This window comes from Scyliorhinus torazame, chromosome 14 (assembly GCF_047496885.1).
Source record: "Scyliorhinus torazame isolate Kashiwa2021f chromosome 14, sScyTor2.1, whole genome shotgun sequence".
Lineage (NCBI taxonomy): Eukaryota > Metazoa > Chordata > Chondrichthyes > Carcharhiniformes > Scyliorhinidae > Scyliorhinus > Scyliorhinus torazame.
In genome coordinates, this window is record NC_092720.1 from 62714947 (window position 1) to 62859125 (window position 144179).

The 144179-nt window shown below is 46.8% G+C and overlaps 2 protein-coding genes across 6 annotated transcripts; both read left to right on the forward strand.

The window, feature by feature from the left end:
- Positions 1 to 27958: 27958 nt before the first annotated feature.
- Positions 27959 to 68028, forward strand: lsg1 (large 60S subunit nuclear export GTPase 1). Its single transcript, XM_072474295.1, has 14 exons — positions 27959 to 28137; positions 28697 to 28823; positions 29495 to 29615; positions 30745 to 30831; positions 32996 to 33082; positions 33964 to 34024; positions 37265 to 37441; positions 51721 to 52146; positions 53200 to 53301; positions 54189 to 54332; positions 60315 to 60438; positions 61900 to 61979; positions 63621 to 63797; positions 67570 to 68028. The coding sequence occupies exons 1-14, from the start codon at positions 28045 to 28047 to the stop codon at positions 67747 to 67749; spliced, it is 1986 nt and encodes a 661-aa protein (XP_072330396.1). The 5' UTR covers positions 27959 to 28044; the 3' UTR covers positions 67750 to 68028.
- Positions 68029 to 76107: 8079 nt separating this feature from the next.
- tmem44 (transmembrane protein 44) lies at positions 76108 to 128086 on the forward strand. 5 transcript variants are annotated; one of them, XR_011934472.1, is made up of 12 exons: positions 76112 to 76790; positions 81687 to 81813; positions 85261 to 85354; positions 93728 to 93882; positions 97319 to 97405; positions 99955 to 100125; positions 103689 to 103832; positions 109736 to 109840; positions 112158 to 112334; positions 122893 to 122971; positions 123498 to 123530; positions 127776 to 127879. XR_011934472.1 is itself a non-coding variant. In XM_072474296.1 (11 exons), exons 1-11 carry the CDS (start codon positions 76603 to 76605, stop codon positions 128013 to 128015), a joined length of 1521 nt encoding a protein of 506 aa, XP_072330397.1. In that variant the 5' UTR covers positions 76111 to 76602; the 3' UTR covers positions 128016 to 128086. The 5 variants fall into 5 exon arrangements, 4 of the variants coding, with proteins under 4 accessions (XP_072330400.1, XP_072330397.1, XP_072330398.1 ...); XM_072474296.1 differs by lacking the exon at positions 122893 to 122971 and having other exon boundaries at positions 76111 to 76790; positions 127776 to 128086; XM_072474300.1 differs by lacking the exons at positions 76112 to 76790; positions 122893 to 122971 and adding an exon at positions 78854 to 79039 and having other exon boundaries at positions 127776 to 128086.
- Positions 128087 to 144179: the final 16093 nt, after the last annotated feature.

Here is a 144179-nt window from a genome sequence, read left to right on the forward strand (position 1 = left end):
CACCTGCCCGTTTCCCCTGGAGTTATAACTGGTAGTCCGATGCCCTTACTGAGCAGGTACTGACGCAGTTCGTCACTCATGAACAACGAACCCTGGTCACTGTGGACATAGTTGGGGAAACCAAACAGGGTGAAGACACTATGTAGGGCTTTAATGACAGTGGACGTGGTCATGTCGGGGCAAGGGATTGCAAAGGGGAAGCGGGAGAACATATCAATAATGTTGAGGAAATAAGTATTGCGGTTATTGGAGGGGAGGGGCCCTTTGAAATCGATACTAAGGCGCTCAAAGGGCAGGGATGCCTTTACCAGGTGGACCTTATCTGGTCGATAGAAGTGCGGCTTACACTCCGCACACATTTGGCAGTCCCTGGTCATGGCCCTGACCTCCTCGGTGGAGTAGGGCAGGTTGCGGGCCTTGATATAGTGGATAAGCCGGGTGACCCCCCAGGTGGCAGAGGTCATCGTGGATAGCCCGTAGTCGGTCATCTTGTGCGCTGGCACATGGGCCGCGGGACAGGGCATCTGGGGGCTCGTTGAGCTTCCCAGGACGGTATACTATATCGTAGTTATAGGTGGAGAGTTCTATCCTCCACCTCAAGATCTTATTGTTCTTGATTTTGCCCCGCTGTGTATTATCGAATATGAAGGCTACCGATCGTTGGTCGGTGACAAGGTAAACCCCCTATCAGCGAGGTAGTGCCTCCAGTGCCGCACGGCTTCCACGATGGCTTGGGCCTCTTTTTCGACTGAGGAGTGCCGAATTTCGGAGGTGGTGAGGGTGCGTGGAAAAAACGCAACCGGTCTGCCTGCTTGATGGAGAGTGGCGGCGAGAGCGACCTCTGATACGTCGCTCTCCACCTGAAAGGGGACGGACTCGTCCACCGCGCGCATCACGGCTTTGGCGATGTCCGCCTTGATGCAGCTGAAGGCCTGGCGGGCCTCAGTCGCCAGTGGGAAGATGGTGGCCTTGATTAGTGGGTAGGCTTTGTCCGCATAGTTGGGGACCCACTGGGCGTAATATGAAAAGAACCCGAGGCACCTCTTCAGGGCCTTGGGGCAGTAGGGGAGGAGGAGCTGCAGTGGGGGGGCGCATACGGTCAGCGTCGGGTCCTAGAAACCCGTTTTCCACGACGTAGCCGAGGATGGCTAGTCTGGTTGTGCGGAAAACGCATTTCTCCTTGTTGTACGTGATGATTAGGGTTTGGGCGGTTTGGAGAAATCTGTGGAGGTTGGCGTCGTGGTCCTGCTGATCATGGCCGCAGATGGTGACATTGTCCAAGTACGGAAATGTGGCCCACAGCCAGTACCGGTCCACCATTCGGTCCATTGTTCTTTGGAACACCGAAACCCCGTTCGTGACGCCAAAGGGGAGTCGGGGGAAGTGGAAAAGGCGGCCGTCTGCCTCAAAAGCCGTGTAGTGGTGGTCCTCCGGGCGGATTGGGAGCTGGTGGTATGCAGACTTCAGATCCACCGTGGAATGAAATGAAAATCGCTTATTGTCACAAGTAGGCTTCAAATGAATTTACTGTGAAAAGCCCCTAGTCGCCACATTCCGCCGCCTGTTTGGGGAGGCTCGTACGTGAATTGAAACGTGTTGCTGGCCTGCCTTGGTCTGCTTTCAAAGCCAGCGATTTAGCCCTGTGCTAAACCAGCCCCAGTAGTGTGCGATCTGGTTTACCATGTCTGCAATCCGGGGAAGGGAGTACGCATCGAGTTGTGTGTACCGGTTTATTGTTTGGCTGTAATCTACAACCATCCGGTTCTTTTCCCCGGTCTTGACGATCACCACCTGGGCTCTCCAGGGGCTATTGCTGGACTCGATGACTCCCTCCCGCAAGAGACGCAGGACCTCGGACCTGATAAAAGTCCTGTCCTGTATGCTATTCCGCCTGCTTCTGGTGGCGACTGGTTTGCAGTCGGCGGTGAGGTTTGAGAAGAGTGGGGGAGGGTTGACTTTTAGGGTCGCGAGGCTGCATATGGTGAGTGGGGGTAAGGGCCCCCCGAACTTCAGGGTTAGGCTCCTGAGGTTGCATTGGAAATCTAGTCCCAATAGGAGAGGAGCGCAGAGGTCTGGGAGCACATATAATTTAAAATTGGCGTACTCGGCACCCTGTATTGCTAGGGTTGCAGTAGTGCACCTTCGGATTTGCATTGAGTGCGACCCAGAGGTGAGGGAGATATTTTGGTGCGCCGGGAAGATTGGGAGCGAGCAGCGTCTTACCATGTCCGGGTGAATGAAGCTCTCTGTGCTCTCGGAGTCGAAAAGGCAAGGCGTCTCATACCCGTTTACCCGGACGGTCATCATGTAGCTCCGGAGGTGCTTGGGTCGCGACTGGTCCAGGGTGACCGCGCTGAGTTGCGGGTAGCCGGCATGGTCGGAGGTGCTGGGGCGGTTCCGCGATGGCTGCCCTTGTTGATCTTACATGTCGAGCGGCGTAGCAGATGGCGGCCAAGATGGCGGCCCCCGTTGGTCGAGCGTGACGGGCGGTGAGGAAGATGGCATCCAAGATGGCGGCCCCCATGAATCGCACGTGGCCCGCCGCATGGGGGAAGATGGCCAAGGTGGCGGCCCCCGTGAGTCGCACGTGCTGTGAGGGCTGGAAGATGGCTGCCCCCACGGATAGCACGAGGCTGATGACGCGTCTACAGGGGGCGGAGTCGGCAGATATGCTGCCACACTGTGGGGGCTGTGGGCCTGTGAGTCTGAGGATCGGGCCTGTGAGTTAGAGTTCTTGGACCTGGCTAGGCAAACTTGGGCGAAATGTCCTTTTCTCCCGCAGCTGCTGCAGTTCGCGTTACGGGCCGGGCAGTGCTGCCGGGGGGGTTGGGACTGGCCGCAGAAATAGCAGGGTAGCCCCCCATGGTGGGCGGGCGGCCGCACGGCACAGGCCTGGGGTAGTCTTTGGTCGGGGGGTCCACGAGGGGGTCACGCGGTCAGCCGGGAATGGGTTAAGGCTCTGGAACACTACTTCCAGAGAGGAGGCTAACGTTACCGTCTGGTCCAGGTCCAGGTCCAGGGCCCCCTTTTCGAGTAGGCGCTGTCTCGCGTAGTTGGACCGGACTCCCGCCACGTAGACGTCTCGGACGGCGAGTTCCATATGTTGAGTCGACGTAACGGCCTGGTAGTTGCAGCTGCGTGCGAGGGCTTTGAGGTCACGTAGGTAGGCTTCTAGCGATTCCCCAGGGCGCAGGCGGCGAGTGGTGAGAATGTGTCGCACGTAGGCCTCGTTCACGGGCCGTACATAGAGGCATTCGAGCATCGCGAGGGCGTCTGCGTAGGAGGAGGCCTTGTCGAGTTGAACAGAGATTTGATTTCATAGAATTTACAGTGCAGAAGGAGGCCATTCGGCCCATTGAGTCTGCACCGGCTCTTGGAAAGAGCACCCTACCCAAGGTCCACACCTCCACCCTATCCCCATAACCCAGTAACCCCACCCAACACTAAGGGCAATTTTGGACACTAAGGGCAATTTATCATGGCCAATCCACCTAACCTACACATCTTTGGACTGTGGGAGGAAACCGGAGCACCCGGAGGAAACCCACGCACACACGGGGAGGATGTGCAGACTCCGCACAGACAGTGACCCAAGCCGGAATTGAACCTGGGACCCTGGAGCTGTGAAGCAATTGTGCTATCCACAATGCTACCGTGCTGCCCAATAATCGCTTATTGTCACAAGTAGGCTTAATTGAAGTTACTGTGAAAAGCCCCTAGTTGCCACATTCCGGCGCCTGTTCGGGGAGGCCGGCATGGGAATTGAACCCGCGCTGCTGCCTTGTTCTGCATTCCAAGCCAGCTATTTAGCCCAGATGGCTCACTCGTGCGTGGAGGAGGCTGAGCTTCTGTTCGTCGGTGACGGAAGGCGTGGAGGAGGCTGCGAGATAGGCCTTGAAGCAGTGGAGCCAATGCAAAAAAATTTATTTCGCCTCTGCGGCCTGCGGATCGAGTTCCAGTCGGTCAGGTTTGAGGGACGATTCCACAGTTGCGTTTAAGTTGATTAAATTGATGCGACCATCAATTCACTCGAGACGGGAGTAGAAGTACACTGTGGCTTTAATGAACTTAGAACAGTGCCTGTCTGCGACTGATCCAATACTGAGAACCGCCTACAGGTCGACTGCTCTTTGTACCTCCCTTCAAGGTGAGGAGGCATGGGCGGAGCCCATACAAGCCCCAACATGTTCCCCTATGGATAATGCAATACAATGGGCATAGGTGGAGCCCACAAGGGCAACAGCATAGCACAGATACAAATACAAGGGCAACAGCACAGATACAAATACAATGGTGGATTATTGGCATAATACATTCACCACACTTACTACGCCCAGTGGGTCCCAAATTATGGGGACAAGGCCCACCCATTCATTCAATCCACTCCTGACGGCCGAGGCTTACCAGGCCTTCAACCGTATTAAGGCTGACATCGCCAAGGCCGCGATGCACGCAGTCGACGAGACATTACCATTTCAAGTCGAGAGCGACGCATCAGACTTGGCTCCAGCCGCCACCCTCAACCAGGCAGGCAGGCCATTGGCATTCTTCTCACGAACCCTTCATGCCTCCGAAATTCGGCACTCCTCCGTCGAGAAGGAGGCCCAAGCCATTGTTGAAGCTGTGCGGCATTGGAGGCATTACCTGGCCGGCAGGAGATTCACTCTCCTCACTGACCAACGGTCGGTAGCCTTCATGCTTAACAACACACAGCGGGGCAAGATCAAGAATGATAAAATCTTGAGGTGGAGGATCGAGCTCTCCACCTAAAGCTTCGAGATTTTGTATCGCCCCGGTAAGCTCAACCCGATGCCCTATCCCGAGATACATGTGCCAGCGCACAGGTGGACCGACTCCGGACTCTGCACGACAACCTTTGTCACCCGGGAGTCACACGTTTGTACCACTTCATCAAGGCCCGCAATGTGCCCTACTCCATCGAGGAAGTCAGGGTAATCACCAGAGACTGCCAGGTCTGCGCAGAGTGCAAACCGCACTTCTACCAGCCAGACCGTGTGTGCCTGGTGAAGGCCTCCCACCCCTTTGAACGCCTCAACGTGGACTTCAAAGGGCCCCTCCCCTCCACCGACTGTAACACGTACTTCCTCAGTTGGTCGACGAATATTCCAGATTCCCCTTCGCCATCCCATGCCCCGACATGACGTCTGCCACCGTCATCAAAGCCCTCAACACCATCTTCGCTCTGTTCGGCTTCCCCGCCTACGTCCACAGCGACAGGGGATCCTCATTCATGAGCGATGAGCGATGAGCTGCGTCAGTTCCTGCTCAACAAGGGTATCGCCTCGAGCAGGACGACCAGCTATAACCCCCGGGGAAATGGGCAGGTGGAGAGGGAGAATGGGACGGTCTGGAGGGCTGTCCAGCTGGCCCTACGGTCCAGAAATCTCCTGGCCTCCGCTGGCAGGAGGACCTCCCCGACACACTGCACTCCATTCAGTCGCTCCTATGCACTGCGACTAATGACACACCCCATGAACGTCTCTTTGCCTTCCCCAGGAAGTCCACCTCCAGGTGTCGATCCCGACTTGGCTCGCAGCTCCAGGACCCGTACTCCTCCGTAAGCATATACTACTCCACAAGGCAGACCCGTTGGTTGAGAGGGTACAGCTACTCCACGCCAACCCACAGTACGCCTACGTAGCGAACCCCGACGGCCGCCAAGACACAGTCTCCCTCAGGGACGTGGCACCAGCAGGTTCCACACACACACACCCCTCCGGCCCGGCGCCGCCCTCCCCTTCCCCGGCGCACCCAGCCGCAACCCCCGCCCCAGGATAATCCGTCCTCCCCCTGCCCACGCCCAAGGATGAAGAGGATTTCGGCACGCTCCCGGAGTCACCGAAGACCAGACCGACACCGGAATCACCGCCATCACTGCGGCGCTCCCAACGGCAGGTCAAGTCTCTGGACCGACTGAACCTGTAACTTGATCGGGACTCTTAAAAAAACATCATCCTTCTGTATAACTCTCCTCCACCCCTGCTGGACTCAATTTTTTTTCTGTACTTTAAAACACCTACTTGTATATAGTTCTCTAATACCCCCGCCGGACTCAATTTTAACAGGTGGTGAATACGGTAGTCACCACTGATGTATATATTAGGTGCTTTGTGGTAAGGCCTGTACTACAGGTACGGGGGTAGTTCCCTGCCTGCTGGCTCCGCCCAGTAGGCGGAGTATAAATATGGGTGCTCCTCGTACAGCGGCCATTTTGCGAGCTGCTGTAGGAGGCTACACATCTTAGTGTAATAAAGCCTCGATTGCATCCTCATCTCTCGTCTTTGTGTAATTGATCGTGCATCAGTTGCTTCACAGTTCCAGGGTCCCAGGTTCAATTCCCGGCTTGGGTCACTGTCTGTGTGGAGTCTGCACATTCTCCCTGTGTCTGCGTGGGTTTCCTCCGGGTGCTCTGGCTTCCTCCCACAGTCCAAAGATGTGCAGGTTAGGTGGATTGGCCATGCTAAATTGCCCTAGTGTCCAAAAAAAGGTTAGGTGCGGTTACTGAGTTACGGGGGTATGGTGCAGGTGTGGGTTTAGGTATGGTGCTCTTTCCAAGGGCCATTGCAGACTCGCTGGGCTGAATGACCTCCTTCAGCACTGTAAATTCTATGATTCTCTGAACTGTGGGTCGGTATTTCCCCATGCAGGCTCACTATTGTTGATGAGAAAGAGAAAAAACTGCTTAGTGAAATAAAAAGCATCCCACCAAGAGGGGGGCAAAGAATATCAACTAAAGCACAGGATTTGGCTCATCTCCAAACCCTGTGCCCAGAGGAGTCTTCTCAGGATGTCCCTATTAAGTGCCTTCAAAAGGAACATCCCAAGCTCCAGGGGACAACTGGGTACCAACCACAGCACCTGACCTGGCCTAGCCTGGCAACTTCTGATACGCAAATGTCAGCTCCCCCAGTACTGCCAGCACTTCCCAAAATCTATTTCCCAGCCGATCCTGCACCTCCTCAACCACATCCAGGGCAGTGCACCTTTCCCACTGAACAGCACACTGCTCACCCAGAGCAGAAAAAGAAGAGAAGAAAAAGTCCCTTCAGGGAAAAACACCCGAGTTAGTCTAGGAACAATTACCAAATCCATCAAAGATTCATTGAGCCCACCTCGGTATGCGGCACCGCACAATCCCTCAAAGCACCAACCTCAAGGAAAAGTCGGAAGATCCCAATCCTCCTCAGGATACATAATCTGCCCAGGCCATCGACAGAGATGGGCTTGGATTCTTAAATACAAAATAACAAAAAGCTAAATAAAAACCCGAAACGATTGGCTCTAACTGGGGGCTATCCACAATCCCAGTGAGGACTTAACTAACCCTACTACCTGTGGTAAACCACTGCAATGTATAATATGTGTATTGTGGTAAACGGCTACTGTATTATATGTAATGTGGTAAACCACTGCCCGATGGCTCCGCCTCCCCTCGGGCCCGGTGTAAAGGTGGCTAGTCTCCGCCTCTGACCCAGTCCGGGATCAGAGGCCAGGAGGCTTTCTGTTTAGTTTATTAGTTTATTAAAATCCCGTACCAGCCTCCCCGAACAGGCGCCGGAATGTGGCAACTAGGTGCTTTTCACAGTAACTTCATTTGAAGCCTACTTGTGACAATAAGCAATTTTCATTTAATTTCATTCATAAAGCCTCAGTTGCGTTCACTACTCGTTTCGTGTTCATTGATGGCACATCACCACCCAAATCCACACCAACCATGCACCCATCACCCTGCCGTATTTCCACTCAGCTCCATTATCAACAAGCGGTGTCCAAAATATACTCCCCATAACCGCAAGGGTAACTGCACATAAAAAGAAAGGAGTAAAACTGTGCACAGAGCGCATATCACATAATTGACTTAATATGTTTTTTTGCTAGCACAGGATAACAGGTGCGGCTCACCACACACGCCCTTGCAGGAGAAAAGATACCAATAAATAATCAACAGCATAATTATAAGGGAGTAACGTCCAGGATTATTGAAAAAACGCAGAATAATAACCCCATCTACGTTGTTTGAAAAGGCCAAAGTCATGTCCGGATCTTTGAACGTTTCTCAGGATTTCTCGAATGAAGCACCTTCACATAACAGGATAACATAAGGCCAGCAATCAGGGAGGCCCAACCGATCACAGGATCAATAAGAAATTTCAGACCTCAAGCCCTACATCACACAAAGACTTGAGTTGACAGTACAGGATGGAGTTCTATTATGGGGAATCCATGTGATTATTCCTCCATGCTTGCATAGTAGAGTCCTCGACCAACTGCATGAGGGACATCCTGGTGTGGTAACGGTGAAGGAATTAGCACTCGTTATTTTTGGTGGCCAGGATTAGAGATTGAAATTGAGGAAAAAGTTGGGCAATGCCAATCTTTTGCAAAAGTAAGTAACACCCCGTCATTGCAACCATTACATGCTTGGGAATGGCCGATTCAGCCGTGGGGGAGGATACACATTGAATATGCTGGTCCTCTGGAGGGTCACATGTTCTTAGTGATTCTGGACGCTCAATCGAAGTGGCCAGAAGTCCTGATAATGAAGTCAATGATGACCGAGTAGTCCATTGAGAAACTAGACGAAGATTGGGAACACTGGAGCGGATTGTCGGTGATAATGATACACAGTTTACTTCAAAGGAGTTTGAGGACTACTTCAAAAGGGAAGGGAACAGTATGCACCATATACACCAGGGTGGCACAGTGACACAGTGGTTAGCACTGCTGCCTCACAGTGCCAGGGACCTGGGTTTGATTCTGACTTCTTGTGACTATCTGTGTGGAGTTTGCACATTCTTCCTGTGTCAGCGTGGGTTTCCTCCGGGTGCTCCGGTTTCCTCCCATAGTCCAAATATGTGCGATGCACTATCAATTACCATAAAGACGAGAGTAGTGGAATAATCGAGGCTTTATTGAGCAAAGATGTTGTGCCTCCTGTAGCTGGAACTAGAATGGCTGCAGCACCGGCGAGCACACACATTTATACGCCGCCTACTGGGCGGAGCCAGCAGGCAGGGATTTACCCATGTACCTCTACTATACGTGTCTTACCGTAATACATATAATACTGCGAGTGGTGACAACCACATTCACCCCCTGTTAAAAAAAAGAGGCTGGCGGGGTGGTAGAAAACATTACAAGTTCAGTCTGTCGGGGGCCTTGACCCTCCTCTGGGTGGTAGAAAACATTACAAGTTCAGTCTGTCGGGGGCCTTGACCCTCCTCTGCGATCGCCTCAGTCCTGGTGGTGATGTGGGTGCTGACTTGGTCACCTGTGACTCCGGGAGCGTGTTGTCCACGTCTTCGTCACTCCTCAGTGGAACCAGTGGGAGGACAGATCGTCCTGGGACAGGGCTGCGGTGATACTCGCTGGAGAGAGGGTGAGTGGCGCAGGGGTGAATGGGGCAACCGGGGGGGGGGGGGCGTGGGGGGGGAGGGGGTGGGGGGGTGGCGGTGTCAGGTCGGGGGCCATGGGTGGGCATCCAGCGGGTGCCAGGTCCCGGAGGGAGACTGTGTCCTGGCACCCGTCCGGGTGTGCCACGTAGGCGTGCTGCGGGTTCGCCTGTAGGAGGTGGACTCTTTCGACCAAGAGGTCCGACTTATGGGTCTGCACAGGCTTATGAAGGAGGACGGGTCCAGGAACTGTCAACCATGTTGGGAGCGAGACTCCGGAGTTGGACTTCCTGGGGAAGGCAAACACACATTCGTGAGGGGTCTCGTTAGTCGCGGTGCAGAGGAGCAATCGGATGGAGTGGAGCGCGTCGGGGAGGACCTCCTGCCAACGGGGACCGGGAGATTTTTAGACCGCAGGGCCAGCAGGACGGCCTTCCAGACCGTCCCGTTCTCCCTCTCCACCTGCCCGTTTCCCCGGGGGTTGTAGCTGGTCGTCCTGCTCGAGGCGATGCCCTTGCTGAGCAGGAACTGACACAGCTCATCGCTCATGAAAGAGGATCCCTGATCGCTGTGGGCGTAGGTCGGGAAACCGAACAGAGTGAAGATGCTGTTGAGTGCTTTAATGACCGTGGCAGAAGTCATATCAGGGCATGGGATGGCGAAAGGGAACCAGGAGTACTCATCAATCACGTTCAGAAAGTACGTGTTGCTGTCGGTGGAGGGGAGGGGCCCTTTGAAGTCCATGCTGAGGCGCACAAAGGGGCGGGAGCCTTCACCAAGTGCGCTTGATCTGGCTGGTAGAAGTGCGGCTTGCACTCTGCGCAGACATGGCAGTCTCTGGTGACGGTCCTGACCTCCTTAATGGAGTAGGCCTGGTTGCGGGCCTTGATGAAATGGAAGGACCGGGTGACCCCCGGGTGGCAGAGGTCACAGTGGAGAGCCCGGAGTCGGTCCACTTGTGCGCTGGCACATGTACCGCGGGATAGAGCGTCAGGGGACTCGTTGAGCTTCCCCGGGCGATACAAAATCTCGTAATTATAGGTGGAGAGCTCGATCCTCCACCTCAAGATCTTGCCCCGCTGTGTGTTATTGAACATGAAGGTAACCGACCATTGGTCAGTGAGGAGAGTGAATCTCCTGCCGGCCAGGTAATGCCTCCAATGCTGCACAGCTTCCACAATGGCTTGGGCCTCCTTTTCGACAGAGGAGTGCAGAATTTCGGAGGCATGGAGGGTGCGGAAAAAGAAGGCCACGGGCCTGCTCGCCTGGTTGAGGGTGGTGGTCAGAGCTACGTCCGATGCATCGCTCTCGACCTGAAAGGGGAGGGACTCGTCGACCGCATGCATTGTGGCCTTGGCGATGTCTGCCTTGATGCAGTTGAAGGCCTGGCAGGCCTGAGCAGTCAGGGGAAAAACTGTGGACTGAATGAGTGGGCGGGCCTTGTCCGCATAATTAGGGACCCACTGGGCATAGTAGGAATGTAGTACTCTCAATAACGACACGAGAGTGTGGAATGGTAAATGAAGGCTTTAATAAGCCCCCAGCACCGTTTGAGGGCCTTGAGGCTAAGGGGGAGTGGGAGTTCCTTAAGGGGGCGCATGCGGTCGGGGTCGGGACCGAGGACCCCGTTTTCCACGACGTAGCCGAGGATGGCTAGTCGGGTTGATTGGAAAACGGCCTCTGTAAGACGGGGACCCCATTTGTGACGCCGAAGGAGACCCTGAGGAAGTGGAAAAGCCGGCCAGCTGCTTCGAAAGCAGTACAGAGGCGGTCTTTCAGTCGGACAGGGAGCTGGTGGTAGGTGGATTTTATGTCGGCAATGGAGAATACACGATATTGAGCGATCCGATTGACAATCTCTGCTCTGCGGGGAAGGGGGTACGCATCGAGCTGCGTGAAGCGGTTTATGGTTTGGCTGTAGTCAACAACCATCCGTTTCTTTTCCCCGGACCATGCTCTCCAGCGGCTGTTGCTAGCCTCGATGACCCCCTCTTCCAGTAAACGCTGGACCTCTGACTTGATAAAAGTCATATCTTGGGCACTGTACTGTCGACCCCTGGTGGCGACGGGCTTACAGTCGGGGGTAAGGTTCACGAATAGTGAGGGGGGTGCAACTTTCAGTGTTGCAAGGCTGCATATCGTGGGGGGGGTGGGCAAGAGTCCGCCGAATTTCAGGGTCAGGCTTCGGTGGCTGCATTGGAAATCCAGACCGAGCAGCAGGGGGGCGCAGAGGTCAGGGAGGATATAGAGCTTGAAAGGAGCGAAATACGGCGCCCTGGATCGCGAGATTCGCAATACAATGCCCCTTGATTTGGACCGTGTGGGACCCAGATGCGAGGGCTATGGTTTGGGAAGTGGGATAGGTGCGCAAGGAGCAGCGCCTTACCGTTTCTGGGTGGACAAAGCTCTCCGTGCTCCCGGAGTCGAAGAGGCAGGGAGTTTCGCGCCCGTTGATCTGGACCAGCATCATGGAGTTACGCAGGTGCTTTGGCCACGATTGGTCGAGGGTGATCGCTCCCAGTTGCGGGTAGTCCGAGTCCTCAGCCGAGTCGGATTCACAAAATGACCGCCGCCGTCGGTAGCCCGTGTCGGGTCTAGAAGATGGCCGCCGCCAAAATGGCCACCCCCCTAACTCGCATGAGGCCGATGACGCGTCAGAAAGTGGCGTGTCCGGCTGGTGCGCAGCCGCGTTGTGGGGCCTGCGGGCCTGTGAGCTTGAATTTCGGGCATGGTGAGCTTTTTGTTTCTGGGCATTGGGCCTGGCCAGGCAGACCCTCGCAAAATGCCCCTTCTTTCCGCAGCCACTGCAGATGGCGGAGCGGGCTGGGCAGCGTTGACGTGGATGCTGGCCCTGCCCACAGAAATAGCACGGTGTGCCCCCGGTCTGGGCAGGTCGCCGCGCGGCGCAGGCCCCGTAGTGTGGCTGAGTCAGGGGAAGTCCGAGGGTGGCTCGCAGGGTCCGTGCCTAGGTCATGGTGGGCCACTTCCAGTGAGGTGGCGAGCGTTACTGTGTCCTGAAGGTCTTTTAGCTCCATTTTCGAGGAGTCGCTGCCTGATATAGGTCGAACGGATGCCGGATACAAAGGCGTCTCGAATGTGCATGTTCATGTGGACGTCCCCCGTCACATCCTGATGGTTACAGTTCCTTGCGAGCGCAGTCAGCTTTTCCACGTACTCGTCCAGCATTTCCCCTGGGCGCTGCCGGCAGGTAGAGAGCAGGTGCCGTGCATGTACCTCATTTCTGGGTTTGACGAAACGCTTTCGTAGGATCTCGATCGCCTCGTCGTAAGTGGTCGCCTTCTCGATCATGGCGGAGATCCTATGACTCATCCGGGCGTGGAGTAGGCGCAGCTTGCGATGACCTAGGACGGGAGCTTCTGAGGATTCCAGGTAGGCCTCGAAGCAGCGGAGCCAGTACTTAAACATTTCTTTGGCCTCCGGTGTCCGTGCTTCCAGGTTGAGCTTTTCTGGCTTGAGACCGGCGTCCATCCTAACGTAGTCTGCTTATTAAATCGTAGTACCCTCAATAACGACATGAGAGTGTGGAATGGTAAATGAAGGCTTTAATAAGCAGAGAACTAGCCAGCTACAGAGACGTGTGCTTACTGAGTGCCGCCTACAGGGAGTCACCCAATATACAGCTCCCTGGTGGGCAGAGGCGGAGTCCCCCAGGGTTCCAAACCCGGTCTTAAAGGGACATCACCTACATGGTGTTAAGGGTACAGTAACCATTCATCACAAGGAGAAAAACCCCAGGCATCGTTTCAGGGCCTTGGGGCAGTGGGGGAATGGGAGTTCAATGATGGGGCGCATGTGGTCGGGGTCGGGCCCGAGAACTCAATTTTCCACGACATAGCCAAGGATGGCTCAGCTGTTGATGCGGAACACGCTTTTCTCCTTATTGTACGTGAGGTTAAGGAGTTTGGCGGTCTGGAGGAATTTTTGGAGGTTTGCGTTGTGGTCCTGCTGATCGTGGCCACAGATGGTGACATCATCTACGCAGTCCATATCGGTCAACCATTCGGTCCATCTCTCGTTGGAAGACTGAGACACCATTGGTGACGCCGAAGGGAACCCTCAGGAGGTGATAGAGGCGGCCATCTGCTTCAAACGCAGTGTATTGGCGGTCCTCCGGGCGGATGGGGAGCTGGTGGTAGGTGGACTTCAGGTCCACTGTGGAAAAGACCCGATACTGCGCAATCTGATTGACCATGTCAGATATGCATGGGAGGGGGTACGCGTCGAGCTGCGTGTACCGATTGATGGTCTGACTGTAGTCAATGACCATCCTGTGCTTCTCCCCAGTCTTTACTTGAGCTCTCCAGGGGCTATTGCTGGCCTCAATGACCCCTTCCCGCAGAAGCCGTAGGACCTCCGACCTGATGAAGGTCCTGTCCTGGGCACTGTACCATCTGCTCCTGGTGGCGACGGGTTTGCAATCCGGGGCGAGGTTCGCAAACAAGGAAGGTGGATTGACCTTAAGGGTCGCGAGGCCGCATACGGTGAGGGGGGGTAGGGGTCCGCCGAATTTTAAGACTAAGCTTTGGAGGTGGCACTGGAAGTCCAGGCTGAGTAACAGGGCAGCGCAGAGGTGGGGGAGGACGTAGAGTCGGAAGTTGCTAAACTCTACGCCTTGGACGGTGAGGGTCGCGATGCAGTACCCCCGGATTTCCATGGAATGGGATCCGGAGGCCAGGGAGATTTTCTGGGTGACGGGGTGTACCGCGAGGGAGCAGCGCCTTACCGTCGTGGGGTGGATGAAGCTCTCTGTGCTCCCGGAGTTAAAAAGGCAGGTCGTCTCGTGCCCATCAATCTTCACCGTCGTTGTTGCGGTCGCTAGGTTGCGGGGCCGGGACTGGTCCAGGACGATCGAGGTGAGCTGCGGCAGATGCTGGGAGGTCCCGGGCTGGTCAGCGGTGGTGGAGGTAGCGGCAGGCGATGAACGGCCAGATGAGCAGGGGTCCTGAGGCGCCGTCCAAAATGGCGCCGAAGATGGCGGCACCCACGGGGCGCACATGGCGGGCGGCATCAAAGATGGCGGCGCCCATGGGCCGCATGTGGCTTGCGGTGAAGGAGATGGCAGCGCCCACGGGCCGCACGTGGATTGCGAGGAGGAAAATGGCAGCGCCACTGTGTCGCACGTGGGGGGTGTAAGAACGCCGGGCCTGGAAACAGCGGCGATCGACCGGGTCTGGCAATCGGAAACAAAGTGTCCCTTCTTCCCATATCCGTTGCAGGTCACGCTCCGCGCCGGGCAGCGCTGCCTGGGGTGTTTGTTCTGCCCGCAAAAATAGCACTTGGGCCCTCCAGGGTTGGCTGGCTGCCGCGCGGCGCAGGCTTAGTGAGCTGGAGTCGGCAGCTGGTGGGGCCTACGAGGGTGCCACGCGGTCGGGGGCGTATGACCGGATGTTACGAGAGGCCACTTCTAACAAGTTAGCGAGCTGCCTAGTTCCCGCAAGATGAAGCGTATCCCCTTCCAGTAACTGCTGGCGGACGTATGCAGACCGCATGCCCGTAACGTAAGCGTGCAAATTAAAAGCTCTGTGTGCTGGACTGCCGAAACTGCCTGGCAGTCACAGTTCCTACCTAGGATGTGCAGGGCATGCCAGAAATCGTCCAGAGACTCCCCGGGGAGTTGCTGCTGTCTCGTGGCCAGGAGGTGTCTGGCGTACACTTGATGACTGGTCGAACATAATGTCTTTTCAGGATGTACCTTCAGGAGCTCCATCGCTTCGGAGTAAGTGGGCGCATCCCGGATGAGAGGAAAAATGTCAGGGCTCACCCGTGAATAAAGAACTTGGAGCTTCTGCGAGTCCGAGGGTTCCTCAGCGGATGTTTGGAGGTAGCTTTCGAAGCAGGCTAGCCAGTGCTCAAAGGCGTTGGCTGCTTGAGGGCTCAGCTGCAGGCGATCAGGTTTGATGCGGAGATCCATCGTTTAAAAAAATCTTTGCTCAATGAATTGATGTACTATCAATTACCACAAAGACGAGAGTAGTGGAATAATCAAGGCTTTATTGAGCAAAGGTGTTGTGCCTCCTGTAGCTGGAACTAGAATGGCTGCAGTACCGGCGAGCACACACATTTATACGCTGCCTACTGGGCGGAGCCAGCAGGCAGGTATTTACCCATGTACCTCTACTATACGTGTCTTACCGTAATACATATAATACTGCTAGTGGTGACTGTGGTGATGTGCATCACTGTAAATACATGTAAGCTAGACAGACACTAGAGGGAGGACCAGAAACATCACACACACACTCAACCAATAGATAAGCTACATGGGAGGCGACCAATGGACATTCACTATACACAAAGAGGTGACACGACCACAGGGGGACATTACACCAACCCATACATAAAGGACACCACACACATGATCAGCCCTTTGGCCAGTGGAGACAGTCAGTGAGGAGAGGCACAGGGTTGATTCATTATCACACCCAACACGCGGAAGACAGCAGATGGTTAGTCAGTTAGGTAGCTACAATAGGATTAGCAGTAGTGTCGAACTCAAGTTATAAAAGTGTACATAGTGTAAATAAATGAGTTGAAGTCATTTACACGTCTCGACCTTCCTTGACAAATGCAACACAAGGAAGCCGCTTATGTTACGAGGGAAACATAACAAAACAGTGACTACCACAATGTGCAGGTTAGGTGGATTGACCATGCTAAATTATCCCTTAGTATCTGACGGTTAAGTGGGTTACGAGGATAGGGTGGGGAGTTGGGCCTCTTTTGGAAGGTCGGTGGTGCCTCGATGGGTTGAATGGCCTCCTTCTGCTCTGTAGGGATTCTAATATTTCATCAAAGCTAGCTGAGGATCCATCAATGCCTTCCATTAGGATTATTCCATCTTCAGATTCTCCAAATGAGTATAAAAATATATTAATTTGGACTTGATCTGATTTTTATACTTAGCCCTGATGTACTCTTGTAAATTAAACATTTTCTTCTCCAAGATGCCCAACTTTGCATCGGGTTTGACACGTGGATCAGGCTACCAAATTGATCTGGTAGGGTTGATTTGTTATTCATGATCATTTTTTAGCTCAGAGGTGTAAAGTTTTAAATGTTTTTTAAGATGTTGCTGTAGTAACTGTTTCTTCACTTCTTCTTCACACGTCTGTCGAGCTTTGACGGGCTCCTATAACAATCGTGACCCAATCTCAAAGTGATTGATTTGTTGCAGTGATTCTTGAAGTAAAAGGTTTAGGTACCTTTAGAATGTCTTCGGGGTATTTTAACCAAATTATAGTTGATTTCTGATTTTGTCTGACTTTTTAAAACTTAATTTCTTTTTCACTGCAACTTGAAATTACTCAATGATGGAGCATCTACAAATAGAGAAATAGAGAATTCCAAAGATTCCCGACCCTATTATTGAAGATATTTCTCCTCGTCTCAGTCCGAAATGATTAACCCCTTATTCTGATACCGTACCCTCATGTTCTAGCTTCCCTAGCCGCTGGAAAACACGGTAGCACAGTGGTTACCGCAGTTGCTTCGCAGCTCCAGGGTCCCAGGTTCGATTCCCGGCGTGGGTCACTGTCTGTGCAGAGTCTGCATGTTCTCCCCGTGTCTGCGTGGGTTTCCTCCGGGTGCTCCGATTCCCTCCCACAGTTCAAAGATGTGCAGGTTAGGTGGATTGGCCATGATAAATTGTCCTTAGTGTCCAAAAAAGGTTAGATGGGGGTTAGGGGGAATAGGGTGGAGATGTGGGGATAGGTAGGGTGCGCTTTCCAAGGGCCGGTGCAGACTCGATGGGCCGAATGGCCTCCTTCTGCACTGCAAATTCTATGATTCTGTGATTCGATACCCTCACGATGAATGCTCTGTCACGCCCCTTCGAAATCTGAAATGTTTCCATGCAATCAGCTCTCATCCTTCAAAATGCCTGAGAATATAGACCCAATTTACTCAACCTCCCATCATATGACAACTATCTCATCCCAAGAACAAATCTAGTGATTTTTTCTGTACTGCCTCCAATAAAACCATTAAATATGAAGTCCACAACTGCACCATGTACACTAGGTATGGTCTCCCTAAAGCCTTGTATAATTGTAGCAAGACTTCCTTATTCTTGCACTCCAGCCCCTTGCAATAAGGGCCAAAATTCCACTTCCTTGTCAATTATTTCTCTGTCTGCGTGCGAACTTTCTATATTTCTTGCATGAATACACCCAAATCCCTCTGAACATTAGCATTTACAAGTTGCACGCCTTTTAAAAAATATTTTAATTTTCTATTCTTCCAAGCAAAATGGAGTGTTGCCCATTCATTTAACCTGTCTATTTCTTTTCATTGCTGCTTTGTGTCCTCCTCACAGCTTGCATTTCCAGCTAGCTTTACATTGTCAGCAAACCTTGATACATTACTCTCTGTCTCTTCACCTAAACCATTAATATAAATTGTACATAACTGGGGTCCCAGCACTGTCCTTGTGTGTTACAATAGTCAAAGCGTGCCAACTTAACAATGCCCCATTTATGCCTACTCTTTGCATCCTGTCCATTGAGCAATCCAGTATCCATGCTAATATATTACCTCAAATCCCATGAGCCCTTATTAACCTTTAGTGTAGCACCTTATTGAATGCATGTTGGAAATCCCAGGTCAATGTCTACTGGTTTCCCTTCATCTATCCTACTAGTTACCTTAAAAATCAATGCCTTGGACACTTCCTTATTCCCCATAATGATTTCTGCTGCATCTGCTTCAAATGGATTTTAGCTACTTTTTTCTGGCTAGTTTATTCTCATGTTCTATATCTTTCCTCCTTTTATCAACTTTTGGTGACTTTTGCTGGTTTCTAAAACACTCCCAATCATCATTTTTAAAATTAATTTACGGGATGACAGGGTATCACTGGTTAGGCCAGCATTTTCCCCCCATCCATAGTTGCCCTTCAGAAGGTGCTGGTGAGTTGCCTTCTTGAACCGCCACAGTCCCTGAGGTGTTGGTACACCCACTGTGCTGTTATGTTGGGGTGTTCCAGGATTTTGACCCAGTAAAATTGAAGGAACAGTGATATATTTCAAAGTCATAGTGGTGAGTGACTTGGAGGGGAACCTCCAGGTGGTGGGGTTCCCAGGCATCTGCTGCTCTTGTCCTTCTAGATGGTAGTGGTCATGGGTTTGGAATCTGCTGCCTAATGAACCTTGGCGAGTTACTGCAGTACATCTTGGTTTGGTTTGGTTTATTGTCACATGTACCGAGGTTGCCACTGTGCGCAAGTGGTGGATGGTTTGAATGTTTGTGGAAGGGGAAGCAATCCAGCGGGCTGCTTTGTCCTGGATGGTGTTGAACTTCTTGAGTATTTTTGGTGCTGCACTCATCCAGGCAAGTGGAGAGTATTCCATTACACTCCTGACTTGTACCTTGTAGATGGTGGACAGGCTTTGGGGGTGGGGGGGTGTCAAGGGGCGATGGTTAGATCCTCTCTTGCAGGAGATGGTCATTGCCTAGTACTTGTGTGGCGCAAATGTAACTTGCCACTTGTCAGCCCAAGTCTGGATATTGTCCAGGTTTGGACATGGATTGTTTCATTGTCTGAGGAGGCGCAAATGGTGCTGAACATTATGCAGTCATCTGCAAACATCCCCACTTCTGATCTTGTGATGGAAGGGAGGTCATTGATGACGTAGCTGAATATGGTTGGGCCTAGGACACTACCCTGAGGAACTCTTGCAGTGATTGGAGCTGAGGTGAATGACCTCCAACCACCACTGTTGATTCCTATTGTCTCCAGTTTAGCTAGGGCTCCTTGATGCCATATTCGGTCAAATGCTGCATTGATTTCAACGGCAGTCACTTTCACCTCACCTCTAGCATTCCCCTATTTTGCCCATGTTTGAACCGGCTGTAATAAGGTCAGGAGCTGAGTGATCCTGTAGTGAGGATCCTGAGTGATCCTGTAGATAGAGTAGTGAGGCCGTGGAATGCCCTACCTGCTACAGTAGTGAACTCGCCAACATTGAGGGCATTTAAAAGTTTATTGGATAAACATATGGATGATAATGACATAGTGTAGGTTAGATGGCTTTTGTTTCGGTGCAACATCGTGGGCCGAAGGGCCTGTACTGCGCTGTATCGTTCTATGTTCTATGTTCTATCCTGGTGGGTTCCAAATTGAGCATCCGTGAGCAGATTAAATGCCGCTTGATAACACTGTTGACTCCTTCCATCACTTTGCTGATCATAGAATTTAAAGTGCAGAAGGTGGCCATTTGGCCCATCCAGTCGGCACTGGCTCTTGAAAAGAGCATCCCACTCAAGCCCTCATCTCCACCCTATCCCCATAACCCAGTAACCCCACCTAACCTTTTTTTTACACTAAGGGGCAATTTAGCATGGCCGATCTAACTAATCTGCACATCTTTGCACTGTGGGAGGAAACTGGAGCACCCACAGGAAACTCACGCAGACACAGGGAGAATGTGCAGACTACGCACAGTCAGTGACCCAAGCCAGGAATTGAACCTGGGACCCTGGAGCTGTGAAGCAACAGAGCTAACCACTATGCTAAACCGTGCAGCGCGGTAGCACAGGTGGATAGCACTGTGCAGCACAGTAGCACAAGTGGATAGCATTGTGGCTTCACAGCGCCAGGGTCCCAGGTTCGATTTCCCGCTGGGCCACTGTCTGTGTGGAGTCTCTCGTTCTCCCCGTGTCTGCGTGGGTTTCCACCCGGTGCTCCGGCTTCCTCCCATAGTCCAAAGACATGCAGGTTAGGCGGATTGGCCATGAGAAATTGCCCTTAGTGTCCAAAAAGGTTAGGACGAGTTATTGGGTTACGGGGATAGGGTGGAAGTGAGGGCTTAAGTGGGGCGGTGCAGACTTGATGGGCCGAATGGCCTCCTTCTGCACTGTATGTTCTATGTTCTATGCTACCGTGCCGTCCTTAGGAAATTGAAGCACCCGGAAGAAACCTACACAGACATGAGGAGAACGTGCTGACTCCGCACAGACAGTGACCCAAGCAGGGATTCGAACCTGGGACCCTGGAGCTGTGAAATGAAATGAAAATCGCTTAGTCACAAGTATGCTTAAAAATGAAGTTACTGTGAAAAGCCCCTAGTCGCCACATTCCGGCGCCTGTTCGGGGAGGCTGTACGGGAAGCAATAGTGTTAACCGCTGTGCTACTGTGCTGCTGTTGAAGATGATGACTTACTACTGTTCTTTGCAACATTATACGTCTTTTCATTTAATACTATTCTTAACGTCCTTCATAAGCTACAGTAGTTGCTAAGTTTTTGCTTCTTTAATGGAATATATTTTGTTGAACATTTTGAATTATTTCTTTAAATATTTGCCACCATACAATTTAGTACTTACTCAAGCTGTCCCCTCATACCTATGTAATTGACTTTGTTTAAGATTCTTGTTTGTGATTGGAGCATATCGCTTTTGAACTTAACATGGAATTCAATTGTATTACGATTACTATTTCCCAGTGAATCTTTATGAGATTACCAATTAATCCTGCCTCATTACACAATACCTGATCCAAAATAACTTCATTTCTAGTTAGTTTCATAACATATTACTCCAGGAAACTGTCATGAAAGCTTTTGACAAAGTCATCTTTCAGACCACCTTTGCAATTTTATTGATTGAAGTCTGGCACAATTAATCCATTGCTTTTGCTACAAACTTCAAAAATGTCTTCTTTAATGTTCTGTCCAATGTCATAATTTCATGGAAACCAATTGTTTTTAAAAAGATATATGTATTCTCAGTGATTGACATAAATGAATTGCACACCATGATTTCAAATTTTAAGACTTTTACTGTAACAAACTAACTAAAAGTAACAGTGACTAAACATGACCTAGCAGACAACTTCCACGCTAAAGGACAAAAAATATACACACATTTCTAGGAAAATAAAGGTAGTTGCAAGGGATTTATGTTTGTATTGGTAATCATTATAAATAAGATATAGTTTCAAGTGGGTTTAATTTAATATTTCTGTGCCTTGAAGTGTAAGATTCATAGCTAGATTCATGCTGTTTGTGTGTGTGGGGGTTGGTTCAGTTCCAACTGTATCTCTATCGTGCTTAGAGAGAGTTAGGGCATGAAGACTAAATAGTAGTAAATCGTTGCTTAGCAACACGAGGCTACCTTCCAGAGTAAAGGGCTTTCCTTTGTTCTTAGTTTTGACTGGAAGCTAGAGCAGTTCGAGAAGGATACTTGGGTGTGAACATCTCTCAATTCTGCCAGGATAAGCTGGATAAAACAAGTGAGTTGCAAATATGCCAACTTCCTAAGGGGCAAGATATTATCCAGGTAACCAGAGAATTGGGACACAAAGAATATTTCAGACACCTGAAGTTAAGAGAACAGAGACCAAGATATTGTTCCGAAGAATTCAAGGAAGAGTAAACAAGTGTTCTGAGTTAAAGAGACAATTGCAGTAACCAGATGTAAATGAGACAGCCGATTCAAATGCCATTTGATACAGCCTGGGATTTGAGAGTTAACACAATTGCAAATGGTTTGCACAGCAGTCAAGACAAATAAATCCTAAAGGGGTTAGTGTACAATGCTGGACTTGATTTGCCATTGAAATTGGAATGAAAACTTTGTTTAAACATGTTATTTGGAAAACCTGGTCTGGATTTCAGAGTGCAAATTGCTAAGGGAAAGCATAATTATTTGTTTTTTAGAAATATTTTTATTGAAGGCATTTTTCACATATACAAAAATAAAAAAGTGCATGAGTCCAACCTCGACAACAGGTAGCAAAACTAACATTCCACTCTCCCCATTTCCCCTCCCCACCCTCTATCCCTCCATCCCCCTGTCACCCCAAGCCTGCCTTCATAGACATCATACAATTTACAGTGCAGAAAAAGGCCATTCGGGTAATCGAATCTGCACCAGTCCTTGGAAAGAGCACCCCACTTAAGCCCACGCCTCCACCCTATCCCCATAACCCAGTAACCCCACCCATCCTTTTTGGACACTAAGGGCAATATATCATGGCCAATCTACCTAACCTGCACATCTTTGGACTGTGGGAGGAAACCGGAGCACCCGAAGGAAACGCACGCAGACACGGGAGAAAGTGCAGACTCTGCACAGACAGTGACCCAAGCTGGGAATCAAACCTGGGAACCCTGGAGCTGTGAAGCAACTGCACTAACCACTGTGCTGCCTTGAAAACCATAATTATGAGAGAAAACATTAAAGCATGTTTTTGGGAGTGAAGTTTGGAAACTCTCACATGACAATCATGTGGGGGGAATCAGAGGAGACACCCATGTACATTCACTTGGGGTTCAGATTAGAGAGTGTATTTTCCCACGGTCCTCTTGTGTGCTTAAAAGGGACTTTGTTAATGAGACCATTGTAGATTAAAATGTATTTTGTAATCCGTGTTAATCCTAAAACCTATTTCTAATTGGTAAACAAAGGAGGGAGTAAAGGCACATTGTACCATGATCCAATTTTTTTCATGTTTAATAAATGGTTTTTTCTTGTTGTTAAGACTAATTAGAAGTTCTGTGACTCTCTTCCTCCAAGCTTTATAAAAAAAACATATAGGTTATGGACTTTTGAGCCAGTGTTCCATTCTGGGTTCTTCCCATCCAGTTATAAAGTTAACTTCGATTGTAACAGCCTTATTAATGTTTTAAAGCAATTGACAGCCCCATGCCACATACGTATACAGTACAGCACAATATAGTCACGGACAGCTTCCAATGTGTTCACATAACCCCTATTTTGCCAAACCCCAATATCTCATGAATGTCAAAACTTCCTTCATGAAAATGCTTCACTCCACCACTACTGGTATTCAACTCAGGGTGGAAGGGGGCCACCACTTTTTGCACCCTGTCAGGTAAACCCCTTTCAAGTAGCCTTGCAGCCTTGGTGGGGGGCAGGGGTTGCCTTTTCCTTGGGCAGCCCATATCAAATAGGGAAGTTCACTGACGGCAAAGGCCATGCACTGATAAAGACCCCGCCCTCCCATGAAGACTAGCCTCTTACCCCATCCTCTTCGGTGTCCCCCTCACCTTCCCTAGCAAGGCTCCAATGATGATCCTGTAGCCTGGGCCTCCTGTAGTATTGGCAGCAGTCACCATTCCTAGTCATACTGATGGTACTAATAGGGTGGCACAGTGGTTAGCACTGCTGCCTCACAGCGTCAGGGACCTGGGTTCAATTCCAGCCTTGGGTGACAGTGTGGGGTTTGTACTTTCTCCCCATGTCGGTGTGGGCTTCCTCCGAGTGCTCCGATTTCCTCCCCCGACCAAAGATGTGCAGGTGAGGTGGATTGGCCATGCTAAATTACCCCTTAGAGGCCAAGGAGGTGTAGGTTAGGTGGGGTTACAGGGGTAGGGGCAGTGGGCTCTTTCAGATGGTCCGAATGGCCTCCTTCTGCACTGTAGGAATTCTATGGTATTGGAAAGCTGCAGGCTTGATTGGGCAACTGCTCTTGGAGGCCGCAAATTACATAAAGTGCACGTGTGGCCGCAGTGGAGATGCCACCAGCTGGGATTGAATTACACACAATGTTGTTGTGAATATAGGTGCCTGCTGATCTCACCAGATTTGGTGGCACTTAAAGGATTGCTGACCAGAAGTAAAGAGATGCCATTGCTTAAAGGCATGAAGGCACTCCTGCGGCTCGAGTAGGTAGTGCTCCTGAGAGCTTGGGGTTCAAGTCTCACTTCAAGGTTGGAACCATGGAAGGAGTATTTATGATGTTGTTCACACAGGTTGATAATCAGTGCTTGCCATTCCCTTAGGGGTAAAAGGGAGTTGAAGATAGCAAACTTAAACCAATGACTGGAATAGCTCTATTTTTGTAGTAGTTTTGCCTGAGTCAGAACATTGTGGGTTAAAGTGCTACGGGGGACATAATTCTAGACTGAAGCTGGACTATGGGGCTGGACTATGTCATGATATCCACATTAACATATCATGGTGTAATCACACACACACACTGATGGACAGGTAGTTGGACCAACCAACACACACACATCACAGCCAATCACCAGTGAGAGCACACGCACTATAAAACAGGGAACACCACAGTTCCTGCTCATTCTACAGGAGACAGCTCAGAGCACAGAGCTCACAGCGCGCCACTCAGACATACATCATGTGCTGAGTGCCTCACCAAGATAGTGCTAGGGCTGGGTCCACAGGTTAGCTGGTGAAAAATGAACCACGGCCAGAAGTTAATAGTTATTATTGTACAGAACAATAAAACAGAGTTGTACCATCTACAACCGTGTTGGTTCGTTTGTGTATCGGAACACCCAACACGACATGATACCAGGTCTGGAAACTCGCCAGCGACTGTGAGACCTTCCTGCCCTCTTCAGAAACCCGCCATCCTGCGCCATGGAAACCATCAGCCTGCCACAGCTGCTCCGGATCGCTGGAAATCCTGGCGTCAACTGGAAGCTGTTTAAACAGCGCTTCCAACTCTTCCTAGAAGCCACAGACAGGGAGAATGCATCGGACACCAGGAAGATCGCCCTCCTCCTCTCCAACACGCCATCCACATCTACAACTCCTTGGCATTCGCGGAAGGCAAGGACAAGAAGAAATACAAGGCGGCCCTTCTAAAATTTGAGGAAAACTTCAGCGTGGAAGTTAATGAGAGCTTCGAGAGGTACCTCTGCCAGCAGCGCCTGCAGGGTAAGGATGAGCCTTTTCAATCTTACTTGACACACCTCCATATCCTCGCGCAGTCCTGCAGCTATGAGGCCACCTCCGACTCCATGATTCGGGATCAGATCGTTTTTTGGGGTCACCTCGGACACCCTACGCCAGCAGCTCCTCAAAATAAAGCGCCTCACCCTAGCCACTGCCATCGAGACCTGCGTCCTCCACGAAAACGCGACCAGCCGGTACTCCGAATCGGCACGGCAGAGGTCCTACGAGGCCGAGCGGGTCCAGTCAATCGAGTTCCTCCCGGCCCCCGGCCCGGGGCGGCCATTTTGCGCGCTTTCCGAGGCCTCCCGCGCTTGTACACGCCAAAAGAGGGGACGGCGACACAGAGGGACGGGATGCGCAGGCGTGCTCTACGCAGGACCGCACCGTGCATGCGCGGTGGCGCAACGAACGCCATGACGTCACGACGTGCAGCAACTGTGGATTTGCACACTTAAAGCGGCAATGTCCGGCCAATGCGCGACAATGCCTCCGCTGTGGCAGGATGGGCCATTACGCTGCCTGCTGTCGAGCAGCTCAACCTGCCAACTCTCCGCAATTCCGCCAGCCTCGCAGGGACGTGCGGGCCATTCAGCCCCCATACACTGAGTCATACCCTGACGGCATGCAGACCGGTGATACCGACGACCAGGAACCCTTCCGTGTTGCGGTAATAAACAAGAACCGGATGTCCCCAAGTCGGACCCACCAGCCGATGCCAGTGCGCAGCATTGATCTGGATGATGAATGGTGTGCCACCCTAACGGTCAACCCAAATTTGTCGCCCACTTGATAGACTGGACTTATGAGCCTGTTAGCACATTGGACTCACTGAATTGTTTTACAGTACTGTTAATGAGTTTCTTTCTTGTCGTTCCAGAAGTTCTCTTTCAATGTTTGATAATTGCACTTGTTTTGTTTGGGGTACAACCTCGTTGCTCTGTTGCACCTGACACCTTCCTATGTATATAGTTTAGCCTCATGTACATGTTGTAAATATTGTACACACATACTCAGATGCACTCTGTACACACCAATATTTAATCGCATGTAGGCACATATCCTTGTGAAAAGTGGGGATGTCATGATATCCACATTAACATGTCATGGTGCAATCACACACACACACTGATGGACAGGTAGTTGCACCAACCAACACACACACATCGCAGCCAATCACCAGTGAGAGCACACACACTATAAAACAGGGAACACCACAGTTCCTGCTCATTCTACCAGGAAATAGCTCAGAGCACCGCTCAGACATACACCATGTGCTGAGTGCTTCACCAAGATAGTGCTAGGGCTGGGTCCACAGGTTAGTTGGTGAAGTACGAACCACGGCCAGAAGTTAATAGTTATTATTGTACAGAACAAAACAGAGTTGTACCATCTACAACCGTGTTGGTTCGTTTGTGTATCAGAACACTCAACACGACAGACTACAAACTGATAATTTATTTGACTGCTTGTACAATGGTGAAATAATTAATTATGATATTGTGTTCCATTCAGTAATTGTAAAGTGTAACTGATCTACTTTATAGTATGCTATAGTGGGAGTCCTAATGGTGGAGGCAGGGATTTGGGAGCCTTCATGGTGTTGGATGATTCTCTTGTGCAGGATTCTCAGGTGCCCACATTATGCCAAGTAATAATGTTATGAAGTTGTGGCCGTTGTTAGCTTTCATTTTTATGGGATCAGGCTGGAGTGTAAAGATGTGACAAAGAAACCAGTTTACCAAACTGGTTGCTGGGATGGCGGGACTGAAGTATTAGGAGGATTGAGTCAGTTCGGATTATATTCACTGGAGTTGAGAAGAATGAAGAGGGATTTCACAAAAACCTATAAAATTCTAAAAGGATTAGACAAGGGATATGCAGGAGGGTGTTCCTGATGGTGGGGTGGTCCAGAACCATGGGTCGCAGACTAAGCATATGGGGTAAACCAATTAGGACTGAGAGGAGGAGAAATGTCTTCCCCCCGAGAATGGCGAGCCAGTGGAATTTTCCACCTGAGTGCTGTTGAAGTCAAAACATCATTTTTTCAAGGAGTTAGATACAGCTTTTGCGGCTCAGGTGATCAAAGGATATGAGGGAAGGTGGGAAGATTATTGAACTGATAATCAGCCATGATTGCATTGAATGGCGAAACAGGCTCAAAGGGCAAAATGGCCTACTCCTCAATCAGATGATAGAATCTCTACAGTGCAGGAGGCCATTCTGTCCATGGTGTCTGCACCAACTATTTGAAAGAGCACCCTACCTAGGCCCAATGCCCACCCTATCCCCATAATTCCACGTAGGGGTAATTTAGCACGGCCAATACCCACAGCCTGCACATCTTTGGACTCCTGCTCCTATTTTCTATGAACCTCAACCTGTCCCAATGTTTCTGCAGTCAGGTACTCTATTTGTAAACCACCACAACTGGGCAGAGGTTCGATAAGGTAGATACAGGACTGGAAATCATAACAAATTAGGATCCCTAAAATCACAGACATCCACTGTAAAAATCAGCCTACTCCTCTTCCCACCCTCGAGCTGCCCTACAATTCATACGATTGGAATCAGTTATTGCAAAAGACGTAGTGTTTTATTTAATGGAGTAAATGCATTTCACACCAAAGAATCTGATCCCCTCCCGTTGAACAAAAATATCCATGCCGAATTTACTGAACAAGGTACTGATTAAATTTGAAATTTCCAGACGAGTCCTGATAATTATTTAAACAAACCAAGATGACAGAAAATAAAGGAATTTAAGGCATCAAAAGCATGGGCATTTTTAAAAAGGGAGAACGTTAATGATGATTCTGAACTGACCATCCGGAACTTTTGAGTCAGAACTGCTGGAGCCGGCGGACGGATTGTCTCGAACACTCAGGTCGCTTCCGGTCACGCGTGGGAGGCAACCTCGAGCTACTGCAGCTGCGCAGAATCGGGACCATGGGCAAGAAGAAAGGTGGTGGGAGCCTGGGCCGAGCCATCATTAGAGACAAGAACCAGGCCGGCAGGAACCTGCGGAAAACTGACTGCTGGGTGAGCGGCTTTAAATTTACTCTCTCTCTTCCCCGGGGTCCTTCTCCCCCTTCCCCGGGGTCCTTCTCCCCCTTCCCCGGGGTCCTTCTCCCCCTTCCCCTTCCCCGGAGCCTGTCTGCCTCCCTCTCCTGTGCTTCTTCTCTCCCAAGTCTTGTCCACCCCTGCTTTCAAAATGCTGTATAAATGCAAGATTTGTCTAGTACTTCTGCCTGGATTTATTTTGGATAATGGAGTGTATTAATTAGATTATTGTGCTGCGTTGATATTTTATAATTTTATTTGTAATGTATTAGACCTTTATGATTTTCAAATATATATTTGGAATTATACATATGTCCTGAAATTTTTGAATTTGAGGTGACCTGGGCTGCGTATTTCTGTACTTGTGTGTTTGTGGAAAAGTTAGCATGCTTAATATTTACCATTTTGTTACTCGCAAACCAAGGAAACAACCTTTCAAATTCCTGTGTACTCATTGAGTTTATGAAGCTATATTTACCCAATTTTGGTGATGTTGCTGTAATAATTGGATTTGATTCTCCTATTGTGTTATCTGTAGCTTCACACAAGCGAACTCAATGATGGATATAACTGGGGTCGGCTTAACCTACAATCTGTAACCGAGCAAAGCACTTTAGATGAATTCCTGGCAACTGCGGAATTGGCAGGCACAGAGTTTGTAGCTGGTAAGACATGTTGAATTTAATTCAGAATTCTAAGTGTGGAGTTCCATTTATGCACTGTCCTTTGTTAACACCGTCTGATTAAGCTACTTTTTTCTAATTTATGTATTTCTACTTTTTTTTGTAGTTTCTTGCAAGCTTTCGCCAGTGTCTTTGACAGGCTGTGTGTTTTGTCTCTGCAAAGAGAAGCATGTAGACTGTTCCCATCCCCTCATCTGGAACTTGTAGCTTCACTTTTCTACCACTAGATGAAGCTTCATCAATTCTAATCATTCCAATTCTGGTCCAATTCTGCAGCTTCTTTAATGCGTTCAGGAAAATATGCTTTGCCTCAAATTTTCCATGAGAAGTACCATGTAATGAAGACTGATTGATAAAAGGAGGGTTTTGGTAACTGTGCACAAAGATGTACTGTTTTTAATGTGATTGTTAGATAACAGGATGGTGCAATATGTAAGAATTTTGTTTCTACAAAGTTTAGTGGTAAATGTACTATTCATTTATCATTGTGTATGTGTGCTGTGTACTTGTTCTTGAGTGCAGCAGCAATGTTAATGCAAATTGGTGTTTTGTTGATGGTCTAGTAATCGTTATACTTTCGTTAAAGAGACTATCCATGGGGGGCAGTTTTAGCATGCAATCTTAACTGGAAGATTAAACTTCTATCTTGATAGAGAAGCTGAATGTCAAGATTATTTCTGCTGAGGACCGAAGTGGTTTGCTGACAACTGAAGAAAGCAAAAAGATTAAGAAGCTCCAAGAAGAGAACAAGCAGTTTCTGTGCATTCCCAGGAGGTGGGCAAGTGTTCAAATATTTATCCTTGAGAGATTTTGATTTATGAAAACAATGGAATTGTAACAGGAAATGTTTTGAAAGTTTGGTTTAATTTCTTCTTGATTCCTGTGTCCTTTCCTCTCAACAATCACATTTCAAAATGAACTTGAAGTAATTTGTTGCTCTGTTTTCTGGCAGATCCTTATGTTTCAGTATTGAATTCCCTTTCAAGCCAATGTTCCAATACAGCCCTCCTTCTGAGGTTATGTTCATTTTGTTTAAGGAATTTTTGTATCTTCTGGTTTTTTTGTTTTTCCTGGTGATATTTTTACACTTTTGAGTTTGTAAAGGATTATACTGTTTTTGATAGATTTTTGCTTCAATAAGAATGATGTACTTTATAAACTCTTAAAATGAATATAAGGAATAAAAGTATTAACTTGTGTATTATAAAGCATTAAATATTGATATAAGCTGAAATGTAGTCTTTGGATAATACAAAAATATTTTGCAGGAAATTTTAGGCAAACGTCAAATTAATTTTATTTCTAAAATTAGCAATGGCTTCTTTTTCCACTCCTTCAGTTTTCTACTGTTGAGCCCGTAACATCTGCAGAGCAAGGGTCCATTTCATACATCCACAGATAATACCAAGCTGTACTTCTCCACCTCCCTCCAATGCCTGTCTTCAGGCTGGATGTCAAATATCTTTCAATCTGTCCATGCTTACCACTATCATGAAAATTGCATATTTCCACCTGTATAAAATTATCTGTCTCGACCCCTCCTTCATGCTTTCTGATTCTGAAATCCTCATTGATTCCTTTTAAACATTCCAGGCTCAACTATTCCAATGCTCACATGAGTTGCTTCCCACCCTCCCCTCTCCGAACACATTCGATCATGTATAACTCTGGTGTTCATATTGTACCCCACACCAAAACTGTCTCGTCTGTCACTCCTGTTCTTGCTGAGCTGTGTTGAGTCCTATAGAAAATCATGAATTGCAGCTGAATTGAGAGTGCATGATTTCTCTATTTAGTAGCGTTTTACAAAACCTACCACTTAAATCATGTAGTGCAGTTTGCCAAATTAAATGTTGTTGAAGTTCTGTGTTGATGTTTTCTCAATTGATTGCCTTGTATATAGACCTTATTGGGATGAGAATACAGCAGCTGAAGAACTGCAACAGGCAGAAAGGGAAAGCTTCCTGGAATGGAGACGACAGCTGGTTCAGTGAGTGTTGCGGATTGTACTGCTTGTAATTCAGCTGATGTGCTCAGTGACTGTGGTTAGAAGTTTTACTATGTTAAATACCAACTTTGTGTATGAAAATTATTTAAGCTGATACTAATAGATGCTACTATAGCTGATACTAATCATGCTCCTGGATTCCAAGTCCTTGAAATGCATGAGGGTGACTGAGAATCGCCAGTGCCCTGTTGCCTTATTTAAACATTTAATAACATTAATTTCATGCCAGATTTAGTGGACTTTTTACTTGATCAATTATTGTTGAATGACTTTTAAAACGTTCACTCGTGAAATGGATAAACCGGTTTTGTTTCAATTACTTCGTGTTAGTTTGAACTTAAGAGTCTTGAAATTTTTACGCAGAAAAATATGCAACTCTTCTTAAAAATAAATGCACATCTGGAATTTCTGCCAGGATTTTCCTGATCTCTCTCTAATTTTGATTGGATGAAACCTTGGGGAACTGGTGTAAATAACGGTTGGTGTATTAGTGAATAGGCACAACGTCTCTATGTAGCTTGGTGTCTCAACTTCTTCCAAAAATCTCTCATAAACAAAGAAAGGACTTAAACATATTCATCTTCTTACTTTGCTCTTTAAACAAACGTTCATCTCCTCGGAGATATATACCCATAATTTATGAACAAGATTTGGAAGTTTTACGGACATGGTATGATGGTGGGAAAATAATGTGAAAGTCACCTTGTCCTAATATAATGAAGGACCTGCCTATTCAGGTGTAATTTCTGGTGGTCCAAGACTGCAACTTGTGTGTGAAATAGTTGTGTCCTAATATCACCGGTCTCTGTCCCTTTTACTGCTGAGATCCTGAACCAGACTCCAACATATGTTAGGATACTGGACGAACCCCGGACACTTTTTTAAATTTATAGAACTGTGAGGAAAGGATACTTGGCCCCCAGGAGTGATTTCAGTGATCAATGGATATCTTGTGACACTAATAAAGACTGACCTTTTTAAAATATTATTCTTAACACAGGATTAAATACATTAATGTGGAGATGCCAGGGTTGGACTGGGGTGGGCACAGTAAGAAGTCTTACAACACCAGGTTCAAGTCCAACAGGTTTGTTTTGAATCACTAGCTTACGGAGCACAGCTCCTGAGGAAGGAGCTGCGCTCCAAAAGCTAGTGATTCGAAACAAATCTGTTGGACTTTAACCTGGTGTTGTAACTACTGTAAATACATTAACACAGCTTACAATTCTTAACAATGAAGGAAACGCTTCTAGCTGATACCTTCTCTATCTACTCCAACCAAGCAAAACCCATCACAGGTCAAAAGGCACTTCGCAAACACAGAGATACTTGCTGTACACTTGAATAGATGTTTCTTGGAAATGATGCTTGAAGAGAGAGAGTCTGTCCGGAAACAGCCTGCAGATTCTTTGTCTGTGTCAGACTGCTGATTAACCCGACAACCTTTGGGGAAAAAGTTGCTTAGCTCAAAGCTCCTAGCAAAACTAAAAAGCTAAACTGCCAGCTACAGTCCTGGCTCCTCCCATTAATTACATCTTTTTCCCACTCTGACCCCCTGGCCTGCTTACTAAGTCTAAACACAGTCTAACTTCCCAGGGAATCTCCAGCGATCATAATGAAATTATATTAAGCATCTCTTGTAAATTCATACATGGTTGGAATGAATGATGATCTGACTTTTATGGCATCTTAATTGCACCTTCTGCAGCCACAATGTCTGGAAACATTAACCTATATTCTATAATAATACGGCAACAGAATATATATACCTGAACTCGGGCACTAAAAACATTACTGCAATGGATATAAAATACAAATATATACCAATTTTTTACATTCATCTCACTGATCTGATGTACATGAAAACAGTGTTGCTTTCAAGCTATTTTCCCCATATAGAAAATTTGTTTGGTGTAGTCCTGTTCTGAGTTGAATGCTCCCAGCAATGAACCAACTTCCCGATTTCTTGAACTTGAATTAGAAAAACATTCATAGTGCTTCAGCACCATTTTTATTGATATGCATTTGTTGGAAAATGCATGCAGCTTGTATTAAATCTTCTATTGTGTCTTCCAAAAATAATATACTCTGGAAAATTTTAAAGCAATTTTTGAAACACATTGGCTTCTTATCGCTCTGTGCCCAGGCTGGAAGAAGGCTGGAACCTGATCTTGACTCCGTTTGAAAGGAATCTGGACTTTTGGCGCCAACTCTGGAGAGTAATTGAAAGAAGGTATGGTATGTAGAGGCTACATTTCTTGAAAATACCATCTAGATTTGTTTTGCTATTCACTTCCAGTATTTCCAGATATTGTTGCTTTCAAAAACTGAGCAGAATATTTGAATATCTATAAATGAGTAAATAATTGTTAATGTACTTTATGCTTTCCATGTTTCTTGGATTGTGAATTTTCCTTAAATTTGGATGAAGCACTAAATTTGTTGAACATTTATAATAATCCTTATTTGTTATTTTGGGGGATATGGGTTCTGTTGGATTTAGGAAGCTGTTTGTACACCTTGGGCATTCCTACTCCACCCGAACCAAACAGTGTCCAGTTTTATCGGGCTACATTACCATATTTTAAAGTTAATTTTATTTTGAATTGTGCATTTTCAACTGCTCAATAATCTGCAACTTGTACAATAATGATACAATATGTAACGTGGCAAGTTCTCAGTGGTATCATGTACTTTATTCTGATGTACCTGATCGTTACTTGGCACTTTCAAGCTTCCCAGCTGAGACTCCGAACTCCCTCGTGTGAGTTGTGATGATGGGTATTGAGTGGATGATATCAGAATTTATTACAGAAGATTACTAGCAATATATAGACATAGCTGCTTGATGTTCATGGGATCAGGGGTTCTGGGAGAATGCAGGAGAATGGGGGTGAGAAACTCAACGGGCTGAATGACCTAATTCTGTTCCTGTGTCTTATGGTCTTCTGTTAAAAATATGGTTGCAAACTTGGAAGTTGGTGTTACTTAAGTACAACTCTGTCTTGTAACGTTTTTTTGTGCTGGATTATATTAAACCTGGGTGAAAATTTTGTTCTTGTGTTTAAGTTGTATGTAAGTCCTACCACTTGATTCTTCGTTTTGTTTCTGCAGTGATATCATTGTTCAGATTGTTGATGCTAGAAACCCGCTGCTTTTCCGATGTGAAGACTTGGTAAGTAAAAATTTGATTATTGATCCTTGTTTTGTTTTTGGCAATGGTAAACCGCTTCATCTCATTCTACAATGCAGATATTTTTTCAAATTGAGGCTAAAAACATGATTGTCCTTGTAGAATCCAGGCTACAGATAGTGGTGTGGTTATATTGTTTCATTTGAAATGTTGTCAGGAAGCAGAGGCAGTTTCAAGTGATCTGTATTTGAATTGCTGGATGTTCGAAATAAGGTTGAGATTTAAGTGAGTTTAATTTAGTGTTTTTTGTGTTGGAAAGGGTAATAGTCTAATTAGATTCATATTGAACACAGGTGTTTGCATGTATGGTAGGATTTGGGGTTCAGTTCAAACGCCTCTATTGTGCTGAGTGTGTTTACCACGGGAAAAAGTAAACCAGCTTGGAGAAAGAATGAGCTGTTGCTTAGCAAACGGAGCTAGTTTAAGAAAAAAATCTTTGTGTGTGTGTGTGTGTGTGTGTAGCCAGGAAACTAGCTCTCCTCTCATGAAAAACAAGGAAGCCCTACTATAGAGTAATGGGCAAGACAGCAAATCCAAAGAAGCTAAAGGACAGATAGTTCTAGAAATTAGAGAATGAAAAGAAGTTCCAGGAAGATTGAAGTAAAAAGGAACAAGAAGGAACTGCAATTGGAAGTTAGACCTGGGAAGAGCAGATCTGGTGAAGTTGGCTAGAGAAAAGCGAGTGTCATGGGGATTAGTATATGAGAGTTTATATGCATGTGGCAATTCAAGACAAAGGAATATTGAATGGAGAGTTGGAAAACATGGAGGCGGATCATTGCTAAAGTAGTTGAGAGAAGACTTTGTTGAAAGGAGAGTTCAAAACACTGGAGATGGACCTGATCAAAACAGCTGAGGGAAAGCATTGTTTGAAAGAAGTTTTCAAACAGTGTCTTTTTGAGAGTGGAGTTTGAAAGTACTCGTGTGACAATCATCTGGGGGGGAGGAATGTGAGGGCTGGTTTAGCTCAGTTGGCTGGACAGCTGGTTTGTGATACAGAGTAAGGCCAACAGCGCAAGCTCAATTCCCATACCAGCTGAGGTTATTCATGAAGGTCCACCTTCTCCACCTTGTCCCTCAACCTGAGGTGTGGTGATCTTCAGGCTGCTTTCCCCTTGAGGGGAGAGCTGACTGGTGGTGATTTAACCGTTTGTCAAATGGGACCATGGAAACTTTACTTTCAGTTCCTCCATATTTGACCTGATGCCCTGAGACTTCATGGGGTCAGAGTTGACATGGAGAACTCCCAGGGCAACTCCTCCTGATTGTATTCCACTTTGTCACCATCTCTACCGGCAGACCTATCCAAGAATGATGATGGTTGTGTTTGGTGCATTGTCTGTCAGGCTGTTGCTTTACTGGTTGGTGAGACTGCTCTCCCAATTTTGGCCCAAGTCCCCAGATGTTAGTTTGATGGACTTGCAGGGGAGACGAGGCTGGGTTTGCCATTGTCGTTTCCGGTGGCTCGCTTAATGTTGGGTTGTCTGTCTGTTTTCATCCCTTTTTGCAGACTTCATAGCGGTTTGATACATGGTGGCTAAGCCATTGAAGAGGCATTTAAAAGACCGACATTGAGACTGGGTCTGCAGTCACGATTAGGTGGGGATGGTAGATTTCCTTAGTGAACCAGATAGGTTTTTCCAACAATCAACAATGATTTCATGGTCAGATATTTATTGAATTCAAATTCCACCATCTGCCATGGTGAGATTTGAACCTGGGACCCCAGCACATTACCCTGGGTCTTGGGATTACTAGTTGAGCGACAATACCACGCCATTGCTTGAGTTGTACCTGGAAGGAATTGAATTGGTCTTGAGACTGTATGCTTTGTAATCTTCCAGTTTAAAATATAGTTTCAAAGGGCGGCACGGTGGCGCAGTATGGCCTCACGGCGCTGAGTTCGATCCTGCCCCCGGGTCACTGTCCGTGTGAAATTTGCACATTCTCCCCGTGTCTGCATGGGTCTCACCCCCACAACCCAAAGGTGTATAGGATAGGTGGATTGGCCACGCTAAATTGCCCCTTAATTGGAAATAAAATAGGTACTCGAAATTTATATACAATAAAATATGGTTTAAAATGCTTTAAAGTCTATTATTGTGAAGCTTAGATAATTAATTTAATCGAAATCCATATCTTATTGGCACTTGAGGCACTCTTGGCAGTGTGTATGCATTTTGTTTCTTGCTTCTCTACTCGTTTTTATTGCATACTTTCTGCTTTGATTATCCCATCACTTGCATTATAAGAAAGATTATCATTAAAAATCACATTCCATGCTGCTTTCCTTCATTGACCAAGGTTTTGATAAGAGATATTCAAAATCACGAGGAGTCTCATGAATGGATCAAGAACGAGAAGACACTAATTAAAACAATATGTAAATTAAGCAAAATTGAGATGAAAGAAATTTCATGCAGCCAGTGGTTAGGATTTGGAATGCACTTGCTGAGAGTGTGGTGGAGGACAGTTCAGTTGAAACATTCAAAAAGAAATTCGACTGTTATCTGAACAGGAAGAATATGCAGGGTCACGGGGAGAAGGAGGGGAGAATGGCACTGCGTGAGTTGCTCATTCGGAGAGTCGGTGCAGACACCATGGACAACCTCCTGCACTGAAACAGTTATATGATTCAGCACCATCTGCAGCTGTCTCTGCTGATCTGATACAATCCCCACTCTCTTCTGGCTCAATGCAACTATTTACAGATCACATTCCACCCAGCTGCCTAGGCAATTACTCCTTTTCACTCTTTGGTTCCAGGCTCAGTTGTCTCCAGGACTGCTGGAGCTCCAGTTATACTCTGCACTTCCATCAACTCACATGACCAAAGCCCCTATTTCTAACCTCATGGAGCATTGGCTTCAACCTTTTACTGGTGTAACACATTGCAGTAGTTGCTTCCAGACAGAGAAACTATGCTGTGTATGATGTGGGAATATTTTACTTGCACTCTTTAGACAATGCGAGATGAACAGAAAAATATTTTGGGCGCCCAAAAATAGCGAGACAGAATGAAAGAGAAAACATAAGGACAGAGAATTGGTCATTGAAGGCAAGCTGAGAAGGATGCACAATTTAAAAAATAATCCATACACACAATATATTAAGTGATATTATAGCCACTAGTGCTATTTATCCTTAAATGTATTGAAATCTCTTGGTGCACCCTGTTTTAAAGTAATTTTTTTTTCCATATCTTGTGATGTCTGTTCCTAGGAATGCTATGTGAAGGAGATCCAGAAGGAAAAAGACAACATGATACTCCTGAATAAAGCTGATCTCTTGACTCTTGAGCAGCGAAGAGCTTGGGCAAGGTATTTTGATAAAGAAGGTATACGGGTCGTTTTCTGGTCAGCCACTGCGGAAGGAAAAAGATTAGATGCTGAAGCAAAGGTAACGTATGAATGGAAATTTTTTTAATGCTTATGAAAGAGGAATGTAAGGAAATGACTAATGAGAAATAAAATAATGAATGAAGTGCATTTAGCTCAGCAAATATCATCCCTTGTATACCCTAACTAGCCTTTCACAGCCTCCAACTTTATTGACAATTCAGTTTCTTATTCTACTGTTCTATGAAAATCTGTTCTGAAGAAGGCAATTCAGTTGCCCTCCTGGGACATTCTCCTTTTTAAATAAAAAATAAATTTAGAGTGCCCAATTTTTTTTTTTTTTTACCCAATTAATGTCCAATTTAGCATGGCCAATCCACCTAACCTGCACATCTGACAGTGCTCCTTCTCTCGGCATACAAGAAGAAACTCAAGCGGGAGAATCCAGCTAAGAAGGTTGTGCAGTGCTGGTCCGAGGAGACCGAAGAGCTCTTACGTGACTGCTTAGAGACAGTGGACTGGTCCATATTTAAGAACTCAGCGACCAACTTAAATGAGTATGCCACCACCGTCACAGACTTCATCAGCAAATGTGTGGACGACTGCGTGCCAAAGAAAGCAGTACGTGCGTTCCCCAACCGGAAACCATGGCTCAATCGCGAGATTGACTCCCTACTGAAGGACAGATCTGAGGCGTTCAAGGCAGACGACCCTGACCTATACAAGAAATCCAGGTACGACCTCCGCAAAGCCACCCGGAATGCCAAGAGAGAATATCAAACCAAGCTAGAGTCACAGACAGACTCTCGGCGGTTGTGGCAAGGACTAAACAACATAACGGGCTACAAAGCGAAGCCGAACAGTATCTCTGGCATCAGCGCACCCCTCGCCGATGAACTCAATGCATTCTATGCTCGGTTCGAGCAGGTAACCAACTATCCGCTGGCGAGTGCCCCAGCAGCCCATAATTCACCCATACCCACCATCACAGCTTCCGAAGTCAGATTGGCCTTCCTGAAAGTGAACCCTCCGAAGGCGACGGGCCCAGACGGGATCCCTGGTCGTGCACTCAGAGCCTGCGCGGACCAGCTGGCAGAGGTATTCACGGACATCTTTAACCTGTCCCAACTCCATTCCGAGGTCCCCACCTGCTTCAAGAAGACGACCATCATACCGGTACCAAAGAAGAACCAGGCAACGTGCCTCAATGACTACCTACCAGTGGCTCTGACTTCAGTCATAATGAAGTGCTTCGAGAGGTTGATCATGAAGCGCATCACCTCCATACTCCCAGAACGCCTTGATCCACTGCAATTCGCATACCGCTGCAACCGGTCCACATCAGACACCATTTCCCTGGCCCTACACTCATCCCTGGAGCATCTCGAAAACAAGGACTCCTACATTAGACTCCTATTTATTGACTACAGCTCCGCCTTCAACACCATAATCCCAGCCAGGCTCCTATCAAAGCTCCAAAACCTAGGACTTGGCTCCCCACTCTGCAACCGGATCCTCGATTTTCTGACCAACAGACCACAATCAGTAAGAATGAACAACAACACCTCCACAATAGTCCTCAACACCGGCCCCGCAAGGTTGCGTACTTAGCCCCCTACTCTACTCCCTGTACACACACGACTGCGTGGCAAAACTTGGTTCCAACTCCATCTACAAGTTTGCTGACGATATGACCATAGTGGGCCGGATCTCGAATAACGATGAGTCAGAATACAGGAGGGAGATAGAGAACCTAGTGGAGTGGTGTAGCGACAACAATCTCTCCCTCAATGCCAGCAAAACTAAAGAGCTGGTAATTGACTTCAGGAAGCAAAGTACTGTACACACCCCTGTCTGCATCAACGGGGCCGAGGTGGAGATGGTTAGCAGTTTCAAATTCCGAGGGGTGCACATTTCCAAAAATCTGTCCTGGTCCACCCATGTCGACGCTACCACCAAGAAAGCACAACAGCGCCTATACTTCCTCAGGAAACTAAGGAAATTTGCGATGTCCACATTGACTCTTACCAACTTTTACAGGTGCACCATAGAAAGCATCCTATCAGGCTGCATCACAGCCTGGTATGGCAACTGCTCGGCCCAGGACCGCAAGAAACTTCAGAGAGTCATGAACACCGCCTAGTCCATCACACAAACCTGCCTCCCATCCATTGACTCCATCTACACTTCCCGCTGCCTGGGGAAAGCGGGCAGCATAATCCAAGATCACCCCCACCCGGCTCACTCTTCCAACTTCTTCCATCGGGCAGGAGATACAGAAGTCTGAGAACACGCACGAACCGACTCAAAAACAGCTTCTTCCCCACTGTCACCAGACTCCTAAATGACCCTCTTATGGACTGATTTCATTAACACTACACCCTGTATGCTTCATCAGATGCCAGTGCTTATGTAGTTACATTGTTATATGTTGTGTTGCCCTATTATGTATTTTCTTTCATTCCCTTTTCTTCTTGTGTACTTAATGATCTGTTGAGCTGCTCGCAGAAAAATACTTTTCGCTGTACCTCGGTACACGTAACAATAAACAAATCCAATCCATCTTTTGGGTTTTAGAGGTGAAACCCACGCAGATACGGGGCGAATGTGCAAACTCCACACGGACAGTGACCCAGGGCTGGAATTTGAACCCGGGTCCTCAGTGCTGCAGTCTCAGTGCTAACCACTGCACCATCGTGCTGCCCCCTGGACATTCTCAAGAGGCTATGGAACAGGATTGCTCCACATCAGAAGGCCCTAACTCATTCTGGACTTCAGCTGTCTGGGTCATCATTACCAGCGTAATGCAATGATGGACTCCTGGGGAGGGAGCTGGAATCCTGCTCCGTGATTCTCGGTACTACCTCTCAGTGCTTCTATTCACCCTTCGAAAGGACTCTGTGAGCCCTTCTCAATTAATGGCAGCTTCACAACTAATGGCAGCTTCACAGACTACTGGATGGAATTGACCTACCTCTTCACATTTCGGGCACTGGGTCAAGCCACAGACCAAGCTGAATGTCGACAATATTTCCCTATTCTCAATCTGAGCTTTCAGACCGGCTGTCCATTGCACTAAGATTTTAATTTGGTAAATCCATATCCTTCTGAAGCATATTCTTGTAGGTTCTCTTCAATTCTTCAACATTAAAACTAGTATGCAACCTAGTGCCCTAGGCAAGATGTTGCCTGTGGTACCCCGACTACCCAGTGAGGCTGCAGCCCACGAGTGCCCGATACATCCCAGTGTGAGGATTGGTGTTTTACATTAAGCTAACTTGAGTGGTGTTGATCACTGAACTAGTACCTGCGACAGTTTTATCACTTGATGTGGTGCCATCTTCTGCGACAGTGGCATCACTTGCTGTGGTGCCACCTTCCTTGCTCCTATTCTTGCCCATGGAAAGGGTGTTTATGAGGGAGGTCCTCTCCCCTTCCATTTCTACTGGGGTCCGGACGTGGATCCTGCAAGTCGGAACCTGCAGTGATCAAGCAAGCTGGAGAGTTTAGGATGCAGCAAATCTTGCTACTGGAAAGGTTAGGATGCCACTATAAGGACATAAGACAATATGGAGCTTGTAAATGATAAATTTGGGTGGTTGAGGATCAGGAACAGTCTCCACACAGGCAGTGACCCAAGCAGGGAATCGAACCCGGGTCCCTGGCGCTCTGAACAACAGTGCTAACCACTGTGCTGCCCTCTAGCACGGCCGATGAGCTGGACATGTATGAAGTGCGCGTTGTGCCTGTGTAATGCAATGGTGCGGGTTGCGTGAACACCACTAGTAATGTGGTGAGGGTTTGATGCTGGTGGTGGTGCAATTCATTGAGCAGCAGCTTTGTGAGATGAGCTGTTGCCTTGATGATTTGTACCACATTGTCAAATTTCTTGTGGCGCGAAGGATGTCCAGGGATCGGGATCCTGGTTGTTAACCCTTCCACATCTGCCACGTCAGCTGTCTCTCTAGCCTCTTCTGGCCTTGTGGGTACAAGACATCCTTTCTCTGTACATCCTCTGCCATAACCCCAGTGCTGCATCTGAGAACCTGTGAACCATCTACTTCCGCTTGAGCCATCCTGAAACGTCTGTTGGGCAGTGTGCTGCACACTTTCATGAAACTGGGAACCTGATGGCTACAGATAACACATTTGCTTCTAATCTGCCCTGAATGCTGAACTTCATTCTGGAGGACCCTGTAGAGGGTGCCATCTCTGCTACTCCACTACTGGGCCGATATCTGGGGTTTGAGTATCTGTGTGTGTCTCTCTCCAGCTGGCACTGAAACTTCAGAGGCCAGGGGATGCCGCACTGGGACACCTCCACGGAAGAGAGCACTGAATCAAGCCTGCCGTTTATCCCTAACCGGAAGCCTGAGGCTTATATCACACAGATATCCAGACCCCTACCAATGCCCAGGTGATTCTCTCTCTTGCCGGTGGTGCAACACCCACCCGGTTCCTACTTCGCTGGAGTAGCTTTCCCAAGAGAGAGAATAGGACACTGCTGTTTATTACCTAACCAGCAGCCTGTCCTGAGTGAATCGCTCAAGATGACCCAAGATTCTTGAACCCGGAATTAAGGTGAGGAATATCTTAACAATGACTTGGTCAGAGATCGCTGGTGAGAGATTGAAGAATTTAAACGACTCCAATTATCAGCAAATCAAGGTTTATTGCAAAACCCAGGTCAAAATCATCAAACAGAAGAAATTATAATAAAATCTTAAACTCTAACACAAACTAAGTCTATTCAGAAAGTACTATAACGGACACAACGAAAAATCTTATTGTTACACAGTTTTAGCAATGACACAGAACACAAATCAAGTCCCCTTCCCCAAAGCCTCAACCACTATCAAGGTCAAGGGAGTTTCGCAAGCTGCTGCAGGGTACTTACAGTCACAGGCTGCAGGAGGTCAAGTCAAAAGGTGGAGAGGTCAAGCCAAGAGACCCTCTATCGAAACACAGCCCCTTTTATATCCGTTTTACCTGCCCTTTCCTGTGTTTGGCCAGCCCCTTTTGCATTGAATTGGTAAGGTTTAAAGTTCCCGCTGGTCCCGCCCCCTTTGAGCCGGTCAGAGCTGTTCGCTTCCGGGTTTTCCTCGCAGGTCCGCTCCTTCCAGCCAGGCAGACCTGCCGCGATTTGAATTTGGCGCCGACTCCGCCCCCTCCTCCCAGTGAGTTCCTGCCGGTGGCTTCTGTCAAGATTGGAGTACCTCCCCCAGGTCCGCCTCCAACTTGGTTTTTTCCACCGTTTATCTTCAAGGGGCTTTTCCAGCGCAATATACTGAACCCAGACAGTCTGCTTTTTAGGATAACAAGGTTAAGCTCTCTTGTGAAGATTTTCAAAGTCTTCCAGCTGCTCCGGAGATGGCTGCTATTCTCACCTTGCTATGTTGATGGGGTGTTAATTGGATTCTGCTCTGTTGGAGGCCAAGTCATTTACATCTGCATGGGGCTATGACCATCCCATTGTCCTGCTTGCAGGCAGGCCCCCTGTGTATTCCCGTGCCCCTTTGTCTGTGTGTTAATCTTATCTCGTTGTCTGGCTCCTTCTTCCTTGTAGCTCCTAGGGGGGGGTTTGTAAATACCTATGCCCCTACTCAGCTCAGCGGATCAAGCCTGCTGGGAAATCTGGTTACGTTCCCTTGGCTGAAAAGTCAGTTTACAGTCTCTGGGTTTTATCCTTGGGCAGTCCAAAAAGGGCCGAATTGCCCGAAAACCTTACAGATGCCCCTTCGATACGTCCCTACCTGCTTGGACCGTATCGACACAGGTGAAGGGCAATCATTTCCTTTTGTGTGGACCGTAGGCCCCCCCCTCAACAACATGCAAAACTACAAGTCCCAAGACAGTTCCCTTAATCTAGGCTACCCCTAATTTCATTGAAAGGGAAAGACAAGACCATACTTAATTCAAACACACAGTAACATATACACATTTCACCGGAACCCCAAACGTAAGGGTCCCTGTACATATATCACAATCAAGTAACTGAAACCCGCGAATTCATACAATTATTTACATGTGACTCTATTTATTACACTACGGCTTCTCTTTTGTGGGCTGCACTCCGCGTCTTCCCAAAAACCCGTTGAAGGCTCTTCATTTTCCTCAGTCGTCGATACCTGCAGCTGAGGCAACATAAATATAAAACTACGAATACTTGTAATACCACTAACAAGTGGGAGGCTATTCGGATCCAGGCTGGGATCACAATCCATGATCCCATGTTCCACCAGTCAGGGGCTTTGATATCTGTTATTTCGTGATCAATGTTGTGGGTTTTTTGCTCTAAGGAGAAAAAGTGTCTTTGTGAAACTTCCACAGCTTGTAATAATACTTTTAGGTCTTCCTTGACCGGGGGAATATCGTACCCAAAACGGGCCACATATTCTTGTAAGTTAGTAGTATTTTCCCGTACCGAGAGGTGAACTGAGGAGGGTTGTGGAATGGGCAGTATTCGTTGCTGTGCCACCTGGACCTCTGCCTTGGGTTTAAAACCGAAGCTGCTGTGCAGTATCGGACACCACTGCTGTGGCCCATGTTGATACTGCTGGGCTCCAGTGGTTACACAGTATGTCCCACTTCCTATATATGCCACCTGGGGCTGGACATGGCTCGCTGCCATCGCCTCCATGGTGCAGTTTATAGGTTCTGCCCCAACAGTCCTGAACCCGCACTGAGGTCGCGCCTCAGTGCCCAGGTGCTGGGGGCACAGGATCACCTGCGCTCCCCGGCTCCGACAGCCCGAGAGGTCAATGCCTGCCACAGCTCGCTCCCGCACTATGACATACGGCGGGACCTTTCCAAAACGAATGTGTACCCCCCCACGAATGACCCCCACATTCTCCACTCGGTACAGCGGCACCGGCTGTGCTGAACTTCCCAAGATTGGGATTCTTACGATGACCCCCAAGATTGTGTGGTTTGATCTCCCACAATCAACCGGTACCTGGTATGCCTCTGAGGCTGCACGGAGCTGGCAAGGACTCAAAACCCTGTGGAATGGGTGCAGCGCTGCCAAGTGCCTGTTGCTAATCCACGAGGGGACCTGACCCTGTCTCAGGTCCTCCAGATTACTCCTCCCCTCTCCTAGCAACCAGGCCCCATACAGCCCACACACTTCATTCTGGGCAGCCTGACCCGATGAATTTCGATCTTCTTTAATTAGCGCGTTAATGGCTTTTGCATGCTCTTCCAATTGCGCGATTATCTCCTTTAGATGGAGGGTCATTGCCACCTCCTCGTGCAAACCCGACCGCACTACTGTGTTCTCATCTCTCAACACTTTTCTCAGCTGGCCTTTTAGCTGATTGATTTGCAAGGCCAGCTCCACAGTATCCATACTGTTGACAATGGATGTCCCCGTATTGAAGGCAGTGAACCCATCGTTGACCAGCCCTCTACGTTGCCGGCTGGAGTCCCCATTAAATTCCCCTGCCCCATGGTACAAATCTTCCACTTCAATGTCCCCAAAATCCAAATTGTGGAATTTCTGGAACATGTCCTTCAGCAGCGCCTGATACAATAGTTCAGTCTTGCGAGGGCACCACGCTGGTAACTTCACCTCGGTTAGATTTAGCACCACCGAGGCAACCGCGTAATGTACCCCCTGATATAATAGTTTCTTTGTGGGGACGAGCAGCAAACCATTTTCGGGCCCCCGGGTGGTGATTGGACAGTTGTGAGGGTCGATTGGTTGGGCTGTGGGTAGGGGCCTCTTTACCTGAACCAGCAGTTCGGTAGCTCTCACGGTTTCTTCCCCTCCGGGGGTTACACATCCTTTCCCATTATGGTCCCAATTTATCCCATGCCCGGCGTCTTGCCACCACCTCACAAAGGTGATTGATGCCCCTTGTGGACATGCCTTGGCCGACCCCCACAAACATAAATAAATGCCCTGGTCGGAAGCCCACCACTTATCCCAGCAAACGGTGATCCTACCCGGTGACCCCGTGATGGTCCGGTAGGTGTTGTTGTCCAGGCGTTCCCAGTCCGAGGACCGATCCCTCATGTCCAGGCTCAGCTTCCTGAGCCACCACCATCTCCCCAAAGGAACGTCCCCCTCATAGGTTAAACACACCCGCCTGCCCTCAGTCACCCTAACCCGGTCAGTCGCCACCTGTATCTCCTCGCAGAGTACAGAGGCCTCTCCATAGGTGAAGCTCTGGTGGCTGGAGTACCTGGTCGAGTTCGACCCCAGCCACCCAGGCCACCTCCCCAGGTGTGAGTAGCGGGCCTGCTCTGTGGCCACCTGGTTTCCCTGTCCGATGGTGACCAGAGGGGCTCTGCCGCCAGAGCACCCATAGACAAAGGACTCTTCTGTCTCGCCTCTGCGTAGTTCTCCCGGTCCCACCATCGCCAAGATCAGCAAACTCCACATCGTCGGGTGCCCCATCTGTAAAAGAGACAAAACACATCCTTGCCTCTACAGAACTACCTACCTTAAAGTGCATGGGTTCTATCCAGCGGCAGCAGCAGCTTCCGCTTTGCAGTTGTGAAATTAACATGAAATTGCCGCAGCCTGTCTGTGGCACTGTGTCCACAGCCCGGCTCCACCAGGGTCCTAGTGCCTGCTGCTATCCGGCGGCAGCAGCAGCTCCCGCTTTGAAGTTGCCGCAGCCTGTCTGTGGTTCTGTGTCCACAGCCCGGCTCCACCAGGGTCCTAGTGCCTGCTGCTCCATCATTATACCATTGCACTAGGCGCTTCTGTGATCCCACGATCCTAAATAACCCACACACCACTACACACTAATTAGAACTAGGAGGGGGAAAATGATATATACAATGCCACCCGTCTCCGGGTGGCCAAATTAAAACTGGACCCCGCTAAACTGGGGCAGTTCACCTGTTTGGACCAACGGCTCGGGCCAGACCGTCCCCTCCCGGGGGTTCGGGCTGCCCCTTGCCTCTCCTTCCCCAACAGGGTTCGGGGATCCCTCAGCGTTCCCTTCTACTCGGGCCCCCTTACTGCGGGACCGGGTTCTAGGGAGGTGTGATGGGGACCATCTTAGAGGGGGCTTGGAGACCCGATTGCTCCTTCGTCCCCTGAATGGTTCCCAAGCCCAAGGTGATACCTCCACTTCCTCTGCCTCCTTAGCCTCTATACTGAGGCAGGCCACCTGACCCACAGGTAAGGGCTTGGGAATCGTTACTGTCCCTGGGCTGGGTGCTTGCAGCACCGTCGTTTTCTTTGGGACTGCCCCTTCGGGACAGCACCTTGTCACCGGTTGTGTGACCGTGGAGTCAGGGACCTCCCCCACCGTCGTTAATTCTACGGGGGGTTTCTCCACTACCACCCCCAGTCTTCCCCCCACCTTGCTCTTTCTTGCCCTTATGGGGTGGAACAATTTAAATTGACTGATGTGGCGTTCGCATGGGTCCCACCTTAAGGGATTTAAACTGCAAATAGCCGCTGAGGCAGCCTCCAGAATGGGACCCTGCACCTGGACCGGACCAGGGTCTGGGGCTAGAACTACCCCTGCGCTCCCTTTTTCCTGAGGCTGCTCCCTGGGTAGTCATACGGGTTCTTGTGGTGTGGGTGCGGGCAGGCCCTGGCCCGTTGCCATTGCCACCTGTCCTGAGCCTTGCAAAAGGGCTAAAATTTTACTTACCTCGATGGTTTCCGGGGCAGCTGCTCCTGCCGCCGGGGTCTGACTCTCTACTGCGGGAGCCCTCTCCTGCTTGCTAGGGTTTTTACATTCCCTCTTGAAATGCCCGGCCTTCCCACACCCGTAGCATACCGGTTTCTTGTCGGAGGTCCGGGTGCCCTCATGCTTCCACTCTCTCTTAGGGGCTGCTGGCACGATTTCATGCACCTTACCCTTAAGGGGCTTTTCCTCACTCCTTTCCCCATTGCGATATGCAAGGGTGAGTTTTCTAAGGACCTCTGCCTCATTAAGGTCCGGACTCTGCGGGTCGAACCAGTGTTCGGCCTTTGCCCTAACGTGAGGGAGACAGTTAGCTACTAGGGTCTTCAGCCAGTGGGCTGTTCTCTCATCTAAATTCTGCCTATCCGCGGGAGTCCCACACGCCTCCACATAGACAGTCCACAGCCTGTCTGCGAACATATTTGGCGATTCCCCTAGCTGCTGCTTGGTTTCCCCCACCCTCATGAAAGGGCTACCCAGATTCAAGCCCATTGCCTCCAGAACAGCAGTCCGTGCTGTCACCCATGTGTCAGGTCGTCCCCCATTCCCAGAGGTCACTGCCCTGCATAGTTGGGGATCTAGGGTCATCAGGAGCATCCTTATTTGCTCCCCCTCGTCGCAGTCATTAATGCTGGCTGCCTGCTCCACCTCCATAAAATGAAGCGACGGATCCCCTTTTGGAGTTAGCCTGGGAACGTGGGCCACCATCCCCCTGAGCGCGGATGCCCCATGAGGAATGATAATGTCGCCCTCAACCAGTCCCCTATCTGCCAGCCCCGCCGGGGGACCATACCTTCTCTGCCTGACAGGGCACATCCGCCCTACCTGGGGTTCCTGCTCCTCCGCCTCACTGTCTGACTCTTCTTCTCCTGTGTCCTCTCGCCCTACCACCCCTGGGTTAACTACCCACACAGGAGATGCTGTTACCTGGGGATCCCTCTCTGCTCCCCTTTGGGCCCGTCCCTTCCTGGACTCCCCGTTCCCCGCCTGCCGACCCGGGCACGATCCCGGTGCCTCAGGAGGCGGTCTATTCCCCTTGGCCTTTGGGGAATCATCCGCTGCGAGGAACACCTTGCCCCTAGGGAACCCCCCTGGACCTACCAGGTGTACCTGTCCCCTGACCTTGGACAAGGTCTCCTCCAACTCCGTTATTCGTGCCTGGCACGGCCCATGGGCACAGTCCCCTACTTCCTCGCGAGCCACTCGGTACGCTGCCTGGATGTCCCGGAACTTCCCCTCCAGCTTCCTACACTGCTCTGTACTCCGAGCATAGAGTTCCTGGAGCCTCCGTTCCTTTTCTTTACCCTCCACTATCTGGCAGTGGAGATAGTCCTTCTCGCACCGGTTAGACTCGCTTTCCTGTAGGCTGCCCCGTTTAATTTCTGCCAATTCCTCCCGCAGTCGTTCCGCTGCGCTAGCGCTGTCCCCTGCGCTGGCCCTCACTTCTCCCAACTCCTGCTCTAATTCTTCGACCCTTTGCTCTGTTTTGACTACCTGCTGGGACAGGCAGACCAGCCAAACTGCCTTCTCCAAGTGCCTTTTGTGCGCCTTACTTTCTGTCCATGCAACCGCTGCCATTACCGGTTGCTCCGCATTGATTAGTTCTGAGACCCAAGGTTTGGTGAGGTTGACCTTTTGCCACATATACGAGAAGATTCTCTCCTCCATTTTACTTCGTTCCCTCACCCCCTCTGCCAAGTCACATACTCCACGCCACCGGGGTCCCTTCGTGGTCGCCATTGTAGAGGGTGCCATCTCTGCTACTCCACTACTGGGCCGATATCTGGGGTTTGAGTATCTGTGTGTGTCTCTCTCCAGCTGGCACTGAAACTTCAGAGGCCAGGGGATGCCGCACTGGGACACCTCCACGGAAGAGAGCACTGAATCAAGCCTGCCGTTTATCCCTAACCGGAAGCCTGAGGCTTATATCACACAGATATCCAGACCCCTACCAATGCCCAGGTGATTCTCTCTCTTGCCGATGGTGCAACACCCACCCGGTTCCTACTTCGCTGGAGTAGCTTTCCCAAGAGAGAGAATAGGACACTGCTGTTTATTACCTAACCAGCAGCCTGTCCTGAGTGAATCGCTCAAGATGACCCTAGATTCTTGAACCCGGAATTAAGGTGAGGAATATCTTAACAATGACTTGGTCAGAGATCGCTGGTGAGAGATTGAAGAATTTAAACGACTCCAATTATCAGCAAATCAAGGTTTATTGCAAACCCCAGGTCAAAATCATCAAACAGAAGAAATTATAATAAAATCTTAAACTCTAACACAAACTAAGTCTATTCAGAAAGTACTATAACGGACACAACGAAAAATCTTATTGTTACACAGTTTTAGCAATGACACAGAACACAAATCAAGTCCCCTTCCCCAAAGCCTCAACCACTATCAAGGTCAAGGGAGTTTCGCAAGCTGCTGCAGGGTACTTACAGTCACAGGCTGCAGGAGGTCAAGTCAAAAGGTGGAGAGGTCAAGCCAAGAGACCCTCAATCGAAACACAGCCCCTTTTATATCCGTTTTACCTGCCCTTTCCTGTGTTCGGCCAGCCCCTTTTGCATTGAATTGGTAAGGTTTAAAGTTCCCGCTGGTCCCGCCCCCTTTGAGCCGGTCAGAGCTGTCGACTTCCGGGTTTCCCTCCCCCTTTGCGTTGTATCGGTCCAAGTTTAAAGTTCCTGCTGGTCCCGCCCCCTTTGAGCCGGTCAGAGCTGTTCGCTTCCGGGTTTTCCTCGCAGGTCCGCTCCTTCCAGCCAGGCAGACCTGCCGCGATTTGAATTTGGCGCCGACTCCGCCCCCTCCTCCCAGTGAGTTCCTGCCGGTGGCTTCTGTCAAGATTGGAGTACCTCCCCCAGGTCCGCCTCCAACTTGGTTTTTTCCACCGTTTATCTTCAAGGGGCTTTTCCAGCGCAATATACTGAACCCAGACAGTCTGCTTTTTAGGATAACAAGGTTAAGCTCTCTTGTGAAGATTTTCAAAGTCTTCCAGCTGCTCCGGAGATGGCTGCTATTCTCACCTTGCTATGTTGATGGGGTGTTAATTGGATTCTGCTCTGTTGGAGGCCAAGTCATTTACATCTGCATGGGGCTATGACCATCCCATTGTCCTGCTTGCAGGCAGGCCCCCTGTGTATTCCCGTGCCCCTTTGTCTGTGTGTTAATCTTATCTCGTTGTCTGGCTCCTTCTTCCTTGTAGCTCCTAGGGGGGGGTTTGTAAATACCTATGCCCCTACTCAGCTCAGCGGATCAAGCCTGCTGGGAAATCTGGTTACGTTCCCTTGGCTGAAAAGTCAGTTTACAGTCTCTGGGTTTTATCCTTGGGCAGTCCAAAAAGGGCCGAATTGCCCGAAAACCTTACAACCCTTCCAGACGTAATATCCCTCCCAGATTGATACGAATTTCAAATTTTGTCTATTTGTAATGGACACATCATTCTTGCATGATAGAACTATTAGCATGTCCCGCAGAGATATCTAGGTCATCCCACACGTTTTTAAAATCGTTTATTTGTTCATGCGATATGGGTGTCACTGACTAGACCAGTGTTTGTTGTCCTTCCTCCTAACGTCAGCAGTTATCTGCTGCTTTTACCTGTAAACTAATTTCCTGTCATATTTTTAAAAGGCAGTGAAACTGGATTAATCTGGAACTGTGTGCAAAAGTCCCTGCAAAAAACTTTTAATCATAGAATTGAATCCCGACAATGCAGAAGGAGGTCATTCGGCCCATGGGGGTACACACCAAACAACGAAAGAGCACTCCACTTAGGCACACCCCCTGCAATCCCATCACCCCACCTAACCTTTGCACACTGAGGGATGATTTAACATGGTCAATCAACCTAACCTGCACATCTGTGGGAGGAAACCCACACAGACACGGGGAGAAAGTGCAAACTCTGCACGTCACCCGAGGCTGGAATTGAACCCGGGTTCCTGTCACTGGGGCAGCAGTGCTGCCCGGGCATACATTTTTATTAGTTTTCAAATGTGACCATTATTTGAATTTTCAACATGTTTCACTTTATGCAAAATGGAGAATTTCTAAAAATGTTATTAGACTTTTGTGCTTTCTTTGCTACTTCATCTACAATGATGTGACAATTCTAATCGGGCAGTGTGAGCAAAGGCCTCCCAGAAAACGATAGAAAGTGACATGTTAAGAAGCACTGTTGATGGTGGTGATTCAGTATGCCCATATTGATAGAATTCACTTAACCGCTGCTTGCCTGCTATTTTAATAAAGGAACGATGCTGGCTTCTCTGAGAAGGCAGGTTAAAATTAAGGAGGCAAGAAAGTGGGGAAGGAAATCAGAATAGATTAAAAAGTCACACCATAATTTTTCACTGTCCATTTTGAGTGTTAGAATTTTGCTAATCAGTTTCTTGCTGGTTATTGTTTTAGTTTAGAATTCCTTCATCAATAGTTTGATTTTATTACAGCTCTAATGTATGCCAGTCTGGCTGCTGCATATTGCTGAATGTTGCTATATAAACACTGGAAATTATTTAATGTTTTGTCAAAATTGGAATATTTGTGTGCCTTGTTTTATTGTTGTCTTCTATTAAACACAAGTATTTCATTGGGTTAAATGTTTTGATCTCCGAACTGTTTAGTGAAATTAGCCACAAATGTAATGGTCCACTGATTTTTTGATGTTTCTGATTTTCATAACATTTAGGGAGAAGAGCCAGAGAGAGAAAGAAGCAACGAGAGTGAAGGTGAAACAGAAGACTCAAGAGAACCTTGCAGTCATTTTGATGCTCGGGAAGGCTTGTGGCCTACTTGTGACACAGATGAAGGTGACTCTACTGAATATGAAGATTGTGAAGATGATGAATTTTGGGAAACTTGTTCAGAAAATGAGACGGAAAATAATATGAGCCAGTCTGATATTACTAGTATAAATCTTACCTCCACTGATGGCTGTGTGGACAGCAACGATGATGACAGGACTGCATGTGCTTCAAGCTCCAATACAGCACAGTTTACAAAACATTGCATCAGCAACCCAAGCCACCTGATGCAGCGAAGTGAACTGTTGGAGATTTTTAAAACTTTGCACAAAGGAAAGTGTGTGAAAGATGGTGAAATCACAGTGGGATTAGTGAGTGAAGATTTTTTCCCCTATTTTTTTGTCTGTTTATTGTTCACGACATTGCAGGTCGGGAGTATGAAATAAAGGATTTAGTCCACCCAGCTGGAATTTCAGCAGGCCCTGCTTCATATTTTGTTTCCTTTCTTGTAATTATATTAATTTTCTACTTTAATTTGTACCTCTATTCCTTTGTTCCCATTTTCCTACTTCTGTTTTTTATTATTATTCTTTTTAACTTGTTATTTTTGTTGCTTAAAGAAAAGATGAAATTGAGCTCAAGCTAAAGAAAAAAGCAAAAGTGTTGTTTTTTAAAATCAGGTGTATTCTAGTTCATGGAGAAATCCAGAATATGGTTATGAAGGGTAGGTCACGAGGTAACTAGTGCAGGTGGTTGATGAAGCTGGCAAATTTGTGGAGTGTAGATTTAATGGTTTTTAAAAGAATGTGTAATGTTGGGAAGGGTATAGAAACCCAGTAAAGCCAGCAACTTGATCTTGGAGTTAGTTGATGGGGCAAATGGAGCAAGTACAAGTGCACAGAATTTCAACTATTCAGTGGGCATTGTTACATAAAATTATGGATTAAAATTATTAATATTGGCAATCAATTAAATTATTTCCAACATTTTATTCAACAAGCTGGATAATTTATTTTGATTAAGTCCATTATTTTAATGTTTTTGAATCCAATGTTCATAGTCAGATCTCAAATATAGGCATCACTTCCTATTTATGCTGGTTGTTTTAAATAGAAAATAAGTGTACCATTCCACTCCTTGATGCTTGCCTCTAAGTTAAAGCCAATTTTAGACATACAATGTTAAAGTTTGATATATTCGGCTGGGTTTTTCATTTTGTAAGCACTTGCCTCAATCTCTACATGCAATCTTACACACTACTGGGTATTCTTTAAACAGAAGCCAATTGTCCCTGCTAATCAGTTTTATAAATAATGATGCACCCTGAATTTCAATGTACTTCTATTTTGGAGATGGGTGATGTAAATTGGGAACATTTGGTCACTGCATTATGTTTGTGTTGATATTCATGTTTTGTTCAACAGGTAGGCTATCCAAATGTAGGCAAAAGTTCAACAATCAATACTATTCTTCAAAATAAAAAAGTTTCTGTTTCTGCAACTCCAGGCCATACAAAACACTTTCAGGTAACTTTTCTTGATATCCTTTAGTGCTGCATTTCTACTCACTTTAATTTATTTGCTGAATTATTTAGAGCAATAGTGAAGAATGGAAATTGAATATTTTACTACTTTTTTTCCAAAGCAAAATGAAGCATTTCTAGATCAGTTACAATACATGTTAATTGTGGAGTAAAGTTCCTCCTATCGTATACTTTATTTAAAAAGATATTGAATGAATGCATGCACTATTATGACATTTTCAATTGTCAGGTTTGTTGCTGTGTGTGTATGCTAATTTACTAAAATTATAAAGTATGGATTTGTGCCCACAAAGAATTGAATTTATGCTCTCTTCGATTGATAACTTTATAGCCGACCAGGTGTTGTAATTTTCATTCTATTTGTCGAGATTGCATACGTTGAAGGACAATGTTTCAACTTCTGATTACTTCATAACTTGGCTTTATAGAATCCCTACAGTGCAGGAGGCCATTTGGCTCATTGCGTCTGCACCTACCCTTTAAAAGACCACCCTACCTATTCATGAAACCCCACTAAAGGCAATTTAGCAGGGCCAAACCTGCACATGTTTGGACTGAGAGGGGAAACCGGAGCACTCGGAGGAAATCCACGCAGACACGGGGAGAACGTGCAAACTCCACACAGTCACCCGAGGTCGGAATGGAACCTGGGTCCCTGGTGCTGAGCCAACAGTGCTAACCATACCTTTTAACTTCAACATTTTCTCGTCCGTATTCTTCAGAAACAATGCAAATGTGTAATTGTATTTATAATGAAATCGTTTTCTGGCTATGTATGAGCAGTTGATGCAGCAAGCATTTGAGTAGAATCTTTAATCCAACTTTAAAATGGCGTCAGCTAATTTCAATTACTGAGTATTTTTCTTTCAGACACTGTATGTGGAGCCAGGTTTATGCTTGTGTGACTGTCCGGGCCTTGTGATGCCATCCTTTGTCTCTACCAAAGCAGAAATGGTCTGTAGTGGAATATTGCCCATAGACCAGATGAGAGACCATGTGCCACCAGTCTCTTTAATATCCTTTCTAGCAAGTTAAATATCAAAACTGGTTGAATTTGCAAAGTATTAATATGTTAACTAAGAAATAATATTCTGTCTTTTGAGAACATTTTTCTTTATTAAAGGGACCAATATACTCGGGAAGAATTTCAACAAGAGATAACCAGATATAAATTTCGCTTTCCTGAGAAGAGTTTTCCTTTTAGTTAAAAATGCAACCCCATGGAAAGGGCTCCTGGCCAGCAATAGATTATGCTTGAAAAATATTTTTAAAATTTTATACGCACAAACTGATTTGCGTGTATTGCTGGAAGGGTGTTGAGCTCACCATAATCATACTGATGGGTAATTTCAGTCAAACATTTTTTTAATCGTTCATGGGACATGGGTGCCCTTAAGGGGGCAGTTAAGAGTCGACCACATTGCTTCAGATCTGGAGTTAAATGTAGGCCAGGTAAGGATAGTAGATTTCCTTCCCTAAAGGAGATGGGTTTTTACAACAATCAGCAATGGTTTCATGGTCATCATTAGACTTTTAATTCCAGATTTCTATTGAATTCATCTACAGTGGTGGGATTTGAGCATTACACTGGGTCTCTGGATTACTAGTCCAGTGACAATACCACTACGCCACTGCCTCCACATAGGTGTACCATCTATAGTTTCCATGAGACTGCATTTTAATTGACAAAACAATAGCTTTTATCAAAAAGGAAGGGTTCTAAGCTTTATTTGTTTTTGTTGGGGCAGGGGAGGTGGGTAGTGGCAAACTGAATTTCAATAGTGTCTCCGCCCCCCTCAGTGTTTTTACTTGGAACTCATTACTCATTTTCCCACATCATTGCACCTCGTCTTTAGAGTATGTGTGATGCTGTGTACACAAGATACATTTTCCAGAATTATTTTTGGCTTTACCTAAGTAAATTAGGTTGAAGATGTTATACATTTTTGAATAAGGTCTGAAGATTGTGGAAAGCATTTTTGTATTTTCTCTTATGCTGGCCAGAATTTTGCAGTCCGTAGCAAATCTCTAGGAAAGCTGCCTGCAAAGATATAACTGGCTCTGTGGCATGGATCTCGCCTTTCCTAACCTTTTTATTTGATCTTGCAATCAATAGAGGGTCTCCAGCTTGCAACAACGGTGTCATTAACTAAGTTAAATAGCCATTATTATTGAATTCCTCTGGGAAGTAACAGGCAGGCTGGGTATAATTTCTCAAAGCTCAATCAAAATTACAACCCAACATGGCCACATGGGTTTAAGTTGGAAGATGAAATGTCGGGGTGGTGCAGTGGTTAGCATTGCTGCCTCATGGCAGTGAGGACCTGGGTTCGATCCCGGCCCCAGGTCACTGTGTGTGGAGTTTGCACATTCTCCCCGTGCCTGCGTGGGTCTCGGCCCCACAACCCAAAGATTTGCAGGTGGCTTGGCCACGCTAAAATTGCCCTGTAATTGGGGGGGAAATAATTTGGTGTACACAATTTATATATTTTGTTTAATTTTCTTTTTTAAAAGATGAAATGTCATAAACTCTTCTAAAATCGTCGGAACAGAAAAATTTGATATTCCGCAAATACGAAATTTAACTTTTTTTATGGCCAGAGAGGTTGTCCAGCAGTAGTTATGACTTGGCACACCAAAAACCCGTTACAACTCATTCAACAAGGCGTAACGTTTTCCAATGCATAAAACCTAGACGCTCATTCATGTCACTTCAGTGATTTCTAATTGATCTCCAGCTGTGAGGATTTCAGCAGTGCCTTCTATGGGGAATCGTGACCACTTAACTTCTTTTGTGCAGACATTGTTATCGACCAGTTGCAAATTAAATTGTGCAGTGAAGTGACAAAAGTAGAAATGCTGGATTAGGACATTATTTTTGGATCGTTGTGTGAGAGTGCTGTGAAACAGACACTATGCTGATTGTTCAACTGAGTTCCTGATCTCAGCCATGATTCTCCGGAATGAAAACGGAACACTTGGAAGAAACTCACGCAGATGGTCACCCAAGGCCTGAATTGAATCCAGGTCCATGGTGCAGCAATGCTAACCACTGTGCCACCCCTGATGTTTTGTCATCCCTCAGCTGGCACCAACATATGTTGATCAGTGGTTATGTTCCCCAATCCCCTCAGTTATACACAGTTATAAACAGAGGCCTTGTTCATTGTGGCAGGCGACTTCAATAAGGCCAACCGAGTGCACTGCCAAAATTCCTCCACATTTCCTGTCCCATCACGGACGACAACTCTCTTGACCACTGCTACTCAAAAATCAAGGGCGCCTACCGCTCCATTCCCCGACCGCACTTTGGGAAATCAGACCATAAGACGGTGCTCCTTCTCCCGGCATACAAGCAGAAACTCAAACGGGAGAATCCAGCTAAGAAGGTTGTGCAGTGCTGGTCCGAGGAGACAGAAGAGCTCTTACGTGACTGCTTAGAGACAGTGGACTGGTCCATATTTAAGAACTCAGCGACCAACTTAAATGAGTATGCCACCACCATCACAGACTTCATCAGCAAATGTGTGCACGACTGCGTGCCAAAGAAAGCAGTACGTGCGTTCCCCAACCGGAAACCATGGCTCAATCGCGAGATTGACTCCCTTCTGAAGGACAGATCTGAGGCTTTCAAGACAGACGACCCTGACCTATACAAGAAATCCAGGTATGACCTCCCGAACAGGTAACCAACAATCTGCTGTCGAGTGCCCCAGCAGCCCATAAATCACCCATACCCACCATCACTGCTTCCAAATTCAGATCAGCCTTCCTGAAAGTGAACTCTCGGTAGGCGACGGGCCTTGACGGGATCCCTGGTTGTGCACTCAGAGCCTGCGCGGACCAGCTGGCCGAGGTATTCGCGGACATCTTTAACCTGTCCCTACTCCACTCCGAGGTCCCTATCTGCTTCAAGAAGACAGTCATCATACCGGTACCAAAGCAGAACCAGGCAACGTGCCTCAATGACTACCGTCCGGTGGCCCTGACTTCAGTTGTAATGAAGTGCTTTGAGAGGTTGGTCATGAAGCTCATTACCTCCATACTCCCAGAAGGCCTTGATCCATTGCAATTCGCATACCGCCGCAACCGGTCCACAGCAGATGCCATTTCCCTGGTCCGACACTCATCCCTAGAGCATCTCGACAACAAGGACTCCTACATCAGACTCCTATTTATTGACTACAGCTCCGCCTAAAACACCATAATCCCAGCCAAGCTCATATCAAAACTCGAAAACCTGGGACTTGGCTCCACACTCTGCAACTGGATCCTCGATTTTCTGACCAACAGACCACAATCAGTAAGAATGAACAACAACACCTCCTCCACAATAGTCCTCAACACCGGGGCCCTGCAAGGCTGAGTACTTAGCCCCCTACTCTACTTCCTGTACACACATGACTGCGTGGCAAAACTTGGTTCCAACTCCATCTACAAGTTTGCTGATACGACCATTGAGGGCCGGATCTCGAATAACGACGAGTCAGAATATAGGAGGGCGAAAGAGAACCTAGTGGAGTGGTGCAGCGACAACAATCTCTCCCTCAATGCCAGCAAAACTAAAGAGCTGGTCATTGACTTCAGGAAGCAAAGTACTGTACACACCCCTGTCGGCATCAACGGGGCCGAGGTGGAGATGGTTAGCAGTTTCAAATTCCTCGGGGTGCACATCTCCAAAAATCTGTCCTGGTCCACCCACGCCGCGCTACCACCAAGAAAGCACAACAGCGCCTGTACTTCCTCAGGAAACGAAGGAAATTCGGCATTAACCCTTACAAACTTTTACAGATGCACCATAGAAAGCATCCTATCAGGCTGCATCCCAGCCTGGTATGGCAACTGCTCGGCCCAGGACCGCAAGAAACCTCAGAGACGTGAACACCGCCCAGTCCATCACACGAACCTGCCTCCCATCCATTGACTCCATCTACAGAATAATATACAGGGGAAAGCGGCCAGCATAATCAAAGATCCCTCCCACCCGGCTTACTCTTCCAACTTCTTCCATCGGGCAGGAGATACAGAAGTCTGAGAACACGCACAAACAGACTCAAAAACAGATTCTTCCCCACTCACCAGACTCTTAAATGACACTCCTATGGACTGACCTCATTAACACTACACCCTGTATGTTTCATCCGGCGCCAGTGCTTATGTAGTTACATTGTGTGGAACTTGCTGCTAGTTGATTTCTACTCTGGTCGCAGTCTCCCGCTGTTTTGCAGCACCATGTTCCCTCAGCTCATCTCACTCAATTCAAGTGCTTCTGCACCTCTCAGGACACCTCAATACCCGCAATACGACAAGATCATTCAGCCACTAACTGGACGATATCAAGAGCTTTCTGATTGAATGAAATAGCGGAACCGGTCTTTCAGCTTGGTTAACTGGAGCATGCTAGATAATAGAAATGTTACTGTGATACATCGTCATAAAATCCTTTCAAGTAAGATCTGGTCTTTGCAGAATCTATTTGCAAGATCAAAATACTCTGTTCAAACAATGGATGCCAAACAGAATAACAAAAACATACGATAGTCACCATAGTTGTCTGACTTCGAGCTATCCTAATAAGTATATGTTGATGATGTAAAATCCAGTGATGCATTTTAAATTGTTTCTAACACCAGGATAGACTGAGCCTTCTCTTACTTCCTGTTTTAATAAGGCAATGCATTTTTTTCCCTGACTTTGCATATTCCTTTTCGTGTAATTGACAACATCACTGAAGAAATGGAATCATCACTGAAGAAATGGAATTAAGGGTCGTTCTGAATGTAGCTATGAGCCATTGATGGCAGGAAATCTAATTTAGACACTTTTATACCTTGCAGGCTGGCTGTGAAATGTCATGTGGGAAAATAAAAATGTAATGGTTTCCCATGCTCGGGTGCTTTAATGCTTTCATTATTTATTTTTGGTTTCATGGGAATCTCCCCTGCTCTCCTCTCTTCCACCCCCACCACCTGCAACAAAACTTGGTGATAACGTCTAGATCCACCAAATCATGTTACTGCTGCTATCACTCTACATTTTGTGAGTGAGCAAGATCATTTCCTAATAATGTTTTAAATAGTACTGAACTAACAATGAAAAATACTGAAGCAGTATGTGAAACCTCGCAAACAAGAAACCCAATCAAACTGTTCCCTTTTACCTACCCGATTCAAACCAGTAAATTATTGGTGTTGCCAGTCTTTAGAAACTAAGTGATGACCATACTCAGCTGCCATATTCTTCCCTTTGAAGTGCAAGTATAAGTTTTATCTACAATTTGAGTTTAATTTTAAAAGTAACTCGCTCATTATTCTGGTGTGGTTACATAAATAGAAATGATTGGGTTGATGCAGGGAAAATATAGTTTGGATGTTGACCCTTTAGCACCATTTTGACAAAGGAGCTATACTCAACCTATTCTTACTTTTCAAATGCCTACAAACTTTCTTTTTGGCTCTCCTGATCAGTGTGGTCTCGACTGGGTATTACACATATTGGTGATTTTGCAGTTTGACACTGAGCTGGTAATTTAAGCAGACAACTGAAAATAACCCCTTAACTGGATGGTTTGACTACAATTTGGTTGATAGCAGTGAGCTTAGACTTTTTTTTTAAAATTCATTTTTACTTTATCTGGGCAGACAATATATCAGGGCTTCCAAAACTGTGTTGGGATTGTCAGCTCCGTGGCAGCAATAACAGCTGTGAGGCAATTTCTCTTTCTTTTTTTTTCTATTGGTGGCTATAAACTTATGGACAGATCTTTGTGGCTGCCAAAAAATAAAGCATGTGAAAAGGTAAGTGTTTGTAAACGCTGTAGTTTAAATAATACCCACCACACTGAACACCTCTCTCATCCCACCCCCCAGCCAGTCATCTGTATATTTGCTTTTGACTGGGTTAAAACAATTTCAAAAGTGTCTTCCTGCATGTTGTGGGTTGCAGTTATTCACATCAATTTTTACATTGTGTGCGCAAGTTCCTTAACCAGGCTATGTCTGCCAGCGTATTCCGAGGCACATTTTGGAAGCCACATATGGAATTAACATAATCCGACCCAGAGAGGATGAAAATCCAGATAGACAACCTACTTCTGAGGAATTATTAACTGCCTATGGATGTAAGTCTGCAATAAATTTTAAATTTTTATTAGCATTGCTCTTAAATTGTGAACAATGTTCACTTTAATATGTTGCCTGGCTTCATAATTAGTAGTCTGGTTCTAACAAAAAGCCTGTACCCAAAATATTCATGTGACTCTTAACTTCTTCTACTGATTGACCTGTCCTGCATACTAATCATTTTTAATAATACTTAAGAGTTATAAGAGTATGAGTAAGCTAAAGTTGCAACTTGACTGTTTTATTGGTGACCTGATCTTCCTCAATATTTCATGAGAGGGAAGAGAATATGTTAGAGTTGAGGCTGTCGTATAGTAAACTTACACCTGCCTCTTGAGCCATAGCTTTACATACCGAGTTTCTATCCCACTTGTCTTCTCATCTCTATTTGAAGGGGGAAGAACATTTAGTTGAGTCTCTTGGCTACAACTTTTATGCCGAAACTTCAATGCCATATTTGTCAAACCTTGTTTTGATTAGACTGACTGGAGTGTGTTGCTAACTTTTGGTTGGTTCAATTGGCTCTGTTTTATAACCTTTGCTCTAGAGTTGCCAGGTATCTTTATGATACCTCCACGAGGTTCAAGTTCAAGTAATGATCAATAACTCAACACACCAATTAGTAAGATTCAAATCCAAACACATTTATTATACACAGTAAATCACTACTCATGCATAAACTCTACTTTCTAGGCTATTTCTATACTTGGGTTCGGACTGGCCCACCAGGTATGGGGAACAAATGGCCTTTTGTTCAGGTCCTGAGTCTGCGGGATTCAAAAGCTGGTATGGACTGGTAGCTAGGAGCACCTATCTCGTAGCGAGCGTTGACTTGAGACTTACTTGCTTGGAGTCAACAAGACCGGTCACTGTCAAGGGTTGGTTCAAGTTGCTGAGTGACCCTGCCAAAGAAGGACGATTTGAACTTGGGGGCTTTACTTTATAGTCCCCAGGGGCTTCCCGCCCTTCAGGGTGGACCCCATACCTGGTTCCAAGTGATTGGACTACTTTCCGATCACTTGGATCGATTTTGCCAATGCTGGAGCGGTTCCCTGATCGTTGGGCGGTCCTAAGTGTCCGTTGGCCTTCCTTTGTCTTGGCTCCTGCTGGCGCCGAGGAATCTGGCTTGGCTTTGTTTACCTTAACTGTTGCCATTGTGCCTGGGAATCGCACATTACTATGTAGATGGCTGCTACATTACTATGCAGATGGCTGCTGGTTTCGGTGCTATCTGGTTGTTTTGCAGGTTCCAATATACATGATCTCTGTATTTGCTAGTCTTTGCCTGTGTTGGCTGAATTTCCCTTCAGCCTTTGCGGTTCTCCATTTTAAGTCGGGAAGTGGCCAACTCAGGTGGTTACAAGTGTAATATATTTATTAAGAGCATAATATTCTTATTACTGGAAACGTCCAATAAAGAATTCAGGAACTCCATTAACCAATGTGTTGCTTTCTTATAGACATGAGAGGTTTTATGACTGCACATGGACAACCAGATCAACCGAGAACAGCTCGATATATTTTGAAAGATTACGTGACAGTGAGTAAACTGACTACCGTGTTGTTAATGTTTACATTTGTGAATGATTACATGCAAATGTATTGCTGTCAGTGTAAAGAAAATTGCTGAGATAATGATGCCCAAATTAATGGTTATTTTCTTGCATATTAAGTTGGAAAACTGGCTAAAATGTTAAGTGGAGTGAGGAGCAGGCTATTAGATTAGACTGAAGCATAGTCCTCCAGGAATCTGTATTAAGGCTACTTTTTTACATTAACAACTCTGAGTTGGTTATACAGAACATAATTTAAATGTTAGCAGGTGACACAAAGCTTGGAAATGTAGTAAACCGCGAGGAGGATGGTAAAATACTTCAGGAGATGCAATACTGAAGAAATGGGTCGATGAAATTTAATGCAGAGAAGTGTGAAATTATGCATTTTTGAAGGAAAAATGAAGGGTGCAATATAAATTAAATGTACTATTTTAAAGAGTGTGTAGGCAGAGATACCTGGGAGTTCACTTACACAGATCTTTTGAAGGTGAAGGGACAGTTTGCCAAGAGAAGGTTGAGGGGAGATACGATGAGAGGTATTTAATTATGAATGATTTTGATTAAGTAAGGAAGGAGAAATTGCTCCTAGTGGCAGAAGGACCGATTTAAGGTAATTGGCAAAAGAAATCCGGGGTAAGATTTGGGAATAAAATTACAGCATGAACTGTTGCAACCATTGCCTGAAAGGGTGGTGGAAATTCAATATTAACTGGATTTATATTTGGAACAGAAACATTTTCAAATAATTCTAACCTGTTTCTAATTGAAGTAAAGTACAATTCTCCACAATTAGTTTTTTTAAAATGTATTTATGGGATGTGGGCTTTGCTAGCTAGGCCAGCATCCCACATTGCTCTTGAGAAGGCGGTGGTGAGTTACCTTTTGAACTACTGCAGTCCGTGTGTAGATACACCTACAGTGCTGTTAGGGAGGGAGTTCCAAGATTTTGACCCAGCAACAATGAAGGATGTCAGGAAAAGAAGCAAATTACTGCGGATACTGGAACCTAAAACAAAAACAGAAAATACTGGACAATCTGAGCAGGTCTGACAGCATCTGGAGAGAGAAGGAAGCTAACGTTTCGAGTCTGTCATGTCATGTCATCCTGTCATGTTAGGATGGTGAGTGACTTGGGAGGGGAACTTCCAGGTGGTGATGTACTCATGTGTCTGCTGCCCTTGTCCTTCTGGATTGTAGCTGTCATGGCTTTGGGAGGCTAAATCCTACAGGGCAATAATTTGTGCATAATTATATATAATGCCATTATTGTCTCTTTTGCGATGATAACGTTTTCTTTGAACAACTGTAATTTAAGAACAGAACCTTTTTTTCCAAAGCTTAGTTGTGGAGCATTTCTCCAAAAATGTTCAGCTGACATTGGGGTTTTGAAATGAAGGCTATACAATAAGTATGTATAAACTGTGGAGTTGGCAGATGGTCATCGAGAAGAGAATGGTTTCCCTTGCCATGTCTCAAATGTGATTCACAAAATGATTTACTTTGGTGCATTTGCTTTCGATTATATTACCAAATACAGCCACAATTTTCATCTGACAGGAAAGTTTGTAACCAAATATGAAAAGATTTTGTACTTTGATATGTCTGTTTCCTGCTTTAAATTCCAGGGCAAGCTGTCGTACTGCCACTCTCCACCAGGCATTGATCCTGCTCATTTCCAATTCCAGCACACTAAATTTGAAGAATGTGCTGTTTTAGGTGATGAAAATGGTACACAGCTAAAAGAGAAGCAGCGTAAAGGAAAACAAATTGAAAATTATGTGGATAAAAGCTTCTTTCACCAGGTAGGGAAATACAGCAAATAAAATGAATAAGGATGTGATTCTTGAAACTTATTGGGTTTCAAATGCTAAGAACCTGATGTGAGTGGGAAAATATATTAAGCCATAACATCAGAGCTCCACAGTGTCAGATTGGGAGGGGGGTTCCCCCAAAGAGGCACTGGGAATATGTCTTGGAAGTTCCCAAAAAAGGGTTTGCTGGCAATTGCTCAGGTGTGCTAACTTCCTCGGGACAATTGCTCTGCGCTGAGAACCATCTGAAAATGTAATTTAAATCGCCAATTTTAGGTGGTTCCATCGGGGCTATATCTGTAGTTTCCCAGAAAAAATAGAATTACAAACTCTTCTGTCTTGTGGGTAACTATTATGAACACCCAGACTGTCACCAGCAGGACTGATTTATCATCCTCCTCCCTCTCCCTCTGCACCACAGTATTCTCCAACACCCCGACTACCTGAGCTGACCTCCCAAATCCTAGCCACTAATCTTCTAGAATGCTGACAATGCAGAAGAGTCCATTGGGTCTGCCGGCCCTCTGAAAGAACACCCTACCTGGGCAGACTACCCTACTTTATCCTTGTAACCCCATCTAACCTGGGACATTGAGGGGTAATTTTAGCATGGCCAATCCACCTAACCTGCACATCTTTGGACTAGGTGGAAACCCACACAGACACAGGGAGAACATGCAAACTCCACACAGTCACCCAAGGCAGGAATTGAACTCTGGTCCCTGGTGCTCAGGCAGCAGTGCTAACCACTGTGCCTTCTCCCAGGCCTGTCAATTTCACTGGACCCTTTAAATTTCCCTGCTTTATGGGAGTTAGTGCATCATAAAAGGGTGCATGGCCTCCTTGAATCCACCGGCGTCGGACTGGGCTGGGGCCTGCGAGGAGACTTTTGATGTAGGCTCCAAGCAGTTCCAGCATTGGAAATGTCGGCGTAATTTTCAAGACTAGTTAAGTGTGCGCTGATTTCTTCTAATTCCAGCGGCCATATCTTTCAAACACTAATTGGAAATTATGGCCCATTATGAATTCTGTTTTGTTTTTTTACCTGTAATAGAGAAAATTCTAGATGTTTATGCTGAAAATAAACTTCTCCTTCTTCCTCACCAGAACATGCCGGTCCTGAATTCCTATCAACTGACATTTTAAAGCCTCCCACATGCCAGATATTGATTTACCCTCCAACATCTGCCCCCAAACTAGATTCTTCCGTTCCTACCAAATATTGTTATAATTAGCCTTTCCCCAATTTAGCACCGTTATGGGCCAGAGTTCACAGAACCCCAAAGTGTAACATGGAGTTCACATGACCCACAACTTTTAATAGATTGTGGGGTTATGGGGAACACAGGCCTACTTTATAGATGTGATGCAACAGAAATCCACAGTACTTCTAAATTAAACACTGTTTCTTTATAAAACCAGTTAACACTATAAATCCACAGTAAACATCTTAACAACTATCAACACCAATAAATCCCCCAAAGAATACAGTACTCTCTAAGTAACTCTTAATCTTTCCTTGCACCTTTTGTAAGACAAAAAGAACCCTTTTTACAGAAAGAAATCAGGTTTAACTTCTCTACTGAGAACAGTTAACATTTTGAAATCACCAAATGAATATTCTTTAGCTTGCAAAGATTCAGACGCATCTTGCTGTGACTGCAGCTTCTCCAAATCTAAAACGAAACTAAAACACCCTGTAGCTGCAAGTCCAGAGTAAAAACAGACAGACAGCCCAGCTCCACCGACACTGACATTACTGATAAACACCCATTTCTTAAAGGTACATCCACTACAGCTATTTTATAAACTCCCATTTCTTAAAGGTACTCTCACATGACAGCACCTTCACCCAAGGACTATTATCTTTATTCAACAGTACTGTAAAACTTACTGAATTATAGTACTGTTCCCAAAATACTCCCCTACTGAAACTTCGAAGACCTGGCCAAGCTCATTCCCCAATACCAGATCCAGTACGGCCCCTTCCTAGTTGGACTATCTACATATTGTTTCAAGAAGCACCTCTTGGTGTTCCTTACAAACTCTGTTCCATCCAAGCCCCTAGCACTAAGTGAGTCCCAGTCAATATAGGGGAAGTTAAAATCCTGTTGCTTTTACACCTTTACAGATTCTTCCTACATATCTGCTCTATCTCCCGCTGGCTGTTGGGAGGCATATAGTAAACCCCCAACATTGTGACTGCACCCTTCCTATTCCTGAGCTCTGCCCATATTGCCTCGCTGCATGAACCCTCTGAGGTATCCTCACATAGTACAGCTGTGATATTCTCAACCAGCAGTGAGATTCCCCATCCCTATTGCATCCCACTCTATCCCACCTGAAACATCTAAATCCTTGACCGTTTAGCTGCCAATCCTGTCCCTCCCTCAACCAAGTCTCTGTAATGGCAACAACATCGTAGTTCCAAGTCTAATCCAAGGTCTTAATCTGCCTTGCCTGTTATACTTCTTGCATTGAAACAAATCAGACCACCAATCCCGATATATTTTGCAACATCTCCCTGCCTGCTTTGCCTAGTTCTTACTGGCCCTATTCTCTAGTTCCCCCTCAATTATTTCACGTTCTGACCTATTGCTCCAGTTCCCACACCCTGCCACATTAGTTTAAACCCTCCTGTGTGACACTAGCAAACTTCGCGGCTAGGATATTTATGCCCCTCCAGTTTTTAGATGCAGCCAGTCCTTGTACAGGTCCCACCTGCCCGGAAGAGATCCCAATTGTCCAGATATCTGAACGCCCTCCCCCTTTCCTACACCAGCTGTTTAGCCATCTGTTTAACTGTACTATCTTCCTATTTCTAGTCTCACTGGCACGTGGCACGGAGTAATCCCGAGATTACAGCCCTAGAGATCCTGTTTAACCTTCTACCTAACTGCCTGAACTTATGCTGCAGGACCTCGTCATTCTTCCTACCTATGTCGTTAGTACCAATATGTACCTCTGGCTGTTCACCCTCCCCTTTCAGAATGCCCCCTGCCTGTTCAGAAACATCCTAGACCTTGGCACCAGGATACCATCTTGGAGTCTCTTTCATGTCCACAAGTGTCTATTTGTGCCCCTGACTATAGAATCCTCTGTAATTATTGCTCTTCTGCACTTTGTCCCTCCCTGCTTAACAACCGAGCCAGTTGTGGTGCCACTCCTCTGGCTGCTGCTAAGCCATCTCTCTTTCTCCCCCTCCCCAGTAGTATGCAAAAGGGTATGCTTGTTAGAGAGGAGGACATCCACAGGGGATTTCTGACTGACTGCCACTTCTAGCGGTCACCCATCTATCTTCCTGCACCTTGGGTGTAACCATGTCTTAAACCACTGTCTATGGCTCTTTCCACCACCGAAGTGCATCCAACTGCTGCTCCACCTGATCTATGCAGTCTGTGAGGAGCTGCAATTTGGTGCACTTCTTGCATATGTAGTTCTCGTGGAGTGCTGGAAGCTTCACGGACCTCCCACATCTCAGAAGTGAAGCATTTTACCCCTGTAACTGACTTTATACTAAATATTTGCCAACTAGAAAATATATCTAGTATATTCTACTGTAACCAGATTCAGAAAATATGGTTTCAAAATTTGAGGTGTTTGGTGCCCTATTTACAGGGTCCTTTCATCGATACAATCCTCAACCTGGATTTCTTCATTCTTGCGTGGCAGAGCTTTGTCTTGTTAATTGAACCAGTTTCGGTAACATTCTCAAAATGATTGAAAATTGACTAATAAAATATGTATTGTGTACTTGTTAAAGGAGAATATACGTGCTTTGACAAAAGGAGTTCAAACGACAATGGGATTAAAGCTTGGCAATAGCCAAACACCGATGACTGTAACATGCGTGGAAAATGTGGCAGAGAAACCATGGAAAAAGCATGGCAACAGGAATAAGAAGGAAAAACTACGGAGACTTTGTAAACACCTGGACGGGTGAACTGCACCTAATATCATGAGGGCAGTTACCCTAATTAACTAAATTTTACATGGGCAATAAGTAATGGGAGTACATGCAGCATGTCAAGAGGAAAGTAATCAATATGTTATACAATACATGCTGGAGGAGACAACTTTATGAAATGCAACTGAAGTAATTCTTTGCGATTCACTTGGAATTTCCCATCTAGTAGGCAGAATTTGTTATGATAAAACTTTAAATATCTTTTCCAAATATGTGAATAAATGATTCTGCTGTTGAATACAGCAGTAAAATATACATTTTGTATGTACTACTTGACTGTCATTTACTAACTGAGATGAGACCATTATATTTATTTTGATCTGTTTGAAAATGATACAAAATATTTTCCCTAAAAATGGCTATGTATGTTTGCAGTGTAAAGTGCTCCGAAGAACTAATTGCCAATTTTGGAGATTAACAATGGAATGAGGTTTCCACCAGTTTTTAAACTGTTTTTGTGAGCTGGGCAAGATCTGGAGTTTATGATATTGAATTTCAGATTTACTTGCTCATGCGTACTGGGTAAATGTTGTCCGTTTTGGTACCAAGTGTTTAACAGGCAGTGTGGGTATAAACACAGCATTCCTATGGAGAAAGGAAGAGACAAAACAATGCAATAATACTGCTAAGAATCTCCAGTTACTGAATTTATGACGTGGATAGCAGTTGTGAAGATACTCCTCATACAAATCCTCAAGAACTAAGCAAAGATGTGCGAAATGATACAATTCAGGAGGATGGGGATATTGGGGTTATATGTAAATGGTGCACAATGAACAATTATTCAGTTTATGCCACAAATGCTAGAAGTTACAGTAACTTGTAAATTATTAGGGTTTTTTTTTCCCTCACCTGTGGAATAAAATGGAATATGTAGGCATGCAGTAATTTTGAAGATGATTTTTAAAAATTGTTCATGGACTGCACGCATAGCGATCAAAGCCAGCGTTTATTGCCCATCCTTAATTGTCCTTTAGATGATTGGTCGTAAACTGCCTTAAACCTCTGGTGTAGGTAGTTATAGGGAGGGAGCTCTATAACTGACTCAGCAACAGTGAAGGAAAGGTGATACTTTTCCAAATCCGAATAGTGTGAGACTTGCAGGTCACTCTCAAATGGTGGTTCCCAGGCACCTGCCAAAGATAGAGGCTGAGTTTGGAAGTGCTTTCAAAGGTAGCTTATTGAATTGCTGCAATGCAGCTTGTATATGGGTGCATACTGCTGCCCTGTGCCTGTGGAGGGAGTGAATGTTTAAGGTAGGAATGTTTAAATTGGGTAGAATGCCAACTTAAGTGGGCTGCTTTGTTGGTGTTGAGTAGCTTGCATCGTTGGAACTGCACCCCTTGCAGACAAATGGGGGAGTATAACATCACACTCCTGACTTGTTTTTTTGTACATGAAGTTTTAGAGAGTCAGAAGGCTTGCTACTTGGTGCAGAATTCCCAGTATCTTCACTTGCTCTTGCAGCCACAGTATTTATGTGGCTGGTCCAGAAAACAAGGGTGAGAATTTCAAAATTTAAGCATTGTCAAATGGGGAGCCAGTGAAGGTTAACAAGGATAGAATCATAGAATTTACAGTGCAGAAGGAGGCCATTTGGCCCATCGGGCTCTCGGAAAGTGCACCCTATTTAAGCCCAGGCCTTCACCCTATCCCCGTAACCCAACCTAACCTTTTAAACACTAAGGGGCAATTTAGCATGGCCAATTCACCTCACCTGCACATCTTTGGACTGTGGGAGGAAACCAGAGAACCCTGAGGAAACCCACGCAGACACGGGGAGAAAGTGCAAACTTCACACAGACCGTAACCTGAGGCCGGAATTGAATCCAGGACCCTGGAGCTGTGAGGCAGCAGTGCTACCTACTGTGCCACTGTGCTGCCCTAATGGTGATGGGATGTGGGTGAAGTTTGGAGAAAGTTATGGGCAGCAGAGTTATCCAAGGATTGCATAGGCTATGCAGCATAAAACTAGGCAATTCGGCTCAACTGGCCCGTGTAGCCCACTCGAACTTCCTAACATCTTTGTTCATCTAAATATATCCTAAAACCCTTGATTATTTTCTCCCTCATGCTTAACTAACTTTCTTTTACTATTCACTTGATCACTGTGGTAGTGAGCTCACTTCTTTGATTATAGAAATTTCTCCTGAATTCACTATTGGATTTCTTAGTGACTATAACGAAAGAGAAAATGCTGGAAAATCTCAGCAGGTCTGGCAGCATCTGTAGGGAGAGAAAAGAGCTAACGTTTCGAGTCCAATGAATCTTTGTCAAAGCCTTCACAGAGTCATTGGACTCAATGGGACTTCAATGGGAAAATTAGAAAGTTTGAAGATAGAATAATAAAGTAATGCAGAAATTCTACATAGAATAGATTCGAATTAAGAAATATAGACGGTGAAGTTTAAATAACTCAATTCTTTCCAACTCACAAACAACAGTTTGCTGACTTAAGCAAACCTTGGGGGTGATCAGTTCTTTAAATTTGCCACTCTTCCCCAGGAGATGCAATGTAGCATACAGTATCTGCTGTTCCCAGACTTTTGAATATTAACGGAACCTGAATATAACTAATTTTGATTAAATACTAATTCTTCAATTATAACTTAATTGAGGCACAGTACTTCAACTGTTATTCAAATGGCTGGTTGCTAATTATGCAGTAATTGAGTGCAAAATGGCTTCTTTGGTCCAGTGTTTAGTATAAAATGTCTCACCATAGTAAATGTAATACAAAAATAGTCTATAAATGGTCAAGAGGTTGCACTATCTTACATTATGGAACTCTGAAGACAATTCCACCTAACTGAATGACATGAGAGACCGAGGAGAATGGTTTGGGTCAGCTGAGTTGAAGGCTGTCAAGAGGAATGAGAAGGGAATAGCTTATCACATTCACAGTCACAAGGAATGTCATTTGTGATTTTTGCTGAGTGGCATGGTGGTGCAGTGGTTAGCACTGCTACCTCACGGGGCTGAGGACCCGGGTTCAATCCTGGCCCCAGGTGTGGTTTGCACATTCTCCTCATGTCTGCATGGGTCTCCCTACCACAACCCAAAGATGTGCAGAGTATGTGAATTGGCCATGCTAAATTGTCCCTTAATTGACAAAAAAAATAATAAGGTACTCTTTTTTTAAAAAATTTATTTTTAATTTTTTTAAATTATTTTAATATATGATTTTTGCTGTGGCCTATTTCAATACTATGGGTGGGCAGGAATTCTGATTGGATAGATTCAAATATGGAATTGTGGGAAAGATGGGCACATGTTAAAAGACAGGTGGATTGGTCATGCTAAATTGCCCCTTAATTTCTAAAGGTTTGGGGGGATTGGGCGTAGGTCGGGTACTCTTTCGGAGGGTTGAAGACTTGATACACTAATAATAATCTTTATTATTTTCACAAGTAGGCTTACATTAACACTGCAATGAAGTTATTGTGAAAATTCCCTTGTCGCCACACTCTGACACCTGTTCGGGTACACTGAGGGAGAATTCAGAATGTCCCATTCACCTAATGAGCACATCTTTTGGAACTTGTGGGAGGAAACCGGAGCGCCCGGAGGATTCGATGATTTTGTTACAAGGGAGAGACAGCTAGAGACACAGGCAGTGTAGTGCACCTACTGGCTAGGATTTCACATCTGAATCTGCTTGAGAACTGCTCAGAAGAATCCACGGCAGGACAGAGCAGTGTTAATTCTGTACAGAGCTCCAGGGCCTCTGGTGAACAGCCTACATTCCCTACAAAGAAAAACAAATCAGGAACAAAGCAGTTTTAGGTATGATTTTGTCAAGGTGTCCATGCAAATAAGGATGCAAAACTGATGTATATATGCAGGGAAGTACTGGCAAATGACAGAAGTTTCAGATTTTGGAAGAGAACTGATGGGTGAAAAATTGATTTTGAGGTTGAGATCCAAGTGTCAGTTATTAACTTAACATCAGACTCCAAATGAAAAGACTAAGCTGCTGTATTTGACCTGTGACAGCACATTAAAAACATACCATCAGCATTCACTAGTAGCATCTCCCTGGAATGCGCAGTGCTGAGTAAAACTAGAATTTTGTTGCTATTGCCCTTCACGATGACCTACGTGCGTGAGGTTGGATTTTCCATTCTCACAACGATGAAGACAGCACAAAGGAACTGGCTGAACTCTGCACCTGATATGAGGCATTTCCCTCTCTTGTGAACCTGATTTGAGTGAGATTGTGAGGACCAAGCAGACACTCCTTTTGCATTAAAGGTAAGCAAATGTGGCATGTGCTGTGATGATTGGCTGGTGTGGGTCCCGAGGTTGGCCGGTTGCAGAAATGGGTTGGGGGGGGGGGGGGGGGGGGGGGAGTAGTTCAAAAAACACTGATTTGGACTGATTCTAGGCTTGTACAGTTTTTAGTCTTGATATTTACAAGGTGTGAAGTATATCCCCGTTCTTTCACTGTCACTGGGTCAAAATCTGGAACTCCCTAATAGTACTGTGGTGTACATACGGTAGTAATTCAAGAAGGCAGCTTTCTACCATCTTCTTGAGGGCAATTAGGGCTGGGCAATAAATGCTGGCCTAGTCAGTGATGCTCACATTCCATGAATGAATAAAATAAATATTGGTGGTATATTGTCTGTCCACTTTTTGTTGCTTAAGTGCAACGTGATTTGCGGCTCTTATATTTGTGATTCAAAAATATAAACATTGCATCAGTCATGGTTGATTTCTATACCGGTATTCTTTTAGGGTGTTCATATTTAAATTGATTAAAAGGCTGCATTCATCCTAGGTTTGTGGTTTAAAATCATCATAGAATTTACAGTGCAGAAGGAGGCCATTTGGCCCATCAAGTCTGCACTAGCTCTTGGAAAGAGCACCCTATCTATCTCCACACCTCCACCCTCTCCCCGTAACCCCACCTAACCTTTTTTGGACACTAAGGGCAATTTAGCATGGCCAATCCACCTAACCTGCACATCTTTGGACTGTGGGAGGAAACCGGCACCCGGAAGAAACCCACGCAGACAGGGGGAGAACATGCAGACTGCACAGACCGTGACCCAAGCTGGGAATTGAACCTGGGACCCTGGAGCTACGAAGCAACTGCTCACTACTGTGCTACCGTGCTAAGTAAACAGAAAATAATGGACAGTGAAAGAAGCTTTGACAAATTGACATACTGGAGTCTTTTTTTTTTTTTGTCTTCCAATTTAAACCAGGTGAATCTCATTTCCCTGGCATTCATTGTGAATTCAATTTTTTAATTCCGACTTTTCAAGATTCCTTTCCTGTATCATTTAGTTCCTAAAATGAATTGCACAATATTACACTGGTTTATTATCGATTAAAAGCTGGAAATAATCATGAACGGCTCAAGATTTCATTCCTCTCGTTTCAGTTAGCTGATTGTATCTATGATATTTGTGATGGATAGTGTAGGTTCCAGACCCCAGCGTGCAACAGATAGTGGTCCCACTCCTGGTATATCCTGTCTCTACTCCAGGAAAGCATAACTGGATGTTTCAAAAAATAATCATGCACATTATGCTTTTTGAGCTGTGAGAATGGAGCTGAATAAATACTTGAAAAGGAAAAAAATAATGGGCTGTGGGGAAAGGCCAGGGAGTGAGATTTATTGGATAGCTCTTTCAAAGAGCCGAGGCAGGCATAATGGACTGTATTGTATCATGCTGTGATTCTATGATGGTCACGTCAGGTGAACCAACTAAATGGACTGGTGCCGGGAATTTGGTGAGGGTGGGAATTCTATACAGAGGGATATGGAGGCACTAAGTTGTCTAAATCAAAGGTCAATAAGGAGTAAACTAAAATATATATTCTTGATTCACTTTCCTTGCCAAGAGACACACAAGTAGGTGAAGCACATGCCTATGTCTTTCCGTAGCTTGAACAAGTTTCTAGTCTGTTGCCAGAGCTTTAGCCTGTAGGTCGCCACGCCACAACAAGCATAGCTGATGAGGAGGTGGCCTGCATCCACTGCCTGCCTTGGGCATTTTGGAAGGATTTATAGGTTGACAATCGAGTTGTTTCGCAATGCTATCAACGCACCTTTTGTGGCCTTCAAGTCCCAGAGTGGGACTTAACAGACAGCATTTTAAGAAAAACGATGGAACAGTTGAGACCTATTGTCTGAAATTCCTGTGCCATGTGAAAACTCCAGAATGCTGCATGTGTCTTGGATAACTGCTGAAAATGCTTTGAGAGGCTCATAGTTTCTGACCTTGGAGTGGTTAGTTTCTGACCTTGGAGTGGTTATTGTAAGACATGCAGGAAGCTGAGCACCCATTCTAAGAACAGTAACTCAGCAGCTATGGGAGCCCAAGAGGATCATAACCATGCGGCCATCAGGCAGGTAGTGCAGTGATCATCAAGGAGCGTGACACTCAAACCGGTCTTCATTCTGAATAGTGGTGGGGGAGTGCACATCAATAGCACCAGGGAGCAAATTACTTGGTGAGGTGGGGATGGAACAGAAAACCAGGAATGCAGTGGATGGTTGTGGGACGGACAGATGCTACTGCAAATGTTGACATGAGTCTCGTGTAGTGTGTTACCTCAGTGCCAGGATGGATGAGGGTAATGTGGTTGAAGTAAATATGGATTTTCAAAAGGTGTTAGGTAAAGTACCAAACAATAGACCTGTTGGCAAAATTTTAACCTAGGTTAAAGGAGCAGTGACTGCATTACTATGAAATTGGCAAAGGGACAGAAAAAGAGAATGGTGGTTGGTGAACAGTAGTTTTTCAGTCTTAAGAGAGGTGTGTAATGGTGTCCCCAGAGGTTGATGTTGGACCACTCCCCTTTGTGATATATATTAATAACCTAGACTTGAATACACAAGGAAATATAGTCACAGATTCGGGGCCAATACACAAACGAATGAAATGGGCAGACATGTGGCAGATGAAATTTAATTCAAAGAGGTGTGAAGTGATTCATTTTGGTTGGAAGATTAAAGAGAGGCAATATAATTTAGTACAATTTTAGGAGGGAGGGGCGAAACATCAAGATCTGGTGGTTTCCATTCACAAGTCTTTGAAGATAGCAGAACAGTTAAAAGGCATATGGAGTCCCTGGCTTTATAAACGGTGCTAAATAGCAAAAAAATATTAATTAGGCCCCAGCTGTAGAACTGTGGCCATTTTTGGGCAATATACTTCAGTATGGATGTCGAGGACTCTGAGAGGGTGCAGACATATCCCAGATCGTTATCAGGAATGAAAGTATTCAGTTACTTCAAGCAACCAGAGAAACTGTTGGTTTCCTTAGAATGGAGAAGCTTAGGAAGATATTACACATTCTCAAAATTGGGGCTTTAATGAAATAAATAAGAACCCATTTCTCGTGTCTGAAAGATCAGTAATGGTAGCATAGTGGTTAGCAGTGTTGCTTCACAGCGGCAAGGTCCCAGGTTCGATTCCCAACTTGGGTCACTGTCTGTGCAGAATCTGCACGTTCTCCCAGTGTCTGCGTCGGTGCTCCGGTTTCCTCCTACAAGTCCTAAAAGACGTGCTGTTAGGTAATTTGGGCATTCTGAATTCTCCCTCCGTGTACCCGAACATGCGCCGGCGTGTAGTGACTAGGGGCTTTTCACAGTAACTTCATTGCAGTATTAATGTAAGTCTACTTGTAACAATAAGGATTATTATTATTACTACCCACTAACTGGATTTAACGCGATTGGCCAACTAGACCAATGAGAGGAAATAATTATGCAAGAAGATAAAAGCAAATTACTGCGGATGCTGGAATCTGAAACAAAAACCGAAAATACTGGACAATCTCAGCAGATCTGACTCTTTTATCAGCTTTGATAATCATCCAGACTCAACGTTCGCCCCCTTTTCTCTCCACAGATGTTGCCAGACCTGCTGATTGCCCAGTATTTGCTGTTTTTGTTGTAAATAATTATGCAATTCAGTGCGTTAAGATCTGGAATACGGTGCCTGATTGATGCACATTCAATAACTTTAAACACTTGTACGAAGTCTTACAACACTAGGTAAAAGGGAAAGAAATATCGAGAGTAATCATTACTGCTTTCAAAAAACTATTGGCACACAGCCATGTGGGCCGAATGGTCTCCTGCGCTCGATTACACTTTCTTACCCCTTCAGAATACTTGTTACCGATGATTGGGATAACATGAATCGGCCTCTTGGGCGCCTTGTGGCTCTTGCTGTCTGCCTTCGAGAAACAAAGTGGTGGGAGGAAATCTGCAAGTTTAAAACTTTGGCAGAGTGTGATATCCTGACCTGGGAGGAAGGCGGCGCCTTTAAGAGCTTTGATTCGGCGCCTGGTTTCTAGACGGAACTTGGCCGTTCCCGGTTGAAAAGTTTGTCCAGAGTGAAATTGCCCTTGTCAGTGGAGTGTGGGGGTTGTTTCGTACGGGCGAAATTGCAATGGCCGTGTAGTGCTTTGGACAATGTTAGAAGCTGATGGGATTGGGGGGGTTGAGGTGGGACATGTGTCCCCCCTCCTCCTCGGTACTGAGTCTGCGCCTCCTCAATTCGCCCTGAGGGAAGCTCCGAGTGGGCACCTCCCAAGCTGAGAAAGCAGGAAGTGGCGGCAGCCAAGGCACCCCCTTCAGCCGGAGACAACTGCGGAGTAAACCACTCCGGCGGCCAATTTGGAGGCCAAATTAGGTCATTTGGACATTTCACAGTGACCCGGAGGGGACCCCCCCCCCCCTTCCAGAAGGTTGACTTTATTGTGAAGGCGGGTTGACGAAGGGGTGGTGAATAAGAAAGCTGCTCACGTTGATGGGCAATGTCTCTCTGAGCGAAGTGTGAAGGAATTTCCTGGCAGCCGAGAATGCGATCAGCCGCCGACAGCCACCCGGGCCGCCCCGAAGGGACAACTCGGGGCGGTGGGACTCCAACTGCTTCCTCTCCCTTATGGAACTGGAATTACTGGATCAACTGCTTCGTGCAGGAGAAAGTTTGCATTTCCTTCGCGCTCTGGCTGTTATCACTGCTGCTTTGGGCAATCTCTCACATTGTGTAAGTGTAGCTAACATTTCAGTTCTGAAGTGTTGCCATCTCTTCTACCTCCATCTCCAGAGTGAGAAAGGGCAGCTGGAATATCATTGCTGCAAGAGTGCTCAATGCTGGGTGAGAAATGGAGCTGCCGTGTGGCTCAGTACAATGGGCTGACTGGCTGTATTTTAAGGATGGAAAGAAGAGGTGATAAATTTCTATATAATCCACCAGCCAAATCAGCGAGGGAGGGACTTCATTGAGTCCAAGCACCTTTTTTTCTGTTTTCTGTTTATATTCGTAACAATCAGCTGTAGGTCAAACGTTTTGACATTAAAAACAAATAATGCTGGAAGTATATGACCAGTCTGTCAAGATAATCAGGGATCCTGTATCAGTATTTCATTCATTCATATGTGCCTTTCGCTGGCGAGGCCACCCTTTATTATCCATCCCTAATTGCCCTTGAGAAGGTGGTGGTGAGCCACCTTCTTGGATCGCTGCATTCCATGAGGTGTAGGTCCGCCCACAGTGTTGTTAGGGAGATGGTTCCAGGATTTTGACCCAGCAGCAGTGATATATTCCAACTCGTGGGGGTGAGTGGCTAGGAGGGAAAGCTCCAGGTGATGGTGTTCCCATGTATCTGCCGCCCTTGTCTTTCTGGATGGTCATGGGTTTGGAAAGTACTGCTTAAGGAACCTTGGTGAGTTCCTGCACTGTATCTTGTAAATGGGGCACACTGCTGTTTGTCAGTGATGGAGGGAGTGACTGCTTGTCAATAGGGTACTGATCAAGTGGATTCCTTTGTCCCAGATGGTGTCTAGCTTCTTGTGTTGTTGAAGTTACTTGTGCCTTGTAGATTAGGACAGGCTATGGGGTATCAGGAGGTGAGTTACTCACTGCAGAATTCCCAGCCTTTTACCTGTTCTTGTGCTAGTCCTTTTCAGTTTCTGGTCAATGGTGACTCCCAGGATGTTGATAGTGGGGGATTCAGCGATGGTAATGCCATTGAATGTCAAGAGCAATAGTTGGATTTTCTCTTGATGGTAATTGCCTGGTACTTGTGTGGTTTGAATGTTACTCGCCACTTGTCAGTCCGTGACTGGATCTTTTCCAGGTCTTGCTGCATTTGGAATTGGGCTGCTTCAGTATCTGAGGAGTTGCCAATGGTGCTAAACATTGTGTTGTCATCAACAAGCATCCCCACTTTTGACCTTATGATGGAAAGAAGGTAATTGAAGAAAAAACTGAAGAGGGTTGGATCTAGGACACTCTGCTGAGGAACACCTGTAGTGATGTCCTGCAAGTGAGATGACTGACCTCCAACAATCGCAACCATCGGGCAGCACGGTAGCACAGTGGTTAGCACAATTGCTTCACAGCTCCAGAGTCTCCGGTTCGATTCCCGGCTTGGGTCACTATCTGTGCGGAGTCTGCTCGTTCTCCCCCTGTGTGCAGGGGTTTCCTCCAGTTGCTCCGGTTTCCTCCCACAATCCAAAGATGTGTGGGTTCGGTGGATTGGCCATAGTGTCCAAAATTGCTCTTGGTGTTGGGTGGGGTTACTGGGTTATGGGAATAGGGTGGAGTTGTGGACCTTTGGTAGGGTGCTCTTTCCAAGAGCCGGTGCAGACTCGATGGGCCGAATGGCCTCCTTCTGCACTAAATTCTATGATCTTCCTTTATGCGTGGTATGACTCCAACCGGAGGAGGATTTTTCCCCGATTCCCATCGACTCCAGTTTTGTTAGGGCTCTTTGACGCCGCACTAGGTTAAATATTGCCCTGATGTTCAGGGAAATAATTTTCACCTCTCCTCTGGAGTTCAGAAGAGATTCGAGTGGTTTACCTGTTCTGTATTTTCAGCACTTAAAAAAAATTTCAACTTAGGAGTTTTTCCTATTTTGAAAGGTTGTGCATCAAGCCCCATTGTAAACTTGAGCAGTTTATCAAGGCTGACATATAAATTACTGAGGTAAAAGGATCATTTGGAGCCAAAATGTTAACTGTTTTTCACCACAGATGCTGCCAGACCTGTGTTTATCCAGCATTTTCCATTTTTAATTAGAGGGAGTGCTGAATTATTGGAAGTACAGACTGACTGGCTAAGTAGAAAGTTTGGAATTTTTCTGAGTGCCTTGAATGAGCGTCTCCTATGCATGTTGTTTTGGACCAGCTATCCTGTTCCTGGATGCACCTTTCAGATGAGATACTAAACCGAGGCCTTTTGTATATTCGAGTGTAAAAGGTCACATGGACTATTTGAAGAGTATCCAGGTGAATATTTTTCAGTTAAAAATGAACAAAAACAGATTATTTTATTCATTTGTGGTTTGCAAGACATTTTATCTATAGATTACCTACATTTTCCCGCAACAGAACAGTGGCTGTACTTCAAAAATAATCAATAAATTGTAAAGCTCTCATTAGGCATTCTATAATATACCATAACTCTTTTTTTATTTTGACAGTTTAGGTGTGGGCTTAAGTGGGGTGCTCTTTCCAAGAGCTGGTGTAGACTCGATGGGCCAAATGGCCTCCTGCACTGTAAATCCTATGTTTAGGTTTTATTTCTGAATTTCAAAACCTGATTGTGGTCTCAACTTTCCTGCCTGCCCCATAATTCCTCACTCCTCGTTGATCACAAATCTCTCCAACACAGCCTGTTCAATGATCCAGCCTCACTGCTTTCTGAGAGTTCCAAAGAATAACAACTCTTTGAGAGAAGAAATACCTCCTGGTCTCCATCTTAACGGGAGATTATTCTGAAACTGCGCCCTCTAGTTCCAGATTCCCCCACGAGGGGAAACATCCTCTCAGCATCAACCCTGTCAAGCTCCCTAGGAAATATGTTTCAATAAGATCACCTCTCATTGTTCTAAACTCCAGTGAGTATGGGCCAAAATGCTCGAACTTTCCATATAAGACAACCTCTTCGTCCCATACTCAGCCTAGTGAACCTTTTCTGAACTGTCTCTAATGCAAGGATATGCCTCCTTAAATAAGAGACTAAAACTGTACACAGTACTCTAGGTGTTGTCTTGCCAGTGCCCTGTCTAGTTGTAACAAGACTTCGTTATTGTTATACACCTTCCCCCCCCCCCTGCAATAAAGGCAAACATTCCATTTGTCTTCCTAATTACTTGCTGTACCTGCATGCTAACATTTTATGAGTCATGTATGAGAGCACCCAAATCCCTCTGTGCCACAGTATTCTGCAGTCTCTCTCCATTTAAATAATCTGAATTTTTTTAGTCTTCTTACCAAAGTGGATATCTTCATAATCTCAAGCCTATCTACCAGTTAAAGGTCTCTGCAAATTATTTGAAGTTGTGAGAATATTCTGGCGCCAAACCAACATTTTTCTTTCACATAAATCATCCATCAGAATAACTAGTCATCCATTTCAGTTGTGGATTGCTGCTTGCACAAAATGGCAGCCACTTATGTTTACATAAGATTTATTTTTTTATCCGTTCATGGGCCATCAACATTTATTGCCCATCCCTGAGGGGCATTTAAGAGTCAACCACATTGCTGTGAATCTGGAGTCACATGTAAGCCACACCATGTGAGTAGGACAGATTTCCTTCCCTAAAGGACATTTGTGAACCAGTTAGGTTTTTACGACAATGGTGTCATGGTCATTGTTCATTGGTCATTGGGGTGGCAATGCAGCACAGGGTCCCACGTTCGATATCTGCTGGGTCATTGTGTGCAAAGTCTGCACATTCTCCCCGTGTCCACGTGGGTTTCCTCCGGGTGCTCCGGTTTCCTCCACACTCCGAAAAACGTGCTTGTTAGGTGAATTGGACATTCTGAATTCTCCCTCAGTGCACCCGAACAGGCACCGGAATGTAGCGACTAGGGGGATTTCCATTGCAGTGTTAATGTAAGCCTACTTGTGACAATAATAAAGATTATAATTATTATTATTCCAGATTTTTATTGAATTTAAATTTCACCATCTGCCATGGGGGATTTGGACCTTGATCCCCAGAGTAGTTTTTACTTTTACTAATCTAGCAAAAATGCCACTACGCCACTGCCTCCCCAGAAATGTGCTTAAAAAGTTGTGCCAAGACATTTTGAGGTGAAAAACACCATAAAAGCTTTACACAGAGCTTGATCCACAATGTCCTAAAGTGCTATACAACCAATTAGTTCATTGCTTTTGAAGTGCAGTAATTGTTGTTATGTAGGCAAATATAGTAATTGCAAACAACGCAATCCAGGTCCGGTATAAGTGGAGCTCAACATTTGTATTTTGTCACAAGTTTATATTGTTAATGTTGCGGATGTTTCTGTTACTGCTTCTGCTGTTTTCCATGCATATCCTTTCCATGAAGCTAAGCATAATGGAAAGGAGAAATTCTGGTTCTGTTCTGTTATCATCACATATCTACTAAATTACAGTTGCCTTATGTCCTGTGGCAAGAAAATGGTTTGGTCAAAGGTATTACATTGTCTTTTATCAGGATATCCTGTAAAACACCCATAGTTTTAAGTTCTGCACAGCTTGGTTTGTTTCACGATTTCATATTTTGTACCTGGTTTTTGATGCCAGTCAGTCTATGGTAATTAGTCAATCAATTTGCTGTCAATTCATTCAAATTTGATTTGGCTATAGAGCTCATGGAATCACCCTGTCCCGCTGAACCTGGGAAACCTGTTGCAATGAAGCTGCCTGCTTTCGGTCTAACATTTAAATGATCAACCTGCTTCTGGTGGGCAGATTGGTCACCCACCCCTCGACCCACTTCTGTTAAGACTGGAAATGGGCAGGTTTGATATAGGTTTGGATCCTAATCCATATTTTTTGCATTTTAACCTCCTGATAGTCAAAATTCAGCCATCAATCTCTGGAAATCAGAAATATCAATGTTGTATTCTACATTTCCTTTGTTCACTTTTATGTTTCCAGGTTCTTTTATTTCCATTGCAAACGGAGAGTTTGGAGAGAAGAATCTTTATCTTGTAGCATCTACGCTTTTCTGGGGAATATATGCAACATGTTTGGGGCACTTCTAGCAAAACAACTGAGTATTCAGGTTAGTGGTTATTGTTCAATGAATCTCATTTTGCTACAATAGGTTTCTTTATTACCAGAAATGAAAAACATTTTTTGGCCCTTGTACCAGCTTTTTCCTTGCTTGTGACTCAAAAGGGCTTTTGTTTCCTTGTTCCCTGATTTTCCTCAGAATCAGTTTCACTTCTTTTTATTTTCCCTTTTTCTGATTTTTATTTTACCAATCATCTTTATTTTATCCTTGTTTTCTATTAGAAATCTAGTTATTTATGGATCCTTATTACAACCTCTATTGTTTCCTCCTCATTGTGGTATTCCTTCTGGTTCGGATGACTGTGTGAGCATTCCTGAGCCATCTTGTTATCTAAAGCTTACTCATTTCCTCTTCAGAACGTCCCAGCTCTGGGATTTGTTCTGTTAAATGGATACTAAAGTACAAAAATGATTGGTTCAAGAGTATTATTAATCTTCAGTAAACATTGCTTAACATTCATAGATTTTTATTTGGTTAGTGAGAATCCATGCATTGCTGCATTGTTTGTTTTGGATTTAAACTAAATATAACTTAACGTTGTAATGCACAGTTCATTATAACAACTAAAATAACTTCCTTATGGAAAATGTACAATTTTAGTTTTCAGCAAAAGACAGTCTCTGTAAACTGATCTGTGTCTGCCAAGAACAAAAATCTATCTGTTACATATGGAAGTGAATATGATAGCATTATACTTTTATAAATCTATTACATGCTATACCATGTATGCTGTCTACTTGGGTAGGTGGTAGTATTATTGTTAGGGGCCAAGATATCATTCTGTATATATTTTTTCATTATAAACCAACCCCCCTCCTACATTTTTGGTGTGTGCAAACAAACTAACTCTTTGAGTTCATCCTATCTTGAGTTTGCTGTGGGATTATTAATAGAAAATTGGATCACATCAAAACCAAGAGGTTGGGAAAGCAAATCAAAAACATATTTCTGTGATTAGTGTGGTTTAAATGACCCCACCCTATCCATAATATTATCCTGTAAGAATGTTGAACCTGGTGGGGTGGGGGGAGCAACCCAGGAGCACACAACTGCCCCCCCCAACACCGTCACTCCCCCCCCCAACTCCAACTGCCCCCCCCCCAACACCGTCACTTTCCCCCCCCAACTCCAAATGCCCCCCCCCAACACCGTCACTTCCCCCCACCAACTCCAACTGCCCCTCCAACACCGTCACCTCCCCCCCCCCACTCCAACTGCTCCCCCCAACACCGTCACTACCCCCCAACTCTAACTGCCCCCTAACACCGTCACTCCCCCAACTCCAAACTGCCCCCCCAACACTGTCACTCGCCCCAACTCCAACTGCCCTCCCAACACCGTCACCCCCCCCCAACGCCGTCACTCCCCTCCCCCCCCCCCCATGCCATCACTCCCCTCCCCAACAGCCCACCCAACACCATCACTCTCCCCAACACCGCTACTGTCCTTCCCCAACTCCAACTGCCCCCCCAACACCGTCACTCCCCCCCAACTCCAATTGCCCCCCAACACCATCACTCCCCCCCCAACTCCAACTGCCCCCCCAACACCATCACTCTCCCCCCCCCAACTCTAACTGCCCCCCCCAACACCGTCACTCTCCCCCCTCCCAACTCCAACTGCCCCCCAACACCGTCACTCCCCCCCAACTCCAACTGCCCCCCCAACACCATCACTCCCCCCCAACTCTAACTGCCCCCCCAACACCGTCACACACCCCCAACTCTAACTGCCCCCCCAACACCGTCACTCTCCCCCCTCCCAACTCCAACTGCCCCCCCCAACATCGTCACTCTTTCTCTCTTCCCCCCCCCAACTCCAACTGCCCCCCCAAACACCCCGTTTCCCTCCCAACACCGTCACTCCCAACACCCCAACAATCATCACCCCGCCCCCCCCGCCAGAACAACTGTCACTCCCCCCCCCCACCCCACCCAAAACCAACTCTCCCCACATTCACTCCCTCCCCCAACTCCAACTGCCCCCCAACACCGCTGCCCTCCCACAACACCAACTCTCCTCCCCCCCCCACACCGTCGCTCCCCCCAACTCAAACTGCCCCCCCCAACACCGTCACTCCCCCCCAACTCCAATTGCCCCCCAACACCATCACTCCCCCCCCCCCCAACTCCAACTGCCCCCCCAACACCATCACTCTCCCCCCCCAACTCTAACTGCCCCCCCCAACACCGTCACTCTCCCCCTCCCAACTCCAACTGCCCCCCAACACCGTCACTCCCCCCCCAACTCCAACTGCCCCCCCAACACCATCACTCCCCCCCCCCAACTCTAACTGCCCCCCCAACACCGTCACACACCCCCAACTCTAACTGCCCCCCAACACCGTCACTCTCCCCCCTCCCAACTGCCCCCCAACACCGTCACTCCCCCCCCCCAACTCCAACTGCCCCCCCCAACACCATCACTCCCCCCCCAACTCTAACTGCCCCCCCAACACCGTCACACCCCCCCAACTCTAACTGCCCCCCCCAACACCGTCACTCTCCCCCCTCCCAACTCCAACTGCCCCCCCCAACATCGTCACTCTTTCTCCCCCCCCCCCAACTCCAACTGCCCCCCCAAACACCCCGTTTCCCCCCAACACCGTCACTCCCAACACCCCAACAATCGTCACCCCGCCCCCCCCCCCCGGAACAACTGTCACTCCCCCCCCCCCCCCCCCCGCACCCCACCCAAAACCAACTCTCCCCACATTCACTCCCTCCCCCAACTCCAACTGCCCCCCAACACCGCTGCCCTCCCACAACACCAACTCCCCCCCCCCCCCCACACCGTCGCTCACCCCCCCCAAACTCCAACTCCCCCCCCCCAACAACTGTCACTCCTCCTCCCCCCCCCCCCCCCCCCAACACCGTCACTCCGCCCTGAACTCCAATTGCTCCCCCAACACCGTCACTCCACCCCAAAAAAAAAAGAATGTTGAACCTGCGCTAAAACCTACTATTTATTTGCAAATGACAATTACAGAGAATACAAGTAGCATGCAGAATACTTCACTTGCATGAGATAGAATCTTGGGGATTAAATACAAGGTACAAGTAACCTTTCCAATAATTTTCAACTAAAATGTCCATTGAGATCCATTTATATAATGCATACATTTCAGGTTAACAATGCTAAATTTCACCTGAATGACCAATGCGCCATATTCTCATCCCCTAATTCTGATTGATGTCACACTGTGAACGTAGGGAATCTCTGTGCGCGTTTTCTGCTGCGGTGGCAAAAATGTCTTTAAAGGTTAGTCAAACAAAATTGGAAATGTTTTACTATGAAGCAAGCTTTTAAAATACACTGGTCACTTCACATGCTTCCAACACTTACAAAGTTTTAGGCATTTGTTTGGATGGAAATCAATGGTAAGGAACACACAAAGTAAGAAAACTCACATTATATATCTTTATCTATTTCCAGGTGTTTACAGCAGCTTATATGGCAGCTGTGGATGTTCTCTGTTTTGTTTTAATCCTGTTTCCTGTGTGTGGATCAAGATCCAGTTCAAAAACAGGTAGAAACAATGCCAGGCCAGAAAAGCATTGCGTTGCCTGTATTACTGAGCTGTCTTATGAAATTGTTTATTATTCTATGCTAGAAGTTTAAATCTGTTTATCAATAAATTGTTGGTGATTCTAGCTTTGTGTCCTAGTTATCTGTATATTATGGAACACAAAAACAGATCGCTTGACCCATTCCCACTGGCTCTCTTGAGAGAGTTACCACCTCTATATAACTTTCCTGCGTTTTCTCCAAATTTTACTTCATTTCAAATAGCTCCATTTGAATTCCTCTTAACCTTTCGCTGTAATGAAATAGCCCTATTTTCTCTGATCCTTCGTGTCATAATGAATTTCTTCTACACCCTCCCCATGATTTCAGAATCCTTCTTAAACTAAAGTACCCAATGCTTTGAAGCAATATTGTCATTGCTACATCTTTGTTTTGGTTACTATTGTCTATCTTCGGCTTGCTGGTCCAATTAATGAAACCCCAAATCCTTTATGCTCTTTTTATAACTTGGTCCGCCAACCTTTAAAGATTTGTATATCTGAAGTTTTGAGTTCTCTTCGGCTATTTAAACTTTTGCCATCTTGGGTATATTTTTCCCCCCCCAAATGTATACCTCATATTTCAACAAATGAAATTTCATTTGGCATCTACCCATCCATCTCCTGTTGAAGTCACATACAGTAAACTCGTGCTGCCAATTTTTGTGCCATCTAAATTTTTTTGAAGTCCAGATTTATATAGAACTTTGAACATGGGCAGCACGGTGGGATAGTGGTTAGCACTGCTGCCTCACAGCGCCAGGGACCTGAGAGTTTACACCTTCTCCCCGTGTCTGCATGGGTTTCCTCCGGGTGTTCCGGTTTCCTCCCACAGTTCAAAGATGTGTAGGTTAGGTGGATTGGCCATGCCCCTTGGTGTCTAAGCATGTGTAGGTTAGGTGGAGTTACGGGGATGGGAGAAGTGAGCCTAGATAGGGTGCTCTTTCAGAGGGTCAGTGCAGGCTTGATGGGCTGAAGAACATATGGGTAACTAAAAGCTTTGTCAGAGATAGGGTATTAAGGAGATTCTGGCAAGAAGAGGGTGAGGTGGAGTGACAGAGAGATTTAGGAAGAGAAATCCAGTGCTTTGGGCCCAGATAGCTGCAATCACAGCTGCCAAAAGTGAGGTGATGGGAGTATTGAATTTGATGGAATAACGTAAGCGTTCTCAGGGATGTAGGGGCTGAAGGAGATTACATAAGTAAGGAGGAGAGAGGTCAGAAGAGGTTTGAAATAGTTGAGTCTGGAGTGGAAAGAGCATGGATGAGACTTTCACCAGTAGATCTGTTGAGATAGAGACAGGTGATCTTTATGATCGGGCAGCTACAAGGTTCGAATCTAAGCTTGCCGTCAAATAGGATGCGAGATTGTTCTGCTTGGGACAGCGGCCAGAGGGGAGGGTGGAATTGATGTCAAGATAATGGTGTAAGTTAGCGAAGGGCTGCAAACACAATGGTCTCAGCCCTTCTCATGTTTAATTGGAGGATGTTTAACTCATTCAGGACGGGATGTAAAGTAACATAAGCTAAGAGAGACGATGGAGCGGTAATTTCATCAGTGTGCTTGTTGAACCTAATATCATGTCTTTACATTATGTCACTGAAAAGCAGCAACTATAGGAGGAAGAGGATCCATGGGTGATCTTTGGAAGATTCTAGGATGCCAGTATAGGACTGTAAAGGGATGCATTTGTAGGAGGTTTTCTTTCTTCAAAAATATTTTATCAAAGCATTTTTACATATATACACAAAATTTCAGACGGACAACAAAACAACTCCATGAACAAAAACAATCTGCCTGCCACCCTGATAACAACAACCCCAAAAATCCAGTCTTCCCATTTTAGCCCCCTTGCCCCATTCCCCCCCTCCCTTGCACACCCCTCAATCAACCTTAAAGAAACCGATAAACGGTTTCAGCCTCTGGGTGAACCCCTCTGCCAAACCTCTCAGAGCGAATATGAGCTTTTACAGCCTCAGGAATTCTGCCAGGTCTCTCACCCACACACCCGCTTTTGCTGGCTCCGAGTCCCACCATCCTAAACCAGCCCAAACAGATCATTTAGTGCTCCATCAGTTGAGCCAAATTCGGTTTTTGTAATTGCACTAACTCCTCTCCACCGGGATACCCAAATGTCTGAAACTGGCCCCCACCACCCTAAACGGCAACTCCTCTGATCTCCTTTCCTGCCCTCTGGCATTAATCGGAAACACCACACGCTTTCCCATCTTCAATTTGTATCCCGAAAACGGGAAGAATTTCCATAATACCTCCAATGCTGCCCACCGGGTCCGAGATATACAATAACCGGTCGTCCGCATACAACGAGACCCTATGCTCAGCATAAGGTCTTTACAACCCCCCCCCTTTTTAAATTTTTTTTAAAGAGTACCCAATTCATTTGTTTCCAATTAAGGGGCAATTTAACGTGGCCAATCCACCTAGCCTGCACATCTTTGGGTTGTGGGGGCGAAACCCACGCAAACACGGGGACAATGTGCAAACTCCACACGACAGTGACCCAGAGCCGGGATTGAACCTGGGACTTCGGCGACGTGAGGCTGCAGGGCTAACCCACTGCACCACCGTGCTGCCTAGGGTCTTTACAAACCCCATCTGATCCTTGCTTATCTACCCCGGCATACAATCCTCAATCCGCGATGTCAGCACCGTTGCTAATAGCTTGGCATCTACATTTAGTAAGGATTTCGGGCGATAAGACCCACATTGCTCCGGGTCCTTATCCTTCCTTAAAATCAGGGAGATGGATGCCTGCAACAATGTAGAGGGGTGTAACCCCACCCCCCACTACTCCCGTGCTTCATTACACGCCCTCAACAGCAGTAACCCCTGATCTGCCTCATGCTTTCTATAAAACTCTCATCGGGAATCCATCTGGCCCCGGGCACTTATCCTCCTGCATTGCCTCCAGACCCTGAAACAACCCCTTCTCCACCTTGGGAAACTCCAGCCCATCCAGGAACCACCGCATTCCCTCGGGGGATCCGACTCGTAGACCCTCCTATAAAGGGCCTCAAACACCCCATTCACCCCTCCGGGTCCATTACAACCTTACCCTTATCATTCCTAACTCTACCAAATCCCTCGCCGTCTCCTGCTTCCTCAACTGATGGGCCAATATCCTATTCCCCTTCACCCCACACTCATATACAGCGCCGCTTGCCCTCTGAAACTGTCCCACCGCCTTCGCCGTAGAGACTAGACCAAACTCCATCTGGAGCCTCTGCCTCTCCTTCACCAACCCCGCCTCCGAATATCACCTGTTCATCCTCAAAATCGCATCCACCAGCCTTGCCCCTCCTCCTGCTCCGCCTTTTCCCTCTGCGCCGAATCAATATCAACTCCCCCCTGACTACAGCCTTAAGTGCCTCTCACAACGTGGCGGTTGTGACCTCCCCCGTGTCATTCAACTCCACGTAGCCTCAAATGGCAGCTCTCACCCGCTCACACACCACCTCATCCGCCAGCAACCCCACGTCTAGCCTCCACTGCGGCTGTTGGGCCCCCCCTGAGCTACTCTCAAATCTACCCAGTGCGGTGCATAGTTGGAAACTACAATCGGCGAGTATTCAGTCGGCCACCCCCGCCAGCAGCGCCTAGTCCAGAGCAAAAAAGCCAATTGGAGTACACCTGATGCACATGGAGAAGTATGAGAATTCCTTTGCCCTCGGCCTCCCAAACCTCCACGGTCCACCCACCCCATGCGCTCCATGAACCCTCTCAGCTCACTTACCACTGCCGACACCTCCGATGACTGACTGAGGACTTAACCGGTCTACGCTCGTATCGATGACCATATTAAAATGCACCCCTCCCTCATGATCAACCGAGGCGAGTCTCCAACACTCGCCTCATAAGATCCACGTCGTCCCAATTCAGGGCATAAACATTTACCAGAACCATCTGCATTCCCTCCACTTTTCACCATTGATCCCTTCCCAACTGTGCCACACCAACCACACACTTGTCAGCAACCCCCTTTCTCTCTTCCCCCCCCCTCCCCACCACCCTCAAACAAAGAACTAACCCCGTTTCCGTCCCCCCCCCCCAATACCTTCCCACTGGCAACTTCCCACCTCACCCCTGCCTGGCTAGCATGGTGGCCCCAACCCAATGCCTCCAACTTGTCACCTGCCCACCAATACTTACAAATGTGAGGTAATGCATTTTGGAAGGTCTAATGCAGGTAGGGAATATACAGTGAATGGTAGAACCCTCAAGAGTATTGAAAGTCAAAGAGATCTAGGAGTACAGGTCCACAGGTCATTGAAAGGGGCAACACAGGTGGAGAAGGTAGTCAAGAAGGCATACGGCATGCTTGCCTTCATTGGCCGGGGCATTGAGTATAAGAATTGGCAAGTCATGTTGCAGCTGTATAGAACCTTAGTTAGGCCACACTTGGAGTATAGTGTTCAATTCTGGTCGCCACACTACCAGAAGGATGTGGAGGCTTTAGAGAGGGTGCAGAAGAGATTTACCAGAATGTTGCCTGGTATGGAGGGCATTAGCTATGAGGAGCGATTGAATAAACTCTGTTTGTTCTCACTGGAACGAAGGAGGTTGAGGGGAGACCTGATAGAGGTATACAAAATTATGAGGGGCATAGACAGAGTGGATAGTCAGAGGCTTTTCCCCAGGGTAGAGGGGTCAATTACTAGGGGGCATAGGTGAGAGGGGCAAGGTTTAGAATAGATGTACGAGGCAAGTTTTTTACGCAGAGGGTAGTGGGTGCCTGGAACTCGCTACCGGAGGAGGTAGTGGAAGCAGGGACGATAGGGATATTTAAGGGGCATCTTGACAAATATATGAATAGGATGGGAATAGAAGGATACGGACCCAGGAAGTGTAGAAGATTGTAGTTTAGTCGGGCAGCATGGTCGGCACGGGCTTGGAGGGCCGAAGGGCCTGTTCCTGTGCAGCACATTTCTTTGTTCTTTGTTCTTTGTAATCCCCCCCTCCAATCCCGATCATCCTGACCTTGAACTCCCAAAGAGTAACTAAAGGCAAACTCGCCATCACTGCTCCCTTGCCAAGACCTGCCCAAAATATCCACCCCAAACACTTTACAAGCACACAAAACTCCTCCAAAGTTCAATGTCCTCGCGCTCCCCCCAGTCCATTGTCCCTCGCAAAGTCCGTCGCCTCATCTGGCGTGTCAAAATAAAGCCTGTTTCTGAAAAGTCACCCACAGTCGGGTCAGGTAAAATACTCCAAACTTCACAACCTTCTCAAAAAAGACAGCCTTTATCGGGTTGAACCTGTCCCTCCTCTTCGCCAACTCTGCACCCAGATCTTGGTACATCAGCAGCTCCCTCCCTTCCCAAGTACACTTAGCTTGCCTCTTTCAACGTAGAATCTTTTCTTTATCCAAGAAGCGATGCAGCTGCACCACCATCGCCCCCGGCGGCTCCCCCATCTACAGCCTCCTCCTCAGCGCCCTGTGCGCTCGGTCCGCCTCAAAATGCTGGTCAAAGGCCCCCTCCTCCCATCAATTTCTCCAATATACTCGCCACATACACAGCAGCCTCCACATCTTCAATGGCTTCAGTCATCCCAACAATCCTCACATTTTGCCTCCTGGAGCAGTTCTCAAGGTCCTCAACCTTCTCCCTCAGCCTTATCATAGACCTTATCATAGAATTTACAGTGCAGAAGGAGGCCATTCGGCCCATCGAGTCTGCACCGGCTCTTAGAAAGAGCACCCTACCCAAGGTCCACACCTCCACCCTAACCCAGTAACTCCACCCAACGCTAAGGGCAATTTTGGACACTATGGGCAATTTATCATAGCCAATCCACCTAACCCGCACATCTTTGGACTGTGGGAGGAAACCGGAGCACCCGGAGGAAACCCACGCACACACGGGGAGGATGTGCAGACTCCACACAGACAGTGGTCCAAGCCGGAATCGAACCTGGGACCCTGGAGCTGTGAAGCAATTGTGCTATCCACAATGCTACCGTGCTGCCCTGGAGCCTCTTCAAGCTTTCCCACATCACTCCCAACGCCACCGCCAATGAGGCCATCTGTTCCTCATGCTCCCACACAGCCTTCTCCCCTTTCTGAATCACCCAGCCTTGGGACTCCAGCCTCTGCTCCACTCGCACAATCCCAGATCTCAGCAGCTCCACCACCTTGGCTATCTCCTCCAGGATTTCTTTCCTCTGCTGCTGGAGCTTGTTATTCAAGAACTCCACCAACTGCTTCGTCGACTACTGGGCAGGCAGCGCTCCCCCCACCCCCACCCCCCCCAACCTCTGCCATCTTTCCCTGTGGCACACCATGAAACCCCTCCTGCTCCAACTGCACTTTCTTTCTCAAGGTGTTGCTTGTCCGCTGACCAATGCACCAGCCACAACAGAGGAGTATTACCTTCCCTGGGCACTCCTGCACCTTTTGCCTCAAATATCACACCCTTCGGGTGGGACAAGAACGGAAAAATCTATCTTGAGCGGGAGCCACCACGTGTGCGACCACTCACTCCATGGCCGCCACTGGAAGTCTGTAAGAGATTTTCTGTTCATTTCCAGGCTGGGCTATCGATTCAGCCAGACAATAGAAGGGAGGCATTGGAGGAAAATCGTTGACGAGAGTTAAAGTGTGCAGAAAGATCAAGGAAGGTTAGGGGCAGAATTTGATGGCCCTCTAACTGGTGGACAAAACCGTCATTGCCCCCTTTAAGTTCCACTCTACAATATAGAGCGTACTGTGGTCAGTCACATGGGATACAATTGTGACATTGAATAGGGCCATTTGAGTGCTGTGAAAAGGTTGTAACATGGAGCTGCAGGAAAGATGAGCACAGATATTTTGGAAGGGATAACACATTAAAGATAACACTAAGATTGAGATGTGGAACTTTTGAGCGGTGTGCTACTTGTGGGAAATAAAACTTGGTGAGAAAGATGTTTGAAATTTACAAAATTAAGGTACATTCAGTGGTGTGCACCAACTCTGTCAACGGAAGCATTAGCACTGTGCTCAGTTCTGGTCTCTATACTACATAGCGGATGTTGAAACACTGGAAGTTATTAAAAAGATTTACGCGGCTGATAGCAGAACTGAGAGTTTGTAACTATTAGGGAGACTGAACTGGCCCGGGCTATTTTTTCTAACTAAGTAAAAATTGAGAAATGGCTTAATTGTCTTTAAAGTTATAAGTGGTTTGATAGGAAGGGTTTGAAGAGAGATGTTTGCAATAGTGAGGGAGTCAAATTCTACAGGTGCTAAATATGATATTCACTAGTACATCCAAAGCATAATTCAAAAGAAATCTCTTTACTCGAGAATGTGGATATCGCTACCACATGCAATGGTGAGGTGGATGCTACTGCAAAATTCACTGCAGTGTTTCAGATAAACTAACCGAGTAAACTTCAAAATGTTGGATTCTTTGTTGAATCTAAAGTGAAGGATTTATCCGTTATGATTTTGATGTTGCCACTCCACAAATAAGTTTCAAACAGTGCATAAGCCATTAATCTGTTTTTTTTATCTCAATAGTCCGATTCCATTTCTGCTTCAATACTGAAGCTTCTATACTGCCTATTGTTTTAGAATGCAACATTTGTACGGTAGTGGGTGTGTACTCTAAAAGTATATGTTAAGTTTTGTTACATTTCCATAGCCATACTTTTACGATTGTAAATTAGTACTTTACTTCTATTTGTATAGAAATTGTTGACTTGTCTTTTATTCTACTCTATGTATAGCTGTGGGGTATACTTGATATTCATATTGGAACGCTATGTGCAATTAGAAAACATGGAATTTAGGATGACGTTTTGAAAATTATGTTTTTGTAGGAAGTGCTGAGTCCTGAAAAATTTAATTAGAAATCCTTTTTTTTTCTGCTTGATTTTTAATTAGACACCGAGTCATATTTCAAATCACTTGAGGGCAACCACCCTTTTCATAAACCTTTCCTCTACCTTTGAGCAAGGGCAGAAACATGTTGGGAAACATTTGTACTCTAGGAAATCTTTGAATTTTGTTTGGCATGTAATTGTGTAATACACAAACCACAGATATACCCTTTTACGAACATACAAAACAGATGTGCAGGAAAACCTAGCTGGTGCATTGTCCTGTATAGTTTAATGTTGCAAATTAAGCATCATAGCCCCCACTGCTTTTTAAAAAAAAAACACCTCGGGCCAATTCACACAACCCACAAAGGCAATCAATATGAGCTCCAAATGAATGCAGTAAGGCACAAGGCACATCACCCAACATGATGCCGTTTTTTGTATTTATAATGTAATTGTACAAGGACATCTCCCAGTTTGTCACACTGTTTGTATTATATAATCAGATCAGCTTAGACTAAGAAATAAAAGAAGAAGAAGTGCCATGTTCATGGTTTGCTTACCTTTTGCAATGGGCACAAGTTACTACTGTTGGGCTTCCCCTGCTGTTCAAGTGGATATTCGTGGACCAAGAAGGAAACTGCTTACCACATTACTTCAGGTAAAGTAGTACTGATGTGGAACACCAGCTGTTCATTTAACCCAAACATAAATCATCTGGACACCTTGCAGGTTCAGAGGAAAGTTTGAATGAAGTCCTGTGCTTTCAGCCTTGTCTAGTTTTCCAGTTGCTAATCTAAATGGTCTGTCAATCTTTGTAGATATAACTGAATTGCTTCAGTTGTTGCACTTGGGAGGCATTAAATTGTCTGTCTATTCCAAGCCAGGAGTTTTGCTTTCCATTGATCTCACATAATTGAAACCTGTCATTGTTACCAGGTCATTATGAATGTCCTAATTTGCTATCTTGGTCTATTTTTCTCATTTGATTAAAATTAGTTCCCAGAAAATTGTACTGATGATTACAAAGTTTTTACAGCACAGCAGGTGCAAACTGGTGTTTATATTCCACATGAGAGTCTCAATTTTCTTTGTACAGCTCATCAATACAGCCCTCTAGTCCTTTTTCCCATATGTGTTTATCTAGCCCAGGCATTGTCAAACTCGGGGGCGTGACCCGCGGGCAGGTATCGGGAGGGTCACGGAGCCGTCCGTCGCGGTGCTCCTGATCGCGCAAATCTGCGCGCAACAGCCGCAGCAGCCAGCTTTTAATAATGCCAGCTGCAAGCAGCCTTCAAAATGGCCAGGAACAGATAAAAAAATATTCGGCCGCACTGTGCATGCGTGTCCGATCATCGGTGCGCATGCGGAAAACAATGCGCATGCACACCGATGATCGGGCACGCATGCGCAGTGCGGACACATTTTTTTGTTTTATACGGTCGCAGCCTTTTTTTTTCAAGTTCGGGGGGCCAAAGGGACCATTGGGGCCAAAGGGACCCAAAACCATTTCCTTCATTTTTGTCAGCAATAAACAAGGTAAGAGTAAACGGTGGGTCACGCAGATCGGCCGGCGTGGGTCGCAAAGGTCTGCCGGTTGGTAAAAATGGGTCCCCGGAAAAAAAGTTTGAAAAACACTGATCTAGCCTCCTCTTAAATACAACTACTCCTGGTGTTAGTGTTCAACTTTGTGTAAAGAATTTTGTCCTGTGTTCCACATTGGATTCATGAGTAACTATCTTATATTTATGGCCCCTAGCTTTGACTCACTTGCAAATGAAAACAACTTCCCTGTGTTTTTACTCTATCATAATCTTAAAGACCTCTATCATGTCACCCCTCACGCTTAGAAAAAAGCCCTACCCTGCTCAATTTTCCTAGTAGATGTACATTCTTGGTTCTGGATTAATTCTAGTGAATCTCCTCTGTCCCTTCTCCAGTGCCTCTATGTAGTGTTTATGAAATGAAGACCAGAACTGTCCAGAATGTGGCCTAAAGAAAGTTCTATATGAGTTTGGTATAACTTTTTTAATTCTATTCCGTTGGAATTGACCCCTAGAGTTTTGGTTTCTTTTTTATCTCATTCACCTGCAATGCATCCTCTGTTCCTCTTCTTTTGAACAAAATTAACTGCTCTAACCAGGGCTGGTTTAGCACAGTGGGCTAAACAGCTGGCTTGTAATGCAGAACAGGTGCTTTTCACAGTAACTTCATTGAAGCCTACTTTTGACAATAAGCGGTAATTATTATTATTATTATTATTGTAGTTCCATCCTACAAGTTTATTAATGTCTTCCTGTATATTGCAGACTCTCTCTGCATTTACTTCACTCTCTAATTTGATATTGCCTCAAAGTTTCCATTTGAAATTCTGATTCCCAAGCCCTGATTGTTGATCACCATTAATGTGAACAGTTTTTCAGTTTATGTGGAAACCAAAAATTCACAACCGGTGTGAATTGGTACATGTTATATGAATAGGGAAAACTACAACATTGTGCTGATTATTGAATTATAGGAATAAATAGAATTTGTATTTAATAATGGTTAAACTATTTTGGCTGTTCATCAAACTATTATGCAAGTTTACATAATGATCACAGATGCAATACAATTGAACCAGCTTCAGTGTGTGTGATGAAGCAACGTGTCATGATGGATAGGCATGGTCACGCCAAAAGATTTATTGGGTGTTCTCTTGCACAAGTCCGTTTAGCTTTGAAAATTAGGGTGCAGTTAAAATACTGTGCCCAGTTTTTGGTCTTGAAATGAAATGAAATGAAAATGAAATGAAATGAAAATCGCTTATTGTCACAAGTAGGCTTCTAATGAAGTTACTGTGAAAAGCCCCTAGTCGCCACATTCCGGCGCCTGTTCAGGGAGGCTGATACGGTCTTGGCCATGGAATGGATAAAGATTTACTAAGGTGATACCAGACCTAAGAGGAACCAGACCTATGAGGATAGATGAGCAAAATTGTTTAAGTATCAGAAAACTCAGTTTTGTTTCCCCTGATTGTAATTGGAAGGCATATATTTAAAATAATCACCAAGAGTAAAGGAAAAGAGCAATATAATTTTTTTCTGTTGAGTTTATAGGGTTTGGCTACTTTTATTAAAACAAATGCTGGAAGCAACCTTCTGAATTTTTTTTTGTAAAGAAGGAAAGTGGATAAAAAAAAGTTTTTTAAAATAAAGAATGGAAAAACTCTGACAAATATACATTTTAAAATTTAAAAAAGGTCTGGGAAAAGAGCAGCAGCAGTGTGGAACTTGAATGAGTTGCTTTTTTTAGAACCAGTGCGAGCATGATGGCTTTGCAAGTTCCAGAGAAATATATTTAATTTTTTGTTGTTTGATTCAATGTAGTCACACTTGTACTGTACTGACTACAGCTGAACATAATTTACTTCATGCTGTTGTCTTTCTTAAACACTGGAGACGTGTAGGCAGTGTTTCCGTCAGATTGATTTCTGTAACTTGAATATAAAGGGAACTGCAGCAATAGTCTCGAGATTCTGGATTGCTCCACAAGTCTACATGAAAGACAAGTAGCAAATATTCATATACTTCCTCCTTCTGTCTGTGGTATTTACTTAGAGCTGGTGTAAACGCCTGGACCTTGGCTCAGGAATTTTATGACAATATATTTGTTAATGCTCACTCTGGCTGTACCTTCCCTACAAATTGTAGAAAAGGGTGACATTTCCTCTGAGGAGATTATATTTATTTCTAGATCATTGCAATGTTAATGCCCTCGCGATTTCTCAAAGTCTTTCAGGATTTACGATAAATTCACAGGCATAAACCAGCTCTTCTTTGTTACGTTCTTGGTACTTACACTGAATCTGATATTGGGTACTCCTAGATATGAGAAGGATTTTTTTTGTTGTTGTTGTTTACTGGATATGCCTTTACCTTCTATACAGATCAGTAACTATCACAGGCATGCCTGCATTTCTTTTTATCGTTTCCTGAAAGATGTTTCTCTATATTTTAAGATATGCCTGTAAAGTTTGGCTGTGGCACGATCTTCATCTGTGAATATAACTAATATTTTAATGATTGGTTCATTTTTAAAATTATTTGTTTTTGTAGGACAACACAGAAATCATTGGTTATGCGCTGGGGGTGATTGCAGTGTTCATTGCCTGGACATCAAAGTTTCCACTGATTTTAAAGGCAGTAAGTAGGAATCGTCAATCTGAGTGAAAGAAATACCTAGGACATTTCTACATTTTGTTGAATGCAATAGTAGGATTTCTGCATCAAATTCTGGTTATGAAGCAATACCTTTGCTATTCCTTATGTGCTGGAGGTGATGGCCATGATGGTTTTCATTCTGTTTTGTATCTTTTTATATAACTCTGGTAGAAAGGGTAAATGTGATTTACCAATTTGTTCAGCTAACTGCTGTTGGAAAGAGTTTTCCGGGTCAACGTTGGGAGTGGCCAATATTTAAAGTTGTTCTGATACACCTGGTTTCAATGGTATGGTGCCATTAGCAGAATGAAATGTTTCAAGGCACTTCACAGAAATGTTTATAATGAACTTTCACACAAAGACATGTAAGGCAGACAACCAAAGGATCAAAGAGAGAGATATTAAAGTGTGTCTTAACAGAAGAAAGTACGGTTTAGAGAGGGTGTTCTGCAGCTTCTGGTCCTAGCCGCGGAAGACATGGCCACCAACAGTGGAGTAGTTAAAATTGGGGGAACTTAGGGCAGAATTAAAGGTCCAAATTAGAGGTATAGATATCTCAGTGGATTGTGGGACTGAAGGAGATTACAGAGCTAGGGAAGGACCCCACCTAACCTACAGATCCTTGGCAACTAAGGGACAATATAACATGGCCAATCCACCTAACCTACTTATCTTCTTAAAATAAATATTTTAAGTGATGTTTTCCAGTTTTTACAGAGTAACAGCTCATGTGTATCTGGTATTTACAAACAAGTTTGTGTCTTATTTACAACAGTTTTTACCTGAGGTCCACCTCCCCCTCCCCTCCCCTCATTAGTAGTTTAGTTCTCCTCTTAGTGTTGCTGTCTGCCCTGGGCGCCCCGGATTGTGCTCCATTTCTTTCTGCTGGGGCTTTTAGTTTTTATTTTAGGGACGGGGGGGCATGCATGGCCCTTCCCCTCCTCCCCTTGTCCCCATGCATTGTTTTGTGCTTCCCTTGGGTTCCCTTCCCTCCCTCTGCCCCTTTCTCATGTGTGTGCCTTCCCTTGTCTACCTCCCTCACTCCCCCCCCCCCCCCCCTTCCTAGTTGCTATTGGCCTCAAATAGGTCTTGGAACAGGCTGATGAATGGCCCCTACGCTTTGTGGAAGTCCTCGTCTGACCCTCGGATGGTGTCGTTGACCTTCTCCAGGTAGAGGAATTCCGCCAGGTCTGCCAGACAGTCTGCAGCTGTGGGTGGTGCTGCTGATCACCAGCCGAGCAGGTTTCTCCGGCATGCGATTAGGGATGCAAATTAGCTCTCTTCCCCATATGATCTGGCTGGTCCGATACCCCGAAGACTGCCACTCTCGGGCACGGCTCGACCCTCACCCCCACAACCTTGGACATTGCTTCGAAGAAGGCTGTCTGGAACCCGACATGTCTGGGGCAAGACCAGAACATGTGGGTGTGGTTGGCCGGGCCTCCTTGGCACTGTTCACATTTGTCCTCCACCTCTGGGAAGAATCTGCTCATTCGGCTTCTGGTTAAGTGAGCACTGTGCACCACTTTAAACTGCATGAGGCTTAGCCTTGCACAGGAGAAGGTGGTTGGCCCTGCTCAGTGCTTCGCTCCAGAGTCCCAACCCTCTTCCATCCCCAATTCGTCCTCCCATTTCCGCCTAGCTTCATCCAGTGGTAGCCTTGCCCTGTCCAGCAATCGTCTGTATATGTTGCCACAGTCCCCCCTCCTTACTGTGTGTTGATTATTTCCTCCAGTAATGTGTCTCTTAGGGCCCTGGAGTACTTAGCCGTCTCCTTGTGGAGAGAGTGTTTAATTTGGAGGTGCCCGAGTTCCTTTCCCGTCGGCAGATCCAGGTCCTCCATCAGCTCGTCCAAGGTCGCGGGTCTGTCCCCTATGTAAAGGTCCCTAACTGCTAGCGCCCCCCCCCGTCCTGTCTCTATCTTTTAAGGGTGGTGTCGAGCATGGCAGGCGAGAATTTGTGGTTAATGCAGATGGGGACCATGGAGGACATCTTGGCTAGACCAAATGTTGCCTCATTTGGTTCCACGTCTTAAATGTGGCTACCACCACTGGGCTGGATGTGTACTTTGGGGGGGGGGGGGGGGGGGGAGGATGGGAGCGCTGCAGTGGCGAGGGCTTGGAGGGTCGTTCCCTTGCAGGAGGACTCCTCCAGCCTCATCCATTCCATGTTCAGTTCTCGTATGCATCCCCTCATCTTCTCGGCTGTGGCCGCCCAGTGGGAGTACTGTAGATTTGGCAGGGCTAACCTGCACATCTTTGATCTATGGGAGGAAAATTGGAGCACCTGGAGAAAACCCACACAGACACGAGGGAAGGTCAAGGCCAGAATTGAATCCAGGTCCCTGTGAGGCAGCAGTGCTAACCACTGTGCTGTCCCGGTAATAAGGACACGGATAGCTGAAATTTGGATGGCCTCATGTTTTTGGAGCATAGCAAGTGGATGGCTGGCAGGAGTGTTTTAATGTAGTCATGTTTAAAAGTAACAAAGCTTGAAATTTTTAATGTATTAAATATTTTTCTAATTTACAGTCTAGGGGGAAGATTGATAAAAGTCTCCAGAAATGGGCTCTGATCCTTTCAATTCTGGCGGGTGTACTGTATGCTGCCGCCATTTTGGCACATGAGAAAACACCTGAGTTCATCCTGCAATCTTTACCCTGGCTCCTTATCTTTCTTGGTGGTTCAGCCCTAGATATTTCTGTATCCTTTTCAAATGTTTGATATTTTCTCTTGGGATCCAGGAATGTAACCAAGCATATTCTTGGAAATGGATGTGTCCACGGGTTTGATATTTTTGGTTTAACGGAATAGTATGATGCTTCAATTAGCCAAAATTATAAGTCTTATTAAATGTTATTCTTTTTAACAGTTTAAGTGGCATATTTTAATGTTTTTTAATATAAATTTAGAGTACCCATTTCTTTTATCCAATTAAGGGGCAATTTACTGTGGCCAATCCACCTACCCTGCACACCTTTGGGTTGTGGGGGTGAGACCCACGCAGACAGGGGAGAATGTGCAAACTCCACACGGACAATGACCCAGGGCCGGGATCGAACCTGGTCCCTTGATGCTGTGATGCAACAGTGCTAACCGCTGTGACACCATGCGCCCATGTTTTAATGTTCTAATGAAACAGGATTATATTGTGTTTGGCTTTTGGTACAGTTCTCCGCAGAAACAAATGAATTGTGTGGCCACCTGTTGCAACCTGAATCTTTCTGTTAATTTGGCAACCACACATAGTCAATTCAATTATAGAAAATTAAATATTTAAGATGTCGCTCTGATACATGAGTGGAAGTGTCAGTATCATAGAATTTACAGTGCAGAAGGAGGCCATTCGGCCCATCGAGTCTGCACCGGTTCTTGGAAAGAACACCCTACCCAAGCCCACACCTCCACCCTATCCCCATAACCCAGTAACCCCACCCAACACTAAGGCCAATTTTGGACACTAAGGCCAATTTAGCATGGCCAATCCACCTAACCACATCATTGGACTGTGGGAGGAAACCGGAGGATTGGGAGGTGGGTATTGGTGGTGGGCGAGGGGGGCGGGGGCAGGAAAGAGTTGTCCAGCTGGTTCACAGTTCGGGTCAGATTGTGGGCGTAGTCCAGCTGGGTCAGGGTTCGAGTTGGGGGTGGTGCCCAGTCGGATTGGGTTGTGGTGGTGTGGTTGAGGGGGAGGGTGCTGCCCAGGGTCAGCGGGAGGGGGCCACCCAGTTTGGGATTGAGAGTCGGGCCCATGGGATATACCCTGCAGGGTGTGGGGGGTCGGTCTGGGTGTTTTAAATAGTTACCCACAAGTTAGAAGAGGTTTTATTTCTTCTAGCCTTTTTGGAGTAGCTATTAACATAATCCTGTTGGAACCATCCAAAGTTAGCGATTTAAGTTACATTTTTGGCTATTTCCCAATGCAGCAGGGGAACAGTTGCTGTGCCAACCCTTACCTGGGATGTTCTGAGAGGAATTCCCAGTGCATCTTTAGGGTGCCCCCCCCTAAATCCGATGCTGGGGAGTCTGGAAGTTATGGCCCTTTGTTTATTTTCAAATATGATGTTCATCAAAATAGATCATATTTTAAAAAATGAAATGATACCACTCCTAGTAATTGGCATTTTGCCAGCTCTTCACCAGATGCTTCTGATTTTGTGTTTAGATCACATGTTTGAGAAATGTTTGGAAAGATTATTCTGACATTGACCTCTGGCTCAATCCAACTTGGGAGTGTTTGTGATGTTGCTGCGTATGAATTATAAATGCAGATCATGCTCAATGTAACGCAGAACCTGTTACTGTCACTGTAGTTATACAGTACTCCTCCCCCAGTCATATTTCTGATTTAATTTAATCAATTATAAGGAAGAACAAATGCAAATACTCTCAAAAACATTCGAGAGCTCGGACTTAACCACCTGCAAACCACATATTGTATTAAACCCATATCCACTGACAAATTCTCAATACATACAATTAATTTCTTACAAAATGCTGGCTAGATATTTGTAAAGTATCTTTCTGAGATTTCCTCCCAGGAAATACAAACCAGCTAGTGTTATGGAAGAGGCCATATCTTTTAAAATAAAAATTCCCAGTATAATATTGATTGGTAAATTAAACAAAACGGCTCTTAACTTCCTTGGAGTGGCGATCGCAGGTGAATTGCCTCTCCAGAGGGACTTGCGTTGCTGGAATTCCAAAGCCCTCGTCTTGCCCGACCTCCCTCAATCAGGTTCGGTAAGACAGGTGCAGCAAAGCGCGCCCCCAACCTGCATCGGTGTGGTGTAATTGGAGTGCAACGAGGAAGGACACGTCCACTATGGCTCTAGCTGCTGTAAAGCAGATTTAAAGGGACTATTGAAAAGTGAAGGTAAGTTTAAAGTTAAGGGGGAGTGGGAGTTCATACATTGGATTGGGGATTGGGAGGCGAGTAGGACTTGGGGGGGGGGGGGGGGGGGGGGGGCTGCGGTTAGGGGTTGGGGAAGCTGGACCCAGTTGTCACAGGGTGGGTGGATCCCAAGTGGGTCGGAGAGTTTGGTCTGGGTCTTTAAAATAATTACTCTGAAGTGGTTTCTTTTCCCTTCCAACTATTTCAGTGTAAAACTGGTGGAACCATCCGAAGTTTGCGATTTAAATCGCTTTGTCCCAACCCAGTGCAATTGTCCAGGGGGCGTTTGCCCTTCTGACGATTGCTGGGTAAATCCTTATGTGGGAACTTCCAAGAGGGATTCTCCAGCGTGTCATTGAGGTACTCCCCCAATGGGAACCAAGTGATTATGACCCATCTTGCGCCAAGAAATGGATAGTTGCAGAACAGAAAAGCCTTGTGGTAACTCATCAGTCTTCAAGCTTGGTTGTGGGAAAATTTAAAAATTGACAATAAAGAAACGATAGTTACGGAAAAAGGAGACTTCTGTTTGTACAATCTTATATATCCAGAGTGTTTCCGTAGATAATCTTGTATATCCAGAGTGGTTCCTTGGATAATCTTGAGTATCTATAGTGGTTCTTGAGCCAAATTCAAAGTATTTTCTGCACACAGCAGACCACTTGGCCAAATAGATCTATGATTGTTTATGCTCCACTTGATCCTCCTCCCACCCTTTATCAAGCTCCATCATGTTTATCCCCTTAAATGCATCTTATGATGTTTGCCTTAACTACTCGTGGTAGTGAGTTCCACCATTTTATACACTCACTTGCTAAAAAGGCTTTACCTGCATTCCCCATGAATTTATCACTGACTATGGTCCCTAGTTCTGGTTTTGCTTGCAAGTGTAAAAATATTTATGTCTCCCGAATTTTAAAAAAACTCTTTCGTAATCTTAAAAAATTCTACCAAGTCACTCTTCAGACCTCTCTCTCCCAGCAAAAATCTAGTACAATCCCATGAAGTGTGTGTGCAAATTAGTGAATCCATAATTACTTTTTGTCCGCAAGAGGCCATAGACATTTCTCTGTTAGAGAAAAGTGGTATAGTTTGATAGTTTGAGCGACACCACTTTGCATCAAGCATGACAAACAAAGAACCTCTCCTCTTGTTGCCTACCATGGGCGTGTTGAAAGCTTAACAGGTTGTATCAATCTGTTGGCCACTCCTTCCATGACCAACAAGGCTGGACTTGAACTCGGAGCTTCTGGTTCATAGGAAAACGCGCCACCTAGTGATCCGCAAGGCCTCCTGCAAATTAGTGAATAGTAACTGTTAAAACTACTTGCACAAATTCAAATGTCACTTTTATTTAACTACGTTCAACCAGATACTGTTCTTATCATGTCTACTGAAAGATAAATCTACTCGCCAGAATTGGGGTTTAGAGATGGTAATAGAATCTGATACTATCTCTCTGTTGGAATCTCCTGGACAGGAAATGGAAGAAGAGGAGGTTCAAGCAGAAGCACAGGTAATATAAAAATCAATAATAAGGAACATAATTGCTCTCTTCCCATTGTTTAGAGTCGATAGTCATAAAATAATCCTTGTTTAAGGTGCAATAGAAACGCGAGGGACTAATAAATCTAAGGGACTAAAAGCTGACTAATCCCTGCGGGCCAACATCTTAAGGGTTCTTAAAGAAGTAGTTGCAGAGATACTGAATGCATTATTTATTATTTTTCAAACTTCTCTGGATTCCAGAATGGTCCCAGTGGATCAGAAATTAGCAGCTGCAATACCTCTGTTCTAAAAAGGAGGGGGAAAGAAAACCGGGAACTATCGGCCAGTTATCCTAACATCCGTCTTTGGGAAAATGCAGAAATCTGTTATTAAGGAAATCTTAACAGTGTTGAAAATACTAGTACCATCAGACAGAGTCAATGTGATTTTACAAATAGGAAATCATATTTGACAAATCTATTAGATTTTTGAGGATGTAACTAGCCCGGTATATGAAGAGAGTCAGTAAAAATAGTGTACTTCGATTTCCAAAAGACATTTGTTAAAGTGCCACATTTTTTCTATGCAAGATTTTCTATGCCTATGGAGTAATATATTCGCATGAATGGAGGATTGGTTAGCAGGAACCAGCGAGCAATGATAAACGGGGCATTTTCAAGTTGGAAAGCTGTAATTAGGCTGTGAGTAAAAAGTGCTGAGACCTCCACTATTTACAATCCATATTAATTACTTAGATGAAGAAACCAAGAGCAATACACCCACTTTTGCTGGTGATGCAAAGCCAGCTAGAAATATAAGTTGGGAGGAAGATACAAAGAGTCTAAGTGGAAAACAAGGTGGATGATGGAGTATAAAGTGGGGAGGTTTGAGCTTAGTCGCTTTGGTAGCAAGAGTGGAAATGCAGATTATTTTTTTAAACGGTGAAAATTATGTTCAGAAGGGTTGGGTGTACTCATATACAAGGCACCCAAATTTAGCATGCAGGTACAACAAGGAATTTGGAAGGCAAAATACACGTTGGCTGTTATTGCATGGAGATTGGGATGCAAGAATAAGGAAATCTTAATTGTACAGGGCTTGGATCATGCAACACGTGGCGTACTGTGCAGAGTTTTAATCTCCATAATTAAGAAAGGATGTACTTGCACTGGAGATAGTACAGTGAAGATTGACTAGATTGGTTCCTGGAATATGGAAGGGTTGCCCTTTGATGAAAAGCTGAATAAATTGGCCCTATACTCTCTGGACGTTCAAAGAATGGGAGTTGATCTCAATAAAACACAAGATTCTGAAGGGGCTTGACAGGGTACACATCAAGTCGATGTTTTCCCTGGCTGGGAATCTAGAACACAGAGACAAGGGTCTTCCACTAAGGGGCTGATCATCATTTAGGGCTGAGAAGAGGAGGAATTTATTCACTTAGAGGGTTGTGAATTTTTGCAATTCTCTACACCAGTTGACTGTAGATATTCCATGGTTGAGTAAATTTAATGGACAGAATTTTTGATCTGTTGGACAATCTAAGAGTGTGGGCAGGGAAATGGAGTGGAGACAGAGGATCAGGTAGGATTGTAGGGGGGGGGGGGGGGTTGATATGGTCCACTCCTCCTATTTGTTATGTTCTATTTACAGAATCAACTGAAGGTAACATAGTGACAGTCATGAGTTTAATAGGTTTTTTAGACCAGATATAACACACTAGTTACAAAGTGCAAACATACAACTGTGACAAGTATCAGATACTCATTCAGATCAGGCAGGTCAGCCCTTCTCTTGTAATATATATAAATGATCTGGAGGAAAGTGTAGATGGTCTAATTAACAAGTCTGCAGATGATACTAAGATAGGTGGGGTTACAGACAGTGAAGGGGACTGTCAGAGAATCAATCAGAATATAGATAGATTGGAGAGTTGGGCAGAGGTATGGAATTTAATAATAATAATAATCGCTTATTGTCATGAGTAGGCTTCAATGAAGTTACTGTGAAAAGCCCCTAGGTCAATACGGATCATTTGGAGGTAAATCTGGGCAAATGCGAGGTGATGCATTTTGGAAGATCAAATTTGGGTGTGAATTATACAGTAAATGGCAGAACCCTTAGGAGCATTGCCATACAGAGGGATCTGGGCATTCAGGTTCATAGTTTCATGAAAGTGACAATGCTGGTGGATAAAGTGGTCAAGAAGGCATGCAGCATGTTTGCCTTCATCGACCAGGGCATTGAGTATAAGAGTTGACAGGTCATGTTTCAGTTGTATAAAACTTTAGTTAGGCCACATTTGGAATATTGCATGCAGTTCTGGTCACCACACTACCAGAAGGACGTGGATGCTTTGGAGAGAGTGCAAAGAAGGTTTACCAGGATGTTGCCTGGTCTGGAGGGTATTAGCCATGAGGAAAGGTTGAATAAACTCAGATTGTTTTCACTGGAAAGATGGAGGCTGAGGGGAGACCTGATTGAGGTCTACAAAATTACGAGATGTATAGACAGGGTGACTAGTTAGAAGCTTTTTCCCAGGGTGGAAGACTCAATTACAAGGGGGCACAGGTTCAAGGTGAGAGGGGGAAAGTTTAAGGGAGATGTGCCCAGAACGTTTTTCATGCAGAGGGTGGTGGGTGCCTGGAACACGTTGCCAGTGAAGGTGGTGGAGGCAGGCATGATAGCAACTTTTAAGATGTATCTTGATAGACCCATGAACAGGCGGGCAATGGAGGGATACAGATCATTTGGGCAGTAAGTAGTAGGTCTAAATAAGGAATCTGGATTGGCGCAGGCTTGGTGAGCCAAAGGGTCTTTTTCTGTGCTGTAATGCTCTTTGTTCTTCTCTTATTGCCACTGCTTTTTCTTGACATATTTCTGAACAGCCAAAGGGTTTTGCGCCAAGGTCGTTATGGATCAATCCCCGGGGAGATATTCCCCACTGTCAACTGCCCTGGAATCCTCCCAAACCAGTACCTATCTCACAGTGGTTAGCACTGCTGCCTCACAGCTCCAGGGTCCCAGGTTCGATTCCCGGCTTGGGTCACTGTGCAAGTCTGCATGTTCTCCCTGTGTCTGCGTGGGTTTCCTTCAGGTGCTCCAATTTCCTCTCACAGTCCAAAGATGTGCAGGTTAGGTGGATTGGCCATGCTAAATTGCCCTTAGTGCCCAAAAAGGTTAGGTGGGGTTACTGGGTTGCAGGGATAGGGTGGATGTGTGGGCTTAAGTAGGGTTCTCTTTCCAAGGGCTGGTGCAGATTCGATGGGCCAAATGGCCTCCTTCTGCATTGTAAATTCACAATTCTATGATTTATAGGTTTATACCCTTTATTGAAAAGACCTGGGGTTTGTTATTATGGGGAGCAGACAGGAAGGTGAAGCTGAGACAAATCCAGATCAGCCGTGATCCTATTGAATGGCGGATCCTATCAAAGGGCCAAATGGTCTGCTGCTGCCCCTAAGTCTTATGTTTTTACTATCAAGACCTCATGGTCCTATATTACAAGGTTCCCAGTGATTCAGTTGTTCAAATCATAGAGAGATGCCTAACCATGTCCTTACAGTAGCTGAGGGTTGTTTCTAGTATCTCATACTGTGTTGATTCCTTAATCAGTTTCACAGTTCTCTCAGGTTACACCAACCTTCAAACTTACTCAGTCAACATCATCCCCATTTTTCATTTCTGTCTAATATCTGTTGTCTATTCCTGGAGCTGCCCATAGACCAGCTGTGCATTTTGACTGTTCTGCTCCCTCAAATTATTTTTACCACAGGATGATTCGCTATGCTTACAAAAACACGTCCTATTCAATTTTCAGATACTGGCTGACCTACTCATTTTGGCAAAAACTTTGTTCAATGAGTTTAAAACACAATCCGAACACGATTTTACAATTTGATTGTTAGTTTTTACATCATTGCAGAGGCATCGTTTGGCTATTTTCCCCCTTTCCTGGTTACTGGTCTCCTTGCACCTATTGCAATTATTATATCACAATGCTCATTCCCCTTGTTTCTAGTGAAACAAAATTGGCAGCATCAATCTAATCCTCCAGCTTATTCCTAAACTGAATTTCAAATATATATATTCTATACATATTCCTAATTTCTCTTTCACTGTTTAACAACATGTTCAGGGAGAATAAAAAAGAGTAATCTCCATCTAAGTAATAGAAATCATTCAGCACCTCGATAGTGTGATGTGGTGCACTAAGTAAAATAAACTATTCATATATATTTAGTATAATTCTGACATCTCTGCTTATGATGTGGCTGATTTAATTTGAATTCAATGTTTTCTGAGATGCTTGTCCTGCAGTAAAGGTATACAAGTAGCTTCCATGGTTCTGGTCTGGATATAGGGACCAAGTGCTGGATGCCACTGGAATATCTAATGAATTATATATCATTCTGTGGTTTTTAGCACTTTGTGCCAGCAGAGTTTTTTGCACTATGAGGGTTAGGGGCTGAATTCTTTGATAATAACAGCAATTAACAGTCTGTTGGTACTGCTTTGAAGCATGCTTCCCACATAGTGTTTATTAGGCACTCTTGTCATAATTATGGGTACTTCGATTCATTCCAGTCTTGGATTGACAAGTGGCAAGTAACATTTGTGCCACACAAGGCCCATGTAAAGACTGTCTCCAGCAAGAAAGAGTCTAACCAGCTCTGCTTGATATCCAGTGGCTTTGCCATAGTTGAATTCCCCCACCATCAATATTGGGAGATGGAGGGGGGGTGGGGGGGGGGGGGAGGAGGAGGTGAATACACCATTGACCAGAAATTTTACTGGATGGGGTAAATAAATATTGTGGCTACAAGAACAGGTCTAAGATCCGGGTTCAGCAGCAACAGACCTGCCTCTTGACTCCCTAAAGCCATTCCATTATCTACAAGACACAAGTCAGAAGGTGTGATGGAATATTCTTCACTTGCCTGGATAAATGTAACTCTAACAACATTCGAGAAGCTCAGCACCATCCAAAACAAGTATCCTGTTTACTCGGCATGCATCACTTTAAGCATTCACTCTTCTACCATTGGTGCAATGTGACTGCAGTGTGTACCATCTATAAGATACATAGCAGCAACTTACCAAGGCTTCTTCAACTAAATCTTCAAAACCCACAACCTCTATCAAATCAGACAAGGGCACCAGCCACATGGGAACACCACCCCTTCCAGTCATGTATCACCTTGACTTGGAAATGCATTGCTTCTTTATCGTACTTGGACTTCATCAATAAAAATAGATTCCCTGTAACTTCTAAGTATGATTAAACTTGTCCAAATACTTAGGGGGCCATTCTCCGATATTGAGGCCAAGTGTTCGCGCCGTCGTGAACGCCGTCGCGTTTCACGATGGCGCAAACAGGGCCCGGACGCGACCTATTCTGGCAGTTGGGGCAGCCCAATCCTGCGCATGCGCAGTTGGGCCGCGCCATCCTGCGCATGCGCGGGGAGCGTCTTACGCACGCCAGCCCCTCGCCAACATGGAGCCGGTGTTCTGGGGCCGTGGGCGGAAGGAGGTAGGCCCGGAGGAGGAGAGGCCGGCCCGCCAATCGGTGGGCCCCGATCGCGGGCCAGACCCCAGCGGAGGTCACCCCGGTGAAGGAGCCCCCCTCCACAGGCCGCCCCCCTAGCGTTCCCGCCAGCAGCGACCAGGGGTGGACGGCGCCAGCGGGAACCTTTTGTGTCGTAGCAGCCGCTCGGCCCATCCGGCCGGAGAATCGCTGGTTCTCCGAGTGGCCACCATGGTGCGAATCGCGTGCCGCTATTTTCGGGGGGGTGGGAGAATCGTGTGCGGGGGTTGGGGGCGGCGCCACGCCGCCCTGGCGATTCTCCCACCCCGCGTGGGGGGTAGAATAGCGCCCGTAATTTCAGCTGCAGTGGAATTAAAATAAATACGTTAATTATTCCTTTCTAGAGTTCGGATTGGATGCCACTGAACATACTCCAGAGCAACCGATATTTACGTAAGATGGCAGAAATAGGCCACTATATGGATATGAGCATTGAACCAGTGCAAGAGGTAAAACTATAACTAGTGTCAATATGTAAACTTTACTTCATTTACCGTTATCATCCAATCCATTTGTTGTTCCAAGTTGAGATGTTCCTGAAACTACATTGGCCCAGATTTCCCAGGATACATGAGTCACTGTAATAGTGGATCAATGAAATTGAGACTCTTGAACTGCTCAAAAGAAAGAGGAAGGTGATTTGGGCCATCATTTACACTAATCCATATTTTCCTGTGACTTTTGTCTTGATCTGCCATTATTCCACAATGAAAATAGTTGAAAGTTAATTTTCAGAACTCTGTCTACTTCTGAAAACCATGGGATGGGTGGTTCTGCTGAAATCTTGCCATCTTTCATGCTGGTGTCACTTAGATTTATAAATACTGGCACTGGTGATCTGACAATGGTGTGTTTGATAACTAACTATTTTTAAAAATTGCTCACATGATTAAACATGGCACAGCCTGAGATAGAAAAAAACTAATAGAGCTGTGGAACCTCTAATCAAATTCATGATGTGCTCTAAATGAAAACAGGCCAACCCTTTCCACTGTGAATTGATCAGTCTGCTGGGAGTAGCACTTTTGGATGAGTAGCAAACTTCCGATTCAGATTAAAAGACAATTTTCAATTGTACAATGCCACCCAGTTAATATATTTGCAGAATCACTGGGGAAAATGGTCTGAGAATTCCTTGGGGGTTACAAATGCAGGAAAATATGGTGGAAATTATTGATGGTGTATTGGATGACTGGATTTATAGTCTTGCCAATCTCACTGCTGCAGAAAAACCTGGGCCAATCATTTGTCTTGTTTATTGCCCTGATTTTTTTTTTGAAGAATTAAATGTACTTCTGATCTTGAGCAATCTTAAAAAAGAATTGTATGTAAATCTTGAAATTTTATTGATTTTTGGTGGTGAGAATAAGTTCATCCAATTCATGCAGCAATTTAATGTCAAATCAACTCTGTTTTGATGGTGAATATTGCTTTTTGTGAAATTGTGTTAGGAAGCTATCAAATAAGTTATGAATCTTTGTACTCTTAGGTAATCTGCGTCCTATTATTGCCCCACCCTCTCTCTCTTACTTGAATACTGCATTTGGGCGTGACTACTTGATGGCACAGAGATAGAATTGTTTTTGGTCATTTCCTTTCTATGGATCCTAATAGCTAGGTGACCTGCTTGAGAGCTTTATAAGATGTCTGTTTAAGCATCCAGCAGGTATGAGGGAGTGAGTTTATCCATTCATGGGACGTGGGCATTACTGGCTATGCCTTAATTGCCCTTGGGAAGGTGGTGCTGAGCTGCCTCGAACCACTGCAGTCTACATAGTGCAAGTACAACCACAGCGCTGGTAGTGCCGGTACTTCCACAGAGCTGTTGGGAGGGAGTTCCAGGATTTTAACCGAAAGACAGTGAAGGAATGGGGATATATTTCAAAGTTAGGGTGGTGAGTGGCTTGAAGGGAAACTTCCAGATGGTGATGTTCCCAGGTTTCCGCTGCCTTTGCTATGTGTTTGGAAGATGCTGCTGAAGAAATTAAGTTGATTGCTCCCTTCCCAAGGCATGGACATTGACTACTACACCAGTAGCCCAGACAAAATAAAATAGAAATCTCATATTTAAAATATGTTATGGTTTTTAATAGTTTGTAGTAAAATAATCTTTAATATTGTTGTTGAAATTTAACTTGCATAAAAGGTTGCTGCTAAATCCTTGGGAAAGGAAAAATTGAAGCAGAAAGTTGCACACCAGTGTATTAACCTTGCACATCACTACTACTGAACTATCAAAACTTGTGTCCAAAATGTGGACTCCATACACGAGTAGCATTATAATCAAGATAACACTGGAATAGGACAAGATTTCATATATATTTGTATAATATAGCTACATGCTTTCTTTACTTCCTATTTTTACAATTGTTTGGGAATTGTCTCCAACCCAATAATGTTTTTAGAAATTCTTAACTTATTTAACCAACTTACTTAATGGTTGATCATTAATAGTTTTGTAGCTGGTGTCAATAGAATTGGAATGCAACATATTCAAATAAATAAAAAATATCTTTGTTATTAATCTCTGTGTGGGTTTTGAAATTTATTTGGTCGAATTTGAATGATCTAAGATTGTTAAGTGGATCTGTGCTGGTATAATTAGGTAGTTCTGTTAGCAGCCTTTAACTTGTGCAGTCTGCATGAATTTGCTGATTAGTCAGCACTCCTATTCCACATGAATTTGGACAACTTGTTTTCATTGCAACTCTTGCCTTCACAATTGCCGTCTTCAGCTGTATGTACTGTACCTGTTTGTAATTATAGATTGGATTTGGTGTTAAAAGATTACCGGGAGATGGACAGACTTGTACAGAGAGAGAAAAAAGAGTGGATACCCTGTTTGTCCACGATCCCCCAATGTACCCTCCAAAACAAATTATCCATGCAAATGTGTCCTCGTGTAGCTCATCAGATGCTACTTCCATAAACTCTGAATTAGAGGTAAGTTGCACGTGCATTTCCATTTTAGGCCAAAAGAGAAATAAATTCTACTTAATCATCATTGTTGATCCTTTGACATACATATATTTTTTCATAGATGAGGTTTCCCACAGTCATAGTTCAGTTGTTCATCTTATCTACTACTGAAGGCAGTTTAGTGCTGAAGTCTCATAGTAGAATGTGTGGAAGCCAATGTGTTTGGTTTTACATTATCGGCTGAAGTTAGAACTTCCTTGACTGTTGGGGATATTGAAATGATAGTTAAGTAGGATTTATTTTAAGTGGCCTTAATAGTTAACCAGCATAAAGTGTTAAATAACATTCCATCAGCATGAAATATAACCAGCTTGGTTGCCTACCTTCCTTTGTCCTTGAAGCAGCATGTTTAACTTTAAATCTAACTTTAACTCATAAGTGGCATTTTAATATTCCTTCTTGAACACTGAAATCAGTTTATTTATCGTCAATTAACTTAGCTTTGCATTTTCACATTACTCATGTTACAATATTTGCCCAGTTTACTAAGTCAAAAAAATACAATGCAATACTCCCAAATATAAATTGATTCAGATAAGCCTATGCCTAATTTGAAGAGTTTGTGGGAATTTTTATTTTATTCTCATTTCCTGAATTTGATGCTGGGATGCACACTTGTTTAATAATGCTGCACACAGATGTTTTCAATAATTCATACAGATATTTTGATTATTTAACAATTAAAATTAAAATTATTTGTGCAGTTTAGTTGCACAGTTAGGGTGAAATTGGCAGCGGTGAATGAAACCAGTCTCTATAATCCTCAACTTTAGATAATGCTATTGGGGCAAAGGGTAGGCCTGCAAAATCACGATAGGAGTCACTGGGTCGTGACCCCTTGGGGAATGATGGGGTTTTCAATGGGATGGGGAGCTGGCAACCTGCGACTTCTTGCAGCGCTCATTCCGAATCTGGGGGACAACAGGAATTTTCAGTTGAAAAGCACAGAGACATAGCCATGAGCCCTTAGTGCTGATTACTGCAGTGTGCAAAAGTTGAAATAAGAAATGGAAGATTTAAGCTCTGTGGTTCTTGCCGTAACACTGAGTTGAAATTGCTGGTGCTGAGAGGCATGTTGCTGTGAGGAGTGTGTGTTTGAACTCTTGCAAGACATGAAGCTGCAAGCGTCACTTAGATGGGTAGCGATAGCCCTAGTAAACCAATGAGTGGCTGGAAAGAGGAACATCATTAGATACATCCTCCTGGTCAGGAGGAGGCCAGAGAAACACAACAAAAGGCTGTGAAGAGAAGAAGGTGCGACTCACAACATTGGGTTTACCACTCACTAGTCAGCCAACTGCAAATAATAGAGCAGCAATGCCAAAGATTACAGACATCCAGGCAGTTAGTCTCTGACATTTTGTTCTGGTCTATGATGACCTGATGCCTAACTGCCCAATGACAAACCCCTACCTGTAGCCAATAAAGCCTCTGCGACACTGAATTTCTATACATCCGGGTCATTTCAGGGAATTGGGATTTGCTGCCATTGATAGATTCCCTCAGGTCCAGGATGTCATTATCTATATCCATGTAGCCATCAAGGCACTGACAGACCAACCAATCAGTCTGCTGAACAGAACATTCTTCTACTCATTGAATGTCCAACTGGTTTGTGACCACAGGAAGTGCATCTTTCATGCCTGCACTTGGCCAACAAGCAACTGTCATGATGGGGATAATTCTACCAGTTTGCAGAAGGTGGGAACACAACAACAGTCGGCTGGTAAAACCTTGGGGAGCCATGAGGCTTCCAGGTCATGTCCTGCTGTTGAGGAATTTTACTGATGACAAGAAGAACTTTGGACAGGCTTCCCACTTTTTTGTAGCAGGAATCTGATTTCAATATGCATAGACTCCTATTAAAGCTGGGTTTACCAGGCTGTCGACAGGATGAAGATTGCCTCCCGACAGCAGGCAAGGGTGAGGGCAGGATGTATTTTTTAATGCTCAGGCAAGGCAGCCCATGTAGCCCCAGCAATTGGTAGGAAGGGTTTCTCCTCCTTTTCCAGCCTTGTAATTGGGCCGATATCTCTGTGGCCATCCTGAACAGGACAGCAACCCAGGAGCAGCTTATCTGTGAGCTGCCATTGGTAAAGTTGAGTGGGACCTCCCACCAGACGGCTGTGTATGTTGCGGATTTGCTTCTTCGGCCCCTGTTGAGGCCCCAACTCAATTGATGAAATTCTGTTTGAAGCCTTTATTCTCCAAGAGACCAAGGTGCCACACTTCGTCAGGCCAACATCCAGACTTTGTGGGTGGCTGCTGGGGGATAAAGGTGATCCCTTGATGAGATGGCTCCTGACACCATCCAGTACCCAGAACCTGAAATGAGCAGACCATTGTTATCTTAAAGATGAGCTTCTGTAACCATGGCCGGTCAGATTCTGCCCAGATTAACCAGTGACGGGGTGTTGAATTGAGGCCATTTGCCACACAACATAACTATGCGAAGAGTAGGAGCTGGAATGCCACTCTTCCTCTGAGGAGACAGGTGTTCCAGAAAAGCCCACTGCCCAGGCATTGGAGGAAATCTGCCGCAGCCATCCCAGGACTCCTGGTGACCAGCAGGCTGACACAACCGTACATCATGTTGATTCAGCAACGTTTCACCTGATTGACTGTCAGCCCTAATGGCAAATGGCCCTGTCACTCACCTTCCCTCAGAGCGAAATTATCCAGGAAACAGATTTGCCTGACTAATCGCATTGATGCCCACATTGAATGAAACTGTGGTCTCCACCACCAATAGTCTTTCCCCAACTCAGAGAAGCAAAGTACTTCAGATGCTTGGAAAGTTTAAATAAAATCAGAAAATGCTGGAAATACTTGGCATGCTATCAGCATGTGTGGAGAGAGAAACAGATCCCTGTCAATTCTGGTCGGGGGTCACGGACCCAAAGTTTTTTTCACACCAAACATAGTGCCTGACTTGCTTGAGTATTTCCATCATTAGAAATGATAATACACATCTGCCCATTGGCATGATCTACAGGCTGCTGCACCTGCGGTTTTGCTGGGGCAACCTGTCACACAGCTTTGCTGTATGAATGGTTCCTCAGCCAGAGGGGCCAAGTTGAAGGATGATGCAAGTGTGCCCTGAAGGGTGACCCCCCCCCCCCCCCCACCCTTCCCCCATCCTCTTCGACTGTCTCTGCCATTTCATGGTGCCCTTGCATGTTGGACGAGGGCACCAGGTGGGATGCAGCTGACAACCATTTACTGTGCTGTCAGCAACATTGAGCAGTTAGTGCTACAGAGTATCACTGTATCTCAGCATGCTACTCCTGTATCCACTCAGATGGCCCTCCCTGAGGTTTGCCACTCCTCAATGGAGGAGCTCATGTGCTCAAAATCCTAAGATATTATAAAGCATATATGGTGAATGACCTGTTCATTGTCTGCCCTCTGGGATCTGTCAATGGGACCTCATCTACTTCTGATGCTGCACAAAGATCTGGGTGAACAGCCAAGTCCATGGCCATTGGTGGGGGGGTGGGGGGGTGGAAACCGAGGGGAGGAAGGTCAAAAATCTATGGTAATAGAAGTTGCAATCGTTAGGGGATTCAACAGGAGTTTCTGCAGCTGCAGATGCGACTCCAGGATAGTATGTTGACTCCAGGATAGTATGTTGCCTCCCTGGTGTCTGGGTCAGGAATGTCACTGAGCATTTGGTAGTTGTGTGTGTGTGGGGGGGGGGGGGGATGAACTGCCGAAATAGCCTGTGAAGTGCTGCAAGGGTCATTGATGGGGCCTCAGCTATTTACAATCTATATATGACTTGGATGAATAGACTAAGGATAATGTATCCAAGTTTGCTGATGATTCAAAGCTAGGTGATGATAGAAGCTGTGGGAAAGCTGCCGAGAAATATAGACAGGTTAAGTGAGCGCAACAAGATAGCATATGGATTATTTTATTCCAGATTTATTAATAGACTTTAAATCCACCTCCAGCTGCCGTAGTGGCATTTGTTCAGGCCTCTGGATTGCTATTTGAGTGGCATTACGCTACAGAGTGGATTGATGAAAGGGTGCTTAAAGCAGTTTCAGTATGAACTTTAAAAAGGAAATTGGATAAATACTTGGTGGGCAGGGGGGAGAGCTGGAGAGCTATGGGGAAAGACAGGAGAACTGGACTGATTGGACAGCTCGCTCAATGAACCGATATCGGCACGAGGGAGCGAATAGCCGCCTCCTATGTTGTTCTTTGGTTTCTGGTGCAGTCAAACCCCATTGCTTCCCTTAGCAGTTCATTCTTTATATTCACCCCTCTCTGAAATAGTTACATCTGAATTGCCTTTTCACATACCACCAAATTGAAAATGTACAATTTTTAGAATCTGCAATGCTGTTAAATAGATGGGTATTTTTTCGGGGAGCAAGGAATTACAGACTTTTAGGTGCAAATAAAAATATTTAAAACACAAGTTATTTTTAACTTCAGTAAATGGCCAAAATCAGTCTATAAATTTTATAAAGCCAATAGGAAAATGCCATTTCTACTCATCGGCTAATAGCACAGGAAAACAGGGGGCGCGATTCTCCGCTCCCGCGCGGTTGGGAGAATCGCCTGGCGCGCCATTTTTCCACGCGATGCCGGTCCGACGCCCTCTCGCGATTCACCCAAGCGGCGAGATCGGCCCCGTCGTGTTCAGCGCGGCGCAGGCCGGAGAATCGCCCAAGACACCCAAAATGGCGATTCGCCGCTATCCCCACTATTCTCCGGCCCGGATGGGCCAAAGTCCTGACAGCGTGACCCCAATTCACACCGTCGCCGTTCACACCTGGTAAATAAAGTCGTCAGCCAGTCGTGCTGGCTGACTCTGAGCTGTGAGGAGGTGAGCGGACTGTTCCGGAGCTCCTGCAGCCCGGGTCGGCTTCCCCGAGAATGCTGCGGCCAACAGGAATGTGAGAGGAGGGGTGAGGGATGGAGTGGAGGTGGGAGGGGGGGTGAGGGAGAGTGTGGAGGTGGGAGGGGGGGTGAGGGAGAGTGTGGAGGTGGGAGGGGGGGTGGGAGGGGATGGAGGTGGGAGGGGGGTGGGAGGGGATGGAGGTGGGGGGTGGGGGGAGGGTGTGTGTGAAGGGGGAGGGTGGGGGAGGGAGGGAGGGGGGGGTGGGTGGGGGGTGGGGGGAGGGTGTGTGTGAAGGGGGAGGGTGGGGGAGGGAGGGAGGGGTGGGTGGGTGGGGGGGGGGGGGGTGGGAGGGAGGGTGGCCATCCGGCAGCGTAGACTCAGACGGCCCACAGTGGCTGCAGATGCAGTGGTTGCTGCTGCAGCAGAGGGGATGGCTGCGGAGTGGCCCATCGTCGCCGCGCAGGCCGCAGGCACTCCGGGCCGGAATGTCCAGGGGGATGCCGAGGGGAACATTGACCCCCCGACGGCGAGGAATGCACAGGAAGCGGGCACTGATATCAAAGTGCTTGGTGGTGGAGGAGGAGCCACTGATGGTGGTTCAAGGACACCGCAGGCGTCCTTCAAGGCCTAGGGTGTACCGTGGCAGAATGTCGTTCGAGGCCCTACCGGACATCACATGCAGGAGGAGACTACGGTTCAGGTGGGAGACGCTCGCACATATATGTCACCTCGTGGCGCACCTCGCACCACTTGGAACGGGTGGAGGACACGCTATACCAGTCTCCGTCAAGGTGACGGTGGCCCTAAACATTTACTCTACCGGTTCCTTCCAGGCGCCGAGCGGGGACCTATCCGGGATCTCACAGGCATTGGTCCACAGGCGCATCAGGGCCGTTACGTCGCCTTGTACGCCATCGCGGACAGGTACATTCAATTCCCCAAGGACCGAGCACAGCAGGAAGCACGGGCACGTGGATTCGCCAAGGTGGCCGGGATACCGATGGTCCAGGGTGTCATCGATGGTGTGCACATCCCCATGCGCCCGCCTGCAGACAACAGGTAAGTGTTCATGAACAGGAAGGGCGCGTACTCCATGAACATTCAGGTGGTGTCCGACCCCCACATGAAGAGCATTCGCGTGTGCGCAAACTACCCCGGGAGTGTGCATGACGCCTACATTCTGGCACAGTCGTTCATCCCCGCAATGTTCGATGGATGCCCCCCCCGGCTGAGGGGCTGGTTGCTGGGCGACAGGGGCTATCCGTTAAGGTCATGGCTGATGACGCCAATACGGAGGCCTCAGACCAACGCGGAGAGCCTATACAACGAGGCCCATGCAGCAACCAGGGGTGTGGTGGAGCAGTGCTTCGGCCTGCTGAAGATGCGATTCAGAAGCCTAGACCGCTCCGGAGGGTCCCTGCAGTACTGGCCCGACAGGGTCGGTCGCATAGTTGTGGTCTGTTGTGCGCTGCACAGCATTGCCATGGAGAGGGGAGATGCCCTGGTGGAGGAGTCGGAGGGAGGACCCGACGGCACCGGAGCTAACCCAAGCAAAGGGGCAGAGGAGGAGGATGGTGTGCATCAATGTGGGGGGAGGGGCGCAGGACACAGACAATGCCCGGGTGCTGGTTACATCCAGGAGGCTGCACGACGGCACCGTCGAGGATAGCGGGCACGCGACGCGTTGGTGGCCGCACGGTTCACGCACCGTGGGGGAGGGATTCACTGAACACTGCCATTTGCACGGCCAGATCTGCACACGGGCACCACGCTGCACCAATTCCACATCACCTTGCCACTGCGGCTCTACGGGATTGCACAACATTGATGATTGGGTAAGCGGGTGTGAACTGTGCCATGTTGAATGATGACAGCCCGCTCTGCGATGAGCTGTGAGCTCAAGATTCGCCAGCCGAGGTCTGCCTCATGGCTATAGCTGAACTATGCACTCCGGTGGTCACATCCTTCGTAACGGACATTTCATCACGTGCCCGTGTGTGGTAGCTGGCGTCGGAGTGCCGAGGACTACGGTGTCCGATTTTGGGAGGCGGGGGGAAAGGGACAGCACATCCAGCACCGACGTTGAACCGCTCGTTAACCACAACGCCACTCAGTCACCCTCACGAGCCCCTTGGCACCGGACGTAGCACAGAGTCTTACAAGTTAAGTGCAACAGTGAGTTTATTTGTGACAATTAACATACAGATGCCCTCCCCCCTACAAGTAAACTGTGCCCTGCACCCGTGCCAACTTATTAGGTGCCTAACGTCTTTGCCTTACGGGCCCTACCACTACATCTAGGTGTCTCCCCAGATGGTACAGCAGGAGTGGAGGCGGACTGCTGAGAATCATGCCCTGCGACATGGCTCCCCGTCGGCACGCGTTTCCTGTGGCGGCCCGGCCTCGATGGGCCAGGCTGCTCGGCGGGCGTGCTGGATTCGTGGTGCCACCCTGTCCTGCCCGCTGCCCACCAGATGTGCCAGGGATGGAACGGGGGGAGGCCCAGTGTCCTGGGAACTCCCTTGCTGGAGGTAATGGGACGGGCCCCAGAACCACCACCTCCCTCGGGGAGCCCGGTGGCCCCTGGGCCTCACTGTGGGACGGAGGTGCAATCGGAGACATGCCCCGTCGCACCACCGACACCTGGCGCTGCCAGTCCTAGAGGCCTGCAGCGGTGTCGACCAGGGTCCAAATGTTTGCTGAGACGGAGCCCAGGGAGTGCGACATTCCTGCAGGGACTGTGCTATCTCTACCTGTGAGTGTGCTACGCCATAGATCACGTGCGCCAGGCGGTCTATGCTCTCCGCGACTGACTGCTGGGACTGTGCCATCGCCTGCTGGGACCAGGTCATGACATGGTGAGACTCGGCCAGGGCCTGGAGAGCGGCGGCAATGTCATGTTGGCTCTGGCGCATGGCTACCTGCGAGAGGGCAGCCCTCTCCGGGGCCATGGATGATGTGCGCACGTTAAGCCCAACGCCTTGCAGAACCTGACCAATGGCCGATACCGTTTCACCCATTGCCTCCACCGCGGACGCCACCCGTGCGGTGTCAGCCTGGGTGGCTGCGAATAGCGGCACCACTCCCTGCTCCTGGACATGAATGGAATCCTCCAACTGCGTGTGCAGGTCCTGGAAGATGGCCCTCATCCCGTTATTTAGTCCTGGGTGTCCACATGCATCGGTTGTCTGGGTGGGTCAAGTACATCCAGGAACCCGGGAACCGTCTGGGCGGCAGCTGTTTTGCTGGGCCTGGGCTGCCCTCCGACCGTCCAGCCCCTCGGCTGCTCCAAACTTCACCTGCTGTACCGGCTCGGCTGTGTCGTGCGCACCAGACCGTGACCCGGGAGCCTCATCACTTATCTGCCCAACCGAGGTGAGTGTCTCTGTGATGGTGGATGGTATGGGAGACAGCAGTGCCGCAAGCTCGAGGTCATCGTCCGTTAGGAAGTCTGGTGTGTACTGGTCCCCTTCATGGCCCTGCGCAGGGTGCATGCGGACTATGTCATGTCGCCCTCCAGGTGAATCCGTGGACTGTGTGGCCGTTATCTGTGCATCCGCGTCACTGTCCGTCCTGTCCCCCTCAGTATTGTCTCTGTCCGTCGCATGTGCGTCCCTGTCCAGCGTCCCAGACTGAGAGGATGGGCCTCCTGTCCGCCCGACTGCCACCCTCTGGCCTGCGTCCCTGGGTGCGCTTGAGGTTGGAGATGTTCGGCTGTTTCTTGGCCGAGACGACCCTGGACGTTCGGCGGCTGGCCCTGGGGAACACAACGATACGGGGTTCGTTAGACACGCTGGGCCGGGTGTATGGTGTTGGTGGGGGCAGTGTGTGAGGGGGGAGGGGATCGAGGGTGCAGTGGCATGAGGGGGAGGGGATCGAGAGTGCAGTGGCATGAGTGTGAGGGGGGGAAGGGAACGAGGGTGCAGTGGCCAGTGTGAGGGGGAGGGGATCGAGAGTGCAGTGGCATGAGTGTGAGGGGGGGAAGGGAACGAGGGTGCAGTGGCCAGTGTGAGGGGAGAGGGGATCGAGGGTGCAGTGGCATGAGTGTGAGAGGGGAGGGGATCGAGGGTGCAGTGGCCAGTGTGAGGGGGGGAGGATCGAGGGTGTAATGGCATGTGTGAGGGGGGAGGGGATCGAGGGTGCAGTGGCCAGTGTGAGGGGGGAGGGGATCGGGGGTGCAGTGGCCAGAGTGTGAGGGGGGAGGGGATCGAGGGTGCAGTGGCATGTGTGAGGGGGGAGGGGATCGAGGGTGCAGTGGCCAGTGTGAGGGGGGGAGGATCGAGGGTGTAATGGCATGTGTGAGGGGGGAGGGGATCGAGGGTGCAGTGGCCAGTGTGAGGGGGGAGGGGATCGGGGGTGCAGTGGCCAGAGTGTGAGGGGGGAGGGGATCGAGGGTGCAGTGGCCAGTGTGAGGGGGGAGGGGATCGGGGGTGCAGTGGCCAGAGTGTGAGGGGGGAGGGGATCGAGGGTGCAGTGGCATGTGTGAGGGGGGAGGGGATCGAGGGTGCAGTGGCCAGAGTGTGAGGGGGGCGATGACTGGTTTGGGGGGGGGGGGAGGGGTGAGGACATTCAGGGTTGTCTCACTTGCTTCTGTGCCTCCGACCTGGCATGGCGCGACCTCCCGGGTGGCGGATCCCCCAGCGAGGTCCAGGGCGCTCTGCTCATGAATATTTAGGGGGTGCAGCACAGGAGAACCCCCTCCGGTTCTCATATGCTCACGTTGGTTGTGAGCTGTCTTGTCCTGGTTGGATACAGCATCACAATTAGGCGGGTATCATCAGGGCGTGCAGATATAATCTATATTAATGCTGGGTGAGGAGACAGTTGGAGCCACGCCACGGCATCTCTCCAGGGGGGTCCCGGTGCTCGTGTGGGTCGAGTACAACGTTGTGCACCCTGAACCCTCCAACACAACCCCCACACTTCTCCCCCCCCCCCCCCCCCCCCCCCCCGTGCCCGGGGGGTGGGGGGGGGGGGGACGTTTTGGTTGTGACCCGGGGGCACCCTCATGGCACTTACCCTGGCAGACCAAGTGAGGTTGTGCAGCTTCTTTCGACACTGCCCCCCGGACCGGGGGAGGTGCCCCACAGCACTCACAGCGGTGCCAACCTCACGCCAACCACGCCTCACCCTGCTGGATGATTGGCGATGCCCACGTCTTGGGCAGAGGGTGGCCCTTCGATTTTCCACCTCATTGAGGACGGTGTCCAGGTCCGTGTCCCGGAACCTCAGTGCGGCTCGTCAGGGCTCAGCCATCTCTCCTCCTTCTCCTCCTCTGGGGTCCTTCCGTGCGCGGATCGCGCCATTTATGGCACAGCGCCGTGTCATTTGGGCGTCGCGCGCTGACGACGCTGCTTTCGCGACACGCCCCCGAGTTCCTCGCGGCCCCTCTCCTCGCCCATTTTCGGGCCTTGAATCGATCGTGATTGGGGCCGTTTCGCGCCGTCGTGAAACTCGACGGCGTTCACGACGGTGTGGGCACTTCATCGCGGGAGCGGAGAATCGCGCCCAGGATTTTCACTGAACACTGTTTGCGCTTTTGTTGTAACTACAACTGTAAAATGGCATTTAATCAAAAACTTTGGATGTACCACAAATGGTCTATTAACTATGTGGCTTTTTACTGTAATTAGTTTGAACTGAGTTTAGAACTTGCCTACAAAACAGGGTTCTAAAGTTTGAAAACAGTCCATTGGCTGGATAGTGCTTGGAGATTTACTGAGGAGGCGAAAGATGCTAAATAAATGTAAGTTATTTATTTTTAAATACCTCGCACTAATATTCTTCACAGTATGCTATTGCTTCAAAGCTCAGTGCAGAAGGAGTACGTATCCAGAATTGAACCATAAATGTTCTGCTCTAAAATCCCATTCCTCTCTGCTTATTCTCAACATGCATTTCTGGTGAGCAGTTACTCTGCGTCGAGGGTGTGTATTCATGAAAAATACCCTTTCCTGTAAACCTGCTGGGAAAGGAAGATAATTATGTACATGAAGTGTGGGCAGTTCTCTACTGGTTGAACAAGAGATCTCTGGGGACAAACCATAAAAATATTTGATTCAAATGATCAGAATGAAAACTCATCTGTGCACCAGGGATGTGGTATAAGCCGGCTTGCAACTGGTTTCATTGTTTACATTTGAAGTTACAGTACTGATTTTATTTTGTTTCAGTAAATAACTGGACTGGAGTGACAATATAATACTCTGATTCTGGGTTAAATTGTTCAACATTGTTGTTTAGTTCTGTTGATCTGTGTTTTTACCCTGCAGCAAAAGTACTTGGAAGCCTTAAACTCTGAACAGGTATGAACTAATGATACTTCACTTAATACTAACCTAATAAGGGGCTGGGGCAATTGTTTGTTCATAAGAAAGCACCCCTTTGATTTTCAAATAAAGCTGATTCATTTTTGAATAAGTCTCATTGTTAAATAGGGTTGATTTAGTGATAGCTAGATATTTCAAGAAACTTAAAAAAATTAATGATATAAGACTTCTTATTGTTGTGTACTGTCTCATTGTTTTGGGTACAATTTTTGCAGCCCAGGTAAAAGGGATGCTGCTTTCTGGTTGAGCGCTGGCCATATTGCTTGAGGTTAATTGCAAATTTATTATCTTACGAGTAACCACAACTGCAGCAAGATCTACATAATTACAGTATAAATGTGTGAAATTCAGTGTTTCAGCTGAGATAAAATGCAGATTTCAAAATTTAATTCCAATGGTATTTTATCTTTTTTTGACAGATTGTAATCTTGATAAATTTCAATGTACTTGAGCTCAAATAACTTTATTAGGTAGAAAGGATCAGGTCAGAAATGTACCTTTTAACAACAGCAACTTAAAACACCACTTCACAGTTTCAATGACATGCACATTAAAATAAGGGTTCTGGAAACTCTTGACTGTTAAAAGATTAGCATACTTTCATTCAATTGTATGTCATGTTTTCATTTTATATGTGCTCTATTTAAAATTGTGTCCCATTTATTCCTAGTTTATAAATATTTGTATATACAATTATTTCAATCTATACAGATATCAGTGCTGCACCATGAACCAGTACAAAACACGTTTGAAAATATTTCATGTCATGGCTGCTTGTATATGAGCTAATATATTTTGTGGCAAGTCAAATTAATAGTTTCAAGTCAACCCCAGTAGTGTGGAAAAACTCTAAATCACCCATCGGTGACAGAAAGGCATAAAATGACTGGAACTTTGTTCAGTGACCCACATTTGACTTGTGTTATATTCTCTCCACGGACTTTTGCAAATTTAAATCTGTAAATGAGCTCTGAAAGTATCCATCAATTTGCTTATTTACGAGAACTGTGTTCAGTCCAAGAATTGTTCTGTACTAGTACAGTCCCGACTGCTAATCTAAAGTGGACTAATGGCAGATTTGAGCCAGCGATACTATTTACTATACCAATCAAGTCTTTATAGTTGACTCAATACTTCTGATCATAATTGATGTGCCCCGGTTATGGCTTCCCAAATTTTGATATACTTTTGACAAAATATTTTCTACCAAGGAGTTTTACATTCATTTCAAAATACAAATTGTGCCTCATGACTGCAAAGTGATAACATAAGAACTAGGAGCAGGAGTAGGCCATCTGGCCCCTCGGGCCTGCTCCACCATTCAATGAGATCATGGCTGATCTTTTGTGGACTCAGCTCCACTTTCCGGCCCGAACACCATAACCCTTAATCCCTTTATTCTTCAAAAAACTATCTATCTTTATCTTAAAAACATTTAATGAAGGAGCCTCTACTGCTTCACTGGGCAAGGAATTCCATAGATTCACAACCCTTTGGGTGAAAGGTTCCTCATAACTCAGTCCTAAATCTACTTCCCCTTATTTTGAGGTTATGCCCCCTAGTTCTGCTTTCACCCGCCAGTGGAAACAACCTGCCCGCATCTATCCTATCTATTCCCTTCAAAATCTTTTATGTTTCTATAAGATACCCCTCATCCTTCTAAATTCCAACGAGTACAGTCCCAGTCTACTCAAGCTCTCCTCGTAATCCAACCCCTTCAGCTCTGGGATTAACCTAGTGACTCTCCTCTGCACACCCTCCAGTGCCAGTACGTCCTTCCTCAAGTAAGGAGACCAAAACTGAACACAATACTCCAGGTGTGGCCTCACTAACACCTTATACAATTGCAGCATAATCTCCCTAGTCTTAAACTCCAGCCCTCTAGCAACGAAGGACAAAATTCCATTTGCCGCCTTAATCACCTGTTGGACCTGTAAACCAACTTTTTGCGACTCATGTACTAGCACACCCAGGTCTCTCTGCACAGCAGCATGTTTTAATATTTTATCATTTAAATAATTATCCCTTTTGCTGTTATTCCCACCAAAATGGATAACCTCACATTTGTCAACATTGTATTCCATCTGCCAGACCCTAGCCCATTCACTTAGCCTATCCAAATCCCTCTGCAGACTTCCAGTATCCTCTGCACTTTTTGCTTTACCACTTATCTTAGTGTCGTCTGCAAACTTGGACACATTGCCCTTGATCCGCAACTCCAAATCATCTATGTAAATTGTGAACAGTTGTGGGCCCAACACTGATCCCTGAGGGACACCACTAGCTACTGATTGCCAACCAGAGAAACACCCATTAATCCCCACTCTTTGCTTTCTATTAATTAACCAATCCTCTATCCATGCTACTACTTTACCCTTAATGCCATGCATCTTTATCTTCTGCAGCAACCTTTTGTGTGGCACCTTGTCAAAGGCTTTCTGGAAATCCAGATATACCACATCCATTGGCTCCCCGTTATCTACCGCACTGGTAATGTCCTCAAAAAATTCCACTAAATTAGTTAGGCACGACCTGCCCTTTATGAACCCATGCTGCGTCTGCCCAATGGGACAATTTCCATCCAGATGCCTTGCTATTTCTTTCTTGATGATAGATCCCAACATCTTCCCTACTACCGAAGTTAAGCTCACTGGCCTATAATTACCCGCTTTCTGCCTACCTCCTTTTTTAAACAGTGGTGTCACGTTTGCTAATTTCCAATCCGCCGGGACCACCCCAGAGTCTAGTGAATTTTGGTAAATTATCACTAGTGCATTTGCAATTTCCCTGGCCATCTCTTTTAGCACTCTGGAATGCATTCCATCAGGGCCAGGAGACTTGTCTACCTTTAGCCCCATTAGCTTGCCCTTCGCTACCTCCTTGGTGATAACAATCCTCTCAAGGTCCTCACCTGTCATAGCCTCATTTCCATCAGTCACTGAAATGTGATGTTGCACATGAGACTACACAAAATCCGGGCAGAGTTTTTTTTAAAGCTAGTGATTTCAGACCATTGATGTAGCTAGCTATTTGTTGGGAGTATGTCTGTTCAAAAGGTGAAAATGATGAACACACATTTTAACTTCATTAGCTCCTGCAGTCACTTGGTCATTTGTTTTTCTACCAGATTAATCTGACATCTCGTAGAATGTTTGGAAACTTGGAAGAGGTGTTTTATTTCCATGTTAAAAAATTGATAACATCAATTTCAAATTGTGCCTGCAGCTCCACTGCTTCAATATTAATTGTTTAATTAATTCCTTCAATCACTGAGCAGCTAAAACTCATGTTCTAGTTTAAACTAAAGTGATAATAGTGTTAAGGGGCTAATTATTGTCTGGTCAAACAAGTACAACTGCTTCTGTACAAAATAAACAGATTACTTTAGATACTCTAATCAGAGAACTTTTGAATTGACCTTAAGGTAAGTGGATAATAACCTTTGTAAATGGATAATCACCTTGCTTTTGACCGATTTATACACAACTGTCCATTTTAAATCTGGCTTCTATCTGTATTTTTACTCGCTCCACTGGGAGCGATGTGTAGGATTGAGGAGCAGAGAACCCAGATGTCGGGACGATGCCAAATGCTATGGAGTTTTAACAGCATGCTGATCCCAAGGACTTTGGGGGGTGGGGGGCAGGGTGGGGGGGTCCAAAGACCTGGAAGGGGATCAGAATCCCGGGGTGGAATCGGAAACTGGAGCTGATGTTGAAAGCCTGGTGGAAGGGGGCTGGAGATTCCTGATGAACCCTCGCCTATTTGTAGCTTGAGGACCGTGGGAAATCCAGCTGATCATGGTTAAAGTTGGAAAGTAAATTAACATTTGATGCAGCCTCATTATCGTGTATGAAGCATAGGAGTTGGTTGTTCACCCACCCACCTTCTGTCTCTGTTCCAAGCTGTAAATAGCCGGGTTTGAAGCGGATTTGTGTCAGGGATCTGAAAGTGATTTTATCCCCACCTAACCCATACCTGCCCATTTTACTTTTGTTTAAATTTTCCCCCTTTAAGCAGTGGGCTCTGTATGCATCTCAACCTTCAGAAACAAATTTATGAATAAATATATATATATGTATGAGTGTATACATCGTTAACTTAGCAAAAATCAACTGTTCTTTTGTAAAGGGGCTTATAGAATATTTTCTGCTAATATCAAATAATAGAACCATCTTAATAGGTAAAGCTTCCTCAACCATGACTTTTTTCTGTTCACAGTGGGATTTTGAAGATATTCCTCAAGAATGGAAAATGACAAGAAAACAACAAGAACATACCTTAAATCATAGTCCAGATCACAATCCAGTAACCAGCATGCACTCCTTCCCTACCAGCATTTCTTCAAGCACATCAACAACTGACTTTTGGCTCACTGACACTGAAACTGTGATGACAGAAGAGAGAACCTCAGCAATTTTGGCTCAATATGAAGAAGAAGTAAATAAGTCTAAACGATGAAAAGTCTTTATTCTCTTAATATAAATGTGAAGCTTTTTTAAAAACATTTTTAAATAAAAGTGTGCGTCAAATTTGTTTATATGATTTATTATGATTAACTTGTGATTGGTATGATGTATGACTGGTATTTTGACAAAACAGGTCTTTGAAATTTCTTTTTATATTTCCCGTGACTAATTTATGGAAGGGAAATATTGATAAATTGTAAGTGTTTTAACAAGAATATTGTTGCTAACTTTTGGTTAGCTCTTAGTAAATGTTGGCTCATTGTGTCTTTACTTAATTTTCTCTGTTTTATAACCTTTGCTCTAGAGTCGTCAGGTATCTTTATGATACCACCACGAGGTTCAAGTTCAAGTGCTGATCAATAACTCAATAGAGACTTCCGGGTGCGGCTATGCAGAGCTAGGTCGCATATTCGGTAGCTCCCGCTTGGAACGGACTTTTGGGCTCTTTTGCAGGGCCCCACGGCATTTGTTTGACATTTCCCGGTGTGGCAAGAGGACTGCAACACTCCCCTGACGGTGTCCCCCAGGAGTGTTGTGTCTTTTGGCTGCCAGGCCCGGCAGAAGCAGTGGAAGATTTGGCTGCAACAGGATAAACAGCATTTGCAGCAGTTTGCAGCGTGCAAGCGGGGGAAGGGCAAGCTTAAAGCTGCAAACAGTCCTGAGGACCTTTATCAAAAGTGAATTCTAACAGCAGAGGGAACAACTGTGAAAAGATCTCACCAGGGCCACTGAAGAAGTGGGGACGAGGCTTCCGGTGGCGGCCATGGAGGAGTAGGTCACGCATTCGGCAGCTCCCGTCTGGAACGGACACTTAGACCTTTTTCAGGAGTTTCCACGGACATTTTGGGGCAGATTGGTGAAGCGAACACTGCCAAAAGGATTCCCTCTCGAGACTTTTGGGCTCTTTTTCGACGTTTACCGGTGTGGGAAGGAGTTAATAATAGTTCCCCGTCAGTATATGGCTTTAACTAGGAGCGGGGTGACAAAAAAGGTGGTGGTGGACCAGAAGAAGGGAGGGAAGAAGGACAAAATGGCGGCGAACGGAGACCAGGCAGCGTGGAGGCAGTGGGCGGAGGAGCAACAGGAGGGTATCCAGCGCTGCCTCAGAGAGATTAAAAAGGACCTGCTAGAGCCGATGAAGGCGTCTATTGATAAGCTGCTGGAGACACAGACAGCCCAGGGGGTGGCGATCCGAGAGGCTCAACAAAAGATCTCTGTCAAGGAGGACGAGATCTTAGTCCTGGCGGTAAAGGTGGAGGCGCACGAGGCGCTACTCAAGAAATGGCAGGAGCGGTTCGAGGAGATGGAGAATCAGTCGAGGCGGAAGAATCTGCGGATTCTGAGCCTGCTGGAGGGGCCGGATGTGGGGGCCTATGTGGTCACCATGTTAAACTCGCTGATGGGAGCGGGGTCCTTCCAGGGGCCCCTGGAGCTGGAAGGGGCCCATAGAGTGCTGGCGAGGAGGCCCAAGGCTAATGAGCCTCCGGGGGCGGTGCTGGTGCGGTTCCATCGGTTCGTCGATCGGGAGTGTGTGCTCAGGTGGGCCAAGAAGGAGAGGAGCAGCAGGTGGGAGAACGCGGAGGTTCGGATATATCAGGACTGGAGTGCGGAGGTAGCGAAGAGGAGGGCCGGGTACAATCGAGCGAAGGCGGTGCTGCACAGGAAGGGGGTGAAGTTTGGCATGTTGCAGCCGGCGCGATTGTGGGTCACCTACAAGGACCGGCACCATTATTTTGAGTCTCCGGAGGAGGCGTGGGCCTTTGTTCAGGCCGAGAAGCTGGACACAGACTGAGGGTCGGGATGGGCGATTGGGGACTGCGGTGGATATGTTTGGTTCGGGGGGAGGGGGCCTTTGCATTGTTTTGGGTTTCTTTTTCTCTGTGTTTTTCTCTTTCGGGTTGGGGAGGGTGGATGGGGCGGGTTGGGCACTGTTTTGGTTGGTGGCGGGGCCTGGTAGGTGGAGAGCGCGGGATTTTCTTCCCGCGCCGAAGACTGGGGGGGACGGGACCGGGGCGGGGAAGCGAGGATTGTTTCCTGCGCTTAGAACGGAGGGGGAGAGCCTGTGAATGGGGAGCGGGAGAGGAGGGTGTGTCACACAATGGGAGGAGTCGAAGGGGAGGCGGGAGTGGCGGGGTCAGCAGGAGTCAGCTGACTTGCGGAAGTGCAATGGGGGGAGTAAACCAGCTAGGATGGGTCCTAGCCGAGGGGGGGCGGGGAATCGAGTTGCTGCTGCTAAGATCAAGGAGGAGCTGGAGCGAGTGGGGTGGGTCAAGACGGGGGTATGCCGCTGTGGGGAACGGGCCGGGTGTGGGGTGTGGGCGCGTGGCTGGCCGAGGAGGGGTCATGGCTAGACGGCGGGGGAGGGGGGCGGGTAGCCCCCCTAATCCGGCTGCTGACCTGGAATGTAAGGGGACTGAATGGGCCGGTTAAGCGGGCCCACGTGTTCGCGCACCTGAAGGGGCTCAAGGCGAATGTGGTTATGCTCCAGGAGACACACCTGAAGGATTGCAGACCAGGTAAGACTGAGGAAAGGATGGGTAGGTCAGGTGTTTCACTCGGGGCTAGATGCCAAAAATCGAGGGGTGGCGATCTTGGTGGGAAAGAAGGTGTTATTCGAGGCATCGAGCATTGTGGCAGATAATGGCGGTAGGTACATAATGGTAAGTGGTAAGTTGCAGGGAGAGAGGGTGGTACTGGTCAATGTGTATGCTCCGAACTGGGATGATGCGGGTTTTATGCAGCGTATGTTGGGTCGGATCCCAGACTTGGAAGTGGGGGGCCTGATAATGGGGGGAGACTTTAGCACGGTGTTGGCTCCTGCACTGGATCGCTCCAGGTCTAGGACGGGTAGGAAGCCGGCGGCGGCTTGAGTGTTGAGGGGATTTATGGACCAAATGTGAGGGGTGGACCCTTGGAGATTTGCAAGGCCGGGGGCGAGGGAATTTTCATTCTTCTCACATGTCCATAAGGCTTATTCTCGAATCGACTTTTTCATTTTGAGTAGGGCGCTGATAGCAAGAGTGACGAATGTGATATAAAATAGTTACTTTAGAGATACTAGTTAATGTAATGTAGAAATAAGCCACTTTGATTCTGGCAGTTAGGGAGAAAGGGATTTGAGACCGCATGGAAAAAGCAGGAAGACGTGTGTCTATGAGAATGATGCTGCATTGATAGGGGCCAGAGAAAGGGATTGGAAGTGAGCCAATCAGAATAGATCAAACAGGTCAGGAGAGATATAAGCTGACCTATGGGCGTCGAGTATGTGAAACTTGATACCATTTGAATTGATTTGCAGAGATCCCTTTGTTTCTTTGTTCATTCGCTTTCTGGGATATAGGAAACTGGATGTCTCTTATATTTCTATGAAATGAATCAAGCTTGCAAGCTAAATAAATAACTTCTTTTTACGTGCGAATCCATCTCAACTTTTATTGAGGCCAGACTGACAGAGAAAGAAATTTGGGAATCAACAAGAGTAGAGGATACCGAGTATTCAGCAATAGCCATTTCGGACCACGCCCCGCATTGGGTGGACTTGGAGATGGGGGAGGAGAGGGACCAGCGCCCGCTGTGGCGCTTGGAAGTGGGGCTGTTGGCGGACGAGGAGGTGAGCGAGCGGGTCCGAGGAAGTATAGAGAGGTACTTGGAGACCAACGACAACGGGGAGGTCCGAGTGGGGATGGTATGGGAGGCACTGAATGCGGTGGTGAGGGGAGAGCTGATCTCCAACAGGGCCCACAAGGAGCGGAGGGAGCGGGGCGAGAGGGAGAGGCTGGTGGGGGAGATGGTGAGGGTAGACAGGAGGTATGCGGAAGAACCTGAGGAAGGATTGTTGAGGAAGAGGCGCAGCCTCCAGGCCGAATTCGACCTGGTGACCACCAGGAAGGCGGAGGTGCAGTGGAGGAAGGCCCAGGGGGCGGTCTACGAGTATGGGGAAAAGGCAAGCCGGATGCTGGCGCATCAGCTTCGGAAACGGAACGCAGCTAGGGAGATCGGGGGAGTTAAGGACGGGAGGGAGCGTGGTGCAGAGTGGGGTTGGCATCAATGGGGTCTTCAGGGACTTCTACGAGGAATTGTACCGATCTGAGCCCCCACGGGAGGAGGGAGGGATGGGCCGTTTCCTGGACCAATTGAGGTTTCCAAAGGTGGAAGAGGGACTGGTGGCGGGACTGGGGGCCCCGATTGGGCTGGAGGAGCTGATCAAAGGGATAGGAAGCATGCAGGCGGGGAAAGCACCGGGGCCGGACGGTTTCCCGGTCGAGTTCTATAAAAAATATATGGACCTGTTGGGCCCGCTGTTAGTTAGGACCTTTAATGAGGCAAGGGAGGGGGGGGCTTTACCCCCAACAATGTCCCGGGCACTGATCTCCTTGATCCTGAAGCGGGACAAGGATCCCCTGCAATGTGGGTCTTACAGACCGATTTCCTTTCTAAATGTAGATGCCAAGGTGCTGGCGAAGGTCTTAGCCACGAGGATTGAGGATCTTGGGGTTCATATCCACAAATCTCTGAAGGTTGCCACTCGAGTGGATAGAGCTGTGCAAAGGCCAATAGTGTGTTAGCATTTATTAACAGGGGGCTTGAGTTTAAGAGCTGCGGGGTTATGCTGCAACTGTACATGACCCTGGTGAGACCACATTTGGAGTATTGTGTGCAGTTCTGGTCACCTAACTATAGGAAGGATGTGGAAGCATTGGAAAGGGTGCAAAGGAGATTTACCAGGATGCTGCCTGGTTTGCAGGATAGGTTTTATGAGGAAAGGTTTAGGGCTTTTCTCTTTGGAGCGGAGGAGGATGAGAGGTGACTTAATAGAGGTTTATAAGATGATGAGGGGGATAGATAGAGTGGACGTTCAGAGACTATTTCCTCGGGTGGATGTAGCTGTTACAAGGGGGCACAACTATAAGGTTCAGGGTCGGAGATATAGGAGGGATGTCCGAGTAGGTTCTTTACTCTGAGAGTGGTTCGGGTGTGGAATAGACTGCCTGCTGTGATAGTGGAGTTGGACACTTTAGGAACTTGCAAGCAGTTATTGGATAGGCACATGGAGCACACCAGAATGACAGAGCCTGATCTTGGTTTCGGACAATGTTCGACACAATATCGAGGGCCGAAGGGCCTGTTCTGTGCTGTACTGTTCAATGTTCTATGTTCTATTGTGTGCCGCAGATCATCCATGAAGACCAGACGGGGTTTGTGAAGGGGAGACAGTTGAACGCGAATGTGCGGAGGCTTTTGAACGTTATCATGATGCCGGCGAGGGAGGGGGAGGCGGAGATAGTGATGGCGATGGACGCTGAGAAAGCCTTCGATAGGGTAGAGTGGGGGTACCTGTGGGAGGTGCTGAAGAGGTTCGGGTTACATAGATTACATAGAATTTACAGTGCAGAAGGAGGCCATTCGGCCCATCGAGTCTGCACCGGCTCTTGGAAAGAGCACCCTACCCAGGTCCACACCTCCACCCTATCCCCATAACCCCACCCAGCACTAAGGGCAATTTAGCATGGCCAATCCACCTAACCTGCACATCTTTGGACTGTGGGAGGAAACCAGAGCACCTGGAGGAAACCCACACAGACACGGGGAGAACGTGCAAACTCCCCACAGACAGTGACCCAGCGGGGAATGGAACCTGGGACCCTGGAGTTGTGAAGCAATTGTGCTAACCACCATGCTACCATGCTGCCCCAGCTGGGGTTTGGGGAGGGGTTTGTCAGGTGGGTTAGGCTGTTGTACGAGGTCCCGATGGCGAGTGTGGCCACAAATAGGACGAGGTCCGAGTACCTTCGGTTGCACCGAGGGATGAGACAGGGGTGTCCCCTGTCCCCCCTGCTCTTCGCACTGGCGATTGAACCCCTGGCTATGGCACTGAGAGAGTCGAGGAACTGGAGGGGGTTGGTGTGGGGTGGAGAGGAGCACAGGAGCGGACGACCTGCTGCTGTATGTGGCGGACCCGGTGGGAGGAATGCCAGAGGTAATGAGGATGCTTAGGGAATTCGGGGACTTTTCGGGGAACAAGCTCAATATGGGTAAGAGCGAGCTGTTTGTAGTTCAGCTAGGGGACCAGGAGAGGGGGATTGGCGAGCTCCCACTAAAAAGGGCATAGAGGAGTTTCAGATATTTGGGGGTCCAGGTGGCCAGGAGCTGGGGGGCCCTGCATAGGCTTAACTTTACAAGGCTGGTGGAGCAAATGGTGGAGGAGTTCAAGAGTGGGACGCGTTGCCACTGTCCCTGGCGGGTAGGGTGCAGTCAATCAAAATGACGGTGCTCCCAAGGTTTTTGTTCCGGTTCCAGTGCCTCCCCGTGTTTATCCCGAAGGCTTTTTTCAGGCGGGTTAACAGGAGTATAATGGGGTTTGTGTGGGCGCGAGTGACTCCGAGGGTGAGAAGGGTGTTCCTGGAGCGGAGTGGAGATAGGGGGGGGCTGGCGCTGCCCAACCTCTGTGGGTACTACAGGGCCGCCAATGCGACAATGGTGCGCAAGTGGGTGATGGAGGGGGAGGGGGCTGCATGGAAGAGGCTGGAGACGGCGCCCTGTGGGTACAAGTCTGGGGGCGCTGGCAACGGCGCCGCTGCCGCTCCCTCCAAGGAGGTATACCACGAGCCCGGTGGTGGTGGCGGCCCTCAAAATTTGGGGGCAGTGGAGGCGGCATAGTGGGGAAGTTAGGGCCTCGGCGTGGACCCCATTACGGGGGATCCACCGGTTCGCCCCAGGAAGTACAGGTGGAGGGTTTTCGGGGTGGCACAGGGCAGGCATACGAAAGTTAGGGGACCTGTTTGTGGACAGGAAGTTCGCGAGCTTGGGTGAGCTGAAGGAGAAGTACAGGCTCCCCCCGGGGAACACCTTCAGGTACTTACAGGTAAGGGCGTTTGCCAGACGGCAGGTGGTGGAATTCCCACGGCTACTGCCACACACAGTACAGGACAGGGTGCTCTCGGTGGGGGTGGGGGGGGGGGGGGGCGGGGGGGGGGGGGATTGGGGAGGATCTCGGAAATTTACGAGGTGATGCAGGAGGAGGAGGAGGCCTCGGTGGTGGAGTTGAAAGGTAAGTGGGAGGAGGAGTTGGGAGAGGAGATCGAAGAGGGGACATGGGCAGATGCCCTAGGGAGGGTGAACTCTTCCTCTTCATGCGCGAGGTTCAGCCTCATACAGTTTAAGGTGCTGCACAGGGCACACATGACCGGGACAAGGATGAGCAGGTTCTTTGGGGGTGAGGACAGTTGTGTTAGGTGCTCAGGGAGCCCAGCAAATCACATCCATATGTTCTGGGCATGCCCAGCGCTGGAGGAATTTTGGAAGGGCGTAGCGAGGACGGTGTCGAGGGTGGTAGGATCCAGGGTCAAACCGGGCTGGGGGCTCGCAATATTTGCGGTGGCAGAGGAGCCGGGAGTGCAGGAGGCGAAAGAGGCTGGAATTCTGGCCTTTGCGTCCCTGGTAGCCCGGCGGAGGATTCTCCTTCAGTGGAAAGATACGAGGCCCCCAAGTGTGGAATCCTGGATCAGCGATATGGCAGGGTTCATTAAATTGGAGAGGGTGAAATTTGCCTTGAGAGGGTCGGTACAAGGGTTCTTTAGGCGGTGGCAACCGTTCTTTGACTTTCTGGCAGAATGCTAGACATTGGTCAATGGCAGCAGCAGCTCGGGGGGTGGTTTACTTTATTTTTGTTTATGTTATTTACACTGGAAGGGCCTGAGGGGGTGTATACACCTGTTGTCTTAAGTCGGGGTGTTAATGTTAATTTATTATTTAGGCACGGGGGGGAGGGGTTTGGGGGGTTGCTTTTTTAGATTGTGTTTTGTACTTCCCCCGTTGGGTTCTTTTTTCTTTCTCATTTTGTTATTGATATTTTATGAAAACCTTTAATAAAAATTATTTTTATTAAAAAAAAAAATAACTCAATACACCAGTTAGTACGTTTCAAATCAAAACACATTTATTATACACAGTCAATCACTAATCATGCATAAAACTCTACTTACTAGACTATCTCTAACACTAAAAGGTCTATACTTAGCTTTGGAACTGGCCCACCAGGTCAGGGGAACAAATGACCTTTCGTTCGATTCTGAGTCTGCAGGCTTCAAAGCTGGTATGGACTGGTAGCTAGGAGCGCCTGTCTCGTAGCGTGCGTTGACTGGAGACTTACTTGGTTGGTGCAGCTACTAGGCGGGTCACGGTCAAGAGTTGTTTCGAGCTGCTGAGAGACCCTGCCAAGAAGGACAAATTGAACTTGGGGACTCTATTTTATAGTCCCCAGGGGCTTCACGCCCTTTTTGGGTGGACTCCGTACTTGGTTCCAAGTGATTGGACTAAGTTCTGATTACGTGGATCGATTGCTCCAATACTGGAGCTGTTCCCTGATCACTGAGCCTTCCTTTGTCTTGGCTCCTGCTGGCGCCGAGGAGTCTGGCTTGGCCTTGTTTATCTTAACTGTTTCCAATTGTTCCCGGGGATCGCTCATCAATATGTAGATGGTTGTTAGTTTCAGTGCTGTCTGGGTTCCTGCAAGTCCTGATTACAGGAAACTTTGCACCTGCTTGTTTTTCCTGCGTGGGCTGAATTTCCCTGCATTCTTAGCGGATCTCCATTTTAAAGTTCGGAAGTGGCCAACCCAGGTGGCTACAATATATATTTATTTCAACCTCTGAATGCCATTGTGCTCCTATGGAAAATCAAGCCCTCCCATGTCAGTCAGCTGTTCAACTTTGAAGATGTCACAATTAAGCATGATCCTGTTCTCACTGAGCAATGTACTACATACATTTTAAACAAGATTACTGGATAATAAAGAGAAGTTTAAACTTTAGCTGGATTACTGTCCTCCAACCTTGTCCATGGATACTGAGTTTATTTGTTTTTATTATCCATGGGTTAATATTTTGGATGTAATCTTTTGACTGAATGAGCAGATGAATGGTTATATCCAAAATATTAACATGATTGTTTTTCTTCAGACACTGATTTTTCTGTAAGTTTGCACCTTTTCTTTTTCCATCAGGGTTCCAGCATTTGCAATTTTAAAATATTTTACCTGTAAATCTCTGACAGTGATGTACATGATGATGTGGACCCTAAACTGTTTACAACAAAGGATACCTATACTATACTGGCTAAGGGGCGACCTGATAGAGGGGCATGGATAGAATGGATGGGTAGGCACTCTTTCCCAGGATGGAGGGATCAGTCACTCGGGGACATAGGTTTAAGGTCCAAGGAGCAAAGTTTAGAGATGTGCGAGGCAGGTTTTTTATACAGAGAGGGCGGTGAGTACCTGGAACGCGCTGGCAAGGGAGGTTGTGGAAGCAGATGCATTAACGGTGTTCAAAAGGCATCTCGACAAATATATGGATAGGATAGGTATAGAGGGATACGGCACTAGGCAGTGCTGAGGGTTTTGGCCAAGGGTGGTATCATAGCCGGTACAGGCTTGGAGGGCCGAAGGGCATGTTCCTGTGCTGTATTGGTCTTTGCTCTTTTTGTTCCATACAGGTAATTGCACTGGATCACTGATTCAAATGACTGAATAAGTTGAATTCCATTGCATTAAATGGTATATTTGGACATTTGGTGCTCTGGAATTTAATTCCATGATTCATTATTCGCATGCACACAGTCTTACCGTTTCAAAAACAGTCAGACAAATTCCGTGAATAAAGTATTTGAAATTTGTCCTCTTGCTTCTCTTATTTTGAAAAACCACCCAAATATATGTTACTGGATACTAAGAGAGAAGCATTTTATCATCTGCCCAGGTTTAAAGGCTAGTTTCAGGAAAGTTGCGCATACTTTGCATTCTCAGAAAATAGGACGCTGGAGCAAAAATATAAAGTCAAGCTTAGACTTCCAGGAGAGATGGGCCTTCAGCTAAAAACATCAATTAAGGTGACAAAAGTCACAAGACAATTTAACGGATGACTTTATCATGCTATTATGGAAAAAATGCATTCACTTTTGTCTAAAACTTAGACATTAGAAATTTCAGTTACTCTGAAAATATTGGCAGATTAAAATATTTTAAAAAGTATTTTAAATTATTCAATTGATCATTAAAAGCTCATGACCACCAAAATGCGAATGTTTTTCAGTAGGATTTCACCGTTATAAAAGTTTACATAAAATGTTGACATGGGAAGTAAGGTCTTTGAACAGGAAATGCATAGATATATAATTTTTTTAGTAACTAGTTGATCTCCTGTGACACAGCAGATGCAGAGGCAAGACCAAGTGAAGTCTTCAGGTGATGTTGGAGAATAGACAATAATTTGACTAAAGCAGGCAGATACAATTCGGTTTGCAGTTCCTACATTCTGTCCTTGTATTTACATTTTCATCATGTCTAACAGAAATGGCAAATACAAAATTGTTAGTGTAGTTACACGCTCTTGTTGGCATTGAACCTTCAGTTTGGCCAAAAAGCATATAGAATACTGTATTTTCAGATGCCTATGGTCCTTTGTTGACTATGGCTGATTACCTGTGAAAAGTACCATTTTGTCATACCCTGTAATTTTATTTATGTTTAAATACATTCACAACATTGCATTGCACATATGTGAAATTTCTATTTTTAAAAAATTGATCAATATTCTCTCCCTGTCGGTACAGACCTCACTTACCTTGTGTATGTTTTTAAAAACTACCAAATCGAAGAAACCTGATGTGGGAAGTGATCCTATTGGAGCTTAATCTAAAGTCACACAATTAGCACAGAACATTGGTAAGCGTCCCACTGCTTGTCCAGGCTTGTCCAGTCATGGTTAACTAACCCTATTGGAACACTAGGATGCATTGTACCTGGAATGGAAGGAGATTTCTGAGCCCCATGCCAGTGCTGAGCTTTAACATTCTATCAAAACGTTAGGCTCAGGACGACTTCCGGTGAGGGTGATGTGCTGAGCGAATGCGCATCAGTTGTCTCTCCTCCAGACCGGAATCAAATAGGCACTTTTAGGTGAATGTTGCCCAAAACCTCAAAGGCAAATTAACCTAAACGGTTAGAAGAAAGGATCAACACCAAAATGTCAGCAAACAGGAGCTCGAGGGGTCGAAGGGACAGCAGAAGTGGCGGAAAGGACCACGAGCAGCAGGTAGATGAGCCGGCAGACCCCCGAGGTGAGGGGGCCCCCGGCCACCCAAGAGAGAGGGAGACAATTGACCCGAGATTCAGCCTCCCTCCCACCCTAACACCACCTGGAGACGGATGGAAGATCTTCTTCATGAAAGAGCTGACCGCCATAAAAGAGGCGATAAGGATTGAAATTCAGGTTGCAGTGACAGAGGCGATGGTTACCATACAAAAGACAATTGACGGGTTGGGGAAGATGGTGAAAGCACAAGAAAAGACAATCCACCACCTGGAGACAGCCTCGACGGACCAGAGCAACAGGATCGTCGCCCTGGAAGCAGAAGTTAAAAGTGGTGACGCCCCAAGGGAACTTAAAAGGGAAAGTCGAGGACCATAAAAACAGGTCCCGACGACAGAATATTCGGATTGTGGGCCGGCCAGAAGATATCGAGGGCAGAGATCTGACGGGCTAAGTCACCCAAATGCTGGGCAACCTAGTCGGAAGAGACAGCTTCCCCAACCCCCCAGAGCACACAGGTGGTTCAGACCGAAACCCAAGGTGGGGGAGCAGTCTAGAGCAATCATTACGAAGCTGCACCGATACCAGGATCGTGAGGTGGGCAAGACGGACTGAAGCGAGCACTTGGGAAGGGCACAAAATCCACATTTACCAAGACAATGGAGCAGATCTGGCAAAACGCAGGGCTGAGATTAATCAGGCGAAGTCGGCCTTGTACAAGAACTGGGTGCGATTTAGTATGTTGTTCCCAGCCAGGCTTTGGGTCACATACCAGAACAAAGAACACTATTTCAGCACCCCGGTGACGGCAGACTAATTTGTATGGACCAACGGACTGGACAAGGGAGGCAAAGATCAAGGCTGATCAGAGGAGGATTGCTAAAGAAACAGAGACTCATTGGACAGTCAATATGTTTGCTCGGGACTGTGCTGCCTCACTCTGATCAAAAAGACAGGGTCGAGATAGTACTGTGCCGCAGGAAGTTAGCCGTGCTGCTTCACGGCGCCGAGGTCGCAGGTTCAATCCCGGCCCTGGGTCACTGTTCATTTGGAGTTTGCACATTCTCCTCGTATTTGCGTGGGTTTCACCCCCACAACCCAAAAGATGTGTAGGGTAGGTGGAGTGGCCACGCTAAATTGCCCCTTAATTGGTCACAGGACAGACCAAGGACAGGGAAATACAGGTAAGAGTATAAGCAGAGAAAGCAGACAGCCAGAGGGCGTAAGTTAGGGGCTAGACCATCCCCAGTAGGGGGGGCCATCACACTACCGGGCGGGCTACAGGGTCCTGGGGGGGGGCGCAGGGCGATCTGGCCCTGGGGGGGGGTGCCCCCACGGTGGCCTGGCCCGCGATCGGGGCCCACCGATCCACGGGCGGGCCTGTGCCGTGGGGGCACTATTTCCCTTCCGCCTCCGCCACGGTCTCCACCATGGTGGAGGCGGAAGAGACTCCCTCCACTGCGCTGACGCCTCCGCGCATGCGCTGCCCGGAGATGTCATTTCCGCGCCAGCTGGCGGGGCACCAAAGGCCTTTTCCGCCAGCTGGCGGGGCAGAAATTCCTCCGACGTCGGCCTAGCCCCTCAATGTTGGAGCTCGGCCCCCAAAGATGCGGAGCATTCCGCACCTTTGGGGCGGCGCAATGCCCGTCTGATTGGCGCCGTTTTGGGCGCCAGTCGGCGGACATCGCGCCGTTTCCGCAGAATTTCGCCCCTGAATCTGATTTTGGATTCTGATTAAACAATTGCAACCGAATAGACATGTCATTAACTGATCTTGAACAGCTGACAAATATAAGGAAAAAGACAGCAAATCGGAAGAAGAAAGAGAATTGGACTTTCCGAAAAATAACTTGTTACAGCCTCTTGCAATTAAACCCATTGCAACTTCAGGTGCAATTATTTCCCAGAGCACACCTGTCTTGAAGGAAAATATACATAATAGCATGGCATCAGCTATTCAGGATGAAGATAGAAATGACACCAAGCAAACAGCTGATTTGCCCACCATTTAAAAGTAGACAGTGTCTCTTCAAGGTGAAGGAAGCAAATAGCAAAGGAGATTAGTGAAAAACAGAAAGTACATGGAACCAACAATGTTCTATCCTCTGCTGGGCGGCATGATAGCACAGTGGTTAGCACATTACTTCACAGCGCCAGGGTCCCAGGTTCGATTCCCGACTTGAGAAGTTTGAAAGCCAACATAGTCTTCCTGCAGGATACTCACTGAGGGAGAAGGACCGACTGCAGGCTCGTTGGGACAGGTGTATACTCACGTTACGGGATGAGGGCTAGAGGAGTAGCTATACTGATTAGTAAAAGGACGATGTTTACAGGGACAAGGACTGTTACAGACCCAGGGGGGCATTTCATCATGGTCAGCGGTGTCCTGGATGGGGCACCGGTAGTTCTGGTAAATGTGTACGCACCCAACTGGGACGACACAGACTTCAGAAAAAAGACCATGGTGGAAATCCCCGACATTGACACACACCGACTGACTGATCAGCTGTGTGCAGGACCCTCTGACGGACGGATCGAGCCCCAGATCGGGGAAAAGGACAGCCATGGCTAGGGAACTGAGAGCATTCATGGAACAGATGGGGGCGGTGGACCCATGGCGGTTCCTACACCTCGGTGAGAAGGAATTCTTGTTCTTTTTGCTGGTGCAAAAAGCATACTCAAGGATAGACTTCTTTGCAGTGGGAAAATCGGTACTTCCAGGAATGGTAAGGGCGGAATACTCTGCGACAGTTATCTCCGACGACTCTCCACATTACATGGATGTGAGTTTGGAGATGGGCCGTGCCCAATGCCATGTGGAGGCAGGACATAGACCTCTTGGCCGACAAGGCCTTCTGACACAAAACATCACAGGCCCTAGGCGAGTACGTTACTAATAACCAGAACGGGGAAGTCTCACCTTCCACGTTCTGGGAGGCACTGAAGGCTGTGATTAGGGGAGAGATTATAGCCTACAAGGCACGTAAAGAGAGGGAGGCCAGGCAACAACTGATCGACTCCATTCTGGAGGTTGACAGAAAGTACTCCGAGGCCCCTACATAGAGCTTCTGGTTGAGAGGAAAAAGCTGCAAATGGACTTTAACCTGCTATCCACCAAGAAAGCAGTGCACCAACTCCGCCAGACACGGGGGAACCTTCTATGAACATGGAGAAAAGGCTGGCCGCCTACTGGCTCACCAGCTGAGAAAGCAGGCAACCATGAGAGAGATAGCCCACGTGAAGAATAACAGTCAGACTGGTAACTGAACAAAAAGAGGTCAATCGAGCGTTTGAGACCTTCTACCGGGGATTGGACACCTCCGAACCCCCTGACGGTGATACGGAGATGAAACAGTTCGTCGACGGACTGGACATGCCAGTCATGGAGGACGATAGGCTGGATGGAACTGGAAGCACCAATAGGACTGGTAGAGATCATGGAGAACATCAGCTCCATGCAGATGGGGAAGGCGCCGATACCCGATGGGTTCCCGGCGGACGTCTATAAAAGATTTGCATCAACCCTGGCCCGACACCTACAGGTATGTTTGCAGACTCACTAGTGAGGGGCATCCTGCCTCCAACGCTAATACAGACCACGATGTCATTGATACCCAATAAAGACAAAAACCCGACGGAATGCGGATCATACAGACCCATTTCGCTGCTCAACATAGACGTGAAGATACTCGCAAAGGTCCTGGCCAAGAGACTAGAGACCTGCGTACCGGAGGTGGTCGCAGAGGACCAGATGGGCTTGTTAAGGTAGACCACTAACTGCGGACATCAGGCGGCTGCTGAATACATTGAAGTGTTCATGTGAGCCTACTTGTGAAAATAATAAAGATTATTATTATGTAATAATGACGCCACCCAGGGAGAGAACACCAGAGGTGATCGTCTCCCTGGACGCAGATAAGGCCTTCGACAAAGTCGAATGGTAGTGGAGCAGTTTGGGCTAGGGTTCAACTCGTGGGTGAAGCTGCTGTCCAACACCCCCCAAGGCGAATGTTCGGACCAACAGCCCCAGCTCTGAATATCTCCAGCTGCACAGAGGCACAAAGCAGGGATGCCCACTGTCCCCGCTCCAGTTCGCCCTGGCAATTGAACTCCTGGTGATCGTGCTGCAGATGCGAAAAGCTGGAAAAGCATCCAAAGAGGAGGCAGAGAACACAGAGTTTGACTCTATGTGGATGACCTGCTCCTCTACGTCTTGGACCCACAGAACAGCCTGAAAGCAATCATGAGGTTCCTGGAAGAAATCAGAGCCTTCTCAGTCTACAAACACAACCTGGGCAAGAGAGAGGCATTCCCACTGAACCCAAATGGGGGAGGGACAGAGCTGGAGGGACTACCATTCACACTAGCCTAAAACAAATTCCGCTATCTGGGGATCCAGAAAGCCCATGACTGGACATGGATCCACAAGTGGAATCTGAGCAGTCTGGCGGAGAAAGTTAAAAAGGACCTACACAGAGATGGGATGCATTCCCAATTTCCTTGGCGGGGAGGATGCAGACGATAAAGATGAACATACTGCCGAGATTCCTCTTCCTGTTAAGATCCATACACATCTTCAATTGCAAGGCCTTTTTCCATAAGATAGACAAAATGATCATGGCGTTTGTGTGGAGGGGTAAGATCCCAAGGATCCCTAAGTCGACGCTGCAAAGGAGGAAAAATATGGGTGGTTTGGGCCTCCCGAACCTACAATACTACCACTGGCCAGCCACAGTCGAGAAGGTAAGGGGATGGATACGAGAATCCAACACAGAATGGGTGAGGCTGGAGGAGTCCTCCTGCAAGGGAACGACCCTCCAAGCCCTTGCCACTGCAGCGCTCCCATTCCCCCCATCAAAGTACACATCCAGGCCAGTGGTGGTAGCCACACTGAAGACGTGGAGCCAAATGAGGCATCATTTTGGTCTAACCGAGATGCCCTCCATGGTCCCCATCTGCGGCAACCACAAATTCCCGCCAGCCATGCTCGACGCCACCTTTAAAAAATGGAGACGGGACGAGGGGCGGGGCGGGAGGGGACGCTAGCAGTTTAAAGTGGTGCACAGAGG

Excerpts from the sequence above, each read along its gene's own strand:
- tmem44 (XM_072474296.1), top strand. The coding sequence starts at position 76,603 with ATGCGATCAGCCGCCGACAGCCACCCGGGCCGCCCCGAAGGGACAACT. Across the intron at positions 81,814-85,260 it reads CAAAACAACTGAGTATTCAG|GTGTTTACAGCAGCTTATAT; the intron begins GTTAGTGGTTAT and ends ATCTATTTCCAG. Across the intron at positions 123,531-127,775 it reads AAGCCTTAAACTCTGAACAG|TGGGATTTTGAAGATATTCC; the intron begins GTATGAACTAAT and ends TTCTGTTCACAG.
- lsg1 (XM_072474295.1), top strand. The coding sequence starts at position 28,045 with ATGGGCAAGAAGAAAGGTGGTGGGAGCCTGGGCCGAGCCATCATTAGA. Across the intron at positions 61,980-63,620 it reads TTTTGAAAGATTACGTGACA|GGCAAGCTGTCGTACTGCCA; the intron begins GTGAGTAAACTG and ends TTTAAATTCCAG. Across the intron at positions 63,798-67,569 it reads ATAAAAGCTTCTTTCACCAG|GAGAATATACGTGCTTTGAC; the intron begins GTAGGGAAATAC and ends TACTTGTTAAAG.